The sequence below is a fragment of the Toxotes jaculatrix genome, chromosome 2 (assembly GCF_017976425.1).
Source record: "Toxotes jaculatrix isolate fToxJac2 chromosome 2, fToxJac2.pri, whole genome shotgun sequence".
NCBI classification, from domain to species: domain Eukaryota; kingdom Metazoa; phylum Chordata; class Actinopteri; family Toxotidae; genus Toxotes; species Toxotes jaculatrix.
This window is the reverse complement of record NC_054395.1, coordinates 20687667-20792795: the sequence shown is the minus strand read 5'-3', so window position 1 is coordinate 20792795 and position 105129 is coordinate 20687667. Positions and strand designations below refer to the sequence as shown.

Genomic DNA, 105129 nt, shown 5'->3' with positions numbered 1-105129 from the left:
CTCGCCTGCCTCGCAGACCGGCTCGTCGTCGACAGACACCGGCCGGTAAACTGTAGAACACGCCCCCCTCTTGTCTTCCACCCACATTACTTGGAATATAAAAACAGTGATTGACAGAGCAAAAACAGCCAATCAGAGGTCTCCTCACCGTGGACGCGTGCCAAAATGTAATGTTTATGTATGCAACAGACCAATGAGAGTGAAGTAGAGGGGGCGTGGCATTCGTTTGGAGGAAAGAGGCAAAACAATCTTTTATCCTCCTGACCGGGCGGCTTTTTGGATATCCTGGGTCGTGGTGGTGGCGGCGGTGGTGGAAAACTTTACATGTAGACTAGAAAAGAAGTTAAGACACAGACAATTCCTATCAACTCGCGACAATCCTAATAAATGTATCTAACTCCAGCAATTTGCACTAAAATCTACAGAAAATTGGTTTTCTTTCTTTAGTCTCCACTCGCCCTTCTGAAAATGGATTCCAGATATATTTTGGAGAAGCCGTCGGTTGGGACAAGGGTCGCTGTCGGTGGAGCGGATTTTAACTGCCGGGCAGGCCGCTCCTTGCTCCGAGACACCCGGGTCCCCACGGTGGAAAAAAGCGGCCCCATGCCGGCTTACACAAATGGGCCCGTCCTTTACAAATTTGTGATGGACGTCGGCTCAGCGACCGAGGTGAAAAGCGAAAAAACCTCTCCAAAAGGGAACGGACTGTCTCCGGGTGGTCGAATATTGCACGACATGGAAAAAGTAAGTGCCGTTCAGCCTTATTTAAGTGCGTACGCACGACTCCATTAGCCGGCAAAGTCAACTGTACCGCCAAGTTACAGCATAGATAATATCAAGCGTGTAACGTGAACTTGCCATTCGGCTGTGTAATAAGAAGTTTGACAGCTTACACGGCTCTCACACACCGTTATTACATTGTAACTGTTGAAATATGCGCGTGCGGCGGCCGCACGAGACTCCCAACTACTGTATATCGTGTTGTATTGTGTGCTTCAGCGTCGCCTTTGCAACTCATAACCCACTTCTGCAAAGTGTCAGTAATTTCACCAGCTGCTGTCAACGCTTGTTCGTTAGTAACTGCGTCGAATCCAAACGGCTTTAAATGGCGGATCATTCTGTGTGCAAAGTTTACAGAAAAGGGGGGCTGGGACTTCAAACTACTAGCCTAACCCCCCTCCCCCATAACTTCAGGGTGGAGCTTACAGCCATGGCTTCCTGGCTGCACAGCACGCCCCGGCTCCTCACACACTACTGAACTAGTTACAAAAAAAAGAAAAAAAAAAAGTTAGATATTTTTATGCCCCCCCCCCCCTCATGCAGCAGCTTTTTGTTTGCATCGCACTTTAACTTGCATTGCATGTATTTTTCATCACCGTTTCAGCATTTTGTGAGCCATTTCGGCTTCTCTTTGCAGGGTCAGTAATTTAATCATATTATATAGTTACTAACTGACCCTACAACATCAAATATGCATAGACGGCGAACTGCCACGCCTCCTTTTGATATGGATCACAGAACGTTTTATTCAAAGAAGTTAACTGCTGAGTCAGTAATACTGACAGCAGGTATGGTTAAGGTTTTGTGAATAAACATTTGTGTGAATGAATATATTTTTTTACAACTGCAAAGAGTAGTTTACAGAAAGTTAATCAACAACTATTTTGATAATTGACTAATCATTTCGGTCATTTTCAGGTCAAAATGCCATGTATTCCTTGTTTCCAGGTTGTCAAATGTGAGGATTTGCTGCTTTTCCTTGTCAAATGTGACAGATCTATCACATTAAGAGACCGTGAATGCAGTTTTTTCACATTTATTACATTGCATTTTAGACTCAGCAGTAAAAAAATAGGCTCCTTTAACTGATTCAATGAGCCTTTCCATTGCAAGTGGGATACAAGAGTTTTACATACAAAGCAAGCCATGCAATGCAAGCTGTCAGTCAATCAAAATAGGAGGTAGTAACTGTAACCTCCTCCGTCACCCTCACAAATTTCTATGCATTCGTTAAGTGTGCACATTATTACTTGGCAAGCTGTGGCCCCACTGTTACTTATAACAAACCTTGAAAACTGTGTAAATAGGTAGCAGGGACTGAAATAAATAGGTAGCAGGGAAACTGCCTTCATTCTGGTTGCTTCCCAAAGGTTCATGTACAGTGGAAAAGGACACTAACCTCTAGGTTAAGAGTGAGAGTAAGAAAGATTACAGATGTTGCTTTCAATTTCTGCTGTGGTTTTTTTTCTCAAGATGAATAGTTTAACCCCAGATAACACTCACTTGCTGATGAGGTCACTTCAAGGTTTCTGTGATGATTAAGATTAGAAATCTAAGGTGTCACCAGACATAATGTTTACGGTGCAGGCATGTTAAAAGACTGACTTTAAAGTGTTTTTTTTTCCCTTCATTTTCTAGTCTGGCCTGGGGGACCAAAAAGACACAGGTTCCACTGGGATCCTGAAGAGGACCAGTCCCACTCACTGTCCAGGCATAAATGGGCAGTTGCCAGGCGGCTTCATGCATTTAGACATCAGCAACCCAGGGAAACAGGCAGAGCTGGCCAGCAGCTTCAAGGCAGTGCAAGTGCAGAACATACCACCGACAGAAAGGCAGCCCCTCCCCTCCTCCCACATCCCTGTCCCCAGAAACAGGTACAGAGAAGCTGCTCACATATAAAATCATGAATCCCTGTTTTATTTTTATCCTTGGTTTATTTGTGTTTCGTGGGTATTGCATGTCAAGTGAAAAAGACATCACCTCCGAGAAATACAGTTATTTGATGGGATTCAAACTTTGTCCTGGCATTGTGCTTGTCTCATTGGATTCCAAAGCACATAGTTTAATATCAGAACTATTTATGTGCATAGCTCTAGTTTCTGCTAAGCCCAATCCAGGAGCAAATGTGACACTGAATTTGGGGTGTTAATAATCAATATAGGACATTTTCATACTCAACTCCAAACCTGTGTTCCTTAACAGTCTTGACTAGAAGTGGAATTCACCCTCTGGCTACAACTGTGCAGTGGTTTGGGCATGAATGGTGTGGGGGCGTACTGGTCAACTGACCACATGTTTGGTGTTCCATCCAGAATAGTTTTGAAATATGCCCTAAGAGAGCCAGAGCCTGAGATGGGAGCCAGGATTGCCCAATCACTTAACAAAAAGAAAAGAGAGACAGAAAGAATGAGATAGTTACAGTGTGCTGTTGTTGTTGTTGTTGTTGTTGTGCATTGAGAAATCAGATAACTATGTTTTGGAAGGCTTTCATTTAGGCATCTCAGTGTCTTGCTTGACTCTTTCTAAGTTTAATGTTATCACCGTTGACCCTGTTTTCGTAGGCCAAGCTAGGGGACGTGTCTATGTGATGTACTCACTGTATGTCAGGCACGAAGATGACCTTTGTTGTGTGCAAGTGTGTTTTGTTTGATGTTTCATGTTCAGTGCTGTAAACCTTTGCCCCCACTGTTTCACATCATTTTCAAACACACACATGCAGATGCAAATTTGTGCTCAGGATATTCTTTGACAGTCCTTGGGCAAACATATGTGCGCATACACACTGGTTCACACAGAGCAAGCAGAAAATGCATCCAGGGACAAGCCTAGTGCACTGATAAGTGATTATGTAACAGTAAAGAGGACTGGGAGAGGCTGCAGGCGGTGCCTAAGCTCTCCTTCCTTTATTTTACACAGCTATTGGTTACTGTCTGCGTCAAGTTGGTGCTTGTGCATTAAGTGACAGCGCTTACACATTAACAAAATCCCTGGTGGCAGTACAGTACTATCTACAAACTTTATTAAATATGCATAGAGGCATTATGTCTTTTTTTCTGGGCCACAGTATATGATCATTTTCTTTAAATTGTTAGGATATTAAAATATTAAATGTACATAGATTCTAAGATGATTATAGTCTGAATATACTCTTTAATCAAAGCATGTACAGTTGCTAAGAGTGTGCCTGATAGTAGGTGTTGTGTGTAGGGGGGTTTGGGGTTTAAACACCACACTTAGTCCATTCCTTCCTTCACTCATCATCACGTGAACTTCACGTGCCGTTGGTCATGTATGATGTCAGGGAGTGTCTCTGGGGATCATGCAAGACTGAACATGCTTTTAAAACCGAGTGATGTTGTGCCTGCTTCTTAGTTAGTACGTGTTCAAGTGTGTACGCACATTTGCCCACTACAGAGAGCAGAGCTGCTGTTCTCACCTCATGATCCCGGTCTTAACCAAATATGAAACATCTTTTTTTTTTAACAGCATGCTGATGGCTATCTCAGCACACTACTACCACAATAACCAACTCATCGTTGACACTACACAGCCACTAAAAGGGGTTGCATAACGTTATATAATTGTGTGGTCATGTTAGCCTGGCCTCCTTGTTGCTCCACCGACCTTTCAGATTAAGTCCCTGTCTTTACCCTGTTCAAATTGGCTTTTGTTTTGCATTTGGTGACAAGAGGCTCTCTGCTCCTTCTTGACCATAAGATGAGCCTTAGATGAGCCATAAGATGAGCCTAGCCTAGTCAGTTAGGTGAGCTTTCTAAAGCTTTGTCTGTAATCCAGATGTATGCGCATGTGGTGTTCATCATAAATTATAAAAAAGTGGTTTGAAAAGGGACTCTAGCTGCCACATAAACCCACTAACAATAATTTGGTTTGAACAAAATGCAACAAGCTACCAAGATACATAGTTGTACTACACTAATACACTTTCGGACTGCAGTGTGATGCAACTATATTTCATCAAATATTGGTCACAGTGACCAGTCTGTATTAACCATCCCAGTGTGTTCACACGTTTGTGCATGCAGGTGTGACCGATTGTACATGTGTTGCACTCTGTGCCCTAGTTTGAATAATGCCTACGAAACTATTTATTTTCATTTGATCCCCACTGGCTTAAGTACTTCTGCCATTGTGTTACAGGATTAAATATGTTTAAAAAGACCTTAGCCATAAAGCTGTTGCTCAGATCTATGTGTTTTACATTAATCACTGTATCACTTGCATATTGTTCATCAGGTACAACATTCAGTGCATTCACACCTCATCTTGTCAGTTTGCAAATGCTGCTAAGTAGGTCACTATCCTTTTGACAAGCCTGGGCAAAGATCTTGGAGGAAGAAAGAGGAGGCACCAATATATTCACTCACTCACACTTGTGCATATTCATCTGAGCACATTCAAACCTACGCCGTATGTCTGCACTCCCACCCATCTTGTCAACCTTGCCCCTGTGTGTGTGTGTGTGTGTGTGTGTGTGTCTTTCTCTTTTCCTTGTTCTATCTCTGATTAAGTCTCTTTTTCACTCACACCCTTATAGGAGAGCTTGTTCTACCTGTCAATACTCATCAGCATAGGATCCAGCACACTGATAACGGAACAAAGGCCGGTTTGAATGAACAAAAAAAAAAAAAAAAAAGAGAGGTGTTACGAAGTGAAGAGGGGAGGGGGCATTTTGTATTGATGTGAAAAGCTTTTCTTTCTTATCTGTCCTTGGTCAGGTACACTATCACCACAGTAGGGTATAATTAATGGAAAACACTGAGTCGGCATAAACAAGACACCAGAGCAACCAGCTGCAGTGAGGGGGGTTGGTGGTGGCGGGGAAAAGACATCTCTGATTTTAACATAATTACTGTCCGGCCTTTGACTCAGTTTGCAAAAAGTCGTCGGGAGGGTTTAGGCTAGGCAGGCAGGCAGTCCACTACTTCTCCATCCCCCTTCGACCACCCCACCACCAATCCTCTTCTCCCATAGGAGATATTACAGCTGGCTGTTGAAGGTCAGAGTCAGAGGAACAGTTACCCACCCCCACTCTTGTCTGGGGTGTCTAACCCACATCCAGGCTGCTGACATGGCCTCCAGGTGGTTGTTTTCTATTGCTTTTCCATAAAAAAACATATTTGCCTCTAAGAGTTTTCATGTTAGTGTTATCATTAGTTGCAAAATTTCTTCTGAATTTCATGCTGCATTTCATTATTCATCCTTTCATCCTTCCTTGTAGCGTTTTTTTCTCCCTTCCAGACCATAGGAGGTTAAGGCTCTCGTACTGGCACAGGCAGGGGTGAAAGGTCGTCTTCAATGAATGGAGTTATGCGATGGGGGTGGTGTCAGTGGGGCTAGGGTGAGGGGTCAGATCAGGACGCGAGCAGGCATCTGGCACGTCTGTTAGGTCAGCCTCAGGATCTGGGTTAGGTGCTGCATAGACAATTTATAACCGCAGAAGATTGTAGCTGACAGCCTATCATCTCAAACTGCAGCTTTACTGTATCCTGACTCAGAGGTATATGGAGGAGTGAGGATCTAGTATCAAAGAATTTTTTTAAAATTTAATCTGTGTTTTCAGGGTGCAGCTTTGCAGCAGGCTCTGAATCATTCACTCTTTAACAGTAATGAGGGCCTCTGGAAGGAACTCTGGCTAATGGGTGAAATATGTGCTCTGTGTGTGTGTGTGTGTGTGTGTGTGTGTACAATGCCCTAATGAGACATTAATCATCTGCTGTTATGCAGTGAAGAGGAGAGGCAAAATCAATTTCATAAGTGAAGAGGAGAGTAGGAGGCAATGGAGGAATGTTTTTGCTCTGTTGCAAAAGTAATGTTACGTGGACAAAGTTAGAATTTGCTCCAAAATATTTTGCATTAATTTTACGTTCGATTATAAATCTTTACATACTTTTTCATGTCTGGCAGTGTGGTTGTAGGTTGTAGGGACGGAGAGAGAGAAAGAAAGAAACACTTATCAAGAGGGAAGGAAACTCTTGTTGCACAGCTCTGGCACCGTTGCAGTAAAATGCTTTATCGCTTGCTCACCCACACTAATAGACACTTACATAAGGCCTCCTGTTCTGCCTCAGTAGCATTTAGAGATGCCACAGTCAACTGTCTTTCGCTCTCTTCAGTCATTCTTTCTGTCCTTCCACCCAGCTCTTCATACCAACCAGCAGCTGCTCTGTGGCTTTCCCCTCTGTACCAACTTCTTCTGTCTTTCTCGTCTTTCATCATAACCGTCCCACAACTTTTCTTGATCTTTCATACCACTAATATCACTCCCTTGATATCTTCCCCCCCTATATCTTTGAGATATTTACATGCGTATAAAAGTGCCTAAAAAGTTCCAGACAGCGCAGTCAGAGTTTACTTTGCTGGAATTGTTTATAAAGTTGCCTTAGTAGTGAGGTTCATGCCATAGTATATACCGTATAAAATTAATTTGTTCCATGGCTACGAGGTTACAGCTTTTTCTTATTATGTAAAATGTCCCGCCTCCCTTTTTGTGTGTTTTTATCTATTCCATACATCCCGTTTTCTGTTTCTTTTGGCCTTTTGCCCTCTGCCCCGATGTCTTGAGGACACAGGCTAAATCCTATTCAGATCCAAAGGAGATGAAGTCCTCTGAACAATGCCGACTCTCTCTCTGCCAGGAAAGATTATTCCACACTCCTATAGAAAATAATGTCAATTCTAATCTGTCTGTCATGTGTTTGGCTTTCTCTTTCCCCCCCTTTTCTTTTTTCCTCAGGTACCCATAAACACGCATCTTCAGCATGTATGTGATATTATTTAATTTCCACTTCTTTTCAGTGACTGTATTCATTCATGAGGTAGGAAAATGATAGCGTACTAATCACTGGAATGTTCACAATGTTTCTATTGGCACTGAAATCATAGATTTGCAGACATTACACTCACAAGCCAAGGGTTGATTTTGGTTAGAACTGTTTCTTCACTGTTGAGCAAGTTCAAAGTGTCATTTTTCTGAAAATCACACAGACTGCTAATAATATTTACATTAACAATCTACATCTAACAACAACACATTCTAATTTTGCCTGTTTTATTACTCCTCACTGTAGCAGATTAATTAGCACAACACAGAAGGAAAACTTTTTGAATGTACTGTGCAATACTCCAGTGAATTTGCAAATGCTTCCAACAACAGATCCTTGGTGGCAGAGAGTAAGCCTTTTAAAGTCTGAAGTAACCGTTTTCAAAATGTCCTGTAAGCTCTTAGTTTCATGGGTTTTGCCTTTTCCTGCTCTCAATCACTGCACTTATAAATATCCTCACATACACATATACACACACACACACACACACACACACACACACACACACAAACACACACACACACACACACGCACACAGAGTGTCTTGCGCAACTCTATCATAAGTCAGCTCAGTCTGCTGATGACAAGCAGTGAAATTCAGTCCAGACTGCAAACAGAAAGAAGTCTGAGAAACGCCTAATACTTTGTACTGTGCAGAGCTGAATGGCTGACATCTTTTTAAATGTCAGTGCTTTGCTTGTGTACTAGTGCTCAGCATTTAGGTGAATATGCTTTCTCTTCTTTGTCTTTGTTAGGAAACTTATTTTAGCTTTCTTATCTGAAATACTCTATAATGGTTAAGAGAATAAACATTATTTAGTTAGTTTTATGTTTATAATTTTCAAATATGACTACAATCTGAGTCCCCCTCTCCTCTACTCTGTTCCACCATTTCCTCTTCTCTCCGTTTTTCTGTGTCTGGAAGTCGTGAAACATCATGGTTACCTCACTATGTCAGTTTGTAGGACGTGGCTGAGGCTGAGGTTTCTGACTCCTGAGAAACGTCAGATGTCCTTGATCTCACTTGCAATTAAAGGATTATCGACTGCCCTGTCTTTTAGTTTAGTTGTGGAAGAGAGCTGTACTGAACCTCTGGCATTCCAATTGATTTTGTGTTGACACAGTTAACTAATGTGGGCACTGACTTTTCAAAATGCCTGGGCCTTTTGAAAAGGACTGGGGGAATCAGAAAGTGAACAAAAAGCCCAAGCACTGCATAGACTGAAAGGCTGCTATACAGCTAGCAACTTCATTTAAATATGTTTCAGCTGGAATAAACAATTTTAAACAGCACGCCACACCCAGGCTTCTAAAACCAGTGGGCCCAGCTCCTGATAAGCTCCTAGAAACCCCCTGTTCTCTGTGTGTGTTCTCAAGTGTGTATATAGATATGCACATCCTTAACAATAGAGCTGTGTGGGCTGGGATAATGACTTATCCTAGTGCTCTCTAACAAATGGTGCTGGAGGACAAAACAAGCAATCAAGCAGCTTTAGAAGTGAACAGGTTAGTGTTTTTTCCTTTTTTTTTATCCTGTTGTTCCTTTTCTCTCTTACCTACATACATACACACACTTTCATTCTGTAGCCATAGTAATTTAACACCGATCATCTAATCTGCAGTTTTCCTCACACCTCGTCAAAGTGTTTGCTTTGCTCTGCTGAGACAGTCAGCAATACTTACATATATGATGACTACAGCTGCTTTCACACATACACTGAAACCCTGAACTTTTCTTGAGTTTACCCATAGGAGCAGGACGTGTGAACACAAATGTCCGAATCTGTTGAACTGGACATTAACCAGACTTTACCCTCTCAGCTCACTAGTACAAAGTCCGTGTAATGTCCGATTGAGCCCATGTGTGAATGGATCAGGTAACCGTCTGGAGAATTCACAGCAAGTGAGTGGGTGTGCTGATGACATTTCTTTCCTCTTCCCTTGTCTCCTGCACGCTGTACCCTGGCTCCACCCCTCGCTTAAACCCAACGGAGTATTTCCAGTAGGTGAGAACGTGTCTCACATGGATAATCTCTGGTTGTGTGCTACATGCGTGAAAGGGCAAGTCCAGACAATATCCGGACTTGATTCGCTGGACAGTTCATATGTGAAAACAGCTTATTACTGTGAAAAGGTGTTTTGGCCAAGTAGTAGTCTCTTTACACAGGAGCAGACACACACCCCTGGACTACTCTGACTCCTGCCAAGATAACGTGGAGATTTCCGGCCTGGGGAGTGGTAGAAAGTATCCCCGCTTAATTTTGGTGGTGGTGGCTTCCAGAACCAACATGCCACTGTACAAAGCATTGAGTGTGTGAAGCTGTTCAGTCAGGTGCAGAGTGGAGCCCGAACACTGCCCAAATAACCCCAAGAAGTCTTGTAGCTGTTCCAGGGCACGGGAATAGTGAGAGATTTTCACAATCTGGTAATTTTCACTCTTCTTTGATGGGCTGCTTTTCCATTCACACTTGGTTTTCAAGAGGTGCAAATGTTCACATTTTTTCTTGTTGTTTTGTTGATATACAATAAACAGGGCTGTAGTCCCTCCAAGCTTGATATATTTCATGAGGTTTGTCTCCCTTGTGATTTATGCAATGGGCAAAGCTGATCTCCGGTGTCTTTTCTGACAGCTTTTGCTTTTCCTCGCTCCTGTCCGATCTGCCCCAATCCGGTTTGGACCAAGAATCAACACCATGGTTGCAATATATATACAGGCTTGTGTTTACACTGTGTTTTGTTCACCATAATTACAACATGAGGAAACGATGGAAGAACGAGGGCGGGAAAGACAGAGCGAGGAAGGGAGGGGCATTGGGAACCAAAAGGATAATACCAGTAAATGTAAAATTTGTGACAGTCATCTCCATTAAAAACCTAAAGCTTAATTTGACTTCATTAGAAATTAAAATTATCTTAATTTTGCACTAGTGTCTTTATATCAATTCATCACTTTTATGATCTGCTTGCTGTCAGTCAAGAAAACACTAATGCATGTGAAAAAAATATGTCATGAACAAGTTGCACTACAGATCTGATCATCACATCCATGCTCTTTCATTTTAGATTTAACATTGTAGTAGTAACATATGGTGCACATTGCACAGTTACAGGAAATGCAAACAAGATGTTGGTTGTATCAAATGGGCTATAACTAAGTGACAACAATATTGCAGTTTAAGGCTGTCGGACCAAGACAGAGAAAAAAGGGGGAGGTTAAACGGGGAAAAGTAAGGGCATCACTGTGTAAGGGAACCATTTTATATACATGCTGAACAGCTGTTTCTGTCTCTGGGGGTGTCGTGTTAGCTCCCTTACATTTGACCAAATTTACTAGAGATGTAGATGCACCAGAGGGGACTTGAGGTGCCAAGTACGTGCGTGTCTGCATGTCTTGAGTGTGTGAATGAATGAGGGGTAGTGGTATGTTGGTATTTCTGAAGCTGGATCTGATTTAAGCCTCTGAAACCTCAATAGCTTAACACAAGGCTCTCGTCTACTGTCCAAACTGGATCACCCAGCCTTTAACCTGCCTAACTACCCTAATTTGCTACTTTCTATGTTCTGATGTCTATGATCAATAAAGACCAGGGATTAATGTAACTAGTTAGGTTACTAAATTATCCAGCAATTTATTGCATAACATCTAGATAGAAAATTTGTAACATTAGGTTTATTGACAAAACTAAAGGTCCACTTACTCACTTATTATAGAACTTTTGATGATATCACCCTGTCTTCATCAGCAGACAGAATTTTCTCAGTTGTCATGCTACAAAGCGTGCCAATGTGTGCTGTTTCTTTTTTGCATTTCTACAACATTTCCTAGTCAGCAATTTAAGATTTTGCAATAGAACCGTGAATCTCTGTGTTTGGTTGTGTGTATCTATGGGTCTGAGATAGAAGAGAATTGGCTGGAGACAGGCCTGACTGTTCGACAGAAAAACACTTCAGTCACACAAGGCATGACTTTCCCTGGGCCAGGGCTGCTAGCTGTGTCTGGCAAGCTCTCCCATCTGTTTGTTTGTCTGTTCAGGAGAAAGAGTCTGTCCTAATCTGACCATTGCCCGGGTTTGGCCTTTTTAAAAAATGCTCAATTCTCACAGGGGGGGATTGACCACTTGCATCCAAGCAATCATTCTCATCCTGTTTAATGAAACCCAGCCATCATATTTCAACATGTTTATAAATGGTAAATGATTAAAAAAAAAACGGTATGGTCCTGAGTCAGGGTTTAATATCGTCTCAGATGTCTCATAGAAGAGCAGCTCTCTGTCTGAAAGTAGACGCTCTTTTTTATCATCATCATCTCCTCCAGTGTTTCCATGATGTGCTCTTATTGCCTCCATTCATCTTATTAACTATCCCATTGCTGGCATGCAGGGTGATAGAGGAGCCATTTTCCTTTCCTTATTCCCAATAGTGCAACCGCCTCCTCCTGCTGGATGTTGAAACACTGATAATTTGGAGAGAGGTGAATGGCTTTTTGTAGGCACTGGCCCAGAAGATCCACCGGGAGACTTAAATTTTTAAATATGTGGTTTATGGTATTTTTTTGCTGTATCAGTCAGTATCCAGCACAATCTGATGGGGCCAGTAAGAGGCCGAAGATGGGGTGATACACCAGGGCTACTCAGTTATTTAAAGACAGGGGCCACACCATGAAATTAAAGCTGCATTCACCCACCACTATAATGTACAAAACAAACCAAATCTATCAAATTGATTGATAGGTGTCTCAATACACAGATATCCAGCAACAACTACATGCAAGTTAATATTTTCTGATACTTTAAATGATTGACGTGTTAGATGAGCCTGTCTGTTTTTTTTTATTTTTATTTTTTTTTACTTTGGGTCACTTTTTGTAATATTTATATGAATACATGGTAATTATGTATATCACAAAATTGTACTATGGACCTGCAAATGGACAGAAAATATTATTTTTCACCCAATCTGTAGAGCATTCAAGTAAAAGCAATAACTTGAATAGCACCCTTTAGACCGCATTCTTCCGTCAAGGCCAAGCAATCCTACATGTCTGTCTAGCTCTTATGGAACAATAAATGGAAAAAGAAACTAGTCAGAAAAGATAAAAGATTTACTTGTTATAAAACATAGTAAGTACAACTTTGTGTTTAATGCGGATTAGTTGAGAGTTTAGCTTTTGCATGCTAGAGTTGTTAAGAATTGATATACAAATACTAGGTATATTTTTATGATATATTGTAGTTAAAAACACTTGTTTTTAATTAGCTGTTAAGACCCAGTAAAATGGCACATTTGAAATGCCCCGAAATTGCTCTTGTTATGCGACACACTTCTGTGTACAGGGAGAAGCATGTAAAATACTATACTAATACATACTGGCTTTGAATGTTTGAAAGGTGTCTGTTTTTATTTGTTTGGTTGTTTTGTTCCAAATGTTTGTATCACTGTTTCTGCACAGTTTACAAAAGCAGAATCAAATGCACTAGAGCCATAGCAGGCAGCTGGCCTCTCTTTTGGTGTGCTCTCTTTCACACACACTCTCACAAAAAACACAGAAGTACTAGCTATAATGAATATAAACAAAACGCTGCTTTCTTGGGGATGCATTTACTTCTGGCACCGCATGTCTGGGTGGGAGGAGTCTGAGAAGATTCAGCTCATCCATAGGCCTCATCACACTCCCTCACAGTCATGCATCCACCATACTTTTCTACGTTTTTAGCACCATCACTTTCTCTTTCTAGAAAGAGATACTGATCAGTTTATTTTACTGGGTAGAGTCTTTGTCTGTCTGATGCTGCCCTGCAGATATCTGGCTTCACTGGAGTAAGTAGAGCAGAGTGGCTTTGGAACAGCATTAGTTTGCTTTTGCAAAACACAGGAAACCAGGCAAAGGCCTGCTCTGGCTTGTGATGGCAGAAGGGCAAATCTCAAGAGCAGGCGAGAGAGGGAGTGGGAGTGAAGAATGAGGAACAAAACAGGAGTATGAGTGCTGCAGAAAGAGAACTGACCGCTTTGGGGCTCTCCAACATTTTAATCCATGTTCCAAGTTTCAAGACGTGTGTTTTCTGTTCACTTTGGTTCCTATCTTCTCTTTCTGTCTCGCTCTCTTGCCTGTTTTGCTTCTGAATTGTAAATCAAAGTATGCGTTGTGACATCATCCTTATCTTCTCCTCCCTTTTCTTGTTTAAGTCAGACAGAAACAGACTTAGCTTATGAGATGCAGAATTAACTTTACTTATTTTATTTGATTTAGCTTCCCTTAACATCCATAAAACATACAGGCAGCTCAGTTCATAAGGATGAGGAGATTACACGTCCTAGTGATTCTGAAGAATGAAAACCTCAGTTTAGCCCAGAGTGGTTTGGATTACTTATTGTACATGAAAATATAATGTTAATGTATGTTGATTAGGGATAAAAGTGGCTTATAGGAAGAAAGTTATAAAAAAAAAAACCTTCTTGGCTCACTTCTCTGGTGTGCTGTATGAACTCATGACTCAAATGAAAAATGACAAGCGTTTTGATAAGGAAGCAGTGTTTTCGGGCAGAAGAGCTCATTGTGTTTGCTTCCTTCAGTAGAAGTGGAAAGAAAATACTAGGGCTGCTACTCAAGAGAGACTGCCCTGCATTCCCCTAGCAACAACATTGTCATTGGAGGGGAGTGACAGAAGTTGCAAGGGAAGTTGCTATAGCTACAGGTTAATCTTTTTGTGCAGCCTGAAGTGACAGTGGGGTAATAAAGTAAAGTACTGGTAGTTGGTAGCCAGTTTGCCCAGAGACCCAAAACATCAGAGATGTTGTGTATGCATTAGTGCAAAACAATGCACCATCTGTAGACTGATTGTAATTTTCTTCAACATAGTGTCATCTGTTAGTATTAGGTTTGCAAGCAATGTTTTTTTTTTATGATTTAATATATATATAAGTGGGGTAGTAGTACTTGGAATACTGTGGTGAGACCTTAGCAAACAGATGCAACTTATAAAAGACTTTACTGGAAGATTTTGGCTGGACTGCAAATGCGAGGCCACCCTGACAGACGCAAATGTCCATGAGCGATGTCTGTGACTGACTGCCTGACTGAGTGATGAAGTTACACCATGGGTCAGCCAAATGCTGTGTGACTGACTGATGAAGTTACACCATTGGTTGGCTGGCCAAATGATGGAGTTTCCCCATTGGCCAACGCTCTTTCAAAATGATGGTCAGCACTCCTGGTTATCATCTAGTCTTAATGGGCCATGTCTCACTGTTTCGGATTTGTTCCATTGTCTGACAACAGAAAAAGAAACATGGAAATTAGAACAGCTTTACTGGGAATTCTGGTTAAAGCATGTAAGTGTGTGTGCCACCTATCTGTTATTAGATTTACACCAAAGACCAATCCATGTTCAAGCTGTGTTTCCCAGCACTGGGCTGAACTGTGTGGGGCTCATGCTGCAAATGTAATGACCTGCAATTTCCCCATGTCTAGCTGTTTCCACAAGATGTGGGCATGGCATGCAAGTCAAGTTGTGCGTCATGATATACTCGGTCGTCAGCCAGTTAATTACTTGTGCTGTGTCAACATTTTTTCTCTGTGGAACCTGCTTTACAAGCACAGCTTTGATCTTGAGGAGGACTGTCCATACAGGCTATTCTTCACAGAATAACCCCTTTTCCACTGACGTTTGACCTGTGTGTTTGCTGTCAAAGTTGAAAAGGTGCATATGTAAATTCTGTCTCTGTAGTTTATGATATATAGAGCAGACGTGGGGAGTCAGACACCACAGAGGGAATCATTCCTTTTGCTCTGTGTCTGTCCTATCCTCTATTATTTTGCCAGAACAAAGCTATCCGTTGTTTGTGTTTGGCCCTAAGGCTACAGATTGCATTCGAGGATCAAGAGAGAGAAAGAGAGGCCTTTTTGTCCTGGGACTGAATAGCCATTACACTCACAGCCCACATTAAAGAGACATGGCTCCTGCCTAACAGCCTCTCCCTCTCCAGGGGGTTCAGAGCCTGGGGACTTACGTAAGGAGCAGCATGTGTATAGACTGCACGGTAATGGGTAAATTACAAAGATGCTCACATACATGCACTCATATAGAGGAAAAATAGGAAGCTAAAAATGGGAAGGGGGTACAGGCTTGTGTTGGATCGGGGGTAGGCTGTTTGCTGCAAGTCTTGACTATCCGCCCGCAGAGTCGGCAAGGAAGTGAGATAAAGAAAGAAGGGCATAGGATGTTACGTAATACCGTGGAGTCAGGGCAGGATGATGGGCGACGTAGGGATAGTGGGATGGAGAGCAGTGGGTGTTCTATTAATAGTGGGTGGACGGGGCATCTCTTGGGGCTGCAAAGCAGGCAGACAGTCATCAACACCAGCTTGGTTAGTTCAGCTAGCCTCAGTTGTCACAACTAGGGGTCAGTCAGTTATCAGCCTGCCCGATTATTGGATCCAATATTCAGCATTTTTACAATAATCGCACTTGTTATAATTTTTTTTTTTTTTATCCAGTGGCTGATAAAATGAATTAATTGTGCTACTTTGGCTCTGATGCTGCTGTGTCCTTCTGTATGTAGTAACCTCTCTGCAGTCTCAAGCAATGTCCTGCCCATAGCACTACCTGATTGGTTACGATTCATGAGTAATAGCCTATCGACGCCGAGGGCTACTGTGCCACAGACGGGCACAGAGGAATGAAGCATAATCATGCGTTAAGCATATGTCAGCCTGCGGCCTTACTTTTATCTCTCACTCACTCTCTAAACCCTCATTGCAGATGGGTGCACTAAAGAAAAGATCTAAAAGTGCTGTATGGGAGTATTACGCTCTATAAACCACAGGGAAAGCAATCTGCAGTACATACAGCTATTTTGCTTATGTATTTATTAAAAATTCAGTTAACCTTATAAGAAATCCTCCTCGGAGCTCACAGCACCTTTTGTTTGAAGATAAAGTCAAAAAGTTCTCTTTTAATTTAACATGCTGAAAGTTTTTCATTTTACTGCAAATGTATATTGGCTCCAAATGTTGGTTATTGGCCTCTTTTCTTGCTAAAAGTATCACTATTGGCCCCTGAAAAACACAGAGGCCAATAACACTTTGTCACAATGTTACCTTATTACAGGAGATATACCAGTTTGACTACATCATACCATTGCCTGCATTGTTTTTTTTTTTTTTTTTTTTTGCATTGTAAATGTGTGCACTCACAAGTCACATTTTCAAAAGTCTTCATCTGTGTTTTAGTATGGATTCAGATAACACAGACTTGCTCATCGACATAAACAGTGATCCCATTTCCTTTTAGATCCAAACAGGATCCTTTGAGCCTTAAACAGGCTGAAAGGAAAAAGTAGAGATGCATATCAGGACACATGACAGAAAAAATGTATGGTAAACAGTTCTCTTGTGGGTTTGTGGTTCGCATCTCTTTCTCTGTCGGCCTCCCTTACATTCTCTCCCTCTGAGTGTGCATGAGCATGAGCGATGTGAACATATGTTTTAGAGATGAATTAACAAAAAGCTATGCCCAAGGAAGAGTCTGTCTCATGCCTAGAAACATTATCCCTATTTTTGGTGCCTGATATCTCTGCCGCTGTGTGCATTTGCATTTGTTTGTGTTTGAGAGAGATAAAGAGAGAAACAGTCAGAGGAAAAGGCAATATGGAAATGCCGTCAGTGTGCTGAACGTGTATCCTATTATGACTCAAACAGAGCGGTGTTCGAAAGTTGGTTTTGTTTACATGTGTTTCTGTGACAGTGTTTTTCAGCTCTTTAACTGCCAAGGTCATATACCAGTCTTCATGCCAATCTGCGACACACACAGCTGCTTTGAATATCAAGAAGCCAGCCCACATGCATATGCATACATTTCATACAGAGACACACAAATACACCCTGATGCCTGCTTTGGTGGATCACGTTGATCACATATTGAATGGATAAGAGCTATTTAAAGCAACCGCCACCAGGGCTCGGGGGGGGGTGGGGAGGGGGGGCAGAGATTATTGTTGGCAGTGTACAACCTCAGTGAAAGGTAGACCCTGCATGTTAAACTCCACACATCTTTCAATCATCCAGTTACAGAATGGATAAGCTTTGTTGTCAGACAACTCAAAACAATGAAATCTGCTGATACTGCCCTGCCCCTTCCACTGTCTTCCTCTTTTCTCTTGGCCTTCTAAAAGTGATTTCTTCCGAGCAGTCTGTGTGACGCACAGTTTTTTTTCCCCTGGTAAACAAGATAGACCTCCTGTACGTTGTCCAGGGCTTAAAGTGATAATCCAACCAAAATCTGTCTCATGAGAATGAAACAATTACCCACTGTACCTGTAGACTTGGAGGGTTACTGTAAAAATATTCATAGTTTGCTCTTTCACAGACATCACAAGCTGTGTGCAAGGGGAGGGGGGCTGTGGGAAGACATGTTCTGGTAAATGGAGTCTTGGCTTTGCCAAACAGGTGGGATACACATGCAGAGAGAGAGGGTGATAAGATTAGGTTAGGCAGGAAAAAAAGGAAGGTCAATACACCACTGATGAACACATCAAATTCTTAGCTGTGTGTGTGTGGCCTCAATGGCCTGTTTGTTGATTTTCAAAATTGTTGTGTGTGCTTTGTGGCAGTTGGCCTGGATCTTCAGTGGGCTTGATCTGAATTCAGCATGTTCTATAAACCAGACAGATCCTGGGAATTTCTGCTGGGTTGGTAACTAGAGCAGAGGTGCTGTGTTAAATATAGAGGGAAGGCCCTGTCGTCTCCCCAACAACAGCAAAGGGCCCACTATAGTACTGGGTGGGGTCGGTGCGTAGGGGGTGCCAAACATCAACACGGTGTCATCATATCACGCCATCTGCAGTATCACAGTCCAAGGCTCCTCTTGATGTGATGACCTGATGTGGAAATCTACTGATGGAAGGTTTTATTTTCTATTCAAGTAATAAAAATTGAACCTTGAAAATCATCTCACAAAAATGCTCAGTCTGAGCCTGGACTCATTCTAATTTACTGCTCCTTGGATGAAAAGATGGTCTAACAAAGCCCAACCTTTAATTGTACACAATAGATAAGACACACATGCTTGTATGTACATTTCTACACTCCAAGCTTGTTGTTGGTACTTGTGTCTTGGCTCACATTGGAAGTCTCTCTCTCTCTCTCTCTCTCTCTCTCTCTCTCTCTCTCTCTCTCTCTCTCTCTCTCTCTCTCTCTCTCTCTCTCTCTCTCTCTCTCTCTCTCTTTCTCTCTCTCACTCTCTGTATGTGCCTGGGCCTGGCTTGTTGACTTAAGCTGGCCCATGTGTTGTGCTGCTGCCAGAGGGGAGGGTTCTTGGCCCAGGCAAGGCCAATACAAGTTGAGGGAGGAAGGAAGGTGAGAGGGTGTGTGTTGTGTGTGTGTGTGTGTGTGTGTGTGTGTGTGTGTGTGTGTGTGTGTGTGTGTGTGTGTGTGTGTGCCAGTGTGTGTGGGTGTGAGAGAGTGAGAGTGAGAGTGAGTGTATGGTTTTGTTTGTGCCTGTATTTAAGTGTGCCAAACGCTCTAACCCGAAGAAACAGGGTTAAGACTTTCCTATTGAGGCATAGTACCTGTCTCATAAAACATGTTTGTCAGTGACAGGGCTCATAAATTTAACAGCTTGGAGTATGAATGGTGTCACTACTCTACATTAAATTCCTTGGTTAACACACAGTGTGTTTATGTTCCTACACATGTTCATCTGCATATGTGGAGGAGGGCTGTTATGTTTATCATGTCATGATTAAATTTACCACGTGCCGTAAATGTACCATGGTTTGACTGAAAGGTTCTTGTAAACATCCAGATTTGGGGAGTCAAAAACCAAGAAACCCCAAAAAGCCCTTCCCCTCAAAAACACACTCATATATGTACATAACCCACACACACACAAACCAACTTTGTTGACAGCAATCTCTGCTCTCCAGTCGCCTCTTCCTCGGTGCTAAATAAAGGCATCCCCAGTTTAACTTGCTCCAAAATAAGCCTCTCATAAGAAGATGCGGACAGATTTACTGTTGCGTCAGTGCAGTCACTCTTTAGCCTGTCTTCCACTCCCACCAAGTTTAATGGTTCCATAGTTAGTTCACAGACAGACAACAGACAACAATTGAAGAGAGCAGAGGACCATGTCATTTACAGTATCTGTACGCACTGATTAGCAGTTGACCAATATGGTTTATTCAGGGCTGATACCTATTATTAATAAATAAGGAGACTGTTTTAACAGATATTTGGAACAGATATACATTTGCAGTCAAAATTAAAATCTTGGTGCCAGAATATACAAACTCCTACACAGAACTTTGTTGAAATGCCTTTAAACATCCATCTCTCCATCCATCCATTAGCTGGGCTGGAGCCTATAGCAGCCGACATTGGATGAGAGGCGGGGTACACCCTAGACAGGTTGCCAGTCTATCACAGGGCCGATTCGGGCTCACATTCACGTCTACAGACAGTTGGTTGACCTCTAGCACTGATGTGTTCATCAGAGTAAGTGGTGAACAGAAATGGCAGGGCTGTTATCTGTGCAAGCCGGTTTTATGATGGCAGAATATGGCACCCACCTGCTTCTAACTTGATATAAACACTGATATCAAAGTCAGTGTGATAGCAACAATAGGTTAGCTTCACCGCTGTCAGCATGAATAAGAGTCAATCAGCAATTGGCCCTCTGAGAAAGGGTGTCTTAAACTTGCCATTAGTGCTGTTTATTGCTTAACTCATACACACAGACACACACAAGGCCTTGGACCAGATGTAACGAAACTGCGGTGGAGTATCAAGGCTCTGCCGGGAAGCAGAGGAAGGAAAAAGCTCAATGTCAGGAAATCAGCGTGGGTTGTGGGGGGAGTGGGGGGTATTAATGGGGTCTGGTGTGTGCTGGTATCTGTGTGTGTGTGTGTGTGTGTGTGTGTGTGTGTGAGTGAGAGAGAGAGAGAGAGAGAGAGAGAAAGAGGCAGGAGGAGGAGAGGGATATCAAAGTTTGAATTAGCTCTGGAATCAACTAATAGGCTAGCTGTTCTTCCAGCCTTTGTATTTCTTTTCTAATCTGTCTCACAAACACACACGCTCACACACACACAAGCGCACCAAAAACAGACATGCATGCCTGTGAGTGGTATGCTATTAGTATACCACTTTTCCAGGATTCCTTTACCAGGATTCCAAACACGTGTTTTATAGAATTGAAAGCACCATTTCTTTATCTCTGCAGTGAAACTGACAACACGTAGTCCATGTTGGCAAATATTGGCAAGAAACTGAGAGAAACAGCAGAGAAATGTTGTTAAAAAATAGACAGAGGTCCATAAATCAAAAGTGTGTCCCTGGTTGACCCTGTTTAGTGCTGAAAACAAGGCTAATGACTGAAACAGGACACGGCTAATCTTGTTATCTCTTTATCTCTCATCCAGACTGTGTGTGTGTGTGTGTGTGTGTGTGTGTGTGCGTGCGTGCGTGCGTGCGTGCGTGCGTGCGTGCGTGTGTGTGTTGTGCAAATGCGTAGTACCTGTCTTTCCACTGGGTATGTCTTCTGTTTTAGCTGTGTGGATATTATTATTTGCATATTGTGATTATCTCCATGTTGGCATTATCCATAACTGTTTTGCAAACTGCCAGCATTGTATTCAGAGCTCTCATGCATGCACACAAATACACACACACACCTAAACTTGTCTTACATTAGTTGTGAGGACACTTATTAACATAATGCATTCCCAACTCCTTACCCTAACCTCAACCATCACAACTAACTTCCTAACCACAACCCTTACCTTAACCTTAACCTAAACCTAAGTCTAACCTGAACCGCAAAACCAAGTCTTAAACTTCGAACAGCCCTTGTGAGGACCTGTCCGCACAATGATGATTTCAAAGCAAAATTTGTCCACACAACCATCGAAAGACCTGCACACACACACACACAGACTTAACCCATGTTTTGAGATGTTGAAGTGTTAAACCAGCACCTTTTGTGTGAACATTGCTATGGAGTGTTCAGATTCCTTCATATCTGGTACATTCCTCTGCAATCGGTTTGCTCCACATCCCATTCTCATCAGCGTGAGAGCTGAGACAGTCTCTGAACTTTTTGTGTCATATGATGTTTTTATATCTAGGCACTTCCAATGGTGTTTGTGTATGTGTGAACAGGTACACGTACACTTGCTGATTTAAAGTGTACTTTTGTACGTGTTTGTGGACTCCAGAGTGAAGTTTTTATGTTGAGTGTGTGTGTGTGTGTGTGTGTGTGTGTGTGCGTGTGCGTGCGCACTGAGATTCAGAGTGGATCTCTGCCAGGGCTTAGGGCTTGGCTGAGAGAACGCCTCAAACCAGTTTACTCTGGTTGTGTAGTGGAGAAGTCTGGGGGCGGGACAAGGACCTCTTAAAGCTGCAGACCATGTGTATCTTTGTGTATGAGTCTGTGTCTGCTTTGTGTTACTACATCTGTATTAGTGTGTGCATTCATATGTTAACATTTTACAGTATTTGGATTTGTATATTACATACGGTGCATAGTTACTCACCACATTATATGGGCCCTGCCAGCTCTCTTTTCACTGGATTTTACATGAGAATTGAAATCTGTTTATGTGTGTGTGCAAGTGTGCACAAGTGTGTGGGTGAGTTCTTGGCCCTGCCTCGAATAATTTTCCCCGTATTTCACTGTCACGGACAGCAAGAACAGAGGTGAAGAGTGCAAAATGGAATAGATTGAGAGAATAAGTCTGGTGAGGCAGAGATATTTGTGCTTCATTGCAGGATGGCACAAATTGCTCTTGTTCTCAGTCACATTTTTATTTGGATGCTGGATGCCAAAGCATACTCTCTGAGCTCACTGTGTATGTAGATGTGTACTGCGTGTATGGGTGCTGCCAGTTCAAGTGGGCAGTATAAATAAGGTTTAAGCTGAGGGTGGACTGCTCAGCATGGGGTGAACTGAGCAGGAAGGGAGGAACAAGCATCTCTCTCCCTCTCTCTAAGTGTAGTTGCACAAGCTGTGCAGAAACACACCACAAAACCCTTTCACTCTTGAGGCTTTCCATTATATCCTCATGTACACACACGTGCACGTACTCAAACATATAAAGAATGAATAAGTTCCCTCACATTTACTGCACACATAATCATGTGTCTCTGTGCACTTTCTACTTTTTTTGTTGGATTTGTTCGCTACATCAAATTTCTTGATATTTTTGGGGGCTACAGAGATTTGAAGTTTTCTCTGAGGACACAGCCAGGCTTGTTTCTTATAAAATCATTTTCCATTACTTAGAGAAACCGTCAAAACAACAAACTCTTTTACAGAGTATGATTAAAGTTTGATTTGTTCAAACATTGTCTGAGTTAGAGGGCACCCAGGGGAAAGCTACACCTAGTTTTTGCTTGTGTGGTCAATCTATATTTGTGTGTTTTGCAGGAAGCCCTCAGGTCATGCTGATAAGGAGGTGATGGCTGCCACCGTCCTGACCTCACTGTCCACATCCCCTTTGGTGCTCTACCCTTCCTCTGTATCCACAGGTAAAACCACTGCCTCAGTACCAGCTGCATTCAACCTTGCACTTACAGTACCTTCTGCAGAAGCTACTCCATCACACTGACACAACTACTCACGGACTCAACTACTGATTCAACAAATCAAGGACGTTCACTTTAAATCATACCAAGTGTCAGTTAGGTGAAGCTGGGGACGGGGGGAAGGAATACTCATCATAAATCACTTGATGCTAGTTTACCCTGACGCAGACTGAGATGCTGAGTCATTTGTGTGTTAACATGTATTAATCCAATAGAAGGGAGTCTTACACTATTACTAGCACAATTCCCCTATCTTTGCAGGCATGTTTACCCAAGCACAGCGCTAATTGCCAATTGCTCACCCTTGACTGTATCACCATAGCTCCTTTTGCTGTTTCAAGTATTATCCTGGTTGCCATCACCATGCCAACCCCACCAGACGGTCAAAGTCCTGTCAGCTTTTTTATTTATTTCTTTTAAGCTCAACATCAAACAAAGCTATTGTTTTTGCTATCAGTAAAACGACATGTAGCAGTTAATATCCCTAAAGGCTTGGGGCACCCTGTTTGAGATGGCTGTGCCAACTGGGACAAAGTACAAACAAATTTATGGCAATGTAAGTTTTCATTGTAGAAGTCAGCAGTCTTTAGATCTTGTCAGAGGATGCTGTGGGTTTGGGAGGAGCTAAGCTTGATGAAAGGTCTATTTGATACAAAGCGGTGCAGAGAGGGGATGTTGGTTGACATCTTTGATTCATCATAGTTTGGTCAAGCCTCATAAAAATGTCTGTGCATGTGTGGAAGTTGGGAGTTTGGGTAAATGTTCCATTATGTATCCCAGCTCTTAACACCACTCACTCCACGCCTCCCCCGACAATCCTTATAATGCTTAAACATTAAAATGTCTTTTGTATGATTTGTGTATCTTGACATAAAAGGTTGTTTTTCATGATAGTACACAATTTCCCCTCATTGTCTGTTTTAGGAGCTAAAATAGGCCTAGCCTAGTGATTTGATTTGAAGTTGTCCCTTATAGGGTTGGCACATGGTTTACTGTAGGGCTTCAGTAATTCTGTGAAATAGTACAGTAATCCTCATACACAAATTGATCTATGCTACATATTCATTTGAACTGGGATTCAACTCCTTACATTTCTATATGATATAGTTATTGGTTGGATAACTTAATCCCCAGCGTGCATGATGTGGATTACTGTGTTGAAGTTTAAGTTTTGCTTTTTACCATGTTTTGCCAAAGTAAAAATCAGATTAAGCCAGTGTGATTATTGAGTTTTATAGAAGAATTATTGGATTTGTCAGAAAGCCAGAGTGTATAGAAAAGGTTTGTAGGCCAAGACTTAGAAGTAGCTCTTTACCTTGTTCAGCAGAGTTCAGTATAGCTTAATGAAAATGTTAGGATAGTATGTAGTATATGTAAGATATTAAAAATATCTATATATGAAACAGGCTGTCATAGTTTAACGCTTCTTAGATGTTTTTATTTCCATTTCAGAGGTAGGATTTGAGCCAAGACTGTTACGTCCTATGTTCTATGCATAATGTCCCAAAATTGCTGGGAGTATTTTTTTGTGTTGAGAATATTGTTTTTTATCCTTTAAAGAAGTATAATAGTACTTTTTAAGTATGTTTTACCATTAATCTTAAGCTAACTGTGTGCATTGTTTAAACTTCAGTCCCAGAGCCAGCCAGCAGGACTTTTAAAGAGGTGCTGTCAGCAAGCTACAGCAGTTCCACCAGTGGCAACTGGAGCTGGGATGCCAGCGACCAATCGGTGCCCTCCACACCATCCCCACCTCTCTCCAACGATACCAACAAGAACTTCCTGCTCTCGTCCCAGGGTGATGATGTCAGTGAGGATGTCACAGAGAGCACGCACTTCATGTTTGAGGACCCCATACCTCGGAAGCGAAAGGTAAAGATGGGTGTCTGATGGGGACATTCATGTCATGTCCTGCGCCACATGTTGTAACAGTAAATTTATTTAATATATTTCAGCCCTAGATGCTGTCCACTCCATTTCTAACCTGAAACAGAAGTTAGAACATGCTGAGTAATACTTCAGAGTCACAGTTGCAGACAAATAACTCTGATGTGCTTTTGTTATTTCTATAAAGTAGTAGCAGGGAGAGACTTTGGAAAACCCACTAGAAACATTCAGAAAATGTAAGCACCATGCAGTTTAATGGCCTCTGACACAAGGCCTGTTGCTCTCTGCTTGTGTGGATGATGGATTATGTTCTTTCTTTCACTTCTCCCCCTCTTAATTTTTTTTAACTACATCTGCAATCCAGAATGTGTGGAAAGTGTTTTGACTGTCAAGAAGCTTTCTATCCCCTTTTCAGCCCTTTCAGGGGGAGAGGTGGGAAGGTTTAGCAAGAAAGAAGAAGACGGGGGAGGGATGATCAGCAGGAAGAAACAAAGGGTTCAAGGAATGCATGAAAATGAGGATAGTCAGAGGGTGTAGAGGAGAGGAGAACTGATGCTCAAGGTAGCAACAGGAGGAGAAATGAATCACAATATTTCCTCTAGCCATACAGTGACAGAGGAGATCTCATATACAGTACCATATGTGAGAGTTTGCAATTCAACCTCCCTGGAGTGGGGCGGCAGTGAAGATTATTGAGCTGCCGAATATATGAAGCCATAAAGACTCCAAAGATGATGCAGCCAGAGACCTATGCCATATCATAGATAAGCAGACAGGAAATGAAGTAGGATGACACCAAGAGGAATATAGACACACGAGCTGGGTGGAAGAGACCTAAAACATGAGCTAACTTGCTGGCTAGCTTTGTGTTGCAGTATAGCTGAAGCCAACCCCAGAGGTCTAAACCTTCTATGAGCAGCTGTCCCTTGGATTGTGGGCTGTTTGATTTTGTACAGGCAGTGAGTTAAGAGGATTATTTAACACTGCAATCACCAGTCTTACTGTAACAGTGTTAAGATGCAAGAAAAACGCTTAGGGAATTAAGTGATTTGTGATTGTTTGTGGGATTAAAGACTAGCTTTGCTGTGTAATTTTTATTAGGAAGGTTGTTTCAAACAGCATGTTAGGGGACGTGCATTTGGCCAGCACCACACAGTTAGTTTAATAACATGTTAGTGTCAAATACAATATAAAGGAGTAGCAGTCAATGAGAAATAGTTCAGATGAATAGTGGTTAACATAGCCATTGATGAAAACCTGTTCTACTCTGACTTATCTTGCCCTATTTTCCTCTTTCTATCTCTCCCGCTCTCTCCCTCCCTTTTTTTTCTTGCCCTTCTTTCTCCTCAGGCTGTTGAAAGGTAATGAGAGTGCACACCCACTGTCTTTCATTAGCAGTGATGCAGGTCCCTGCCTGCTCATGGGAGAGCTGCCAACCACTGATACGTGGAAGAGAAAATGAATTGAAATAAAAACACCCACTCCATCCATCTATCTCCTCGCTGCTTGCTTATGAATCATGGAGGGTTATTCTTGGTTTTATGCAAAATCAGATTTGAGGAGGGTCAGATATGATAAGTATTTCTAAATGCTACCTTAAATGATCAGAGGTTAAAAAGAGGTCACAGGTGCTCTTGCGCACCTGTCTGTGACAAGATGGGGAAGTTAGTGTACTTGTATGTTGTGTTAAACATTAGGAGGGGCACCCCCAGGCTGCACCTCACACCAAACTGTTTCCGGTACGTTTCATCTTCACCCCAGCCCACCACATGTGCAGACAGCAGGAGGTGATCAAAGTAGTACAGTTATTTTTCTCATCATTCTGTCAGTGAACATGAAGGTTCTGTGAGGTAGACAGAGAAGGGTACAGTTTCATTGTACCCCTCCGTCCCTGCCTTTTTCTGTCTCTCTCTCTCTTTCTCTTTTACTCTCTGTGTCTGAACTCGTCACATATCAGGTTTCTATTTTTATAGGCTTGCTGCTCTAATAGATTTCTAATGAGGTGTAGTGTTTTGCCCCTTGTAGAGCGGCACTCAATCTCCCACGAAAGCCTGTCTTGTTGAGACTGCCAGTGAGATTCTCACAGAGGACAATGAAAACACATGCTACATAAATCTCTGTTTCCCTTGAAATAGTCAACAATATTTTGCAGATAATATGTTTAGTTTTATCAGTTTATACCAGGGCTGACAGCTGATCTTCATCCAATTGCAAAGTGGACATCAGTTACTGTCTATTTTATATATGTATTTGTTTAAATTTTGTGGAACTGTTTCTGAGAGACATTGTTGTTTTGATAGGCAATCCACTGACTCATGTTGATTTGTGGGTGGCTTTCAGAACTCCATGAAGGTGATGTTCAAGTGCTTGTGGAAGAACTGTGAAAAGGTCCTCAGCACCTCCTCAGGGATCCAGCGACACATCCGCACCGTCCACCTGGGGTGAGTTACCAATCATCACTAGAAAACCAGACCCACACTTATTGTCCCCTGACTTTCAACAGTCCCATTTGCAGGCACTTTTGTACACATATTGTTCATATGCAGGAAAAGGTTTAAAAAACTGATACTGAACTTAGAATATTTTTAGGTTTTCTCCCTTAGTCTGTATTTCTTTTCTCTATAGTCTCACAGGCTGCCTGGTTTTGCATACCATGCACTTAGCCACAGTTTTTGTCTTAGCTGAACCCCTACACACTCCCACATATGCTCGCACCACCAGAAGGCAGTATTATGGTTTTTATGAGCCACATTGATGATCTTCACAGTGACATTGCCATTGTTTAAAAGTGCGTTGTGTTTTTTTTGTATGGTCCTATTTATACATTTTATTGAGAATCAATTCTGCTAATATGTACATTGATGCTGATGATTTCTACTTGTTTTATATAACTGTGGGCTTAGCTTTTCTTTTCAATAAAGACTTTTACTACGTAGGTGTCAATTTAGTAATCTTTTCTTTGCAGCTTCAGGGTAGCAGTGCCAAACTTGATGTAAATAGTGTGGTAAGACGAGAAAAGTGACATACATCTGACTTGTCACAGCTTGGATGCTGTCCAACTGCCTGCCTTTACACTTGACTAGCTGAATTTGTGTGTTACCACTTCTCCACACATAGAGTGGGTACGGAAAGTATTCAGACCCCCTTAAATTTTTCACTCTGTTATATTGCAGCCATTTGCTTTGCTTAACCACAATTCTGTCTCTGAGCTCTTCAGGCAGTTCCTTTGACCTCATGATTCTCATTTGCTCTGACATGCACTGTGAGCTGTAAGGTCTTATATAGACAGGTGTGTGGCCTTCCTAATCAAGTCCAATCAGTGTAATCAAACACAGCTGGACTCCAATGAAGGTGTAGAGCAGGGGTGTCAAACCTGTCCACAAAGGGCCGGTGTGGCTGCAGGTTTTTGTTCCAACCAAGCAGCAGCACACCAGACTTGACTCATTTAATCAACTGATCTCAGTCTTCAGACAGTTGATTGGTCAAACTGTGTGCTCTTCATTGGTTGGAACAAAAACCTGCAGCCACACCGGCCCTTTGTGGACAGGTTTGACACCCCTGGTGTAGAGCCATCTCAAGGATGATCAGAAGAAATGGACAGCACCTGAGTTAAATATATGAGGGTCACAGCAAAGGGTCTGAATACTTATGGCCGTGTGATATTTCAGTTTTTTTTTTCTTTTTTAATAAATCTGCAAAAATGTCAACAATTTTGTGTTTCTCTGTCAATATGAGGTGCTGTGTGTACATTAATGAGGAAGAACAATGAACTTAAATGATTTTAGCAAATGGCTGCAATATAACAAAGTGAAAAATTTAAGGGGGTCTGAATACTTTCTGTACCCACTGTATGCACATTGTATCATGTGTGGTCCATTTTATCAAAAATGAGCGATATTGTGTGGTTTTGTTTTGGGGTTTTTTTCAGTCCAGCACTACTTTGTATTAACTGCTTTCACTCAATGCAGCAGGTTCATTGCATTTGTCACCCAGTGAAGGACAAAGCAGTAATTACTTTGAGTTTGTATAGTTAACATTGGAATGTACTTATGTTAATTTTATGTTCGTCTATTATTAGAAGCACAGAGAGAGAGAGAGAGAGAGAGTCCTGCCATGAACTCCATGTATTAGCTGAACCTCATACAGTGTTTGAAGAAAGAGTCATCCACAAAAGCTGCCCTATCAGTTATTGTCCTTTCATTACTAGCCTCGGTGTTTCAGCTCAGCAGCACACTGGCTTTTACTGCCCCCTGCTGTTGAGAAGCGTAATCACTTTCTACCCTTTTTATGTCACTTAACTGACAGCTGTGGTTATGTTTACAGAGCGGTCAGTGGTATTTTAGTTAAATAGAACGTCACAGGCGTCTTTCATGGCCACAATGGTCCCAAATCAGTATTTTAAAATTAATCTTAATGTTTTGAAAATCTGTTCATTATGCTCTTCTTTGCAGTATTATTTGTTTGTTGACAGTTTAAATAAATATTATACAACTGAACAAAGTTTATAATACCTGCTATTTATGGTGTGAGTGACCAACAGAGTGATACGCTCTGCATCAATAAAAATGCTGTGGTCAGAGGAATGAGCCAGTAGAAGAGGGTCTGCATTATAAAATTATAGTTTGAATCAGCCATGTCTTCAAAAGCTGCTTGCCTCAAACTTTTAAGAGGCCCTGTGTGTTAAAATAGAGTTAAAACAATCTTAAGTTGGGAATATGTAGCTGTTAAGTAGTTGCTGTTTCTCTCCTGTAGGCGAAACAGCGACTCGGACTACAGTGATGGAGAGGAGGACTTTTACTACTCAGAGATTGAGGTCAACATGGACAGCCTAACTGAGGGCTTGTCCAGCCTCACACCCACCTCGCCAACCACAGCTGGTCCTCCACCTGTCTTCCCGCCACCACTCACCGATGTCCCTCACTCCGAACACATCAACATGAATGGTTCGCAGAGCCACGCCCCGACACTGCTCAGTCAGTCAGCTCCTTCCACACTCTGCCACATCCGCACTGACCACGCCTACCAGGTAATCCATACATGCCACCAGACAGATAATGGACACACACACACACTCACACTAATAAATTTAATCTATAAAAAGAAAAATTCTATTGCAATACAATTGAAAACAAGACAAAACCTTAAGCAGTCCATATGTTACCAAGCCACAAAGTTTCATATGGAATTTGCAGAGAAAGTTTTTGAGATCAGTGTAGCAAAAAAGCTCTGAGGTCAGGGTGAATTACTTAACTCCTACACTAGTGTGGGAGTATATATCGGAGAGAGAGAGGAAAAAACTTTCTTGCAAATATTAACATAAATTCACATGAAGGATGAAGTCAGAACATTTTTAAGCCAGAAAATATTTAGTCATGAGACTTAATTATGCTTAAATTCCTGCTTGCAACACTTTATTTGAACTGCTTTGTAGCAACTTTGGATATCCATGCCTCCTTCCCCTTCTTCTGCTCGTCCTTCCTCTTTTTCTTCCTGTTCTTCTAACCATAACCAATTCATGTGCACTCCTCACTTGTATGCCCTTGGAGGTAAAAATGAAATGTTTTCAGCTGGAAGCGCATATTTGGTTAAAGTGTAAATCTTTAAAATATTCAATTTTGAATTCAGTCCTTCGTGGTGGTTTGAGGTAGTATTGAACGTTCAGTTGCCATGACAACGCAAAATGCACATAAAAGTAGACTTAAGCTATGCATATGAAGTGAAACTGCTTCTCGTGTTTAATTTTCTGTATTTCTCAGACTCATACTCTTCTATTCAGTACAGCTAACCTTGTGTTCTCTCTGCTATTCTTCATGCTGTCTTAGAAACAGTTTTTGTGCCATATTCTACAAGTGCCTGCCAGTATTGTTGAACTATTATTGTAAAACTTTCAGATTTTCTGTTTATGAAAAATACATTTTTTTTTGTGGTAGGCAGTTTTGATCTTGATTCACGATCAGCGTTAAAATGAAGGCACGTTTCAGATTAAGAGGTAGAGAAATACTTTCCCCACTAATTATATGATCTCTGTTTTTCTGTACTATCTTTCTATCTGTTTCTGTCTGCACTTTTCCTGGCCCTTGTTGTTTTTGTCGCATCCCCTCCTGGCTATGGTGGGGTGGTTGTCCGTGTTCCAGGCCACTGCTCCAGTGAGTATCCCAGTGGGTCCTGAGCTGGCAGGGTTAGGCAGTGGTAATGGGACCGGGCCTGGAACTGGGACTGAGAATGGCATCAGTGTGTCGTGGCAGTCCCCTCCTGTCATTTTCAAAGGCGTCCCGGTGAGTGAGGCTTTGTCTCACGCCTTTTTATCTCAGTCTTAACAACTCTCCTGCTGTTTCTCCACTTGTAGCCATTTGTGCTTTTTGTCGCTCTGGTTTTCACTGTCCCTGCTTCTCTATACCGTCATTTTTTTTAATGTAGAAAGTCTGTCTGCATATAGCACAATTCATCCAAAGATGCTGTTCAAAGTCCATAACAATCAAGATAAGAAAACCTTAAACCAAATGTGCATGCATGTACAACATTAAATGTCTGTTGTCAACATTATACTATATGTGTTGTCTATGTATATATATGACTTGTGTAGATGAATAGAAATAAGTTAAAAAGCGAGGATGAAAACAAGCCAAACCAATAAAAACCGAAGGGAAATGAAACAAGTTACACTGTAAATCCTCAGTGTGTCTAGTAGGCTGTTTTAATTGCTGAGGCCTTAATGGTTGTAGGCAGAATTGCCTTGAATCAGAGTCTGGGCTCCAGGAACAGCCAGGAGACAGTCAGAGGACCTGAGGGATCTAGGAGGCACATACTGTATCTTAAAAGCACATCAGATGCACTCAGGCACAGAACTGTTTAAAGATTTACAAACCAATAAAAGGATGTTAAAATCAATAATAAAACTGACAGGCAACCACTGCTGGGACACAAAAAAAACGTATGTAATGCCAGCTTTTCTGGTTGTAGATAAAACGTGTACAGATAAATTTTGTATGAATTGATTTTGAACTGTGTGTCTTTTTGGGAAACAGGAAAGGAGAGCATCAAGATAGTGCTGCCAGCTAGTGATGAAGGTGCAGATTGATGTCTGTATGTTGGCCTCAGCAGTGTGAGGAGCTATACTCTTGTAATGCTTTTTAAGTGATGAACACAGAAAAGACTTTAAGCCATACGTGTCCTAACGACAGCGATGCAAAGTTGGATGTCATCCACATAACTGTGATAACTTGTGCCTGTCTCCTGATGATACGAAGCTTTTTGAAGCTGTGCAGTACAGAGCTCCACAAGGTTACTTTGAGGCTCTTGTTAATCAAAAGAATTTTCTTCTTGTGTGAACGGTAGGAATGACAATAGTGACTGAGGCCAACTTACTTCCAAAGTCTGTCTAAAAGAATAAAATATTCAACAGTATTTAAAAGCTACACAGCGCAAACAGCATTGATCATTAACTTGTTCACGGCTGCTACTAAAGCTGTCTCTGTCCTTTGTACTCATGTTGGTTACAGTGAAAATTACTGTAATGAGAATAATATGTGAAACTCATTGCTGGCTTAGTGGTGATGCTGGAGCTAAGAGACAATGTACATTATTGAGTCAAGCTTTTAAGTTTAGCCACAGATACTTTTACCAGTTAGTTAAACTGGTGCACTAGTAATACTATATCTTATTCTGACAGGGACAGAATTAAGGTTTTGTCTCTCTGATCATTAACTTGTCTCTATCCAGTTATTTTTGAGAGTAGGCCGCACACTATGAGGCGTCACTGTGTCAGTACTATAGTGAGCAATGCACTTATGGTATCTTTTCCTTTTTGCAGGGGCCTGTGACTCATGTCCGAACAGTCAGCATCGGTGAAAAGCGGCAGCCGGCAGCCAACACACACACCACTGTTAACAAGAACCATGCTTTAGTAACGCCACCAGCTAAGTCAATACCAGGAACCAGGTAAGCACGAGCCATTTTCTGCTTGCATGAGTCTGTGTGATTGTGTTAGAAATGTTGAAATGTTTAATTATTTAGTTTAAATCAAGGAAGTGGGGCCAGATGTACTCTAGTTATCGCTGTGTTTTTAAATATATAGGACTGTCTTAACTTACTTTATATCTTGATCATGTGTGTTTCTTTCTTTTGCATCTTTCTTTGTCCTTTAATGTCACATCAGCTGTCAACAGGAAGTCACTCTCTTTGTGGCGAAAAATGACAAACAAGTAGCTGTTATCACTACAGTCTGTTTCAGTTATGTAAATTTGTTCAACAGTAGTTCATTTCACATCCATTCTAGTTGGTAATCACATTTGTAGTAGTGTGTTATAGTTGATGGAATGTAAAATAAGGACATGGAGACACTTCATTTATGTCATCAGGCTACTATTAAAATTTCTTAATAATAGCAGGCCACTAGTGATTTATCATAAGGCCCAACAAGAGTCACAACACGGACACTATGCACCGTCAAGACCCTGCACTGCTCTTCATGGCGAATCATATCAGACCAGATATCAGATCAAATAAAAATGAAAATTGCATTTGCATGAAATCATCAGCAATTTTGTGTATTTACATGTTCTTGTGTGCCTGCCGCTGCACCTACACTGAAGAAAATGTTTTGTTGAATTTGCTCAATTTTAATGTTGAAAGTGGTTGCACACAATACACTCTAAATCTAGACATATTTTTTAAGTTGACTGTACTTAATATGTTTGAGTAATTTCAAATAAATTATGTAAGCAGTTTCAGCACAAAAATTATGAGTAGTTGTTACTCATAATAACAAATTAGTCAACCACAATATATGATATAAGTAAATTAAACATGGGTTTAGTTGGAATTACTAAGGAAATGCTTACATGATTTATTTGAAATTACTCAAAAATATTAAGTACAGTCAACTTAAAAAAAAAAAAAAAGTCTAGATTAAGATAAATGTATTGCATGCAACCATTTTCAATATTAAAATTGAGTAAATTCAACAACACATTTTTTTCAGTGTACATGCACATGGACACATTTAGGTGCCTTCAAGCGCATTGTACATTGATGTGCGTTTTTTTGCCCGTGTGGGCGCCTGGATGTCTGTGTGCCTGTCCTTATGCTGTCACATCTGCTGTTACCAAGGAAACCCCGTGGGGAGGCGAAGAAGTGCCGAAAGGTGTACGGCATGGAGAAGAGAGACATGTGGTGCACAGCCTGTCGCTGGAAAAAAGCCTGTCAGAGATTCACCGACTAATCCAGTCCCCTTCCCGTGTCTGTGAGGTGAGCTCTTCCTCACTCAGAGCGACAGCGAGGTGGACTCGTCCACTGAGGAGACGAGGGGAGATTTCTTCATGATGGAGCTCTCAGTGCTGCTTCCTCCAGCCCAGTGGGGGTTTCGCCTTCTCTCTTTTCCGTTTCCAAACAAAGAGAAAATAAAACTGGTGGGTAAAAACAAACAAAAAAAAAAAAAAAATCAGAAAGAAAAAACAACTTTATGCAGGTTTGGAGACTTTTTCTAAGACTGAGACATTCTCACTGTTGATGAATAACGAAAAAAACAATTTAAATTGGATTCTGAACCTTCTGATTTGATTTTTGTTTATAACTTGCCATTTTTCACGGCCTCAACTCAAGGCAATGTTTAAAGACTACAGATAAGCTTTTTGGTATACTATATTATAGGAGCATCATGTAAGCTACTGTTTGCGGGCTGGATCATGACTCTTTTTGGAGGTTCAAGGGTTAACACCAGATTTGCTCAGTAAGACCTCTGTAGCATATCCGTTTTTCATTATCACTGTTTAAGGGACTTCAAACCTACCAAAGGCAAAAAGCCTGTTCACTTAAAACCAACAGCTTAGGTGTAAGCTCAATACCGATTTTAACATCACTGTCTTCTGCAGCCTTACTGGGTATCGACTGTATGTTTAAAGACATATTGTTCAATATCCAACAACCTGTTTATCAATCAAATTCAGTACAGCCAGCGACACTTCTTGTGATTTAGCAAAAATGCACAAAAACCTCACAAAGTGGTACAAAGAGTTTGCCCTTGACTTTCCAAAATATTTTCGAGAGATGTACACAATATATGAAATATATTTCCCTCTCTTCTTTTCTATACTTGTACCCTAGAGAAATGCACCTTGAAGAAATAAGTCGTCTTTTTGAGTATCACTGTAATCACAGCGTATGCCTGAGAGAGTGGATATCTATTTCTTATATAGAGTTTATTTTCAGCAATGAGTTGCTTAAGCAACTAGCAGTTGCACTGTGCAATCAGCAGAATTTACATTCTTGCTTTGTGGTTGTCATTGTTATTAAGGTGAATTGAGGCAGAAAGGCTCAATTTTTTCCTTTGCCAGCTGATGTTCTTAAATAGATTGTTTACCACAATGAATGATAACTGCCCTTTGAAACTTTAACTTACAGTCTGACTGATGTAAATTGTGTATGTAGGTAAATGACATAGAGATTTTAACCCAACAATCACTACCTGATAAGAAGTCAGGCATTCTAAGTCATCTCTTAAAGTTTTAAATGGAGAGGTTACCCAATCTTTAGTCTTTGGAATAATTATCATTAACCAGCAGTGCAACAATTGTAGATACCAAACCTAGCTTCACAGGAATCAAGACCTTCTCCGATGGTTTTAGTAGGTAATGAGTTTAATCCTTTAGAATGATCTTTCACTCTGGTTCTGACATTTGAAAATGAAAAGTAAGAATCAAATCAAGTGTGTGCAGAGCAGCAGTGTTGGCGGTCAGCTATATATATATACTGATTGAGTGTAGCAAACGTTTTAAAATGTTGTACCAAAGTGGAGTTTTACTTTTTAGAATACGCCTGTAATAGCGAATAGCAGGTCAAGTTTTCCAAGCTTTAGATAAAAAAAATAGGTGGTAGATTTTTATATAATTAAAAATTGTGATTGTGATTTTTTTTTATATATCCCTTTCATCTTTGTTTTCTTCAGCCATTGGCCATTCTAAGAAAATAGCACCCTTTAATGTTAAAACCCAATTTGTTACTTGCTTTGTATCTCTATCCAAGATATAAAACAGAAAAGGACGGGAAAAAGCCCGCAAAGACAGCAGTAATCTTACAATTCTGTTTTCTATAAATATTTATAAAAGATACTCTCGTGCAATGCAGGAGTGTCCCTACAAAAGACAATTACAATGCAATTAGTCAGCGAGTTATTCTTTAAAAGTTACCTGCCTGAAATTGTACGCCTTCAAGGTGAAGTGTATTCGTAATTGACTTAATTACCCTGATGGACAATATAACGTTGATCTCTTATTGGCGATATTAATGATTATGCTAGAAGACAAAACCACACATAAGCAGTTATAATTAGGATCTTTTTTTTTTTTTAGGTAATTCCCGCATTGAGAATTTTTCCCCTCATTAGAAAATACAGTAGTTCTTAACCTGCTCTGAATCAACTCAGTCACACAATGGTGAAATAACAGTGAGCTTTTTAAGATGATAACCTGCTTCCCATTCCCAAACATACAGTCAAGTCATTTTATATTTTTATATCCCAAATCACAAATTTGCCTCAGAGTGTTTCACAATCTGTACAATTTGTGACACCCTCAGACCCGCAATCCAGATAAGGAAATATTCCACAAGAAAATAAAAACCCCTATAACAGCTTTTTCTCTCTCTGCTCTCAGAGGTGGAGTCATGGCAGCAGAAGTGTATTTTTGAAGAGATTCACCCTCGCGCTGTTTGTTAGCAGCTTTTCGAATGTAGATTCTGCTGCGTGCCCTCTACTTTCTAAGCGCTCCTGACACTGACCTTACCTGGTCACCATAGCAACGTATGTCAAACACACACACATATACAAATACAGAGTGCCTGACCTTTCCTATATGAGCAGGACAACTTTGAACAGGCTCCTTGACTGAGGATCAGTGTGACTTCAGACCTCCGTCGCCATAGAAACACCTGTGCTGTCCTCTGCCGCCACAGGGTGACCCCGTGTTGTAAAGTGACCAGCAGGGATGCACCGAAAAATGAGGAAACCAAGGCCGAAACACCAAAGAGAAATTATTACGCCAATTATTAGTACGAAAATTGCAAGGCATTGCGATTACATAAATTAATATGAATGTTTCAAGGAATAAATCGATTTAAACAAGACTGTAAAATTAAATATGTTCTCTCATAAAAACACAAAGTGCATATAAGAATAAAAATTTCGCTGTAGGACTACATGATAGTGTATCAAAACAAATATTGCCATAGCCCATATGTTAACCGTAGGCCTTTAACAACAAATGCACCAAGAGTTGCAGCGCTTTAAGTTAAGTTTTAAACTTCCTTGCCTTTTCGAGAACGTCCGCCACAGACGGAGTGGGCGTGCTCGGAGGGATTTTCCTTTTCTGCGCTGCATTTCTCTCATATTCAGCACAGCGATCGAGATGTTTGGATTTCAGGTGATAAATTAAACCCGACGTGGGGAAATTCTTTGCAGATGCACCTCCTCTTGAAATTTCGACATTACATGTTTAGCAAATCGCTATCCGTGTGTCTTTCTCAGATTTACTGAAACACGTCCACACCGCGGACACGTTGGCCTTTCCACCCACGCTCGTACTGGCCGCGATTTTTGCTTGCGTCATCACAACATCCGGTTTCGGCCGTGTTTTTTCGGTGAAAAAAGTCTTTCGGCCGAAAACCGGAAATGCACTTTTGGGCCATTTTCGGCCGAAAATTTTCGGTGGCCGAATATTCGGTGCATCCCTAGTGACCAGTTATCACTTCTCAGTGCAAGATCAGAAGCAGACGCCTGATTGTTCATTGTTGGCCTGAAGTCAGCTGACAAAAAAAAAACATATTAAGCACACGTGGTTGCTGTAAGAGTAGTAATTAATATCTCATTCAGTACCTGTTGTAAACCATCATCTTGTTTTGAATATAACTGATCCTGCCTGTAAAGTGTTTATTCCAGTGGCATCCCACATAAGCTAGGTCTCCCTCTCTCTCTCAGCTGGTGAGAGCAGACCTCTTCCGGTCAGAAACTTCACAAAGTGCCAATGAAAAGAACATAAAAAAAAAAAAGGAAAAGGTGTACTGACCTAATGAAATTGCACTACGTTGCACTGCGCAAAGACATGTTTTTATACATGGACATTTTATATAAACAAATTTTGAAGTGAAAGGATTTTCTTTTTTTTTTTTTTTTTCAAGGGGGTGGGAGGGGTGTCGTCACTGCCCGATGGAATAAATGGGGTGTCAGGGATAGGGGTTCTGTACCTCTGGGGTCCCCCATTGTTAGCAGGCAATCTTGACAATGTCTTGCTCTCTGTGTCAGAATTATCGTACTAAACATAGTGGTGCTGGCAGTTGCAGAAGTGTGGTACTGGGAAGTACAGTGTGGTACTTTGGTAGTCAGTCACTTTGCCTTTCCTTGGAGAAATGCCAAGGGCCGAAAAGCAGCACCTGCCTTGTCTCAGTGATGGGAAAACATTGGTTTCAGTCAGTAGCTACACATTATCGCCTTGATAACAGATGCTTTACAGCAATTTTTTTTTTTTTGCCTGGAATCTTTTCACAATACACACACTTTTTATCCATAAAGCTCATCTTTGTGCTTCCTTTACTTAAATAAAAAAGAAAAGAAAAAAAAGAAAAAACAGGTTCATGCTTCTTTACATTTTACTGAGCTGAGGTAGTAACTGTAGATACTGTTATTAGTGCTGGATACCACTTTTGATTCTGTTATCTCTGGCTTGGTCATAGAACGAGTGTCAAATGCAGCCCATCAGCTCTGTCTCCACCCTCAGTGTAAGCACTTTTAGATTCCACCAGCAGGGTTAGAGGCCGATGCTTTTTCTGGCAGTGAATGGGAATGTTAGCACACGTTAAGCTAACAGGTTCCTGCGCTTGTTGGCCGCTATTCCACCTTTGTTTTTTCGAGTTGCACTAAACTGGCCCGTGACGATTAAGGCCCAAGCTGCATCATTAATAACTCGGCTCGGCTCGGCTCGGCTGAGTGTCGCTTGGGTCATCGTGGCTGGAAAGAACCCTGGATACGAAATTGCTCTTGTGCACAGGTCTTGGACAAGACAACTTTATTGGTGAATTTTTGCAAAAATAAATCAACAATTAAAACTTTCACCCAGAAAACGAGAGGTGGAGATTGAAGCTGCCTTAATGGGCGTGCAGGGAAACTGGAGACTGACGGTAGATGGAAAGCAGACACGAGACACGCAGTGACGATATAGATGGTTTTGCAGTTTCAGGGCTTTCTTGTACATATGCAACAAAAGAGAACCGTGAGGCTTTTTTTTCATATATTGTTGTTGTTTTCGTTGTTGTTGTATTTCTGTTATATGAAAAGGAAACTTTTTTTTTTACAGTTCATTTGCTCAGAATATTTTTCTTTCATTTTTTTTTTTTAAGTCGATTGAGAAGCTATAGTGAACATAACACGTAAAGATTCAATGTATATTGTAGCTTAGAGGCAAAGGGGAGAAAAACAAAACCTGTTGAATGTAAAACCTACAAAAAGAAAAAAGTCTTTGTTGTTGTTATATTTGCTAGTTTGTACTGCCTGTAGTGAACCAGTAGCGCATCCTGATTTTGGTATCCAAATCTTTTAACACCCACAGACAGCTGTCGCCACTCTGCTAAATCATAACACAACCATGCAGTATTGCTTTACTATCTTACTTTGTGCAATGAGATGCTTTATAATTGAACAAGAACTAACTTGAGCTTTTTTGGTGACATCTGGGCTACTTGCTCACACTGTTGCTGTTTGTCTTTTGTCTTTCTCCCTGCCAAATAGTCTTTTTTTTTTTTTTTCTTTTGGAATATGTGTGGTTATCGTTGTCGTGGATGTTGTTTGTGGTTGTGACGTTAAGTTGTTAGGTAGGATAACCTCCGACCTTTGGTCATGATGAAAATTCTAATCTTGCGGGAATCTTTATCCTGCCCTGCACATTCCAACAGACAGCGCGCTTTTTTTTTTTGTGTCTTCCACTTGTTTCCAACTAGACATATCCTTCCCATTTCCTTTTCACAACAGTGATTCTTCTTCACCTTGTCCTTTTCCATTTCCTGATCTTGTGCTATCCAGCTTTACTGTGGTCCCCACCCATGCCTTTACCCAGTATATTAAGCTAAACTAAACCCTTGAAATGTGCATAAAAAAAGCGTTCGTTTTTTTTTCCAAATATGTCAAAATTTATGTGCTGCTTTCTTGAATGTCAGTTTTCATTTGTGTGTAAACCAGCAGCAGCAAAGCCAATAGATCTCCTTCCAAATCAAGTGTAAAGCATTGCAATGGCAGCTCCACTCAGTTTTCGGCTTCTTCTACTGTGCTCTTATTGTTTGTCCAGGCTTTTACCCTCTGTCTGTCAGATCTCTCATTTGATGACCATTTTTCTTTCTCTTCTTGTGTTTTTACTGAGCCTTACACTGGCTGGTGTGAAAACTGACTTTTGCTTTGTTTTTGTTTTCTCATTGATTGATTGATTGATTGATCGATTGATCGATCGATCGATTGATTGATTGTCTGGCCGAGTTTGAGGTTGTTTTGCATGTCTAGCATCGCTCATTTATTTCCTGTTCGTTTTTTTGTTTGGAGATACAACACTGAAGGGTTTTATGTGTTAGATTTCCCCTTCCAGTAACTGATAACCCAAGGGTGATTCAGTTTGTTTTCCTCTAAATGTAAAAATGCTCATTGCAGCCTGTCACACACACACACATGCGGCGCTAAAAGCATTTTTGAGGGAAACACGGCATCAGTCTTGGGTCTTCACTGGAGGGCAAGATTTCTCCTGTGTGTGGGCTCAGCCTCTGGTCTTCATCAGCAGTCCCACGCACATGGAGGAAGCACTTTCTGAGGAGTGGTGCACTCAAAGAGTATTTGTGTGAATGTCAAGCCTATGACTAGTGCTTGAAAAGATGGATGACCATGTTTGATGCTGATAATGTGATCTATGTGATGTAATGTGACAGAAAGAAAATAAACCTGAATGGAAGAATGCTGCCGTCAGATTATTTTTTTTAAACCTGAAAAAAAAAATGTGTTGGGGAATAAATCCCTGCATGAGATGTTTATAATAAAAAATCTTCCAAAGAAGGAAATGTGGCAATGTAAGATTATAGACTGGATTCATTCTTGTGTCTACGTTCTATGACTTGTCTACTCTGACCCCTTGTGGACATCAGTTGGTAATGACAGCCTTATTTCCATAAACCGTCCCAACAGGCAAGAGAAAACAAACAGCACAGCACACGACTGGTCACTTCTTTACAGCAGCAATTTCAAAATTTATTGAGACTGATTGGTTTTTGCAAATAATAGTCAAGCTAATTCTTCCACTAAACATGAAGTTAGAAAGAGGCATGGACGGCCGGCGGGCCAGCCCCAACATCAAAACAGGAGGCTCATGGTTGACTGTAAAAATGTTTTGTGATCAGTACTATCAACCGAAAAATATCTGCACAAGAGCACTTAAATCTGCCCAAAACAAAACAGGTGTAAAAACAGGACAGGTTTTTTTGATTATTTAACACATTTTGTTACAAACACAGGTTTATGATAATCATCAATATAAAGTCAGTATCATATTGAACAATATTCCCAATGAAAATAAACAAACCTCCAGCTTCAAGGGCAACCTTTTACAAATTAAAGACCCTCTGAAGCTTGAGAGAGGAAAATAAATAATATATAATAGTAATATAAATTCATATATATGAAGGTATACACACATCACTCTTAGTAGAAGAACAAAATCTAAAGTAAAAAGCGCCAATTTTGAAATATAGTATAATATAGATATACCAATATCTATGGCTTCATGATTTGCACGTGTGAATCAAGCTATACAGGCTAAATGAGGATTGCAATTTGTACACGTCTAAGAATACCCATATTCATCTGCAATAGAGCAAACAGTTCCAGTTTTGCATCATGTGGAATGAGACAGTTGTGTGCAGATGCCGAAGACGTCGCTTTGGTATGACAAAATGAACACAGGCATGCAGTTAAGACCACAGAATCAGGGCACAAAAGGTCATCAGCACACGGTGGGAAGGAGAATCTAGTCGTCCATCATGATTTGTCTCTAAAGTTTTATCCCCAAACATTTTTGCACCTCTAATCTGATCAGTTGCATTTTAGTAATCTCTTTCCATCGATACAAATGTTCAGTCATCTCTCGGAAACAAACACTCTCACAAGCACACAGGTGAAATGTCATTGAGGCACATATTGAGGGGTTGATGGCAGACGTTTTCCTGAAGTACAACCCAGTATGAGGAAGAAGACATACAGTACAGGTTGTGAGAAGAGCGCAGGGACGGGGGAGTCACACATACATCCAGACGTCTCTCAGTGGCCACAACAGCACCACAGGACAGAGATTTGTCACTGATCATGGGCTCCTTCCACACCCACCATTGACATTCATAAAAATCCTATCCCATTGTCTTTCTTCTTTTTTTTTTAGCCATCCCAAAAAAGTACAACTATTTGAAAAATGGGTCAAACAAACAAACAAACAAAAAAAAACAAAAAAAAAAACAATAAATAATATCAATAAAACAAAGACATTGCCAGACATGAAGAAAGCATCACAAATCGCATTGTACAGAGTTTCTCAGTGGGGGTTAATGGGAAGTGCAGTCCATGGCACCTGTAGTAGAGAGGCCTGATGTGTGCGACCAGCACTGGCAACAAAATGTTTCCCAGAGTTACTACTGCAGCGCTCGCTTTACCTTTATGTAAATGAACTAGAGTCAAGCCAGTAAAACGCTGGCGGACAGAAATAAAGCATGTAGACTCAACACCCTTTTGTCTGCATGCTGCATTTCTACTTGATTGTGTGTCATGCGAAGGCGTGAGACAGTAAAAACTACAATAAAAAATAAAATCAGCTTGGTTTTAAGATGCAGTCTTCAAAAGCTAGCCGGTCCTTTCACACAGCCCTTCATATTCACAATAATACCATAACATGTGCACTTTTTCAAACTGTGACAAATAGTGACAGGTTCAAAAATAAAAACAACCCAACAACAAAACTGTTAACCACAACAATAAATCCAAAAGCACCTGCACACACAGACTGTGAAACAAAAGCACTTCATGTATACAAGGTACTAGATTGTTTTTGGTTCGATATTAATCAATTAGTGTACATTAGTGATGCAAAAGCGTGTGCTGAATATATGTCTCAATCAATATCTAACAGAGAATTTTGACAGTGAAGTTTTCCCCCGTTGGTAAAAAAAAGCAAATACGACAGAAAAAGCGTAAACTGGCACAATAAAAGGTTGATAAAAGCCCCATGGCTTGCTGTCCACAACAAGGCAAAGTATAAAAGCTTTTTTTTTCTTATACAAGATATAAAATATCAAAAAAAGAACACACAATAAAGCTTAGCATCCAGCACTTAATAATAATAATTAATAATAGTAACATCAACAACAGTAATCATAGTTCTGATAATCATAATAATAAGACATGTCATCTGCCTCACTTGAATTGTCAATAACTTTGCCAAAAAACATGGAAAGAATCTTAAGAAATCAATATAGACTTTTTTTTTTTGGACACTGGACACTCAAACATTCTTGCATACAAACACCCATCCTGTTCCACACAACACACACACACACAGAGAGAGAGAGGAGGGAATGACTTCGCAAAAATTAGGGAATCCACAGACAGGTTTTTCAATAAATAGCTGTTAAACAAAACAAATTAATATTACACTCTCTACAAATATCAAACTCTGAATTTCAAGCACAATTTTGATCCTCTTCTTTTAACCTTACAAAGCCGGAGAAAAACATATCACCAAAAGAAAGGTAAACCATGGAAAGAGTCTGCATATTCTGTATTCAGAAACTGGAATTACATGACCAAGAAAAAGAAAAACATTTTTTAAACAAAGGCAGCTCCTCCTTAGGTGTGAGAGACTTGGCTCTCAGGTCCTATCATCACAACCTCCAGTGCGAGAGAAACTGAACCAGAGACAGCCAGAGAGACAGAAAGAGTTAATATTGTAGGTCATGAGGAGCGTGTGTGCTTGTGTTTTTTTTGCAAACAGGGAAGCAGAAACTGATGTGCACTTTGCGTATAAAGAGGTTTTAAAACTCTTATATACACTGTAAAACTCTGTTTTCAGTCTCTCTCTGTCTCTGTCTCACACACACACTTCACTCCACTTTAAAAATTCCAAAACATCGTATGTACATTTGTCAAATCTCCAGTACTTGTTGGAATGGATCGATAGAAACCGTGTGGTAAACTTAAGTGAAGAAAAGATTAAGGACCCCACTGAAAGGCATAGGCTATATAAACAGCAATCTGCACAAAGATTCAGTGATCTCTATCTCGCGATAACAGTCAGGAGGACATAAAGTATATCCTTAAAGGTAGGTGCGGTCACCGAGTTGTTTAGGTAAGTAAAGATCAGATCAAAAATGTAAACCACGGGTTCAGGGCTTTGATAGGAGTCAGTTGTCATTAAAGTGCAAGTCTGTGGCAGTAGGACTCTGCATCAATGTGCCATCGGGCTGCCCGGTCCTCTGACACACATAGCTTTGCAATAGATTTAGACTTTCCCTAGAAACATTACAGCCAAGGTGGGACCAAGACACCTCCCTCCCCCCCTCCCCCCTCCCACACACACACACACACACACTCCTTCCCTCCTGGCTATTTCCCTACACTGTCAGTGATCCTTGGTTTCCATGGTGATTGTGATGGCAAACATACAAAGTTGCAGTCTAGTGTTGGCCATGTCCTTGGCAGCATCCTCGTTGATTCCTGTTGTGGCAGAGTAGAAAACTACTGGACTCTGGCCTGAACCCTCAAGAAAAAGAAACACAAAAAACACTGCATCAGAAGTAAAGGAGGTAAGCAGAAAAAGCCTTGCACTCGAGCCACCCCTTGACCACTCTTCTTCTTCTATGGCAGTCAAGTTTGAGAATAGCCTGTTTGTGTCTGTGTGTGTGTGTGTGTTTTTTTCGTGTGTGTGTGTGTGTGTGTGTGTGTGTGCATTTGAGTGTGTTCCTCATAATGGTTTTAGATCATTGTCGCGCATCACCCTACAGCATTTCCATTCAAAGGAAGGCCTGCCCACGGTGGGACGAATGGGTAAAGAGAGCAGAGCTTTCTGCCCAAGAGATCGCAGGAGATCTTCAGAGATTGGTCGACGAGCCACCACTCACAGGAGCCTGACAGATTCTAGGAGATCCAGGCAAAGTCCCTCTCACTCCCATTCTGCTGCTCCCCTTCCTGTGCCGAGGAGTCACTCTCCTCCTTCTCATTGTCCAGTGCTCCATGTGCCTCAGTGGTCATCCCTGAGTCCTTCCATTTCCCTCCTTCCTCCTCGCCTTCTCCAATCATCTCCCCGTCCCCTTCGACCATCATCTCCTCCTCCCCATCGCCGTCACACTCCGCCTGGTCATCATGGAAACGATCGCCTGGATACAGCTCCTCCTCCGGAGAAATGTCTCCGCCCACCTCCCCGTTGTGGTCCAGTAGCGCGGCCATGCCCCGGCCAGAGCAGTCAGCGCAAACTCCGTGACGACGGGAGCCGTGTTTGATTCCGACGCTGGCTGCTGACATGAAGACTCGGCTGCACACTTTACATACATACTTCTTATCTTTGCTGTGGACCTGTTGGATGGAAACGCATTTTAATTTACACTTCTCATAAGGTGTCATTTACTGCCCCCTACTGTTGTTCATATGAGTCCACTCACCAGTGTGTGCCTCTTCATGTGCTCCCTTCTGGTGAACTTCTTGCCACAGATTTCACAGGGGTAGGGCCTTTCACCAGTGTGAGAGCGCATGTGCCTCTTTAGGATGCACTGGTGCATAGCAGAGAAACTGCAATAGGGGCACTTGAACTTTTTACGGATCACTGTGAAGTCATTCACTGTAGGGACAGAGAGAGGGCGGGAGGGGGGAGAGAAAAGAGAAGAAAAAAAAAAGATTAGTGTTGAATGAAGCTCGCTTAAATAAAGCGAGACGTCACTTTTCAGTTATTACATTTAATTAGCAGCATGGTCTAGAAATGTACCATCAATTCCCATGGCCACCCCAATCCCAGTCAAAGCTACAGTTGCCCTGGCAACAGCTCTTCCTCCATACTAAAGCAATAAAGGCAAAGAGATACTATAAACACACGACACAACAGTCAGTCTGCCTTAGTTGCTCTAGAAGGTCTCTGCTATGGACAGCGACAACGACACACAGACAAACACAGACAATGACAATAAGGCTGAAGGTTGGGAAATAAAATCACACACACACACAAAGGGAGGATTCAACATAATAACAATGAACAAAGGACTAATGTTAATACAATGCCCCAGTCTTGTGAAGAGGTCTGGTAAGCCAATTGTCTCAAGGTCTAGACTTAAATGGTAGTTAAGCCAGGTGAAGGGCATCCAAGTAAACAGATTGTGTGTGTGTGTGTGTCAATGAGAAACTTAACAGTCAAGGCATATGGCATATGACCATGAAAGATCAGGACTGGATGTATGTGTACACGAACACAACACACACACTGTACACATCTACTGTACAGACAGGAGGGAGTCAAACACGCACTTAAGGGTTAAGTGAAGCTATAAGCAACACAATATAATTACCTCCATCTGCAAATCGACTTCTGCTCTGATTAAGCATTTCACAGCACATCAACAAAAAAAAAAAAAAAAAAACAGGCATGTACACACAACGCACTGGAGAATCCAGATTTTTTTTTTTTTTTTTAACGTCAAAATGCAAACACAAAGAAAGAAATATTGTTGTGATTATGTAAATATATGTGCACGACAGACAACTACATAAAAGAGGAAAATAGCAAAGAAGTTTTCACAGTTTGTGTAACAGTTTAATTACAGCATAAAAACTACAAGCAGAATCTCATTCTGTTTAGAAAAGTACATCGTTTTATACAGTACATGGGTTTTTTTTTTTTCATTATCTAAAACGAAATGTCTTTCAGAGTTTACAGACAACACATATTCCAACACAAAAACACTACGCAACATCCATACAGTATTTGCCATTTTTGGCCTCAATGGCTGATTCTGGAGAGTTCCTGATTAGTTCCTGACTTCTCTGAGCCTGCCAGCCTGTTTCAGTTGCTGGCTAGGACAGTGTGTGCTACCTGAGAAATGGGATTTTGTATAAGAAAGGATTTGGCATTTGGGAGTTCTCTGTGTATATATGTACACAACAGCAAGGGAGTAGATTCCCAATAGACACCTGTTCTGCTTTTTCTGCACACATGCAGAAAAGACAGTTGCTATGTGCTGGAGCGACTAGAGGGAGACAAAGGTAGATGTCTTCCCTTTGGGTATAATATTCAAAATATGGGTGTACACAACGATCATTGAAAAGTGGGCTTTATCAACATTTTGTTGCAGGGTAAAGACCTGCTGTAAACTCGAAGGAGAACATTTTGGCTGAATTTACATTAGCGATGATTTTAAAGCCAACGTTCATACCGAATCCAATTTCCTGCAGCCTTGTTCTAGCTCTTCTGTCTTCAACACCTCCTTTATTCTTCTTCAGCATTTTCCCACTTGTCTCCCTTGATCCCCCACTTTCTACCTTGTACTCACAACCACACCATTATCTGTCTGCAGCAGTGACTTCACTGAGCTCATCTGGTTTAAAGGGCATCTGCCCCTCTGTCCCCACTTCCTCTTCAGATAAGGGGTCAGGGGTTAAGAAGGGTCGGAGCCATGAAGGACCAATTACTGTGCAGCCCCAGCCACACTCAGCCACTAGAAGACTTACAGATCTGGGACAGACGTGATGGACAGATAGAGAGAAAATGACACCACCCAACCCCCATCTGAGCTGCTACTGGCCTATAGTTTTAGCTGGCTTTGTCTTGTTCGGCACATCCCCTCCATCTGCACTGATCTGACAGCGCTAACTGAAGGTAATTGTGTCAGACTGACAACTGAGGACAAGCTTCTGCGTGTCCAGTGTAGGTGGATCTCTGGTAGAATTACTTTGTCTTTTGATTTCTCTTTGAGCTACAGTAACCACAAATACTTTTACGTATTCCATTAAGTTCTTTTATGCCTACTCTTAATATCTATTGAGCTGCATTACCACTGACAGCAGAAATAATCAGATTTGGGCCTTTATTAAGCTCTGACTGCTGCAATACTACAAACTTCCTGCAGGTGGTGTGGTTGCGTGGGCTGTGAGCCACAGTCAAGCCTTGCAGAAGTGAACTGTGCCTGAGTGTCTCTGAGCCAGTAATGCAGGGGTGGACACAAAGATAAAGATCTCTCTGCCTAAAAAGGAGAGAAGAGTTTATTCAGACTGGTGACTGGCGACAGTGAGACAGACAAGTGGTTTAGGATGAGGAGGCAGAAAAACGCCCCCTCCCGTCTCCCAATTCGGCACTGCAGCGCTTAGTAATTCACCTGTTTATGCGTCCAGTCAGTGCTTAAAAAAACTATTCATAAACCCTAAAAATATCTCCTATAATTTCGGCCAAAAGTTTGTTTAAAAGATCAATTTTGCATAGCAACTGTGCACTTTTGACATGTAAGCTGTCAATTGGTGATAAATCATCCTTAAAAAATAATGGCATAAAAGTTGTAAAAGCAAAAAATAATAATAATAAAAATAAATAAATAAATAAATAAAAGAATTGTGTCTGGGTATTTATAATCATGTCAACATACATTTGATTTTAAAAGGAATTCTTTCCTTGTCAGTGCAATAACACTGCAGATTTTTTCTTTTGGCATAAACGTACAACACAAGTGAGGATACGCTGCTAATTGATGGGTATGAGTGTAAGTACATAAGCCTACAGCCTGTGGACCCAGTGTCAGTTTTCCACATTGATACGACGATTATGATTGTCAACTTTCATCTCTTGAGAAAGCCGCCAAAGTGGATATATACCCTGGGACACCCTGAGACATTTCCATCCCAGTGCTGCCTCCCAGTATAGCTGCTGGCATTGACCCCACCTGGCAGCACACTTTAACATGTGTCGCCAGATTTTTCTGGGTGCTAAAAGCCTTGGCACAGGCAGGGCAGGTGTGCCCTCTCTCTTTGGAGTGTACAGACGACAAGTGCCTGTGCAGGTCTGTGCGGTCTCTGAAGTGTTTCAGACAGTACACACACTGCATTAGCTTCTTTTTGAAGTGGATTGTCTTCTCGTGTCGGTCTGCGTTGGATTTGAGGGTGAAGCTGGCGGGGCACTGGGAGCAGAGGTAGCGCACTGGCGCAGGCTCCGCCACTGCAGGGCGGTAGAGAGACTGGTGGAAGTGGAGAGGCTGGGATTGTGGCTGGTGACGGGGCTGGGTAGGCTGGTGGTGCGGACCCTGCATGGTCGGCCAGTCCAGGGACAAGGCCATCAGAGACAGGGTGTGGCAGTACTCGTGTTCCCTGAGATGCTCCAGGCTGCTGAACAGCCGTTTGCACAGGGAGCAGGCGAACCCCTGTGAGGGCCAGGCACCGGGCTCTGGCAGGACTCTTTCCCCTAATCCAGCCTCTTCGCCCAGCACCATCAGCCCTTTAGTCCCTCTGCCAGCCACGGACACTGACGCAGGCATGGTCAAGCCACCACCAGCACAACTCCCATCGCCCATCTGATCCCTCTCAACAGGAGACTGGTCACCTTCCAAAGCTGAGATAGCAAGAAGAAGGGTGAGAATGAAAGTGAGAGAAATAGACAAGGTATAAAAAAAGAGAGAAAAAAAAACTCTCTCTTAAAGTTATCTAGACATGACATACATCAACTCTTAAAGCCTAAACCATACCTGTGCTAGATTCTTTCATGCCGTCTTCATCTTTCATACCATCCTGTAAACAGAAAACATTTTGTTATGTCACACACACACATTTATACAGGGTGTATGGAATGTTGTCTGGGCATGCAGGAGGCAGGCAGGTGTAGCAAGCTGTGAAGGCAACCTCTTTTCACACACGTGAGAAACAGAGACATGAAAACAGAAAAGGAAAAAGGAAGAGAAACGACAGGTGAGAGTGATTTAAAGAGATAAATTGTTAAGAGATTAGAAAGCAAACACAGAAAAAGTCTTGCACAGTAAATAACCGACAGTTCCTGGATGCTGGAGCTGTCCTATGACACATAAAATAAGCACTTAGCTTGATCTAGGTATTAATAATATTATCTTTCTGTTACTCATATACTCAACCCCCACTTGAGTGTTAGCAGGGTTCACCGAACACCCGTCCTCACTTTCTTCTCCCTTCCACATCCCATCTGAGCAGTGCCCTTCCTCCATCTACTCTATGCTCCTGCCATTCCTTCACCCCCACCCATTTCCTCGGCCCCTACACTCCTCCTCCTCCTCCTCCTCTCCAAGAACAGAACACCGTGCACTGGGCAAACAGATGGCTTGTCCGTAGAGATAGGGAGGCTTGTTGGGAGGCAGGTCCACTGAAATCAAATGCTGCTCCTAAATGCTCACCCGCTCACACAACGTACACACACGGACTGGCGCAGAACTCACATCCACACATGCTCATACCGCCATGCTCACACATACACACACCCACACACACACACACGCACACACACATGCACACACACACTGCTCAGAACAAACAATTTCCTGGGCTGTGAGAGCAAACCTCTCATTGTCTACTAGTATTGATTCTACTCAGTCTCATCTCACTACCTTGCCTGTTATCTGCCATATCTAAGCACACACTGCCATTGTGACTAGATGCGTCATCTCTAATCTAACCACTATAAACTACATTACCGCTAATGCTGAGCAAAGACTCCTGGCTTGAAGGTGAACTGCAGTCTAGCTATATTAAAAGCTTGTATGAAGAGCGGGACAAGAGTGAAGAATTGGAAATCTGAAAGGAAGAGAAAGCAAACAAATCATATGGAAAAGAAAGACTAAACAAAAGAAAACAGACAGTGTTTCGTCTCCAGTGCAGCAGGAAATATGCCAGATTCCACACAGAGAATGAGATGCAGAGAGGGGTTGAGTGATGATGTGCTTTTGTGTAAAAAAACAATAAAAAAAAAAAAAAACTTTCCAGTGATGAAAAATAACCCCATTAACCCAAAGTCCCACAGCCCACCACATCACCGGTCACTTTCTACTCTCCGTCACCTCTCAACCCCCCTCAGTGTGTTTGCAGAAAGAGGGTGAAGCTGCCCCCTGGATCTTCACCTCCACTCATTTCTACATGGATCAAACTTTTATCTGACTGGAGGAGCAGTACCCAGAGAGCAGCCTCCGCCCTGGAGCTGAGCCAGGCTCTGTGTGCTTACCTCAGGCAAGGTGGAGGGCTCGGGGCCCTCAGGAGTTTCTTCCACTTCCATGTCCAGCCCTTCTGAGCGCAGCGGGGATGCCCCAGCCCGCAGACCGGGGGCCTCCAGGGGCCGAGGCTCAGAGGGGAGCAGTGGCGTGGGTGGAGTGGGTGGGCAGTATGCCGATGTTGATGATGATGATGATGGCGGTAGTGGTAGTGGTGATGGTGTAAGATGAGGAAGAAGAAGAGGAAGAGGAGGAGGAGGAGGAGGAGGAGAGGAGCCAGCCCCCTGTTTGTTATGAATAGTGGCCCCCGTGGCCCCTGGCCGGAGCGTGCTGCAGTAGTTGTTGGAGCGGAGCCCTGAGGAGCACAGGAAACGAGTCTCACCCACCCACTCACGTACAACTGCAACTCTGCTAGCAGCTGGCCACCAGAACACAACGGGAGAGAGTGGGCAGGGGGGCACACAGAGGCTGCCAGTGCTACACTATCAAACACTATGGAGAGGGGGAGGAAGAAAAACTCTGAAGTTTCACTTTCCACCAGCCGAGGGGAAAGGGTTAGGGCTTCTCTTCTCTCTTTCTCTCTCTTTTTCTTTCGCTCCTCTGCTCTCCTTCTACTTCCACCCACATGCGTGCGCAGAGGATGGCAGCGTGTGTGTGTGTGTGTTTTGTGAGAGAGTGTGCATGTGCAGTGTGAGCGCGTAAAATGCATATAAGGAGAGGGCTTGAGGATCCTCTGTAGCGTGGAGGGAGATTGTTTTGGACAGGAGCCATCTTGCAGCTCAAGTGAAGACTTTTTGTGCACGCAGGGTAAAGGACGACTATATCGACCATGTAAGATGTTTACCAGCAACAAGTTAAGGCACGCTGGATAAAGAATTTGAAATTTCTTACAGAGCAGAGCCTTCAGCTCTCCATAACTACTCACACAGAGGCTTTTTCTGCTACATTAATATCACCATTAGCTGGTACTGAGAGTGCATCTCTTTTTCTTATAGTGCATATTAATCAAAGTATAATGTATTGCAGGTTATTCCGGACCGTGTGTGTGTGTGTGTGTGTGTGTGTGTGTGTGTGTGTACGAGTATGTGTGAGTGTGGGCAGCGTTTTTGGGGAATGTCTCCAGAGTTATGCAGTGGGTTAGCCATTCATTGCCCTCCTCTGCACAACGGACAGAATCACACAACCATGAGGCTCGACCGTGGACGGATTCCTGGAATGCTGAACTACCGCGCCCGACACTCCCCACTCCCACTTACTGAGAACACACACAAATGCTTAACTCCCCATCTCTTCTTCCCCACCCCCGGCAGTAACGGGAGGAACAACATTAAGAGGGAGGAAGAAATGAAGACAGAGAGTAAAGGGATGAGCTACAGGTGAGAGATTGCAGCTCATTAACGAATGGTGTTCTGGCAGTAGGCGCTTCTTAGAAATGGACTACCATGAAATCTATATGTTGACGGGGTTTAACGGTTTCGGTTCAAGCCTCTTGAAGAATTCCAACATACATTTCATTTTAGCCATTTTGTCTCACCGAGCTGAATATTGCTGTAAAGAATACAAATAAAAGCAGGCTGGCTCACTGCACAGCGACAAGAGGAAATGAAATAGAATAAAAATACAGTGACACTGAATGATAGTAGAAGAACTACAAGACAACCTGCGTCCTCTCCTCCACCTGATATCAGAATGGGATTAGGGCAGGAATATATGGACAAAAAAATCACGTCTCTGTATTTTTAGGCTGAATGACGATACATGATGTATATCTCTGTATTTTCTTTGTTCAAAAACTATACAGCTCCAAAACATGTAAATGAAAAATTATATAAAATAAATAGCCAATATCAAATAAAAATAGGCCTATATCTGACAACACTCCTTCAGTTGTTTTCAACAACAGTAACAGTCAGCAATCACAGGTTTTCCTCTTTTAAATCTTTTAAATCGAAACCATCTTCAAATAATAGAACCGTTGTTTTTCTTTTAACAAACCAGACAACTTTTTTTTTTTTTAAATTGTGGACCGGCACTGTATCTCGCTCCATGTTGCAGGAGAACTTGTGAGCGAGTGGGGTCAGGTGTGTGCGCAGACGCAGAGGAAGAGTGGGGGCGGAGTTGTGCACATACGTGGAGAGACAGTGAGGGCGGAGTTGTGCGCAGACGCGGAGGGAGAGTGGGGGCGGAGTTGTGCACATACGTGGAGAGACAGTGAGGGCGGAGTTGTGCGCAGACGCGGAGGGAGAGTGGGGGCAGGTTTCGCGGAAAGTAGAGAGGATAGATGCAAACACTGGAACAGCTTTACCAAAAAAAAAAAAAAACAGGTTACGTAACGCAACATCATACTGTATAAATATAAAGAGTATTGTCTCATCTTATATATCTTTTCAAAATATATATCGATATACCTTAAAAAGTCGATATATATGGCTCAGCCCCAACTGATGTCAGGACCTATTAAGTCTGTTTAGGCTTTAGGAAACCAATTATTGTAAGGTGACTGACCAGTTGCCAATGTCTAATCAACTAAAACTTGGTAAGTCTGTTAAGAATAAATAGCCAGATAGGATTGGGGTTCTCCATGACTCCGTGGTAAAAAGGCTTAATGATTCCCTGTTAGCGACAACCATCTGGGACGTTTTTACACTCCTGTTCTACTGTTGTAAAAATATATATAAAAAGCCAAACCTGGATTTGGATTCACGTTTGAGACACTGTATGTATCTATCTGCCTCCTGTAAGAAATGTTTGGAAAAGTGCCAGCAAATCCAAGAAGTTTATATATAAAGTGGATTAGGTCACCTTAAATCCCACTACCAGATTGAAGTTATTTCCATCTCTTGCATCTGCTTTTATATTGACCCTTACAATTCTTCCTTTCTTCTTGCATTTAAAAAGGACAGGCAGAGGGTATGCTGTTACTATACTATACTATTGGTTTAAATATGGTTTTAAATTTTACATCCAGTAAGTCTCTTTCCCCAGATTGACAAAATTTGTGTTACAATCATAAATAAAAATCATAAAATCTCTGGAGAGTAGCTATGGAGCCACTGGGAGCTACTGTACAGAGTGAGTCAATTTTCAAAAGTAGATGTGAAGTGATGAGAGCAGGCAGTGGAGAGAAAAGTTCAATAATGTCAGTATGATCCCTATGGTTAATTGGATGTTCTTCATAGCCAGTACACGGTGGCAGTGTGGACAGGTGCGCAGAGATGGTCCGGCAAAATCCATTGTCTGGCATTGATTGTCTGACGCACAGAAGGGTAGCGGGGCCAAATCCAAATGATCTTAATTGGATTCAGGAAGCTGATTGACATACGGACTGGTTCCACTGTATTTTGGCATTCCACATGCTAGGACAGTGCCGTCTGTAACCCAGTCAAAGGATAGCAAAGAGAAGAGCTGCGCATTTGAATTGCAAGCCCTGCCAGTGAGGCGGGGGTCGGATCAGTTTGAATTGCTAAGCGTAAAGAAAGAAAGGTATTCAGCGGTTAAACTGTGGAACATTGATTCTGAGTTTGGTCCGATTTTGGATGTATGAATGTTATGGAGAAAAATGTTTTATTAAACAGTCAATTATACAGAAAAGAGAGAACAAGAGAAAGAGGGAGAGGGAGGGAGGGAGGGGGAGACATAAACTCCATGTCAAGGCCTTTTGCTGATAGTCAGTGGTCTCTCTTGAATTGGGCCAGGTGACCTTGCTCTACCTCCTCTCTGCCTAGATCAATACTTTCCCAGGATTTTATACCAACATACTTTGATGCTCCACAGCTAAAGTAAAAGAGGGGGAAAGAGACAGGAGTGAGACAAATACGAAGGAACTGCAGGAGCCGGTCAGAAGGGGAGGGAGAGTGTGAGGGATGAGTGTTAAGGAGGGGTGAAGGAGAAATAGATGGAGGGAAGGAGGGAGGGATGGCGTGAGGGGGAGTACAGGAGGGAAAAAAGGACAGGAAGGATGTTAAGCAGGGGTGAAGGAGAAGCAGGGAGGAGAACAGGAGGAGGGGAAAGAGGGCTGAATGGAGGGAGGGAGGCAGGGAGCAGCGATCTGTCAAACCAGGCAGACTTATCCTCCGCCCAGTAATCTGAGGTACAGTGTTTGTTTATTTTCTGTCCTCATTTAGACACAGGGACAGACCCGGGGAGGGAGGGGAGGTTGTTGGCCATCTCGACAAGCCCATTTCCCCAACCCCTATTGTGCAGGGAATTCAAAATAGGGTTTGGCTAACCAAAAACCTCCCCAAGGTTTCTTTGGTGACAACTGAAATACAGCTATAAGACTCATTCAACATGTTTTTTTCCCTGAGCAGGGAGCAAATGATTAACATTCTCTGAATTCTCCAAATCTCCTATTCATATAGTCAAGGCTGAGTGTATCTGTAAAGTGTGAGTGTGTATCAAAAAGCCTCTTCTCTTTTCTGGAGCTTGCGAGGCTGCCTATCTGTGCTGTGACAGCATCTGATTCTCCTCTTTAAGCCAACAGAAACATCTCAATCCCACACACTTAACACTTACACAAAAGGGGTGATGTGATGTGACGTGCGTGTGAAAGCACGTGCGCGTTTGTGCAATTGTGAATGTGTGTTTTGGTCTATTCAGTCTTGGCTCTGTCTTTTATTTTGTAGGTGAGTGGGGCTCAACTCAAAAGGCATGACTAGGCTTGGAGTTGTACCCTTCCTTTCCTTTTCTTCGGCTCACAAAGACAGGCAGAACTCGGGACAAAAGATCCAATTACTAGCCAGTAAAAGCAAAGAAACACAAACACGCGAGTCACACACACAAATGTGCCCACGCGGACATGGACTCAAGCAAATATACGCTCACACAGGCGCACACACACGGAGCTACACACATGTACTGTAGACACACTGACAGTTTAACACTCTCAGTGAAGGCAAGAAAACTGACTGAACAAAGAAAAAAAAATTCCCCTGTTAACAAATTGAGCGCAGTTCAACATGTGTATTGATCTATTATTGATGTGATTAGAAAATGATTTATTCTACCGTAAGTGGAGGCACTGAGTGGAACATTTAAGAGGATACAAGAGGTTTTTCCACTGCTGATGTGGTGAGATATTTAAATCACATTCAGAGAGCGGAGGACGATCATAGAAGGCAAAACACACAAAAACATAAAACTATTCAAATATATGTTGCACAGTCATTCATAATCACAAAAAAAGTGACATTTTTATGGTAAACAAAATCCTTGAATACAGCTTTAAGTTTTTAACGGTTCATTGTAATCCGTTTTATTTCACATGACATGACATTTTTCTATTGTAAGGTGATGTTTTCAGAGGTCCAATTTTAAGAAAATCCTCCTTGTTCTGAAGGCGCTTTTAACAGCTCTCAGAGTTTTGCAGTTGAGTGGAGCAAAGCTCTTCATCACTTTTGGTGCTGAAATTCAGTAAGCAACTAATATCTGAACAGTTGCTGCAGTTCTGTTGTGTTATTTTGCTGCTGTGAAACAGCCGTAGACCCACTGATACGCACAAAGAAACTGTCACATAAAACCAAACAAATTTTCTCACGACAGCGAGAGCGATCCCAGCAAAATGTTCTCTCACTGAGTCACCGCTGACTATTCATCACTGGCATTGCCACACAAACTCGTTACACACTCAAGTGGCACCACACACGCATACATGCATTCAGAGTTATCCAAATACAGTGGCTGATGAGGGAAAATACTCTGCAGCAGAGGACACTCATGTTAAAAGCGGTCAAGCCTGTATGTTTTAAGTCTCACAGGTGACCGTATGAGCGGACACTCAAAAATACACTAGTAGATTTGTGTATACTTGAGTTGTAAGTTGTGATGAGATGTGTGGCTGGTTGGGTGTTAAGTGTGTGTAACGATCAGTGTGAGCACAGTGTTAGTAAATAGTGACTTACACGACAGGGAGTGTCCTCCTTTGGGCAGGTACTCATAGAGCAAGGGGTTATCATCTCCCATCATCTCAGCCCGCAGTGACAGCAGGCTGTTCTTACTCATCAGCGCCGCCTTCAGATTGGCTACAGATGAGATCGTTCCACCCCCGGCTCCTCCCCCGGCCTCCTCTGATTCGTTGGGACCCATGAAGCCCGGCTCTGCGGTGAGAGCCTCTTCCTGTTTGAGGAAGAAGTCGAGGCGTTCGCCGCGGCTGTCTGAGCTGTTGGGTTCGGTAACGTCTGCCCCTGAATAGAAATGAAGTAACAGAAGATGGGTGAGGCTCTCCTGTCCATCTGCGGTGATCTACAATGTAATAGTTTTGAAAACAACCAGACTAAAGCAGAGAAATTTTAAATTCATACTGTTTTTACTTAATTTGAGGGATACTTTGAGGGATATTTGTGAAACCTTTTCAAAGGGGATGGAAAGGGATGGTGGTCAAAGGACAAAAACCCTAACATCATACTTGAAAAGTTGTCACTTTGTTGATTTAAGGGTGATAACAGCTTGAGTGAAAATCAATAAAAAAAAAAAAAACAAACAAAAAAAAACCCACCATATCAAACCAATTCTTTCAAACCTCTCAGCCGAGTCATAGTTTACACCCAGTGTTTTCAGTAGCGACTACCAACACGTCACCGCTCTGATTCATCTCTCTCTCTCCTCGACTCCCTAACATACCTCATCATCACCAGTCAACAAAAATACAGGGAGATCATAAAGAGACAGTGAGAGAGAGAGAGAGAGAGAGAGAGAGAGAGAGAGAGAGGCAGACACAGACGTGGTGTGTGTTATGTTATGTGTGCGTGCGTTATGTGTGCGTGTGTGTTTAGCCGTCAGTGTCGTTGAAAGCGGAGTGTGTAGAAAAGCTGTCAGCAGTAGACATGTCGCTGGAGGTTCCACTGTAGATCTACAAGACTGTCAGACCACACTGCTGACGACGGCTCCGCTCAACGCTAACACAGACATGCACACACACACACGGGCAAACGCAGACACACAAACACACTTTCGTTGCCTCCTAATTGACATTTAACTGATGACAGGTTGCTTTCTCTAATAAAGACTTTGACAAAAATACACACCACACACATCAACTGACTTAGAGACGCTGAAAGAATGGTTTGTCTACACCTAAAACAAACACACACACACACACACAGAATTCTGAGCACTAATACAGACTTGCGAGTTGCCTTAAGGGGGGTGTGTGCATAATTATGCGTGACTGTTCTGGACAGAAACCTTCTGACATCCTAATATATAAGTCTACGGTTCCACAGAGCCCATGCAATGACAGCTGAATTCACACTTAAAGCTAATGGGGAATAAACAAAGTGAAGACAGAACCAGGGGTGATGCGGGGGCACAAAGAACAGAAACGGATGGAAAAGCAAAGGAGAAAGAAAGAGTGAGAAAATAAAATAGGAGCAAGAGAACAAAATTGCACTATTGTCCATTTTAACTACAGTCAGGTAGCGCTAAGTGTTTCCTGTGCAGCCCAGTGCTTGTCTGCTGCAGGGGAAGTCAAGGTGACAGAGACAGTAGTTTGCCTCCACGTCTGGAATACCGATGGGTATACAGCCTCTTCACAGCCTACTGGGTCAATGTTGACCACTCTGTCTCTCTCACCCTCTCTCTCTCTCTCTTTCACACACACACACACACTGTCAGTCATTTTTCATGCTTGGTATAGATAAATGATCACAGATCGGATGGATGGATACACGCTCTGTATTCACAATTGCACATACACACGTAGATCTGAAAGGTGTAGAGATACGAGTGAGATATTGAGGACGCGGGGAAGGAGATGGGGCGCGACAGATAAGAGTGACATACATACGAAGTAATCAGCAGCCATCAAACTACTAGCAGACGCAGAGGAAGATATAAAAAGAGGAGATAAAGTAGGAGAAATGAAGAAAGAAGAGAGGAGACAAGGACAGGGTAGAAAGAGAACGAAAGAGAAAAGAAAAAAGGCAGGGGAGTGTAAAAGCGGGGGTGTTGAGCTGTGGAGGAAGCACAGTAGATACACACAAAAAAACACATGCATGCATCCACGCACACCCCCACTCCACCCGCGCGCGCACGCACACACACACGCATGCATGCATGCACACACACACACACGCACACACACACACACACATACACATACACACACATACAAACAAAGTTAATTAAGGAGGGAGTGTAGGGGTTGGCGCAAGGGGCATAAGGTGCAGGAATTCATTAGAGCTCTGCCCCCTCCTTCAGTGGGCAGCCCAGCAGCCACAGGAGTCAATCAATAACATAGATCTGCTGTTGGCCAACAACAAACACACACACACACACATGCACAAACACACACACAGAAGTACACGTACATGGAGAAAGGAGAGGCAGACAAATGGAAGGAGAGGAAGCGAAGGAGAGAGAGAAGAGAGGGTCACCTCTGACCCCCATCTCCCTCCACTCATCTGTTCATTGGACGAGTGAATGACCCCTGACCACTTTTCCCAGCATCCCCTGGACACGTGCATCTACAGATGGAACATGTCCGCCCTCCTCACAGTCATACAGTAACAATGCTTCAGTCACACGCTGCAGATTAAATGGCAGAGTTATGGAAATGTGATTGCTTCACGATTTCCTGATGTTTTTTTTTCCCATGCAAAAAATAGGTGAATTAATAGATATGTTTTACACAGCAGTAAAGGACTCTCCCTGTCCTGCTGACAAACTCCGTTGTGCAACATACAGTATCCTGCTTTCTGAGGATTTAGCCACATTTCCGAGACTAAGCGTGAGATATTAGAAATTAGTATTCAGCTGACCACAAACAGGCTTCCGCACCAAATAATCGGAATATAGTACATAATCCTCCTTCACTTATGTAAGCTTTATCTGCCCTGCGTAGATGGTGTATTACTTAAACCTCATCCTGTTCCAACAGATAAAATCATTTACCACACCAGAAACAGTTGCACCTAATCCCATGCACGCAGCTTATGGATTTCATCATACGTGTGCTGGGTTTCACTGAGGATTTGTAGACACACATATTGTAGTGTCTTTCAGTGGCAATAGGTTTATCTGGAGTTTTAGAGACACTGCGGTTACATCATTCCTTTGTGCACATATGCTGAGTGTTAACGTACTGGCTGTCATGAGACAACCTATGAATTTCAATGGCACAGGATATGCCTTTGAACTGCATGGTCAAATACAAAAAAACAATAGCATTTTCCTCATTTTTTTTTCCCTCTCCTTTCTTTTGCCTTTACAGTGCAGCGGTCTCTGTACATTGAAGGGAATTTTCATTTTCCCCTTCATAAAAGAGTCCGAATAATTTAGATTTCTGCTTTCTGAAGAGATCCTCCGTTTAATTTGGTTGCCATGGTAGCCGGGCACCCTTGGCTTCAACATTTATGCTAAATCAAACCCCCTTTTAAAAGGAGAGACAAATATGTGGAAATGGTGGTTCTCTTTGTTCATGTGCGAGTTTGTGTGTGTGTGTGTGTGTGTGTGTGTGTGTGTGTGTGTGTGTGTGTGTGTGTGTGTGTGTGCGAGCAATGCTGCAAGCTATGTGGGGGCTTGAGTGGGAAAAAGCAAAGGCGGAATAAGACTTGCCTTGGAATAAAAGATGTGTGTGTTGAACTATACTTCAAATGTGTTGTGAGGGATACTGCATTTATCATCCATTGAGAGAGTTACAGCTAATGGATAGAAGATACAGTTTTATGTGCTGTGGTTGGAGACTGCACTGTATATCTGAGTGAAGTGTGTGTGTGTGTTTCACAAGGGGAGTCGTGTTATTAGAGAGTGCGCTTTGACGCAGTAAAAAGGAGGAGAGAGAAGGTCTGAAAAGGGAGGGAAGGGCCAGCTGACCCTGTTTGACCTCTGATCTTCTGTTCTGATTGTGCTCAAGGAGTGTGTCCACGTGTGTGTGCGTGTGTTTGTGTGTGTGTGTGTGTGTGTGCATGTGTGCGTGTAGGTGTGTGTGTGTGTGTTTCAACACATGCCTCCTTCGCCTCCAAATGAACCCAAACACTCTGTTGTGTGAGGGAGTTGCCATTTTCCAAAAATATAGGTTTCTGATAGATAAAGGATGAATAAAAATAAGTTGATTCACATCCACTATTTGCACACGCGCGCATGACCTGGCTGTTGGTGGACGCACTCCTTCAACACCTCCTGTCACACACACACACACACACACACACACACAAAACACACCACGCCTTCAAATCAACAGAGACAGTAGCCAAACACAATGGAGAGAAAAAGTCCAGGGTGGTTAAGCAACGAGTTACTGAGGCTTGTCGACCACAAGAGAGCTGTCAAGAAGAAAGTAGGGCTTGTGTGCATGTTTGAGTATGGGAGTGCAAACAAAGACTCTCTCACTGTGTATCTTTGTGTGTATATATGTGTGTGTGTGTGTGTGTGTGACAGAGAAAGACTCAGAAAGAAGCCTTGCCCCAAGTCGGCCTGGTTAATGGCTCGGCCAGCCTGAGGTTGAAAAGGACAAGGCATTACAAGAGCCGTGTTGTCACAAGACCCCGCTGCTTGCCGCATTGTCTACGCAACATTACAACGACATGCTTCCCGACGTGAAAACGAAAGCCTGTCCTCCACCTTTTCTTAACAAACAGCTCCATACACCGTACGTGTGATTAGTGCGTGTTTGTCCTCGAGTGGACAAAGAGGGGAGGGAAGGTAGAACTTGCTTCCTCAGCATGCCAGAGTTTGAGAGGGTAAAAAAGTAATTTCAGCCGAGAAGGGGGAGTGAGGCACTAAAACAGCTCAAGAATTCAGAGGCAATTTAAAAAGCAGTGTGGGAGAGGGGAATGAAAAAAATGCTGGGTTAAAAAGGAGGGAGGATGGAAAGTAAAAGAGGTTGTTATTCTCTCTCTCTCTCTCTCTCTCTCTCTCTCTGTCTTCCTCTCCCTTACTTGCTCTCTCTCTGTTGTTTTTAGGGACTAGCCGGGCCACAACCTCCAGGAGAGATAGGGAAGGGTGGGTGGTGGTGATGGTGGTGGTGGGGTGTGTGTGGATAGGGAGGGCAAGCATAAATCAAGCAGAGCCTGAAGGCTTTAGAGGAGGGAGGGACAGAGGGAAGAGAGTGGTAAAGGACAGGGAAGAGAGAGAGAAAGAGAGAGATGATGGTGCTGGTGGTGATGGTGGTACTGCTGGGGGCTCAGAGAAAAAGAGAGAGTGTGGGTGGAGGGGAGGAGAGGAGAGAAGAGAAGAGGAGCACAGCGATTGCAAGAGTGGTGGGGTGAGAGGTGGACGGTGGGGTGATGGAGTGTGGGTGGTTGGGTGAGTGAAGGGGGAGCGAGGAGAGGTGAGGGGGAAGTTACAGAGGCTGTGGGAGGGAGGGTGGGTAGTGCCGATGGGGGTGAGCAAGTGAGTGTGTGAGAGTACGTCTACAGTATGCCAGCTAAATTCGAAAATGCATCTTTTTCTCTACATTTTGGCCCTCTGTCCACAACAAGACGGCAAAGAGACATGTCTGCAAGATGCAATTAAACATATATACAGCGGGGGCAGCATATCAAGATGTGAAGCTTGTTGCCTCTGCAGCTTCTTCTACCGTTATATCTCATTAATCTCATTATAGTAACCTCTATGTGTCACGGTGAAAGAAGAAGTTCATAACGTAGATATTACTGTGTCGGCCAATACCGATTTGGCTTGGTCACACCAGAAAGTGGCACAGTGAAATTCTGTAGCCGATGAACTAGCCCAGCTAGCACTAGTCAGTCACAGTATCTCTTCAAGTTTCTCCTTTGTGCTGAACTGTTTACTCCCCCTGGCATTTTCTTCTCAAGACTGTACACCATTTCGTTCAATAAAGAGTCACTGAAGGGTGAAGAAAAGCTCTCTGCGTAAGCGAGCTTGCTACCTTTTAGTTAGCAAGTGGATTTGCTTGGTTGCTAATGGGAAAATAAGTTGACAGTTTAGTCAAAAGATGTATTTCTACCATTGACCCCTGTCTTACAGCTGTCTGCAAACTCTTGTGGAGCAGTTTACTCTAACGGAGGAGGTTAAACAAAAGTGGATGGTGCAACAAAGCTATGCTAAGACAGCTTCCTCCTTATTAAGACTCCTCAGTTTCTTTGTTCGGTCAAAGGGCAGCGCTGTCAAGATGGCTTGCTAGTTTTTGTCAATCTGAGCGTCACAGTTCACCACGTACACACAAAGTAAGCAAGAAATGAATGCATTCATTCAGTTGTCTGAGAACAGAAACATATAAATTAGTGACTTGTGCTTTATTGAAACAGTATAGATGATCATGGAGAGCAAGAGGTGACAGAACGTGTCTATCCTACTCTTTAACATCTGTTGGCAGTGATGTACAGTTTTGTTGTTTTCTGTCTAAAAGAGGACAACACAGAAGAGATTTATCCATTTTCCTATTGTTGACATGTTTTGGTGTGGACGGAGATCTCCTTGAAAATAACATGAAATGCTAGTTTGGTCGGAGGTCATTTTCAAACATATCTTAGTTTTCGAAATTAGCCGCCATGGTGTGGACGCACTCAGAGCGAGCAAGTGAATGAGTGAAGGAAGGGAGGGAGAGAGGGAGCGGGTGAGTGCGTGGGGGATGGAGGATTGCAGGGCTCAAGGTAATCTGGGGAGTTAATGCAGCTTAGAGGGACTGCGAGGAGTGGGAGGGAGGTAGAGAGAGAGAGGGAGAGAGGGGGAGTGATGGCAGAGGGAGAGAGAATATAAAAATAATAGGGTCAGCAGGGAAAGAGAGGGAGAGAGGAATAAATGAAGATGTATCAGAAACAAAAGCCGAAGCAACTGAGGGGGGAGAGAGAAAGAGAGAGAGTACAGGGAGTGTAAAAGCTGGAGAGATAGGAGAGTGGAGGGGGAGAGAGCGAGCCGAGTGAGTGTGTGAGATAAAGAGTGGGCTAATGAAAGGTAGGGTGAGGCTGAGTGAGTTGGCGGGTAGGAGGGAAGTCGACAGAGAGAGAGAGAGAGAGAGAGAGAGAGAGAGAGAGAGAGAGAGAGCGGGGGAGAGGTCTGCATGGGGAAAGAATGCTGGGTGGGGAAGGAAGGCAGACACGCAGGGCTTTGTGCTAAAAGCAAAGAGAGAGCGATGGAGAGATTGAGAGAGAGAGAGAGAGAGAGGTTATGTCTTGGCTTTATGCACAGGGGAGGAACTGGTGAGCGGGCACGAGCCCAAAAGCCCTGTCCAGCTCGGTCCAGGGTCGTGTTTGAAGGGTGAGGTGGGAGAGAGAGAGGTTGAAAGGAGGGATAATGGAAAGTGGAGGAGGAAAACGACAAGGACTCTGGGTGGGGATGCTGTACAGAGCCTGTGGGTTATTGGTGTGTGGGTTAACACACTCTTCGACTCACACTGACCAGCTCAGAGGCTCAGAGGCAACTACCTAGCCAGAATTAGTTCTTTACTGGTCCCTGGAAATGAATTTAAGACGAGTTTAACAAGCAAACATAGCTGGCAAATTCAAAATATTTCCAGCTGAACATTCTGGAGCGTATTATGAAACTATAAATGAGACAAGTCACATGTTAAGACACATTAAATTCAAATGTGTTCAGTAAAGCAGACAATGGCGGACACTATTCACTATTTACACTATTCCCGCAAAAAAATCCATCTTCTGCCCAAACTGGGCAATGTAAATTTTGTCAAGACGATGATGCCCATGTAGGAAACAAGTCGATCTGTACCAAAGACAGGTTGGGATTATCATCCCAGGCTGTCCAGAAATAACCAACAAAGGTGACTTGTTCAGACAGAGTTTTTGCTGTATGTTAGTGTGTTAGTGTGCAACGTCAAGAAACCTAACAATGCACAGCAAAACAGAAGACCTCTAAAAATTCCAGTGTCCTCAGATATTTAGTAGTTTGATTATTTCACTTTTTCAGACTTTTGTTAAGATGAACAAAGGCTCACCGATGACCGACCGCTCAACAGCCCCCATCATGCCTGACAAGCATACAAAAAAAAAAAAAAAAAAAAACCCAGCACATGAAGACGTACACTATAATCATACAATACAGTCACAACAGGCGAGCAGAAAGCAGATGACCGGTACAAGAGGTTCTTCCACAAACAGTCACAGTGTCACTGTGCTCTGTTCACAGAGGGACACTCCACTGAGCAGTGAGCAGGGGGTGTTACGTGTTCTCTGGAGAGCATTAGCGTTGTTGTCGGGCTGCCCAGTGACCAGAGAGGCTATTGCCCCTCTCCCCTCTCTCTCTCTGCTCATCTCTCCCATCTCATAACATTAAGACTGTGCCTCTCTGTGCTTGTATCCTTGGCAACCTGCCTCCAACAATGGAGAGAGCTCTGGCCTCAGCATGGGAGGAGTACGGTGCCATGGAGAGGAAAAGCAAGGGCGAGGGAGATGGAGAGAGATGGAAAACTGGCAGAGAGGCTGGCCAGAAAGAGAGAGTGAAGGAACGAGTCGCAGTGTTTGCGTGCACAGATGTGTAGGTCAAGATGAGGGAATGGAGCAAAGGGTTAAACAGAGGAAGGAAGTGAGACAAATGAGACGTGGATGAGGGAGCCAAACCTGTGCAAGCTGCGGTTTGGCTTAGTGTTAATGGATCAGTGGTGATCTGTGTCACTCCTGAGCTGATAAAAGTTGGACAGATCTCAAGACCAAGGCAGGACGGATCTGGACCTTGAAGCTCACACCTCTCCGTGAGCCTCTCCGCAGTCCAAAGCCTGTGTGAAGATGCCACTGAAATAGAAGACGACCTCGTTTGATGCAGATTTAATTCCATAATAAGTTCTAGCGCTGAAGCCAACATGGAGCTGATGATGCACACTGATCATGTAAATCCAAATTTGATTTTATTAGCTTTTATTTTCAATTGATTTAAAACTTTGCAAATCGCTGTAACCGATTAATATGTTCCATGACCTCAGGGCTCATGAAAATCTTTTCAAACACAGTGGGAATTGTAGATACTGGTGATGGAGATTTAAAAGCAATATTTGTCTGCAAATGCAAAAATTTGGGAAACCACACTATTCTGCTGGGAAATATCATGTGTGACAAGAGAGACAAAATTGCCACAGCATGGTCCCTCTATGATATAAGAGGTAAGAACACTAGTAATCACACTGTATGAACAGAGGGGGAAACCACAGAGAGGGATGCATGCGTACTACCCTAGCCCTGGTGCTTATTCAGGGCTACAAACGTGTCATTTCCTCTTTCCCCAGAGAGGAGCATAGAGCGCGGAAAGGGCTCGAAATGGAGCAAGGGGTCAGTCAAATAGTGCAGGCGCGTGAATACACATGCACAAATACAGTACACGCAGTCTTACTTGCGCACATGCATGTACACACACAGGGAGAGTCAGTGCCCTAAGCAGAACTGCTGATATCTCACCCCTCTTCACAAAACTGCTCCTCTCCCTGCTTCTCTCTCCCTCTCTGACTCTCTCATTAAGAAGCCATTAGAGAGAAGGGCAGCGTGAGACCACATGACCTCTTACTAACCCCTGTAACATACCCCTGAAAGGGAGGGAGAAACACAGGGAAGGAGGAGGGGGAGAGAAAGGGGCAAAAGATATAAACAGAGTCAGATAGCACAAAGGGAGGGAGAGAAAAGAGAGTGATAAGAGGATGAAAGGACGAGATGGGGTAAAAGGGGAAAGTTGAGAGTATATGTTAGAGTTCAAGCAGTGATCGAAAAACTAAAAAAAAAAAAAAAAAAACAGGCATAGAGGGACAGATGAGCAGAAAAAATATCTGAAATTCTGTTCTTGAATTTTATTTTTCCTAAAATATGAAATATCTGGCTGCACAATGAGTACAATTTAATATTTCCATTGAGGTTTCTGGTGGTTTTTTTTCAAGCAAGTGACAGATCACCACACAAGCATCATGGCAGTGATACGAGACATGTTTTGAGCATGATCTGCACGGCAAAAAAGGTGACATTATCTCACTGTACAGGCAGATCTTTTTCACTTGCTCTAATATAACATTTTACAACTCACCACTGGATGATTCAAAGTGCTGTTTGCAGTGTGCTCAGTGGCGGGATGGAGAGGACGAAAACATGGCAGATAGAGGAGGTATGTATGAGTCAGAATGGAAGAGAGAGGTAGAGAGGCGTGTGATAAGTATGCAGTGACTTTAGGAGAAGGGGATAATTTGGGAGTGGAGGGGAAGACGGCTAGGCTGCTTCCTTAGTCGGACACAGGAATGTAGAGCGGGCGGATCCCAGTGCGTGTGTGTTTCTATGTGCATGTGTGTGTTTGTGCCAGACAGGAATCCCTAACCCCCACAGACTCCGGCTCCACTTTATCAAGGTCTGAACAGAGGGGTATGGAGGGAGAGAGGGGTCTGGGTGTCCCGCGCTATCAAATCCACCTCTAACCCCCATCGCACCCTTTCTCCTCTCCTGTAAAACACACACACACACACACACACACACACACACACACACACACACACACACACACACACACACACATCTACACACACTAAACCTTGAAGCTGGATGTCTCTGAGGCCGGAGGAACTATGGGAAGGCCAAACAGTCTAACCACGAAAAGAAAAAAAAAAAAACCAAACCTGCCAGGGTCACAGACAATTACACAATATACACATGCAAACACACACTCTGTCTCTCTACCTCTCTGTCTGCCTCACATGCTTTCCCACACACACACACACACACACTCACACACGCTCTGAGAACAAACTCTGAAATCCTCTTTTACTTTTCTGAACCGCCATCACCTTCCACCACTGAAGGAGTCTCTCACCCACTCCGAATTCACGAGGGCCCCTTAAAGTTTTTTTCACTCAGGTCAGGTGTAGTCTCAACTGGGGAATTAGTGTTAATAAAAAAAAAAAAAAAACCTACGGGTACCCCTGTTGTGGGAGGTCCCATCAGAAACAAGCCCATGACCCATTTTAGATTCAGAGATACGGACTTACAAGGAAGAGGGGTGGGGGGGGGTGGGAGGAGGGGGGTGAAGACAGATAGAGAGAGTGGAAAGGAGATCAAGATAAAGTTATATTCTTTGCATGCTGCTGGAGTATATGAGGGTAGTGAGGAGGAAAGAATTGCAAGAGGAGTGGTGGAAGGTGGAAACAATAAGGAGTACGGGCAGGCAGGTGATCCTGGACAAAGGGGTTAGGGGAGAGTGGGGTAACAAAGGAGAGTTTGACCTGCTTTTATAAAGCTAACCTCGTGTTCAGAGACAAAGGACAGAGGATATACAGAAGAAAGCTAAAGACCTGAAGTCAAATTCCCAGCTAGCTGCTGTTTCACTATCTTCTATCACTCAATGCATTCACTCTTCACTTCTTTCATCTGTCTTTCTGTGAAACATGTTCCTGAGGTTAAGCTAAATGACTATATTACACAACAGTTGCTTTTAACTACACCTCCCATGATGTTTTTCAGCTTGGCAACGTGTGTATTTAAAGTTATCTAACAGTTTCTCCCTTATTATTCCTAGTCCTTGTATTTGCCTCTTTCAAAGCCCCTGGGATCGTCTTTACACTTGCATGAACTGATTTTTTTTGGCCACGTTTGAGCACTCAACACAACACAACACTGATATATATATTGTCAACTTTTGAGCTGGTGAACTTACTAGCAAAGAGTTGCCTATTTACACACCCAGCAGACATGGAGCAACATTAGCATTCATTTGGAGTTGTGTTCAAGGCGAACTGACCAATGTAAGTCCAATATTCACTTTCCTTTTAGCAATGTTTGTGGTATACACTTACTCCTGGGGGGAATATCTGGCTCTGTAGCAGCTTAATGCACCGCTATGTTCACCAGCTAGTTGCTAACTTTGCCTGTCTACCATTGATACAGGGCAAGAGTGGGTGTTTAGAGTTTTTTACACTTACAACAGCTGATGTTTTTAGTGAAACATAAGAGCAGTGAGAGTGAACAGTACAGTTGCAGCCCGGAAAACCCAACACTGAGCTGAAAGATGCTAAAAAGCTCAGCACCCCACAGAGCTGAGGGGAACTGCAGAGTCAGGTGGTAAACTATGAGTGACCACTATCACACTGTCGAAAAAAAAAACAAAACAAACAAAAAAACCCCAACAACTGAGTATAGCTGGTTTAAACAAGATAAGAAGGTGTGCAACTGTAATAGCCATGTCTGGCCTAGTCTGTGAAGTCGGTGACCTGTAACCCACGAAGGTCTTGCTACTAAAAACATAAAAAGTTAATTGACATTGATCTAGCATTGTATTAAAAAAAAAAAAAAAAACTCCCCAAAAAGTGTGAATCACATGACATACTGCTGGGCAAAGTTATGCTGCAGGGCTGGGTTTTTTTTTTTTTTTTTTTTTAGTAATTTGCATTGTTGCAAATGATGTAGATTTCTTACTTTTGGAACAGAACCTGGGAGTTCCAGTTTTACACGACAAACAAACCAGACGCAGATCCTACCGATGAGGAGGAAGTTTAACCCACAGCCCTGCCTTTATTGGAGCCCATATACTCAATGTGAAACAACACACACGCATACTATTCACAAGAAGCAATTGTAGCTCCAGTGTATGTGATGAGTGAAAACAGAAGTGACAGTGTGAACTGACTGGATGGAAAGGAAGGTCCAAACAGACAGAGGGAAGGAGGGATAGAGGAGAGAAGGAGGGGACAAATAGTTGTGAAGGACAGATAGTGGCTTCCAGGACTGTCTTCAACGCCTCTATAACTATCAAACCAAAAAAGAACCACACACACACACACACACACACACACTCTTGTATGTACACAGCCCAAGCCATAATTGTCCCCTGTGGTGATTTTGGCCTCTCCCTCCTAGTTTCTCATTGCTGTTGGCCAACTCTTCTGTATCTTTAACACTTTCTTTTTTTTACTCTTTTCAAAAGGAGGAGGGGGGTTGTCACAAGAGAGGGAGAAAGGGATGAAGGAGAAAGAGAGGTCTAAAGGAAGGAGGGGTGTGACGGCGGAAAGGGGGAATGAAGGGAAGGAGGGAAAAGGAGAGAATGAATGTATAAGAGGAAGGGAGACTTTGCCCTCCAGCGGGAACACTCCCACGATTGTGTGTACGTGTGTGTGTGTGTGTGTGTGTGCGTGCGTGTGTGAGCTGTGCCTCGGCCAAACCGACACACCCACAGGCTGTAGACCTCTATATCCTGTTCGGGTTGTCCGTTTGTCCAAACATCATGAACCCACCCTCCTCTCCCCCTCCTATTCCTCCTCCTCCTCCTCGCTCCCCTTTTCTAACTGGTCTGACGCTGATGGGGGTATAGAGGCCGCAGAGGGAGTGGGTACGGTAAATAGAACAAAGCCACCTTTCTAAAATAAACAGACTGGGAAAGAGGAACTTCAGGTTGACTGGAAATGAGAAAGAAAGAGAGCACAGATCCAGCCACGAACCTACTGTGAAGTACTTTTTTTTTGAAAGGTTAAACTCTTCACGAAAGGTACTGTTTCTGCTTCTCCTTGTCAGTCAGTCTGCCACTGTATATGTCTGCCTCTCTTTTTCTCACATACAAACGCATACACTTTACTAGTCTCAATATTCCGGATGCTTGCGCTCGACTAACTCTTGGTGAATGCTGGGTACAGTGTGACACATAAGCCACAGTGAGCAGTGCTGCCAGGCACACACACGGCTACAGGGCCCATTACTGGCTATCAGATCACTGCAGGAGAGAGGAGAGAGGCATCCTAGCTCACATCACATTGCATCTCCATCTCATATCTCCTAAAGAGGAGCCTTGTCACGGATCTCCCAATGAAGAGGAGGAGGCCTAGCTCATACGTGAGGTTCATTGTGGTTTTTTTTTTTTTTTTCAGATTTTCCATGAAAAATACCATAATTTCTTAAATAAGGCAGATCATTTAAAAACTATTTTTAGAAGGTTTCAGGCTCCCAGGCACCCAAATTTGTCACATTTCCTGCTGAAGGAGGACCCTGATCACTGCAGTTTACAGTAACCTGAGATCAGAGGTTAGCCATTTTTTTGGCTTTTGACCCCTTTGAATAAAGCTATGACTCCCCATCACAGGTTACATATGTTCGACAGGTCATGACCAGTTTAATCATAGAGTGATTCTTCCTTCACAGACATCCAATATCCAATATCCAATAATTCACAAACCAAAAGGGAAAAGTCTGAGAAAATGAACATAATTTTGCATGTCCTTTCCTGTTAATTATCTCGGGACCCCTCTAACTTATCCTGGCCCCTTTGGGGCAATCATGACCCGTGAGGAGAGAGTTGAAGGAGAGGCTCAGACTGAGAGATGCTACATGAGGCAAAGAGAGGTAGCAGAGAGGGGGGAGAGCACAGGTGTCTCGGTTCTATCTGAGGGAGGCACCACACCCCTGGCTTTGACAATGCTTACAGTAACAGAAAGTGAAGACCTAGTGGGGAAAAACTGAAATGTGCTGCTGATTATGCACCCACTTACTACTCAAACCCTCTGTGGAACTTAAAAAAAATAAGAACTTATCAAGGGTTAGAATTAGAATTAATGGTATTTTAAAAATTAGTTTTGACCTGGATTTGGGTAGCGTTGATTTTTTTCATAGTCGTCCAAAAATTTAATTTTGGAAGAAGTAAGCAGGTAAGCAAAGGCAAGTGGTCCAAAGTCCCTCAGGTATCACCTTCTTTTAAAGATAGATGAGTTAGAGAGGATAATGAGTGTGCCTGAATCTATGGGTCAAAGTGTGTGAGTGTGTGTGTTTAAGCTACAAAGTGAACCTCAACCATTAATATATCTATGTATAGTACATTTGGGGTATGTGATGGAGTTTGAAGTGTGTCTCTATGTGGGGGTACTGCTCTGAATGTTCAACCACAGAAACCTCCTGACCCACCCACCCACCCCTGTGCCGTGCCAACAGGACATCCTGTCAGGATGCATTCTGGGTAGTTTAATTCTTAGACCTGAGCGATCAATGCTAAGAGATATGTGTGTGTGTGTGTGTGTGTAGACAGAGTTTAACAACATACATTTGATTGGATGAGTGAAACACAGGATTGGATTTTACTGTAAACATATTTTATAGGACATTTACAGGTGTTATGCATGTGTTTATATACTTGTGTGCAAGTTAGTGGGTGAGCGTGGACAGTATGTGTGTGGCCATGGCTGACTAAAGCACACACATGGGCCCAACCCAGGTGCACTCAGGGTGGGATAGCTAATCTTTAACCCCCCCCCCCCCCCAACACATATACATGCTCCTCCTCCTCCCCACCCAGCAATCTTTCTCTGGCCTGTTCCAGGGGCAGGAGGTGGAGAGGTGGGGGGTGCTGACGTTTTGGAAAAAAGCCATGGTCAGGAGTGGGGAGGGGGCAGCTTCCTGTCCAAAATGGCTCTTTTAAAGCCAGAGAATTATAAATAGAGCAGGTGTCAGTATTGAGAACTGAGAGAGAGGGAGTGCTGCGAGAGAAAAAGACAGACAGCAAGAGTGTGAAAAATTGTGTGAATGTGTGTGTGTGTGTGTGTGGTGTGATGGTGTGGTGGAGTAGGAGAAGGGGCTTTTAGCTGGTGGACTGCCCATAATGTCCAGCAGGATGTGAGGTCATATGACAAAGATGGTTGGTGGGCGGTGAGAAATGATTGGTTTCCACGGTGATAATGGAACTTTTTTTTTTTTTTAATTTAGTGGGGACTGAACAGGAGGTTGACATGAGAGGGAAAGACAGAAAGAGGAAATAAGGGGGGACAGAACAGTATTTTAATCTTCCATCACAACTCTCAGAACAAAAAAAAGCATTCAACCCCTCTTGCTAACATACAACTGAGGAATGAGAGGGGGAAATTAGTGTGTGTGGCAGAAGGGGACAAAAAGGGGAAGGGGAGGATGGAGGGAGTAGGGGAAACTGAGGGAGGTGGGGTGAGTAAGGCTACAAAAGTCAATAGGGTGGGAGGAAAGGGCTGAAATCATCTGTGCAGTCATAGGACAAAGAGGCAGAGCAAACAGGGGGTGGGGGAGACAGAGCGAGACACAGAGAGAGGCCTGGAGTACAAAGACAGAACTGATAATAGACTGACTGTGGAAAAAGTGAGAAAGATGAACCAGGAGCCACAAAAGAGAAAGACATGGACAGAGTGGAGAGACAGGGGGGGAGAGGCCTCAACATGATGTAGTTATCTAACCCATAGCATGTCAAGCACCAAGCCATGAAGAAAGGGGTTAAAAATTAAGTCCACACAGTCTGAAATATTAAATCTATTTTGGTTTTTAATGAAGGAGGAGTGAATTAGGGAGGAAATATGAGAGTAGATTATTAAACCAAGAGCGAGGAGAAGGGAGAGAAAAAGTGGAGAGGTGTGCGAGGGGTGAGGGGGTTGAAATCTGTTCACGGTGTTTTAAATATTAAACCTATTTCAAGTTTAATGAAGTGCAAATACTATGGGGAGAGTCTTAACTGGAATACAGAGAGGAAGGGGGCGAAAGGGGGATCCGATTCATTATTTCAAGTGTTCACCTTTAGACTGCCGAGACTTGGGGAGAGGAGCGAAGAGAGAGAGAGGGAAAAAAAAGAGAGAAAGTTTATGCGGAAGTGCAAACCAGAGGGCAATCTTGAGAGTGCCTGTCTGCGGGCCCCAGGTGAGTCCAAGAGGCTCTGGAGCTCCAGAGGATGGAGGTCTGAACTCAAACAAGCCAAAACATGCAGCGCTAACTGCAGCGCTCCAGAGCTCGCAGGAATAAACAGGACAGGGTTCTACGGAAAAATGATTTCACTTTTTTAGTACGTCTCTGTGGGCATGTGTGTGTGAGAGTGTGCGTCTCTGAGCACTTGTGTATTAGTGGTTGAGGAGGGAAACTCTGAGGCCACAGAGCAGAGAGGAAGAGAGTGAGATAAAGATGTTGGATTTCAAAAAAGATTCTCGATGTAATCAATGTGTAACAGCTAGAGGGAAATGGAAAGAACAGCCCACGTGTGATTGAACTGTTCACGTCTTCATAATCAGATGCTCTAAGCTGTGTGTTTGCGTGTGAGTGTGTGTACATCACACCGGCCATGTACCGGATTGCCAAAATCCCCCAAGCTGCCACTAAAGGTCACCGTGTGTGTGTGTGTGTGTGTGTGTGTGTGTGTGTGTGTGTGTGTGTGTGTGTGTGTGTGTGTGTGTGTGTAGGTTTTTTTTTTTTTTTTTTAATACCAGCAAAAAAATAAAACATTTAAAAAAAACAAACAAAAAATATTTCCAGTGCTGTTATTATGTGGGATAAAGATCAAGTTGGTATTTGCCCCAAGTATAAAGGAAGTAGGAAAGAAATCAATCGCTAACTCGTGTTTTCACCAGCTCAGGCTTCTTCTCAATCTGAGAGTGTACAGCTGGCAAATTCTGCCTCCAAAATGACACGTTTTAAAGAGGTCACACCTACTTTAACAAAATAAATAATAGTTTTGAATGTAAAGAAAATGCTGAAAAAGTTACATAGCCTGGAAACCAGACCAATCAGCGAGCTGATGTTGGCTCTCTTTCACAGATAGGTCTGGCCTCTTTCCAGTCAGACAGATTTCCAATCCCTCCTGAGACGATCAGGCCATCAATAACCAAGATGTGGAGAGGTCTGTTGGATCCACTATCGCAACAATATTAAACAAACTGGACGGTGTATTTTAGACATATCGATGCTAAACCATCACAGCTCTTCTCTGTACGCTGTAGTCTGTTTACACTTTTCTGCTGCTCTCTGCAGGCCTATCTAACCTAACGCGTCCAGAGGCATTTCCGTCTGCAACCACTGATAACACCCCTCAGAAATCAAAAATGAACTAAGAGGTTCATCTCAAATTTCTGACTCTTAAGTTTTACATGATTGAGAGCCCCCCCCCCCAAAAAATTGATTTAAATTCCAACAAAAAAAACAGAAAAGTCTCCCATCCTCACATCTGAGACACTGGAACAAGCAAATGTGTGAAATTTGATGTGACTTGATAAAGGATAAATCAATATATCAATAAAAATTGTTGACGATTAATTTTCTATCAATTGACTTACCATTTCAGAACTGCATACATTACAAGCAGAGAATCTGACGTGACGTATCAAAGACAAACATACTGAATTATTTAAAAAAGCTTGACTACAATTTTCTAAACACACTGCCTTTGATTTGAAGATGCTTTTTAATCCAGGTCTGGAAGAAGCAGCGGGGGCCAGACTAAAAATAATTTTAGGTAATTATTTGAAGGTTTACGACATAAGCAGGCTGGAGGAGTAGAGACTATTTAAAACTCTCCTCCTCAAAATTGTCACTTCTAATAAAGTATTATACAGAAAAATATACACACATGATGAGATCACTGGAATGCAGTGCTGATTTCTTTTTCCTCAATCAAATGTAAGATATCAAATATTTGTGTCAGCAGACAAGGTGAGCGTAAAGATAGAGGGAGATCAAGCGCCAGCGAGAATGAGAAATGGAAGTTGAGCGCATAGTGGCCTCAATAATGACATCAAGTGAACACAGCAGATGTTTGCAAGGGAAGGGGATCTAAAGAAAACAAATCCTAATTCCTGCAGCTGTTTATGTCAACACACGAGCACACGGCATTTCCATACAAACACTTAGAAACGGCTCTGCGCTAATACACTGAGCCTTTACACAGTCATATATTATCCTTATATTACAGAATAATCCAGCGAAATCCTCAGTCAGCCATCCTCTCTGTCGTACGTAACATAAGCATTTCTAACGGTAAAGCATGGACACTGGTAACAGATGAGTGAGAGAGAGGTTGAGAGAGTGTGTGTCTAGGAAATTCTCATCAATAAGGAATGAAGCAATTAAGCTAATCTCAGACTGAAGGTGCCCTTTCTCCTTTATTCCTACCATAGCCCTTCGTGGAAACCAAAAACTGGAATGGACAACAGCCTCATCACACAGTAACGGCTTCTAAACTTGGATGGTAGAAATAACCCTAAACCATTGACCTTTGATTTGGAGGGAAAAACCCACAATCACAGTAATACTGTCATGTTTTGTATAAAATTCGTTCTAAAGTTAAATATTATTTGATGCATTAACGAGTGTTTTCTCATTCGACAGAAGTCTTCTGATATGTGTCAAGCAGGAACCAAACTTTATCACACCTGATCAATAGCTCTATGCTTATGTATTGCCTACATTGAAATACTATGAAAGGGTGTAAATAGAAACCTTAAATAGAAATGTACATCGCTTTCTAATTCCTTTGCTCTTCCATATGCCTGCACATCTGATTTGGATCTTCTTCTGTAGGTGACAAAATCCTGGACTTAAGGAGACTTAAGACTTAAGTAGACAAACTCTCGTAAGCCCATAGAGATCCTGTGTATTTTTGACCCTCACTTGGTCAAAGAAGGAAAAAAAAAAAAAAACAAGGAAAACTAATTCCTCACTTCCTCACAGGTTTTTCATTGTAAAAACGAGAACTACCAAAACCAAAATATCACATTGCCCTCTCCCAGACCAATTATGACCTCACCAAACCTGTTCAGCAAACCCTCCCCCCCAAACCGTCGCAAAACACACAGAAACCAACTCCTGCAAACTGACTCAACACACAATAGTGAAACATATCCTGTCATACACTATCACTCCTAAACGTCACGTCAGCCCACTGGTAACATGATCTTCCACTGTTAAATGGCAAGGTCAGCCCTCTGAAGGAGACCCAAATAGTTGATAATCTCATGATACAAAGACACACATTTCCTCCTTCCCCTAATCTTCTCCACTGTGAGCACCCAGTGAAACCCAGTAGAATGTGGGCATAAATGGTGTTTTTTTTGGCTAGCACCAAGGTGAGTCCGCACCAGCAGCAACACTAGACTTCCTCTAACCTTTAGGTGAGAAAACACCTCTCTCAGTAATGGCCGCTTCGCCACAGCCAGACTTAAACCCTACCTTCTACCACAGTCCAGAAGCGCACAAAATGGCCAACAGGCTTAATAGAGCCATTTATTTTGTGGGTGTATGTGGTTATGCACGTGTGTGACTCAAGACAAGATGTACTCGGGCACCGTAATAAGGCCTGACTGCAGGTCACAAAATCAAAACTTGGAGCTACACAGACAAACCCTCATAAGCCTGTATGGATGCTCTGTCCTCTCTGCGTCTTCTTTTTTTGTCTCTTTTTCTTTTCTCTCTCTCATTCCCCCCTAATCTACCACTCTCCCTCGCTTTTCCCTCCTCTCGCCCTCTCCAGAAGGTCCTTCCCTAAACCCCAGAGAGACGGGGGGGAGGAGCCTGGGATGGCGAGGACGCGCTGGTAATCCGTGCAGTGACCCAGGTCAATTCAATTATCCTGTTTTCTTTCGCTGCGTGACGCGTGTGCCCATTTCACAGCCAACTCCCTTAATGCGCCCAGGATTAGCTTCTCTTACTTTTAATGATCTACCTATCGACGCCTTGGGCCCCACAGCACACACACAGACACACACATACACACACGTGCGCACAGGTAAGTGTTTTTTATGTATTAGTTTTAGTGTAAAAGAATTCACTAAACAATTCTGCAAGGCTGAGGATCAAGAGAGGCTTTCTTAAAATAAATATGTGTTCCTGAGTTTATTTGAGAATGCATTTGCTTGGGAGTGTCTGTTAGATAAACTGCAGTAAGAAGAGGATTGCATTATCCATCTGCATTTACCCAGGCTTTACCTCACACCTCCAAGATTTGAGATAATCATCTTGGACCTAACACGTTAGCATAGAAGCTCGCTAATCTTAACCCTGGAGGAGGAAAAGAGGTCATTTTATACTAGTAAACTGTTGGGATGGCTGACATCCGCACAGTACTGAGCACACACGTACTATAAAGCATCATGCACTCTCAACAAAGCAGTTTGATCTCTCACACATTGGTTAGAAGGCATCTTTGAAAAGACAAGCACAGATAAATTAGATACTGTTGTAGTTTAGGTGTTGACACTATCACCCAATTATCTAACCTAATCTTATTATCGCACCGGTCATTCTCTAATCACATGACAGGATAACTAAGTAACAGCAAACATTACAAAACTGCAGTAACTCTTAGAATCGCTAAAGCCTCAAAGTCATCAAATCAGCACCACAAAGTCCTTCTCAAGATGGAAGTGCAGATCTGTTTTCTTTTGGCCTGCGTCCAACCAACCAATTTTGAGAAAGAGTTCAAGTTAATTCCACCTGCTGTTGTGACACTAAACTAATCATTTAACTGACAAATCCACTATAAAAAAGACTATTTGGACCTGAAAACATGAGGTATGCTTTCATCATTGCTGGTGATGACCCAAATCTACTGCACTGTCAGTTTTGTTTTTATTGCATAAATGGAGACAGTAAACAGTGTAAGAAGCAGGTTTGTCAGCCTCACCTGGGATGTCCTGTCCATTGTAGTTCCATCCAGCCACAGCCAGCATGGAGGGCAGAGGAGATCCAGGCCTACTGTCCCTGTCTCTCTCCCTTTCCCGCTCTCTGTCCCAGTTCCTCTCAGCCTGCTGGGTAATATGTCTGACCGTGTCCTTGTTCTTCCTGTTCTTCCTCCGCCCTGACCCTGATAGGGGTTGCCAGGGCCCCTCTCCACCTCCTCCAGCAGCCCCCCCAGTCCCTTGCTCCCCCTGGCTCTGGGCTGACCCTCTGGGAGTGTCCCGGGGATGAGAGGAGGAGGCGGGGGACACCTGTTCCTCTTTGACAGTGACAGGCCTGTAGTCATGCGGCCAGGCAGGCTGGGAGTCATGGCAGGCTTCCTCCTGGCTCTCATGGCTCTTGGGGGGTTCTTGGTCCTCTTTGCCATACGTGCTGCCTCCCTCGTGGCAGCTGGCGATGGCCGAGTCCCCAGAAGAGTTGGCCGGACTGGTGCGCCGTGCCAGCCAAGGGGAGGTGCTTCGACCAGACATGATGGAGGCAAGAGCTTCAGAGGCCATGCCCACGATCCCTCCTCCTCCTAAACCCGCTCCCGCAACACCCCCTGCTCCTGCTATTCCCACTCCTCCACCACCTCCGCCACCTCCTCCACCTATGCTGGCAGCAGCGACAGCTCCCATTTCAAAGTCGGCCAGTTCGTCGGCCATCTCAGAGCGGATGCTGATGTCCAGTGCAGCCTTGATGAAGCTGTGGCAGGCCTGGACAATGTCCGTCATCTGCAGGTAGCTGGCGGCTGACATGACCTCGATCACATTCTTACTGGTGAGAGCAAGGTGCGCTGAGTACATGAAGTCCAGGATGGCTTTGAAGCCTGTTGCCGTGACGATGTCCAGGTGAGTGACAGTAGTCTGATGGTGAGGCTCTGCCCCTTTTTTAACCTGAAAGATGAGGAGAAGGAATGTTCACGGCTGTGTTTTCTTGTTTATTTATCTCACGCAGGGTAGGAGTAAAGATTTTTTCGAACACAAGTTCTGATATTGGTTTATCAACTGAAAAACACACTGAAGAAAACGACCACGATCTGAGAGAAAAACAAGTACTTAGCCGAATCCCCTGACACCCCTTCCCCTGTGTGGCAGTCCCTTACCTGGCAGTAAAGAGTCTTGAAGTAGCGTGACGAGCCCAGGAGGACATTCTTATGGGCCTTGAAGATCTTTCCGTCCACAATGACACAGGCGTCACAGAGGATGCCGTGCTGCCTCTGCTCATTGAGCTCTCTGAGGAGCTGACGGTAGTGAGAGGAGATCTCCATGTCCTCCTTCCTGTTGTTCATCTGTGTAGCTGAACAAAAGCCTCTCCACCAAATGTCTGCTGGGAAATGAAAGAAGACACAAAAGGAATCAACTTAGGATGTATGAATATAATCTGAGCATACAGTATATTGTACCATTAAATGTACAGTGTGGAAATTTGACTGTACAGCAGCAGAAAAATACAGTACTGGCACAATGAAATATAAGCTATTTTGTAAATTTCTAGGAAATACAGCAAGATTTTTGGCAACATATTTAGGTATTTCTCCTCTAGGCCCATATATATGGTTGATGGATATAGCTATATACAAATCCTTTGCTTAAAATGATTTCTTTTTAATGTAAGGGGGGTGGGGGGGGGTGGGGGGGGGGGGGGCGCAATGAGCAAATTTAGCTGAACCACTCCTTTAAAGACGAGCCAGGGTAAGGATATCTCAGTAATGACTGTGACATAAAAAAACAACGGCATCAATAGAAGCCACATCTCAACTGCTGTAGTTTGATGTCTAAAAACAGCCCAGTAACAAACAGTCAAAAATCTCTGTGTTTAAACCGTGTCTGACAGGTTCATTTGTGTGCCTCTGTGAGCGTGTGTGTGTGTGTGTGTGTGTGCGCGAGCAAGTGAGCGTATGTGTGCTCATTAAAAATGTCAGTTAAAAAGCGTAACACTTTCACAAAACAGTTGAGAGGGAGAAAAACACCTCATTTAGTACAGACCACGTTACCATTAAATTTATCAATAAACACGGCCCCAGTTCCTCGCTTTTTTTTTTCATCTCGTTTCAACTGTGAATATTCAATCAGCTGTCTAGTTAAGATGAAAATTTACTCTTGAACCTTCACCTCAGAGTTTCTGATCTTGCTCAGTTTAGTCTAGATTATGAACACACAAGTTTTTCTCTGAAAACTACAGAGAAAAGACCTGTAATGACAACTCGTGGAGCCGTTCAACTGTCAGTGAATGAAGATCCAATTTCCAGTGTTCACTGACAGGATTCACAGTGATGTTACAGGAACGCTGGCATATTTTATTGTTACTCTTACCAAATGAAAGCAAGAGAAAAGATAAGATTGGAATTTTTACAATCTGTTAGCCCATAAAGCTTCTTCACTTCTTCACATCAATCTAACATATTAGTGGGTTTTTGCTTGAGTGTACATAGATGAAACATTATTCCCTGTTTTTTTTTCTCAGCTCTGTATTGGTTAGATGACATATGACAGGCATTCTGAACTCACACACAACAGAAGGAATGCAGGTAAAGGCCACAGAGGAGAGGAGAGCAGGAGGAGACAAAAGGAGATTTGAACATTGCTACGCCGAACCATTCAACGAGGTGGCGGAAAAACAAAGAGAAACCACATAAGCCCTGGCAAACACAAACATACACACAAGCAGAGAATAAGCAGAAGATGAACACACACACACTCGGGCAGTGAATTAGCTAGAGCATTAGCAGCCGCCGCTCCCACTCTCGTCTCGGTGAGGGCTAAATCGCGGGGACGCGGAGTGTTACCAAACGCAGCAGTGATTTGTTTTGGGAACGCCACAGCTGTCAGCTCTCATGGGCCATTCTGAGACATGACAGCTCGGGTTGGCCAAGGTGACAGCAGCGTTTGCTCGGGGGCCGGCACACTTCAGGTCATGTTTAGCAAAGCTCTGCTCAACCTGATGGCTTGTAAGATCAGATAAATCCACAGTGTCTCCCACGTCCACTTGGACAAACACACCTCCTATGAACAGCACTGGACGAGTGGATGGAGTGATGGTGACAACCGCTGAAGCCTCCCTTGCTAAAGAAAAAAAAAATGTCCTGAGTCCGATCAATGAACGACTCACAAACTTTCACTCTGATTGGCATTTCTTTAAGTCAGAGAAAGAATCGTGAGGAGGAAGAAACTCAGGTGTGAATGTAGAATAACAGTGTCCCTCAGAGTCTCAAAAGGCAAGTTTTGACGCAAGTCTTTTTATCCTCTGGCTCACATATTTCTCTGAAAAAAATCTATTGGCGGTCTAACCTTGAGATATTTCCTTTCTGCGATGCCCTGATGGAGGCATTGAGAGTCTTCACCTCTCACCTTTGGAGACAAGCGGCTTTAAAGACACAGCAGCTCTCCTCCTCCTCCTCCTCTCTCTGCTCTTCTTCTCTCAGGGCCACTGGCACATTCAATTGTATAGCCAGGTCTATAAGATAGGCTCCTTCTCAGAGCAGCATAAAACACAGAAGAAGTCATTTATTCACTGAGAAATACCCTGCTATTCTGCACTTTCTCTAGCCAGTGTGAATGGTGAAATACAGGGTCACTGTACCGCACACGCCAATCAGCAATTCCCATTTGAGACATGCATCTACTGGTAGCACAGAGGAAGCAGTGAAAGAAAGTGTGCTATACCAAATCACACTGCGGGAATAAGACTGCCACTGCTCAAGTGTTCCATTCAGGGTCTTCGAGCTCCGTCCGTTTTCATCTTTGCTAGGAATTTCAACATCCTCGTAACAATGTGGAATAACAAAGTCAAGCACTCAAGTCAACGAGCAACATGCTAATGACAGCAGTGTATTAGCAAGAGAACCGAATTTAAAGGGTTGGTCCACCCAAACTACAAAGAAATGGCCATGCTGATGGTTTGAGATATTCACCTTTGAGATTTCTGCTTCCACACCAGTTCATTGAAGGAATGTAATGTGTGTCACTCACAACATTAAAAATGATCTGCTTACTTTGGATAATCAGCAGGACACACTGTCAGTAGTTTTATATGACTTTTTTTTTTTTGTTAGGGTGACGCTGCAATGATTAGTTGATTAATCGATCATCAGATACTGTAACTCATTTGTCATTTTTTAAGCAAAAATTGGTTCCAACTTCTCAAATGTGAGGATTTGTCATACATGACAAAAGAAAGAAAAAATATCTCTTTGGGTTTTGGACCTTTGGTTGGACAAAACAAGACATTGCCTTGGACTGTGGGAAATTGCAGTGCATAATTAATTGAGAAAATAATCAGCTGATTAATTATTGTTGAAAATATTAATTGCAGCCATAGTAGAAAGTAGTGGGGGTAGTGGAGAAAATCTATTTTACTATAATTTGCATGAACTTACTTTAATGCAGTCTTAGCACAATCCTTGGCAATTTTAATATCATTGCTATTAAATATATCAATGATATTAAACAGATACCCGCATTGTGGGAATAAAGTCTGGTAACTGGGACCAAAGTTCATTAGAGCAACTTTTCATTCTGTGTGGTAATGAATGTCCAAAGAGTTAATGATAATGTCAGTGTGATACCGCACTCTCACACGGGAGGGCCATGTTTCTGAGGGACGTGTGGCTAGGATTGAACCCAAAGACATGTTTAATGGTGCCTCAAATTTGACAAAAACAATGATCAGTCGAGGGTAAGACAACAGTGAAGGACTGAGTGAAACAGTGAGGGAGAGGTCGAGTCAGATTTATTGCTTCAACAGACGCAGAGACGTACGGAGTTAGTAGTTAGGCAGAGAAGAGGAACTTCAATAGAGTGCGCTTTGACCTCTAAACTCTTTGCTTGCCTAATTGGCTTGTTTAATTTTAGCATGTCCAATTCCCTCCAGTCAGAGAACCCTTTTCCAGAGGAACCGATCCCAATGCTACCCCTACAGTAGTCCATAAACACCCACAAAAACCACTGCAGTTTTCATCCTGGCTTTTAATTTCCTCAAAGAGCTACTCCGTCTTACCCCATGAGCCTGGGCCATCAGCAGGACCAAAACCCCCTCCCTCTACTAAATGAGTACAGCCTTGATTTATAGCCCACTTTTTTTTTTCCAAATATACACTTGACACAAGACGGGAAAGTAAGGTAAAATGAAGCTGTCAGACAATCAACGAAAGAGAGAAAGGCAGAGACTTTTGTGTCTCATCCAACGCATTAGCAGTCTCACCAAGGCTACAGAAACTAAAGCCTGCTCTCAGGATGTCACAGAGCAGAAAAAAAATCTTTTCATCCCTCTATGAAATTTCACCGTAAAAAAAAAAAGAAAAAAAAGCAAGGAAAAAGTCATCAGAAGACAGGCTGACAGTCTGTGAGCGCTTATTTGTGGTCAGAGACGATTGTTTCAGTAAAGCATGCCACTAGAACTCCAAGTCCCTGTCACCCTTCTGAGGCCAAATCAAAAGTGACTGTCCTCCTTAACCCCCCCCCTTCCCTTGTATACACACACAAATTCAAGAGCCCCGTTCCTCACTAACACACACACACATAGTCCTTGCCCCTAAATACACAAACACATGCAAGAACTAAAAACACACACGTTCACACGCTTAGCAGAGCCGTCATGGCATCACACTCGGTTTGTCCTGGTCACATCACAGCAAAGTCACTTTAGGCCCCAGCCAGACGACTAAAGAGATGAGACGTGTGATGGAGTGAGAGAATGGGGCTTCCTCCTTCTTCTTGTGTTTCTCTTAATGCAGCCTGTCCCTCCGAGCCACTTCTCTGCCTCCTTGACCGCACAGGACCGAGGGGAGATGGAGCGCAAGGTCCTTCTGGATCAAAGGCAGAGTGATACTTTGTTTGTATGGGGTTTAACACAGACAGCTTCCACAGCGGGCTCATGCTGTGATTTCACAAGGTATTCAGATATCACACTGGTTGAAGATGTTACAGCATGTGAAACGGCTTTACAGAGGGTGATAAAACATGACTACACAACATATTTTCGCAAATAAAAACCCAATTTAAGCACTTTCTCTTTGCTAAAATGTGTCTGTTGCTGCACTCCTCATTAACATCCGTGCAGGTACAAGGTTCTTTCATGTGCATGTTAACACCAACCAGGCAGTTTCATACACCTATTTTGAATTGAGGGATTTCTAGTCGGTCGGGGCAAATAATCATTTAGCTGCCAGTGTGCTGCTGGTAAAATTGCCACCCTCAGCAATCACTCCACATTCATATTGTGGTCATCTGCCCAACAAATGTAACAATTCTGCTCATTATTTGATAAAATGACTTTGGTTGGACGAGCATGTCCAACAGAAGTGAGTTCACAGAGCCCATCATGTGAGTGGTAAAATAAATTAAATAAATAAATAAATAGAAACCCATTAATAAATTTAAAAACCAAAACAAAACACAGTGATAGCTGTAGCAGCAGACTGAAATTATTTCTGCTAATGTACGCTTGCTGCAAAAAATAGCAAAGCATATGTGCATTTTTGGTCATTTAAGATCACTGGTACCAGTTTTTGTCTTTGCTTATCTGCACTAATCCAAACTTTTTTTTCTGTTAGCAATGGATCAAATGACTGTAAGTAGTGTGGAAGAGGTTTCTTGTTGCAACAAACTACCACAGATAATTATGAGTTTAATTCTGAGTTTGTCTCAGTGCAGTGATGTAAACATGAGACTCAAGTGAAGACGCTAATTTCTGCCCCTTTTCCGGGCATGATGCTATGACAAGTGTGCAAGGGCAATTTTGTTTTTCGTAAGCAACACTGCAAGATGCAACACTGGCAAGACAGCGAGGTTAGAGTAAGTAAATAACCTCCTGGCTGCCATGCTACTTTATGTTGAATGTGTCACACACACAAAAAAAAAAAAACAGAAAGGCAAACTCATCTACTGGCAATGGGAAAAGAATCAATCACCTTTTTTTTCTTTTTAGTGGGTTTACCTGCATTTAAAAAATGCACATATCTGTGCTTATTCTGGTGTAAAAAGGGATAAGCTGTGTACTAACCTGTTTAGCTTTCAACTTTATAAGATGATAACATGTCATGCTGTGTTAATGGATTGTTACACTGCCCTCAAGAGACCAAAAAGTCATTTAATTAAAGGTTAAATAAGTTTTAAGAGTAATAATAAACTAACAATATAACGTAATATAATCTGATCTGTACTCACACTCCAGCTTTTATGTACCAGTGCACCACCGTCTCATCTCATTTCTGCATTAGAGGATTCTCTGTTCGCAGTGAATTCCCTCCTTTTCACATCCCTACTTTTATCTTGGCGTTGTACCTAAAAATCAGCAGGGAGGACGCAGTAAAAACTGGCCGGAGACTGAAGAAGTGAATGAATGTGTGGAGGAAGGAGGAGGGGACATCAAGTTGGGATTCAGTAGCCAAGAGCTGGCATTTATGTTGTCAGCCATCCCAGCTTCATGCCTCAGCTACAAATCAGTTAGGCTAAAAAAGCAACACGTTCCTTTTGCATATTTTCTAGTAGTGACTTGCACCAGCACACTATCATATCATAGCAGGCAGTTTCTGTGGTAAAGGCAAACAGGTTGGCAGGTCTGCACAGAATGAATTATGTATTCTGTAAAGCTTTCAAAACAAAGTGAAATAAACGATGTTAGCCTCAAGAAAAAAAAAAACATTAAGAGAATCTCTGACATGATATGCTAATATCTATGAAAAATTAAGCAGTACAGGAAGAAAGAATTTGTTTGCTTGCAAGTGGATTTCTTCCTATATAATGAGAGAAAATACTGGGAAAAAATTGCAGCTCGCACAAATGGAATTAAAATCATAACTGGCGGACAATGTTGGCACTGTTCTTCAAACACGTGACAGTGTGACAGAAGACAGTTACTAGAGAGTAAAATCTATTAATCTTTCTACTTAAAAAAAAATCGAAAGTTAAATTTAATCGAAACGGTTGCTTCCATTATTTTCAAATCCACGACAGAATCCTGAATGTGTGACAAATGTCACTGAACGCTTGCAAATACGAGGCCCGTGAAAGTTCACTCTGAACACAGAATGAGGTTACACAGAAACGAAGCAAAGTGGAAAGCCAAAAGAGGAAAAAAAAGGAAAAGAAAAGGGTAGTGCCCGAGAATGAGAGAGATAAAGAACAGTGAAAAACAGAGAGAAAACAGATAGAGCAGAGTCACAGAGACTGCAAGGCTAGAAAGATAGAGACAGAAGATAGAAAGAGGGGGAGACAGGAAGAGAGGGGAGAGTGACTCAGGCAGCCAATATTTTTTAAACAGCTTTGCTTCCACTCAACTGGGCATCAAGGCCATTATCCCGGGGTTAATCCCCAATCCGACGGAGCTGGCAGCCTTCCGGGACAAGCCAGGGTGGCAGCCCATCAACAAGGCAGGCACGGACAAAAATAACACACACACATACTCACACAGATGCACACACAGTGAGACACAGGCAGGCATGCAAGCTGCAATTAGAAAAAAATAACACAACTATGCTATTAGCTATGAATGGCTCATCCTTAGCTTCTTTGTCCTATACTTTCTGTTGAAAATAAGCTACTGTTCATGTTTGTCTCTCATTTTATCTCTGACTCTGACTTCGTTAAATATCTCGCTCGGTGGGTTCGCGTTGTCAGTTTCCCTTGTTTCTTTTATCACACACCCTCCATCTGTCCACCTTTATTTTCTCCACCTTCACCACCAGCTCTAATCATGCCATATTTTGCACCTCTACCTTGCTCTCCCTTTCTGTGTCCGCTCTCTGTTTCTTTGGCCGTCATCCAAGGAGCCAAGGTGGAGGAAGAGATTGACTCAAAGAAGGATAGCCATGTCATGTGGAGAGGGACCAAAGAGGATCCAGGAGGCTTAGGGAGACTTAGCACTACTCCCTTCATCCCTCGCTTCCCCTCCCTTCAGTCCCACCCGGCACGCACTGCCCGAAAACAATACCTGGACCCTCCTCTACACCTGAAGACCTCCATACTACTCATCATGCTTTTTGCACATGTTCACATTCAGCTCACCTGCCAAAAGATCTGCTTCCATAAGCCTCCCATTCTTGTTACAAGAATTGGTACAGTTCAGCAGCTCCAGCCCTTTTCTGCCACCTTTTCCTCTCACCTTTAGCCACACAGGTGTTAATCCTAGAGTGATCTTATGGAACTCCAGCCATAGTAAGGATGGACTTGGATCATCCCAGAGTGACCGCAAAAAGGTGTGACTCTAAGACGTTAACACGGATGTCCTCTTGTCTGAACTTGATGACCAAGTGTCTGCATGACCTCAAGCTCCTCTGATGGCCCGCAAAGTGTCATTGATAGTATCTAATATATCTACGGATTCAAAGAAAAAAAGGGGTGAGAAATGCCCATATCACCCCATCTCTCCATTTGTCTTTTTATGTCTTTTCTTCCGTGTCTTCCTCCTAGACATTCATGCGTGTGTGTGTGTGTGTGCGTGTAGTTTCTGGGCTATCTTTCTCTCTAGGCCCCTAAGCCTGCTATGTCTCCTATGGTAACTCCCTGACTGACGACCCGGGGCTTAGCCTAAATTCTCTCTCTATTAAAAGCTGTGAAATGCAAATAATGAAACATCTCATTACCACTGTCGGAGAACCCAAAATGAAAGGAGGGGGAGAGCGGGAGGGAGGAGCGGAGAGGGGCGGATGAGGAGGACTGTAAGACAAGGAAAGAGGGCTATACGGGAGGGAGGGAAGGTGAGAGGACAGGGAGAAATGAGAGCGAGAGTTGGAAATAAAGGGATGGAGCAAGGGGAGGAAAGAATGGGAGAAGCAAAGGAAGTGAGGATGTGAAAGGCAGAGAGGGGGGAGGAGAGGTGAGGTGAAGGCACGGAAACAGATAGTCAGACACTGAGTCTTTTGTTTGATACGTGTTGCTGTGAACATAGAGAGTAGCCAGGACGAGCCACCTATGCAAACAGGGGTGGAGTTCTGATGAACTGAAGCTCGAGGTGTCATTCAAATGTCAAATGACCAGCGCTAGAATCTTGCATTTGTCTTCTTCATACTAAAGTTTAGTGTAAAAACATAGCATCTGTCAACAGCTACTCATTGCAGCTATAGTGAAACCACAGATAATGTATGTATATACATTGAGAATATACAAGTGTATGTACTTATATACAGTATCTGTGTTGACTGATAATTATATTCTGCGTATTCTGTGTATTATTAGTTACTGAGTTTTACTTTTTTATTTTTACTGCTCTATCATTAATCACCTAAAAACTACAACGGCTAAACAACGGCTTACTGTGTTTTTTGGTGTTGTACTGCTGCTGGTACCCAAATTTCCCCAAGGGACCTCCCAAAGGGATCAATAAAGTATATTCTATTCTATTCTATTCTATTCTATTCTATTCTATTCTAAATGTATGACGGTACTTTCTCATAATTACTCAGGTTTAAGTTCAATTTTATGACAGGAAAGGGGTTGTTGTTTGGAAAATATATATCTCTGTGGTACAGGGAAGTGAAATCACCTACAGGAAGTGTCTGCATTTGGTTTTGCAGGTGGGAGGAGATTGATGTCAGTGGTGGTGGTGGCGGTGGTGGTGGAGGGAGGGCAGTCTCATGTGACAATGGCTGCATCAACTTGCATGGTCTCCAGGTGTAAAACCCAGTTTCATCACTGCAACAGTTTGCAGATTCATCTGCAGCGGAAAAAAACCCTGATATCATTGGGGGGGGGGGGGGGGGGGGGTTTAAGGTGTGACATGTCTAATAGTAGGATTAGTTCCTGACTTCTGGGAACTCTCTATTGTGTAAGGGTTTTTTTTTCTCGTCACAGATGCATCATCTTTGCTTTCCTAACCAGAGTTAGTGGTTAGTCGTGTTCAACACGGTCTCATCTTCTAAAGTTCTTATTTTTACATATAAATGCATTTTTTTAATAACCTGGATTATTTTTGCATTTTTAGCCACTGAGTTTGATTGACACCATGCCTAACACCACAACAGGGGACCTACAGGGGAGCAGTCAGATTATCACAAAAGAAACCACACTTATTTGATCACGTCCAATATATTTTGCAAACAGACTTTCTTACTAAACTTCACTTTACTCACTAATTGTGCTACAGACACACAAAAATGCGGTGGCCTGAACATTACACCCACATTAATATGCTGCTAGAACAGCCTCTCAGAACAGCCACTCTTCTGAAAAGGTTTTACACAAGATTTTGGAACCTGGCTGCAGGGATTTACTCCCATTCAGCCAAAAGAGAATTAATGAGGTCGGGCACGGATGTTGGGCGATAAGGCCTGACTTGCAGTCGGTTCATCCCGAAAGGTTTTTGACGGGGTTGAGTTCAGGGCTCTGTGCAGGCCAGTCAAGCTCTTTCACAGCAAACTTAAACACCACTTCTTTGTCAAGTTGAAACAGAAAAAGGGGTCTTCCCAAAACTGTTGTAGGCCGCCTACTGTCTTAAACATCATTGTAGGCTGAAGATGTCCCATGAGACCCAACCTGTACCACGACAACACCAGACCTACTGCACACAAATGTATGTTGACAGGGCTGTCCACATATTTTTGGCCATACTGTGCACTTGAGTTATTCAAAATTTTGCTATAAGGGATTATAACTAATATTTTGGATGACCGCTCATGTTCCGTACCCTCAATGAGTATGAGTGCCAAAAAAATATTTTTTTAAAAATTACATCAAGGTTGTTAAAAAAAACAAAAAAAACAAAAAACAAAACAAAACAAAACAGAATCTCCTTTAATTCTTTCCTTATCCTTCTAGGTTCCTTTTACATCCGCCAGCCTTACAAAATTTTTGTCACTTGGCAAATCTGAGTGATGTTTTGAGAAGCACCAAATGGCTTTGTGGCTAAAGTGATGATGACAATATACGGCTATGGATGGGCTCAAAACTCACATTTAACACCCACCCTGATCTCTCTCTGCCAGCAGGCCACTCAGTGTGTGTGTGTGTGTGTGTGTGCGCATCTGTGTGCATGTGTGTGTTCAGACCCTTTCAATGGTCTTAACACAAAACCTGTCACAGCAAAAAAGCAACCTGTCACGACTCAGCTAGACACGACTGTACATGACTGTACCACACAGAACACAAGCAGCCTGTTCCCGAGCTGTTAAAACAGTCACTGCAGCCACCAGCTCCAAAGGTCTCAGACAACAGCACGCACACACACGCACACGCACACACACACGCACGCGCACACACACACACACACACGCAGCAAATGAACAGTATGGAGGAAATGAAACAAAGGGTTACCAGGAGGGAGAAGATGTAAAAACTGAACATATGGTACAACACCACCAGTCCTAAAGGAATAAATATCTGAAATGTCTGAGAACTGAAAGCTAATTGTTGTTTGTTAAAAATGTGTGACTGAATGATGGTGACTCAATGCCGGTGGCCAGTCGCTATCTGGTGCCGATGCGGGTGTCCAGAGTGTGTGTCTGTGTGTGTAAGGGTAACTTGGTGTGACTGTCGCTCTGTCAGACAGCAAACAGAGGCATCTTTCTCAAATCCACACTGGGCCGCAGCTTACAATGAGCTCATGCAAAGAGAGGAGCAAAAAAGCCGCAGCTTAAGTATGTACTCACAAGTTCAACAGGCACACCCTCCATCCCCCCCTGTGTAAATACTTGCTTGAGACTTCACTCCCAGCTAATCTAATTCACAAACACTCCAGAGCACACACAAACAAGAAAAACACTTTTTTTACCACATTAACTTAGCCCTCAACATGCAACATTCACTTATAACTAACGTTCTCACAACCTAGAGTACAACAGCAACTGCACGGCACAGTGATTTACATATAGATGGAGAAGTGTTTATAAAAACACATTTGTATATAATAGCCTGAGGCTGTGTTGTCACTCATCAAGCTGATCAAAAAGCAGCTACTATACAACACTGATGAATCTCGGAGAGCTTTTGCGAATCTGTCCTTCAACGGCAGAAAAAAAGAGGAGGTGAGATAAAGGAAGAGAAATCAAGGGGAGAGGAGCATCTAAATATAGAGAGACTCGCATTTTGGAGTCAGAAAAGAGACAAGTGAAGGGTAAGAAAGAGGGAGGCAGTCAGGAGACGCAAGAGGGAAAAAAAAAGAGGGAGAGGAAGAGCGATGGGGAACAAATAAGAAAACAACAGAGACGATAGAAAAGTAGCGTTGGAAGCCGCGAAAGAAGAATAGAAGGCAGAAGGAACAGGATCAATGGTTGCAGAGCCTCACTGGGTTTCTCATCTACTGTAGAGTTGCTTTAGTGGACTAGTGGAGAGCTAGACATGGAGGACACTCAATTTTGCCTGCAAGACTTCAATATACGGCGCACTGTATCACCACAGACATTCATCAATATGTAGCGTCGATAGTGAGGGTCTGCCCCCTCACTGATCTTTTCAACAGCTTTAACACGCTTTGACTGTGGTCCTTCTGCTGAGTAATGGTGATTGAGGAAGATGCAACATCACTGAAGTTCTTTGTCTTGTTTCTGTGCTGTGGTGTGACTGGCTGTTCTTGGAGAAATTAATGCAATGTAATGCTATGTTGTCTAAAGCTATTGCCAAAAAAAAAAAAAAAATAGACTTCAAGTCAAATTTCAAGTTTTTTGCTGAAATGCAAGTTCTTAAAACAAGCAACTTTTTAAAGGATTCTGTACGGGCAGTGGCGTGGCTTGAGGCTACCACGTCCGCCGTGATTAACGAAGAGCGAGGTTAAACCAGACAAATGCCTCACCTGGATCCTCACTTCTTTCCTGAGCTCTCCTCTTCTGTCATGCTCACCCCCCTCCTTATCTGTCTGTCTTTTCACTCAGAGCGTGTTTACTCGGATGCGGTTTGACGTTTGACTGTCACCTGTTGACTAACATGAACGGCTGCCATGGCTTACAGGCTTTTGGAACTATTGCTGCCCGCCCCCCTCCCTGACAGCGATGGAAAGAACTGCAAATTCGTGTACAGTAGTGGCATAGCCAGACATAAGAGACACAAAGAGAGAGGGAGAGACAAAAGGACCACTGTGTAAACTCTCATGATCGTGCTCACCAATGCTAAGGACAACACCCACCTTGGAAACCTAATTTTGAAGAAGTCACACATTCCCACATTGTGAGGCAGTGCCAGTATCAGGTGTCCGTCCAAACCACCAACCACCAATCAACTGCCACCCCCTTCGTGACACACCAGCGCACACACCAAAACAACCGGGAGGGGGGAGGTGAGATAGAAGACAGGAGGGAGGGGTGCGGGGGTGAGAAAGAGACAGCAAAAAGAAGAGGGCAAGGGAGAGAGCCAGCCAGAGACAAAGGCAAAGAGAATGACAATGAGTGAAAAGAGGAAGAGTGGGGGGAAAAAAAATGCAGGGGACGAGATGAGGTGAAAAGCACGTTGCCAGTTCACCGTGTGCATTCACAGAGCAAGAAGAGAACAAAAAGACAGCAACAATGAGACTTCCATGTATATGCCTGTATCAGTGTGTGTGTGCGTGCGCGTTGTGTGCATGCTTAGATGTGTTTGTGCGAAGGCAACATAGGAAAGAGACGCGAGAAGGCCGTTGGGGGAATTTGCCCCTCGCCACTGAAAAGGGGATGTGAACTTACTCACTTCTGTTCACATTTGGATTGGCTTCACATCTCTTGTTCATAAAGGGAACTACACTAACACGGGGGGGAGCTCATAAAATGTCCAGCAACAACGACAAAAGCTCCACTTTCATTACAGACTGCCAAAGTTCACATAATAATATGGAATAACGATCGGTTTCTTTTGGGGTGCTGAAAAAGCCTGTATATATCAAAATAACACCACTCCGCCTTTGAGAAGTCACCTTCTAACCTAAAGAGAGAAGTTATTCTAACTTGGAAACTACGAGTGCATCAGGCCAAAAAATGTTTGTGTTTTAGCAAAAACTGGACCCCGCGTCCGTTGTCGCTAGCTGTTGCATTAACAGGATGTATAAATAAGAGCTAGGGTCAGGGGGAAAGATAAAAATGAGAAAGGGAACAGGGAAAGGGAGAGGGTAAAAATGAGAAAGGGAGTAGAGGAAGGGTAAAAATGAGAAATGGAGTAGGGGAGGCCACAGGAGGCACCTGGCCCACTTACAGCAGAGGAGGGGGGTGGTGGAGGAGGAGGAGGAGAGGTGGAAGATTAAGGAGTGGGAGGGAAAAAGAAAAGGAGAAGGTGGTGGAAGAGTAGGAGGGAGAGGAGGACTGGAGAAAAAAGCAGAGGGAGATGCAGCTGGGACGGAGCAGAGGGCACGGGGAGGACGGGGGCTAGGGTGAAGTGAAGGAACGGGAAAAGTTGACGAGAGAAAAGGATGTGAAATGAGGAGGCAAGAAAAAAAAGAACAGATGAAATAATGGGAAGGGGGAGAAGGGCAGAGGGGGAGGTGAGAGCAGGAGAGAGAGAGAGAGAGAGAGAGAGGGAGAGAGAGAGAGAGAGAGGAGGTGGGGGCTGGAGAAGAAGAGGTGGCCTTGTGATGCTGAGAATGGAGGTGGTGTATGTGCGCGCGGGATGAATGTGTGGCTTTGTGTGTGTGCGTGTGGGGGTGTCTGAAATTATGACGAAAAACTAACACCTCACCCAAAGTATGAATAACCGACCACAACAGGCCAATGTAGGTTCAATCTCTTCTCCCGGCACAGTCGAGCAGCCTGCCTATACCACTAATATCCCACTAATACCACCCACAGTCCTCGCTCCACCTCACATCAATGAATATTTCATGTCCTGATGGCACTTTTAAAGCAAAAACTAATTAGCAAATCCAAGTTGATCTGGCATTAGTCATATCAGGCCAATTAAAAGCCCAGTCCTACTGTACATGTTAATGGCAGCGAAGTGGAATAATTGTATGTTGAGCAGGGGAGAGAATGTTAAACAGGCCTTGTTAGCAGCACTTTAGCACTCTATCCTGAGTCCATGGCTGGATTACAAAACTCTACAAAGCAGGATAATGTTCATCAGAAACACACACACACACATACACGTGCACGCACGCACGCACACACACACACACACACACACACACACACACACACGCACACATCTTTGAAAGTAGCAAACGAAAACTCTATCCATTAATTAGAGTGTCGCCATCAATTCCATGGGGTCAGGTCTGATACTTTTAGCAAAAGAAGAGAAATATTTCCAGGGAAAATTATGGTTTTATGCTTCAGTAATAATATTAAACAGGGATCCAAATATTGGCAGAAGCTCACAGGTCAGATGTTATACTGTATTAGTGGGAGAAAACCATTTTCTGCTCCACACAGTGTTTCTGCGGTCAGCGCCGGTCAACACAAGGTTGTAGAGACAGTATTTGTGTGGTGCTGAGTCGAGAAAGGTGTTGGTTTGTATCCGAGTCTTTCCAACCTTCCTTCTGTGTGTTTTTTTTAATGCAGGAGTTTAGATTGAGACAGACAGCACTGACACACACAGACTAAACTGTGCCGCACAAAAAAGCGACAGAATAACAAGGGCTAGAACTCTTTTGGAGTGGATGTCTGTTTCATCACACCCCCCACCTCCTCTTCCCTCCTTTCTCCCCATTCTCTCTCCTTCACGTTCCCTCTTTTCCTTCCTCTCTCTGCCTCCCGTCTCTTTCCCTCTCTCTCACCTGAGCTTTGATATGGAAATCTCTCACCAGCCAGAGCCCGAGGCTAGTTGACTGTTTCTAAAGATGTATTTGCTCAAAGCCGCTCAATTTCTCATCAAATGCTCACACTGTGTGTATGAAAGACAAACTCTTTCACTGGGAAAATAACAACTAACAACTATGTACTTATACAAAGCTTTCAGCAGTCTGCAAACCCAGACTTTGACAAAGAGGTTTTTCCAAGCCCAAACCGTTGAGCTCTTAATAGGTTATATAAATTTAACTAAAAAGATGGTGACCTTTCTGCAAAGTGGAGAGCTGAGAACCCTAACTATCTTGTCAATGGAGTACTTTGAGTGTGTCTGTGTGTGTGTTTGTGACACTCCTTTCCCACTGGTTTACCAGTCCTGCGGTGGCAGGTAATTATACTGCATTAAGAAAGCCCAACCTGCACATCAACAACACTCAGCCAAATAAAGAAACAGCTAGAACCATTCAAGGACAAACAAAACAATTTGTAGAGGATTCTAAAATAAGTGAATAATTTAGGAAGAAGTCAGAAACTCTATTTGGGAAGACACAATATTTAGTCAGTCATGCGAATAACGTCAGCTTATTATCAGAGTAGCAGTATCAGTGGCTGATGTTTCAAAAAGTGATACAGTGTGAATCACTCAAACCAAGGTGATCTTATAAAGATTTTTTTGAACAGGGTTAAAAAAAAAAAAAAGTAGAGATTCTCAGTTATTAAAAAAATGGACATTTCTTTCATGATTCAAGCAGAAATATAAAGGTTTCAGTCATTATATCCTAAAACCTAAGGTGATTCACAGCTGAAAAATTATGGAAGCACGTTTTCAAGGAAAGCCTTGAAAACGTGAAGTACACTGCTGCTAACTAACCAAGCTACACTGAGAAACATAAAGCCCAAATCAGAGAGCTGAAGAGACGAGAAAATAGAGGTACAATTTCTACCTCTTTGTTTGTTCTTTCATTAACAACTGACAGAAACCTAATTGAAAGGATAATGTGAGTATGTTATCTAGCTGGCTGGCATTACCTGACGTGTGAAACAACTGCCGTCATCACTTTCCTTGTTGCAGTATTTATTTTGACAGCATCTGAACACGTGAAAATGTACAGGACATAAAACTCACAATTAGGAGTGCATTAAGCAGGAACAAAAAAATGGAGGGCGTCTGATTAGATTTATAGGCTACCCCTACTTTGGACGTGGATGCACTTGATAACTGATATTAGAAAATGTCAAATTCCAGAAAATAACTCATGATGTTGATAAGTATTGTGTGACCGTAGGCTCTGGTTGGAAAGAGCCGGTCTGCTCCGCATTCCTAAATAAAAGAAAAACACACCCTGATGAAAGCACACAAACTGAAATCCCTCATCTGTTTCCTCAGGAATGTGTGATCCAAAAGGTGTTTTGCAATACCAACAACTTCTAAGAAAAATTCTGACATCTTGCCATTTTCCCTGCACAAAAAAAAAAACAAAAAAACAAAAAAACCCCCTAGCAATTATTTTTAGCAACGATCAAATTATAATTTTGCTTCTGGACGTTAAATTCTTAGTCGTAGATTAAAAAAATTAGAGCGAGAACTGCAAATTACCTTCCAATTTAAAATTCAGGGACAAAAGAACAAAAGAGAAGAACAAGAGAGCTTATTGCTTTCATTGACATCCTATCATGCGTGCAGGTGCGTGCTCGCAGACACACAGCTATGAAATATTAACACCTACGTGAAAAGACAAGTGGGGTGGTGGAGAGTATTTCTGCATGTGTGTGTGTGGTTTGAGGTGGGGATGGCTTAAATTCACCTGCTGCCAGGGGGTGGAGAGGTTGAGTGTGTCAGATAGGTAGATAGAGAAGACAGCTGTTACACACACACACACACATCCCCCACAGCATCTATGTAACCCCATGGGGATTAGGAACACCTGTATTCAGCACTACACAATAAGCTATAGAAGTGGTTAAGCTAAAAAGCCTTGGGAGTTATTAGGGGGATGGGGGATGGAGGTGGTTTGGATCCAGGGGTTAATGTGTGCCAAACTATCTTAACACAAAATCAGACGTGAGAATGATAACATTCACAACATGAAAGATAAAAAACACAGTTGTCAGAAAACTCTGGAGAGATGTGGCGCGTCATGTAAGATGTGTAAATGCGAGTGTAAACGGTTCATTTTGCAGCGTGTTAGCCTAACAGGTGTTCCCATTAACAAGTGAGCTCCGAGGGGGGATCGGGACGAGAAAACTGGCAGAGAGCGATAGAGACAGAGAGATGAATGGAGTACAAGGTTGCTAACAGGGAACAAATGTGTCTTTATGGAGCATTTGCCCTCTTTTCTCTGTTTCTGGAGAATGCAGATGAGGTGAACTTACTGTACGGTTTATTGTCAGGTTGTCTACATAAACACACGCGCTCGTGCTCTTGTGAGGAGGTAGTACACCACATCCCCAGGGTTTGCGTAGCTGAAGCCGACTAACCTGCTACCACACAGATCAGCCCACAACCTGCATGGGCGCACTGAGAACCACCTACACACCAGTAGGCTTACACACACGCGTGCACAAAACACATAAACACAGCAAAGAGGCAAGTGTCACGAGCTCCAAACCTGACTACCACCCAAACCAAGCCCCTCCGTCTCATTTTCTCACCCTCCTTTCACACCCTGCCCCACCTTCATTGTTAATATTCAGAGTAACAACCTCCACCACCTTCGGCAAACACTGCACTCAACTTTGGATTTAACCAAGAAAAACTGAAAAGACAAATTTAACTCACTTATCTTGTTTAATCAACTTTAAAGGTCCATTCATGAGAGATAATACAAGTGGAAAGTGCTTCAAATCCTCCTTTCCAATCCCACAAGCACACGCGCAGCTAATATTTTTTCCATCTTTCGGCCGATCTCGCCTACACTCCTCCTCCACTCATCCTTGTAGCTGTTGTCTTGGTCTGTATTACATTTTCCCCAAGGAACACACACAGATGGAGAAGGTGCAGACACACACACACAGGCAACTGCATGTACACACTGATGTCCAGTGCTCTTGTAATGGTAATACTACACAGCTCCACCTCAGGTGTGCAACCTCAGAGAGTCAACAGGGGGGCACACACACAGAAAAAAAAAGACACAAAGCATTCTGGGAGATAGTCCATGCCAAGGTGGGAGTATGGCTGGCAAGTTTCTTTGTTTTAAGGTCATGATATTTGAGGGCTGTCAGCATTAAAAGCAGATAGCTGAGTTTTCTCTTGCTCGTAAGGACTCAGACAAAATGTGCGTGAATGGACACATGCATGCGAATGACACACACACACACAAGCCTATAGTAATTCAATTAGTGAATAAAAGACTTTGGAAGGTTTATCATATGAAGTGCCAACCCTTAACTCTAGGAAGGACAAAACAACCACTCAAATCCAGGGAGGCCTAAGACAATTTGGAAAAATCACTAGATGGTCTCTTAATCCCAGAGATCCAGTTAGCTGATGTCAAACAAAGCAGGATGCGTAACTATGCACACTACCTGTATGCTTAGTTATAGCCATAAGCTGGGCACCAAAGTTAAACACGGTTCGCCTGTGCTCCAAAGTTCCTCAAACTACACAAACAAATAACTAGAAACCAGAAACACAAACCATTCTGATACAGCAGCTCCCACAGAGAGAGTAAGAGGATCTCCTGCAAATTGCATTGTGGTTTAATTTGCTTAACGTCAGTACAACGTGGTTTGATGTCCCCCTTTTCTGTCATCTGATCAGCAACAAACGGCTCTAACCAGACTTTACATCACACAACAAGATGTAACAATCACACACAAAAAAATCTCCAAAGAAAGAAATCCCAGTGCTGATGTAAGTTTCTGAAGAAAAAAAAAAAAAGTTTGGAAACCCCAGTGCGAAGATAATGATAAGATGAGGAGTGACATAGGTAAGATCTGAGTCACTTTTACAGATCGTGTGTTGAGGACTCACCTGGCTGCAGGCTGTACCGGAGGTGCACGACAGCCAGGCGCACTTTGCTGTCTACATAACAGAGCGTGAGTGAAGTGGGGTTGTTCCCCTCTCACATGGTAAGCAAGCATGGTAGAAAATGGAGGAAGACGGAACTGACCGGTTTGAGAGGGCAGACACAGACGGCAGACACACATACAGACGGCACCGAGCACAGGGGAGCAGCGAGGGAGAGACGCTTTCGGCTTCAGTCGCCAATAAACAGAGAACACTTGACGCCACACTTTTCAACTCTCAATACGGATCAGGTGATGATCAGCGGTACCTCGACAATTACAAAAATTACCCGAGAGCACCATCTGCAAACAAAATCCCCCCCTGTCTTGTCTGGCACTCTAGGGTTGGGTGTTGACGCAGCAGAAATTTCCAGCTGGAGAAATCCCCCTTTTGGAGGTTAATCGAGGGGAGAAGGAGGAGGGTTTAAGCCCTTGTCTTCCAGGCTCTGAGCGCTTTCATTTTGAATCCCCTCCATACGGCTGCACGGAGCATCACCCGTATCTTGTGCATATGAGTGCATGACAGCCCCCCCCCCCCCCCCCCCCCGACTCACCCACCCCAACCCGTCCAGAACCCAAGCCGATGTGGCAATAGGTTGTCATGCCGTTCAAAACTTTGCAGATTTCACCGGGATCACCGAACAGAGAATGATTTATGTGCCTGCAAGTGTCACATAATATACCTTAGCATATGTTGGGAGGTATCTCTAAAAGTATAGCCGGGAAAAGATACATCTGTGCAGGTATATGACATTCATTCAAAATAATAGGCTATTCTGAAAACTGGAAATGTATCCCCCTCCGTGCGCTACATAATTTAAAAGTATTTCCAATTGTCAGTTTAGTCCAACAAATATCAATGTTTCCATTTTACAGCAGTCGATCTACCTCTATATAAAAACATATTATAAAGTAGATATGAACTGCAATTTTTTTTTCCACTGTAAGGCAACTGTCTGTTCCATAATCATCTGCATAATGTGTGAAATGTACAGTGTGCGAATCCCGTCAAAGAATGACAGCTTCTCCAAATATCAACAAGCGCAATAGACAGCTGGCTGTCACGTATGGAACAGGTAGGCGTACTTTCAGACTGTCGCCTGCTCACTCGGTCGAGTATTTAGCTGTCAAAATACACTCATGCTGTGGCTAACATGATTCCTATAGACTGGAATAATAATAAAATAAAATTAAAAAAAAAAAAAAACAGCGGAAAAAAATAAGAGACAGACAGGCCTTCATACAGTAGCTTTTCCAATGGAGAACTATAATAGTGCCACGATTGCGAAGAGTTGCATTGTGTCATGTCTCCAACCTGTGCGCCCACTAACTATCAGCTGTAGACGCGATGGCTCCGTGAGGTAGAAAACTAATTGTTGACATGATATAAAGGCATGGAAATCCCACGATATCCGCCGCGTCTGAATGAAATCTCAAACCTGTTAGCAGGGGAGCGGAGCTGAATGCTGATAAAAAACGACTACTACTAATATAAGGAAGTCAGACATACCTGTTACCCCATGGGGTCTGGGGTGGACGCGGTGTCGGTCCTTCGGAGTCCAATCTGATGTGACAGCCTGAGAGAAGAAAGGAGGGGATGTCCAAAGCACTAGGTACTGTCCTTCCTCTCCTCTGTAGGCTTTCTTCAAGTGTTATTCCCCCTGTTTTCTCCCACTCCCCGATCTTCTTCCTCCACCAGCCCCTTTTTCTTTCTCTCTTTCCCTCCCCTGCTTTTCCGTGTCTTGGTATCAGGAGCCTCCCCCACCTCCTCCTCCGCTGTGCATGTCTATGTCTCTCTCTCTTCCTCTCTCTCCGTCTCTCTCTATCTCACTCTCCCCCTGCAATCACTCTCTCTCTCTCGCTCGCTCTCTCCGTGTCCCCGTATCTCCTCTCTCTCTCTCTCTCTCTCTCTCTCTCTCTCTCTCTCTCTCTCTCTCTCTCTGGGCAGAGTCAGGAAATGAGACAGCGAACACACGCGCGCATATCCATCTGATCTAAGTCGAGTCCCACTCTTATCAGAAACACTAAGGCAAATTATGTCATTTTATATAATAATGTGAATAATAATAATAATAATTTAAAAAAAAAATTCTGTGTTATAATGTCAGCAGTGGGATTCTAATGAGTCCTCTGTGGTTCATGGGGCTTCTGGCTTGTGCGTCTGATGCCATAGGGCTCAATAATGACCAGGGGGCTTATTGTAACTTACCCCCTCTTGTGGCAACAACATGAAAACACCAGTCGGTCACAAAAGAACCAGAAGTCTGACATTTAAAGTTTGACACTGTTTGGCTGGAAAACACCTTTGAGAGCCATGTGACGTGCAGCAAGCACACATATTTTGGCAAAAAGTCTTGGGTAATTCCAAGATAGCCTAAACTCTCCTTTTCACACATAATGGATTTTTATCATCGCAGTTAGTATTAAGTTATGGGGGAAATTATGAGGTGACCTTTTAACACCTGCGAGACACAGCAAAGAGAGAGAGAGAAATTTGAAGTGGTTTCCTAAACAAGAAAAAAGTACATGTATTACAACAAATAGTACGGCCTGACCTTACACTATATGTGCAGTACAAGACTTGAATGGTCAAGTTCTCAGTGGTGGCAGAAGTACTCAGTTAATTAACTTAAGTAAAAGTAAAAAATACTGTGTAAAAAGTAAAAGTCTTGCATTCAAAATGTAAAAGTACAAAAGCGTCGTTAGCTAAATGTACTTAAATTATCAAAAGTGAAAGCACTCATTCTGCAGAGAAATACTTTTTTTGCCTTTCAGCAGTTTAAATGAAACCACCTAAATGTCTCAGGTGAAACTTCTAACAACTCATAGATATGTGCAGTGCAACGATGGGCCTCAACGAGACACAATTTTTTGTGTAAGAGGTCACAAGACAGAAAGGCCAGAAGCCACTGTTTTAATCTTTAACAGTGTGTTGTATTTTAGAAGTTAAAGTTAAGAGTTATATTTTTTAATGTATAATCTTAATCAAAAGAGTAACAAGTAACTATAGCTGCCAGAGAAATGTAGATGGGCAAAAAGTACAATATCATCATGAGAAAGTTTAGAGAAGTTTACAGTAACATAGAATGGATATATTCAAGTAAAGCATAAGTACTTTTTCGTTTTTTAGCACAAAAATTGAAAAAACTTACTTAATAAATGTAGTTAATTGGTACAATGCAAGTACTTTATGTTGACATACTCTCGATGTGTGTGTTTATACAAACTGAACTATAAGAGCAAATGTGCAATAACTCCTAAAGGTGAACCACAATGGTTTACAATACAGACCCTGTCTATTTTAACTATTTTTAAAATGATGGGGTTCAACTTGTACAGTGACGAGAAATGCTGGTGTGGGTGAGTTCGTGCGTGTCATTGTCAGTACACACAGTCCACCCTTGTGTGTGAATGTCTGTAATAATGAGGAACTGAGGAGGGGCTTGTTTCTTAGGAAATATTTGTGTATGTGCTGCGACCAGGAATCGTTGTAGGTTTGAGGAAGTGGGAAAAGTTTATGGGGAAGAGAGTGGGTGGCACAGCAAAACATGTAGTAAATGTATGTGTTTGTGTGTGTGTGAGTGAGTGTTTATGTGTTGAGAGAATGATGTGTGGCATCACACAGCAGGAGGCAGAGCTGTGCCTCCATCAGTCTGGGTAGTTGGCTGCCGAGGGCCGGATAACGGAGAATGTCAGGCCATGTGGATTAAGGCTGTCAGTCTGTAATGCCCAGGCACAGATCTCACTCTCTCTCTTCTCTCTCATACACACACACACACACACACACACACACACACACACACACACACAAACATTCTCTCTCTCTCTCTCTCTCTCTCTCTGTGAGTAGGGTCCGCAAACACAATCCCTGCCTGAAACAAGCTGCTTTACTCAAAGCTGTGCTCCCTCACGCCAGTGTGGCCTTCCAATCCTCCTGACATGACAAGCATGACCCCGGAGCCATCCTACACCACCACCACCACCACCACCAACCATAGACTGTATAAAACATGGACGTACCACCCATGACGTCTCCCATTGATTTCGGGGAATCGGTTTTGTGACCAAAGCATGGATATTTGAGCTGCGCCATCTTGGATTTTAGTGGGAGTGTACTTTCCATACTTAGCGGAGAGGTGGTTACTCTACGGGTGAGCCGCGGTCAGGCGGCCGAGAACCCGCCCACTTAGCTCGGAGCAATATTTAATATTTACCGGATTTCACCGCTGCCTCCATCCGCTATCCACTTACAGTTACAGCAGCACACAAACAACAACAGCCGCTTCCTGACGGAGCTGCTCTGTCCATGCAATGTCGGACTTTTTAAACAGAAAAATGAGACGAATTAAAATTGTAGCCTCGTATCCCGCAACAAACGGACTCTGAGAGCACGGAACACACACACCGCAACAGCGTTCCTAACATTAGCTGCTCCGGTCCTCTATCTGTTTCAGCAGCGACCATAAATCGGCAATTAAGTCATAAGCCAGCGGTAAAATATGCTAATACATGCTAATTAGTGCAAACATCCAGGTAAAATAGTGAGAAATTTACTTACCGAAAAAACTGCAACACAGACTCCTTCGACGGTCGGTTAGTACAGTCCACGCTACAACAAGCCATACTGTCACAAAAAACTATCCGAACATTGGCAAACAAACACGGACACTGCAGCCCCTGTCAACCCCTGGAGGTAGCCGCCTAGCCCAGCAGAGCTGTCACTCAACGTAACAAAGCCCAAATTTGTGTTCACGGAGGTGGAAACTATCAATAGAGACCAAAAACAAAAAAAATGTACCCGGCTGTAAATATGTTTTTTTTTTTTAGGCTGTAAAGTTGGCTATTTTAAAATGGGGTTCAATGGAGAATTGCTCACTTCTGGAGCCAGCCCCCAGCGGCAGCCAAGGAACTGCAGCTTTTTGAACGCGGAAGTGATCCTCACTGCTGAAACCTACAACCCCCTCCTTGCCACCAACCCCATCCCTCCCCTTCCCTCTCTCCCCTCTCTGTCTGCTCGTAGATGGATTTAGGCATCATTAGGCCACTTACACATGTATTCTGTCCGAGGAACACTCATCACTGCACTCAGGAGGGAGAGAAGTGGTGTGAAGGGAAAGTGGGATTTCTGTATTTCTGTGTGGTTTTGTGCCTTTGTGTGTGTGGTACTTATGTTAGGAAAGAGTCCTTGAAACACAAGGTGATGGGTGTGTTATGCACATGTGTGTGCGTTTGCATTGAGGAGAGGGGTCAGTGTGTCTGGCTGCATTTCTGCTTACCCAGAGGGACAGTCACTCGTCTACTGTGTTTTGCTTTTCCCACCTGAGCGTGACTTTTAAAGAAAATGAAAGTGAGCATGTTGTTTATAAAAGTTTGTCACTGAAGCCGGGGAGAAGGCATTAAAAAGCAGACACAGAAAAGAGAAACTCATACGTCTCTGCTCAGCGCGTGAAGTGAGACCAGGTCCTTTAGTGACGACTTGTGTTTGAAACGCGACAAAGGGATGAGGAACGTAAATACACTTTAGGAAAACTTTTTGAAGTCAAGCGCTAATTTGCTCTCCCAGCGTGCCTCCCTGCTGGGGAACGCAACGGCGTAATTGGTCACATCGAATTAAACAGCAAAAAAATCTACAACTGTCATAAAAATAGCACAAGGCGCTTTCAAAGCCCCATCCCCTACCCTTCACTATCAATTTACCAAGGGGAACAGCTGTGTGGTGCTTGTGCCATCCTAGCCCTGCTTGTATAGAAAGCAGAGCCTCCGGCTGAAAGAACACTATCTCTACCAGGTGCAGGCAGGGGATGGGGGAAGGCTTTACAAAGGAATATTTGGCACAAGGTGTGAGACAACAATATGTGTGAAGGTGCAGCTTAGTGATACTCAAATCAGTATTGGGAAA

At 42.9% G+C, this 105129-nt stretch overlaps 2 protein-coding genes across 6 annotated transcripts; one reads left to right on the top strand and one right to left on the bottom strand.

Moving 5' to 3' along the window:
• The first annotated feature begins 281 nt into the window (after positions 1–281).
• On the top strand, positions 282–34544 carry si:rp71-79p20.2 (SLC2A4 regulator). Of its 2 annotated transcripts, XM_041055183.1 has the most exons (9): positions 282–744; positions 2419–2654; positions 23041–23141; positions 24832–25070; positions 27426–27526; positions 29838–30111; positions 31220–31360; positions 32896–33023; positions 34194–34544. In XM_041055183.1, exons 1-9 carry the CDS (start codon positions 469–471, stop codon positions 34303–34305), a joined length of 1608 nt encoding a protein of 535 aa, XP_040911117.1. In that variant the 5' UTR covers positions 282–468; the 3' UTR covers positions 34306–34544. The 2 variants fall into 2 exon arrangements, with proteins under 2 accessions (XP_040911117.1, XP_040911125.1); XM_041055191.1 differs by lacking the exon at positions 31220–31360.
• A 10533-nt stretch (positions 34545–45077) lies between these two features.
• Positions 45078–101060, bottom strand: zbtb46 (zinc finger and BTB domain containing 46). Of its 4 annotated transcripts, XM_041055773.1 has the most exons (9): positions 100741–101056; positions 79713–79936; positions 78576–79503; positions 57230–57511; positions 51344–51684; positions 49848–49890; positions 49586–49714; positions 45798–45973; positions 45078–45711 (listed from the first exon to the last, which is right to left on the bottom strand). In XM_041055773.1, exons 2-9 carry the CDS (start codon positions 79896–79898, stop codon positions 45277–45279), a joined length of 2520 nt encoding a protein of 839 aa, XP_040911707.1. In that variant the 5' UTR covers positions 79899–79936; positions 100741–101056; the 3' UTR covers positions 45078–45276. The 4 variants fall into 4 exon arrangements, with proteins under 4 accessions (XP_040911707.1, XP_040911698.1, XP_040911678.1 ...); XM_041055744.1 differs by lacking the exons at positions 45078–45711; positions 45798–45973 and having other exon boundaries at positions 46956–49714; positions 100741–101060; XM_041055754.1 differs by lacking the exons at positions 45078–45711; positions 45798–45973 and having other exon boundaries at positions 46956–49714; positions 79713–79933; positions 100741–101060.
• Positions 101061–105129: the final 4069 nt, after the last annotated feature.

What these genes read in the sequence shown, in the direction of transcription:
- si:rp71-79p20.2 (XM_041055183.1), top strand. Translation starts at nt 469, where the DNA reads ATGGATTCCAGATATATTTTGGAGAAGCCGTCGGTTGGGACAAGGGTC. An exon ending in ATCCCTGTCCCCAGAAACAG is followed by an intron (nt 2,655 to 23,040) that starts GTACAGAGAAGC and finishes TGTGTTTTGCAG; the next exon opens with GAAGCCCTCAGGTCATGCTG. An exon ending in CCCTTCCTCTGTATCCACAG is followed by an intron (nt 23,142 to 24,831) that starts GTAAAACCACTG and finishes TTTAAACTTCAG; the next exon opens with TCCCAGAGCCAGCCAGCAGG.
- zbtb46 (XM_041055744.1), bottom strand. Translation starts at nt 79,898, where the DNA reads ATGAACAACAGGAAGGAGGACATGGAGATCTCCTCTCACTACCGTCAG. An exon ending in AGGAGGACACTCCCTGTCGT is followed by an intron (nt 51,685 to 57,229) that starts GTAAGTCACTAT and finishes TGTGCTCCTCAG; the next exon opens with GGCTCCGCTCCAACAACTAC. An exon ending in AGCCCTCCACCTTGCCTGAG is followed by an intron (nt 49,891 to 51,343) that starts GTAAGCACACAG and finishes TTCTGTTTACAG; the next exon opens with GATGGTATGAAAGATGAAGA.